The sequence below is a fragment of the Micromys minutus genome, assembly GCF_963924665.1.
Source record: "Micromys minutus genome assembly, chromosome: 12".
Taxonomy (NCBI): domain Eukaryota; kingdom Metazoa; phylum Chordata; class Mammalia; order Rodentia; family Muridae; genus Micromys; species Micromys minutus.
In genome coordinates, this window is record NC_137981.1 from 60,837,386 (window position 1) to 60,981,564 (window position 144,179).

Below are 144,179 nucleotides of genomic sequence, written 5' to 3' on the forward strand. Positions count from 1 at the left end.
TTCCTATATACTACTAAGGGTGAAATTGGGGGGATAAAGAGTCCTGGCAAGTTTTACCCCTGTGAAGGGTCTTCGCTTGTCTTTATCTGAAGATTCTCTCTTCCTGTTCAAGAATGGAAGAAAGCTAGAACCATCTACTTCCATTCTAGAAATATCCTTTCTCTGAATTGAAGCTATGATGCTGAGAAGGGGGATATGTTGGGTCTTTCTCTATATGGCAAACCAAAGACCCAGGAGTTACTGTTGTGAGGTTCTACAGCCAATAAAGAAGCTGGTATCTACATGTGAACATGAAACATTTCACATGAGGCTCATGCAAAATACAAGATATTGGAGAGTGACTGACTCTGGGTTTTGGAGACCCGTATCCAGAAGAGAATGAAAATTGCCCTTTTTAAACATGGAATGCTAGCCAAAAGAACATTGATCAAAATTTCAAAACACATCATTATAGTTACGTTCTCTCCTTACTATCGACTCTTTTCTGTTTTGTTCTTTTTTTTTCAATGTTTTAAAACCTGTGACCACGAGAAAAAGACAGATGACTAAATGCTGCTCACACCATTATCTCTATGGAGTTAAGCAAATCCAGAACATAGGTAGACAAATTTCTGAAAAAAAAATAAAATAAAAACAAGTGGTGGATGCCGATTTGCAAGTCACATTTCTATTGAGGCTCTTACACTCTGCTGTCTGTCATGGGAAAACCAGCCCCACAGCATGCAGAAACAGATGAGCATGGAAAGCCGAATTTGCAAGAGCAGGTGGCAGCAGGCTGTGTATTCAGCCCTGGTCTTCAGTTTGATAATTCCTGCCCTAGACTATACAGAGCATTTTTAGATTAACATGTCAGTTTTCAACAACTGCCTTTTGCTCATCAGCCTGAATGAGCTAATGCTAATTATGCATGGAGGAGTTTTTACCACTTTGTTTTGTTTAGGGAAAAACCTTTCAGGGCAATGATGGACATTCTATGGCCCATCTGACAGGGAGGGCCTGGTTTGCACTGATCTCTATTCTTACCATCCTTATTTCTTGCTACCCACTGGCAGCAATTAACCAACCAAAGTTCTCCATGAAGACATAGCATCCCCTGGCATACCCCCTGAAAGAAAATCTCATGCACATGTTTGGACACTAAAGTTTCTCTTTTGGTCCAATGCCACCAGCCTAACCCATAAGTGTCCATTTTGGAATGATACATACTGCTTCTCTTAACCATTTCCTCCATAGCTCAGATCTTCAATTCAAAGTCACACATATCATATGGTTACACCATTTAGTTGCAATATATGCCCCTCTTATTGGAGACAAATTTATGTTCTTGGGCAAACAGCAAAAGCCCTTTAACAACCCAACTCACCCAAATAGAAAAGCTTTTGATGGCTCCTGGAGTCACATTACTATCAAAGAAAGAAAAACAAGTGCCTAGACTAGCCATTCCATAGAGATCTTCAGGAGAACTACACCCCCTGATACTCTTACCCCAGAAATGTCTCATGCTGGTTTGTTCCCCACATATCTAACTTAATATCAAGCCAACTACCCCAGCTGATTGTCAAAGTTCCTGCCTGTCTGCAAATATGTATTGCTCTTACTTTTCCCAAAGAGAAAATAAAAATTGCCAACATTAAACACATTAGTGACTTCTCTCCTGAAAGAAAGCTCTGTGGCACGTCCTCACAGTTTATAGAACGTGAACATATCAGCGCTTCACCAGCCATGCCTTCATGAGCTTCGAGCAGCCATCTTTACTTTAGGGAAGTTTTTCTGCACTGTCATATCCAAAGCCTCATCTACATTTACGTTGTTGACTTCAAACTAATAATTGCACATTAATTCCACAGAAAATAAAACATTACCCCACCAGGGCTGAGAAACACTGAACTACAGAAGCAAGGGTATTAGCATCTCCTGCTGTAATTTCTCTATTTCAAACAGAGAAGATCAAGTAACTACTTCAGAAAGTAAGCAAAACAAGCCATTACTGATATTAATCATCGCTGGCTTGTTTCTCTCTCTCTCTCTCTCTCTCTCTCTCTCTCTCTCTCTCTCTCTCTGTGTGTGTGTGTGTGTGTGTGTGTGTGTGTGTGTGTGTCGTTAAATGCTGACGTATATAATTTTTAAGTAAATGGAGTATCCTCATATTTTACTGCTCACCACAAACCCTCAAAGCACTCCAATAGTCAGTGTTGTCTTAGAAACAGCAAAATTGATGTGAATCATGGGGTTGATAATGATGGGTGAAAAACCTTTATCAAGATGCACAGCACAGGGATCTGAGCTTCTGGGGGCTTCAGTATATTTGGAAGATGGGCAGTTTTGCCAGTGCCTTCAGCCACATACTTCTGTGCTATTAGTACCAAATTCACTCTTGTTCACTTCCAATGCTTTCTCAAACCTACTTCCTGTAAGTATATGGAAGCAAGTAGGCCTGAGGCTATGTACCAAGTATATCTGGCTCTATCTGTTTGCTTCACAAGCTTGGAATGTCTCTGGAGGCTGGAAGTCAGAGCAGGAACCTTGTGTGGTGCCAGGGAGACACCTGGTAAGTGAGTTCTTGTTGGGAGACAACCTCATCTGTAGAAGCTCACAGTAGTGGCAGTGGCTGTGGGAGATGTGTTAAACAAGCATTTGCAAACACTTGCTACTTACTTGTGGCTGTGGAAGACTGTTTTCAAGACAGGAGCTGCCTGGCTGTGCCACCCTCTATCCCTCACATGTTAAAAGCTCTTAAGAATAATGAGAATAAGGTTGGCCATAGTGGTTCATTCCATTTTTTCCCTTTCCTTTGTTGCCCCTTCCCTATGCAAATATTCAGCCTGGGGTGGGGGGGGGGGTGCCTGAGTATGCAAATCTCTGTTTCCTTGGATGTCACAGCATAATCATAAACTAAACACTCATCTATGATGACAAGCAGATGTGAGCCAGAATCTGACATCTTGTGATATGGGCTGCTGATTTTGTCTAGGGAGTCGGGTGGGAAGAGGAGTTACCTCAAGTAATCCTGTGAGCCAGACTCTGGAGCATGTAGTGCAGAGCTCCAGATGTGCACCAAGAAGAAGATGATGCCTGGAATACCTGGCTGGTGCCAGGATCAAGCAGACCATCAGGAAAAAGAACCTATGAAGTTTGAACTCACCTGCATATTTTATGTTATGGCACAGGTGACTTTCTTAGTAATCCATTATTTGTGCCTTGATCTGACCCCATTTGGTCTCAATTCAAGCTCACATATAGCCCAGGGTGTCCTTAAACCATGTAGAAAAGGTTGTCTTTGAACTCCTGATTCTCCTGCCTCTGCTACACAAGTACTAAGATTATAGACATGCACCACCATGCCTGGCCTTGAGCTGAGTTTTTGAAAGTGATAATATACTTTTTAAAAACTGTAGTTGGATGCATGCCTTTAAGCCCAGATGAGAAACAGTTCTGTCAAAGGGGGGGGGGGGGGACTGCTGTTGAAATGTGGTTGCACTATATGAGAGAATTTTTTTTAATTCTGGTTTTAAAAAAAAGTACAATTTCATCTTGTGGCCAAGGGGAACATGTCAGGGTTTTTTGTTTTTCTTTTTAATTTATGAAACACAAAGGACTACAAAAAAAGGAAAACAAATCCTGACTTTCCAGCCATCCTTAGTCCTCTTCTCCCTCTGAGCCTCCATCTGCCTCCCTGTATGCTGAGTATAAACTACTTGAGGAAGCACACATTTCTGAGGAATGGCTGCACACTGTCCTTTCCATTGATCACATCCCACAAAGCTGTTCTCTAGCCTAAAACCTAACATCATGAAACAGCAGGACCCGTTCTAGGAGGAAGCTGGATTGGGGTTCTTTTTCTACCCATCATATCAGTTTGCCTCTCAGAGACCTCTGCTGTTCATCAGAGAACAGGAGTGACTATCGTCCCTGGGGAACGACGGGGTCTTTGTTCTGTACAGCTGTGTGCAAGCACTTAAGGTACAGAATGGTGCTTGGAAGAAACTAATTGTGATGTTTACAAGTCCTTCCTTCTGACAAAGGTTCCTATTCAACTTTGAACCTCCTTGGTCCTGCCCACAGGGAAATGGAGACAGCTGCCCAGGCCTGCTTTAGGTAAAGGTGACTCAGCTTAGTTGGGGGAGACTTTCTCTTGCCAGCTCTACACAAAATGTCACTTCAAAGAGCTCAACATGCATGAGATGCTGTCTAGATGTCTCAAGTATGCTAAAGAGGACCTTGAATTTCCCAACAACAACAACAAAATAAATAAATAGAGGCCATGACAAGGACTGCAAAACTTTTAAGAACCTTGGTTGTGGAGAAGCATTGGGAGGGGGAGGGTGTCTATGGGTTGCTCAAGTTTAATAATGCTCCGAATCGACACAGCCCAAAGAGAGAAGTCCTGGTAGGATGATGGTAGATCACAATGATCTGTTTTCTTTCCCAGGAGTAATTAGAAGATAGGGGCTCAAAGATACCAAACACAGTAAGAACAAAAAGGTGAGAAGGACACTTACTCTAGCCTGACCAGTCTCTGCACACATGAAAATGTGTGTTTGTTATGGATTAATAAAATATAAGCTTTAAAAAGCAGGGGTGGTAATCACCCTGATTTTTTTACATCATCAAATCACCCTATTTACATATATCAGATTATTACTCTGTGCTACTAACTGTGCATAATTAAAATAGTAGAAAACATTTTAATTTTTTAAGTTATATAAATCAGATGTTGCAAGCCTGCCTAGACTCATTCATAGTGCTTAAAATGATGTACCTAGGGGCTGGAGAGATGGTTAAGGACTTACCACTCTGCCAGAGGATATGAGTTTGGTTCCCAGCAGCCATGACAGGTGCCTTACAACTGCTAGTAACATTAGCTCAAGGGACTATGGCACTTTTTTCTGGGTACCCACGCCCACGTGCATGTCACACACACACACACACACACAGAGAGAGAGAGAGAGAGAGAGAGAGAGAGAGAGACCCTAATGAATAAGCAATACCTCAGATAAAATGTCCTGGTAGCATTTACAGCAAAGGTGGAACATGTTGGGAAGCCTAAAGTCCACATATCTGAAGCACTCTACAAGCTGAAAATGGTTGTAAGCATTCTTTTGACTCCATCTCTACACACAAAAGTCCTTTCCAATCTGGTCAATCAGTGTTTCCAGAACTAAAGCCAGGAATTTTCGTTGTTAAAAATAAGCCCCTGTGTGGAATCTTCCCACAGCCACAGAGTATACTGTAGCCAGTCTTTTGCTATTTTATGGGTTCTCCTTTCTTCCACTCTTCATCCTTTCAACCTCCTATCGCTGATAAGAGAGAAAAAGGATAGAGGGGAAAGAAAAGAGATTCTTGAATAAAGTCAGAGGTCAGAAAGATGGCAACTTTATTGCTTGACTACTTCCTGCTGATTAGGGGTGTAAGTTCCTTGAGACAAGTTTGATATTTACCATCAGGATATCTAGGTTCTTCTTTTTCCTCTTCTTCTTCCTCCTCCTCTTCCTTCTCTTCCTCTTTTTCCTCTTCTTCTTCTTGATTCTTCTTTGCTCATGACTAACAAACCAACAACAATCAACAGAAACCAACAGGGACCAACAGCAACCAACAACAACCAAAAACTAACCAATAACCCACTAACCACTTTGGACCCTAGCATTTATATACCCTCTGAATAATCCCCAGAACTCCAAATATCACAAAGTCACAGAAACTATCTGCAACTGGCAAAATCATGCCCCTGCTCTAGCAAAAGGCAAATCAGAGTTGGCTGCTGTGGACAATCTAAATCAGCCCCATATCTCACACCTGGGATTAAAATGAAAACACATTCCTATAATATTTCTATGTTTTTTGAAGAAACAAAATCCCAAAATTGTCACTACAGTATACCCTAAGAAATCTATTCAAAATTCATGCGGCTACACTGGGAGTGGTAGGTTCTATAAGAGAAGAGTTAAAATAGTCATTGTTCTGGGTCATTTTGAATCCTGACCCAACAGCTGAGTGACTACAATAGGATTTGACAGTTAATGACACTCAAGAAATGACAGTGGACTCCATGGAGCCACTGGGAGAAAGAAACATTTTACCTAGGAAGATTAAATTACTATGAAGCTATACACCAGTTAAGTGAGGCAAAGCCACACACAATGGTTCATCTATCAGGGGGAAACATTAGAGACCAGCAGGTAGTACCTCTAGGCTCTCAAATGAACCACTTCAGGGTGGACCTTGCCAAATGCTCTGCTGCTTTTACAGTGTCCAGTCTCCATGTTTCATGGCCTGTGGAACAGATGTTCTAAGCAAAGGGTGAAGGGTGAGGTCCATGCTGGTGGCTGTGAAACAGGAGAAAGTAAACTCCTCACATAAACTTCAGGCCTTGAACCATGGTGACCAGACACTTCCATACTCAGGCATGAAGATAATGGAGACCATGAGTTTGTAAACAGTCCCCCAAGAGGCTAAGGGAACACACCACAAAATTGATTTTCAGGAAAAGTAATGGTAACAATATTATAAAGTTTTACGTAAGTATATCATAGAGACAAGGTGTTCCATTACACCTCTGTCCTCCTTCTGTTTTTCAAATTATGTTCTGCACACTTGGCTTGAAAGAGAAGCATGATATCTAAGGCTAGATTGTAAGGAAGCTTCAGAGTCCAGGAGGCAAAAATAAAATTGCTAGCTTACAAGAATGCCACTGAGAAATGCCAGCAACATAATTGTATTTATTTTCAATAATATTTTGAAGACATTTTGTTAAACGAATGAGTTTCCAAACTTCTCAGAAACACATTAGGTCTCATTGGGTGTCACCTGCCTTTTCCAATAGGCCTTGGAATGTCCTTATCTTTTCTGAAAGTCATTTATTGAGGGTCTACTATGCATCAGTGACTACTCTTTGATGGTCTTCTTTTCATTAACCACCCCACCCCCATCCCCACTGAGTCCATGCAACCTAGCCAAGTACCTGGATATGCTGATTCCTCTATGGAGAAAACTTATGCACCTTCTTTGAAATGAAGTCACACCCAGGGGAAGGAGCACAAAGAACACCCTGGACAAATCCTGTCAAAGTGTTGTTCATAAGCAGACACATCAGATGGGCATACACAGAACTGATAACTCAGGTAGGTTCCATAAGAATCTATTTCAGCAGTATCTATAAAGATGTTGTCTTACACAGGGCTTCAGATCATTATTTTATTATGGTCACCATCTTCTGGTTTTGTCTCTACTTACAGTGCCATGTCCACGGTCATGTGGATACTATTAGGGGGAAAACGCTTTCCTGAGTCTGCAAATGGCCTTGTTCAATAGTAAGTAATACAATCAATTCATCACTTTGCTCAGCATTTACTTAGACTGAGCAGCTAAATAAACAAACGTGTGCATAGGCCGAGGCTGGACAGAAGTCACTAAGAACATTAATTATGCTACTTAACATTCATTTGCTGTACTTGGGTTTCTAGGAACTCCATAAAGTACAAATTCATGTAGTCATATTAACCTTGCCAGCCAGTGTAGAAAGGAAAGAGGAAAAAGTGTAGTGGTTAGTCCTAACTGTCAGCTGGATTAGAGTTCTAGTTTAGTTTCTACTTCTGAGGTATAATACTGCTATCAAAAGCAACTTAGGGAGTAAAGGGCTTCTTTTAGCTTACTCTTCTAAGTTTATCATGATGGAAATCAAGCAAAAACTTTAGAAGAAACTGCAACAAAAACCAAGGGGAAACACTGCTGGTTCTCAGGCTCTTCTCTCTGATTCATGCTCAGCTGGCTTTCATGTACAGCTCGGGATTGTCTGCCTAAGGATGGTGCCACCCACAGTGAACTGAGCCCTCCCTCATCAATCAAGACAATTCCTCACAGACATGACCGCAGGCCAATCTGATTGATGCAATTCCTCAGCTGAAGCTACCTCTACTCAGATGTCTAGTTTGTATCAAGTTGATACTAAAAGCTATCCAGTACAATTTGTCTGAGAGATATCTCTGCTTCCTGGATTGCCACTTCTGAAACTGAGAGCCAAAGTAAATCTCCTTTTTTTTTGAGTTATCCTCTTGGGTAAGTTTAAATCATAGTGACCCAGAAGCTACAGATATAAAAGAACTAAGTCACCTTTGCCCACATGGAGACAAAAAAGCAGTGTCAAGTGCAGTAAAGGAACAGAGACTCTGCTCCAGTCTAAATGACTATGCCATCTTTAGTAGGATTCATATAGATTGCCAGAGGATTCCTTAGATTCCACTTCTCCAGACTCTAAATTTTCAAGTCACAGTTCAGAGTCATTTAGGCACTCTTCCTCTCGGATTATCATTTTGTCCCATCACCAAGGTTGAAATCCGATAGCCCTGTAATGTCCTAGCATTGTTTAGTTTCAATAAATAATGTGGAGAGAAGAAAAAGGAGTCTAGTGGTCAATCGTTAAAACCCTTAACCACACCTCAAAAAAGAAAGAAAGAAAGAAATGAAGGAAGGAAGGAAAAAAGGAAGGAAGGAAGGAAGGAAGGAAGGAAGGAAGGGAAGAAAGAAAGGAAGGAAGGAAGGAAGGAAGGAAGGAAGGAAGGAAGGAAGGGAGAGAGAGAGAGAGAGAGAGAGAGAGAGAGAGAGAGAGAGAGAGAGAAAGAAAGAGAAAGAAAAAGAAAGAAAGAGAAAGAAAAAGCTTCAAAATAGTATAGGTCTAGTGGGAACAGGTCAGTAGTGAATGATTTACATAGCACTCTTGTGGGCTCGGCTTCTGTACTCAACCAAAAGATCTCTAAAGTTTAATGTGTTAAATAAATTTTAGCCTAAACTAAAGAAACAATTTTTAAAAAAGCAAGAACAAAAAACCCAAAAAACATTATCAGTGTCTTGACAAAACTGTTTGGAGTGAGTATTTTGTGCCTGTAGGCTAGGTCTTTTATAAGGCCTTTTAGTCTAAAATATGAGTGTAAGAAAAAGCATGGTACAGAACTAAGATGAGTGTTTGCAAATGACTTCTTAGTGAAACTTTCAGAAACATAAAATTATAGGTGACTCATGGCCCCAACCCTGTGACTAAGCGGAAGCCTTGGTCAGTAGCAGGCAGCAGACATTGGCAAGATTCCCGTGGTGCTCAGGGGCCTCAGGATCTGCAGACATTCCTCCTCCTTTGAGTTAACAGAAGCTTGAAAGCTGAAGAAGTCTGTGGCTGTCAGAAGCTATACTACAAACCTACAACATAATTAATTTGTGTTCAAGGGGTTTGGGGGAATTTTTAAGAAAATAAAACATAACCACAAAATTTCCTCATATTCCTGTGGCCACAGGCTTTATTAGAAACCAAAGCGGGAGCTCCCTTCCAGAGTTCTACACAAAATGTCTGGTGAATGATGAGCTTTAATTTATCTCTAACTAGTGCTGAGCAGCAAGGAGAACGTGCCCAGTTTCTGTAGTCCTGTGAACCAGCATGGACTTGCACCTCTCTCCTCTCAGGTTCTCCAGCCTGCAAAGAAGGGCATCTTCAAGAACTGGTATGACATTATTCCTCAAGGAGCCAACATCTCCTTCCCCCATAAATCCCAGGAGGAAGCTCAGCTAAGGGCCCTAGGGAGGTGATTGTCAAATGGTATGAAGACCCAGGTTCAGTCTCTAAGACCTACATAAAAAAAAAAGAAAGAAAGAAAAAGAAAAGGCTGAGCTCATGGCATGGAGGTAAGTTAAGGGGTGGGATGGACACACAGGAATATCACTGAAACCCATTAGCTAGCCACTCTGGTCAAATTGGTAAACTCTAAGTTCAGTGACAGCCCTGTCTCAAAAATAAGTGGAGAGTGATCGAGGAAGACTTCTTGTCTCCGCACACATGTGCGTACCTGCACACACAAAGAAAAAGGAAACATAACAAAGCTATTAAACTCAGCATTTTAAGATTCTTTCTTCTGCAGCAGTGACATGCTTCACACTGCAACATTCATATGGCTGTGGCCTGGCTTTGTCAACCGTGTGTGGTCTCAGGTCACACACCAATATCAAATGCTTTCCAACTCACTAGATGCCATGTGAATTGTGCATAAAGCAAAATACATCTGATACCTCCTCTATATTTTGTAAAATTACATTTGTTGCCACCAGAAAACCAGGATAAGCTTTGACTATTATTAAATCTTCGGGGCTATTTGCCCACCCTCCTTACTTTCCCTTTCCTTTATGAATAGATCAGTTTTTTCCCATAGTCTGTATCCATGTGCAACTCAAGCAGAAAGGATTTTTGTTACAGTCAGACTCTTGTTGCTTTGACAGAACCTGATGGAAGCAACTTAAGTAGGGGAAGATTTATGCAGGCTTTGGATTTCAGAGAGGTCCATTTGTTGTGGTAAAGCAAAGTTCATCATCATGGTAGCAGGTAGGGTAATACTTGCCCTAGACTGCTTCCTCCTTCACCTGCTCTTACTCCATCTGGATCCCCAGCCTACAAACAGTACCATCCGCACTCAGGGTGGGTCCTCCTCTTTACTTAATCCTTTCTTAGAAACCCCCTTACAGACACCCCTAGAGTAAACTTAATTGACCAATGATCCATCCCTGGTCTGTGACCCTGCATGCAAAAGAAAACCCAGGAGGCCTTTTCTTCCTTGTAGGAAATATTCTATTCTTCTAGTTTCTTTTCTGTTGCTATAATAAAATGCCCTGACAAAAGAAGCTTAAGGGAGGAAGGGCTTATTTGAGTTCACAGATTCAGGTTTTAGCACACTGCTGTGGGAACATCATAGCAGCAGGACCTTGGACAGTTGGTGATACTATATTTATAGTCAAGAATCAGAGAAGAATGAATTCAGGGATGCATGCCTATGCTAAGCTCTCCTCTTTTACACAGTTCAAAATCCCCTGCCTAGAGGATGGTGCTGCCCACAGTGGTAGGTCCAACCTCAGTTGACATAATCAAGATAATCTTATATAAACATATCCACAGACCAACATGATCTAGATGATCCTTCACTAAACTTCTTTAGCCAGGTGACTCTAGATTATATCAAGTTGTTTGTATAAGATTATCTTGATAATGTCAAAGGAGGTTGGACCAAAACTCAGATACGCAAAAGCCAAGTGTTGTAACATTTGTCTTAACAGTTAGTAGAAACAGAGTACCATGCCACATCCTCAAACAAAAAGGAGGGGAGCAGAAAATTAATATCATATTAGATTAGTTACTTTTCTCATCCCTGTTACCAAACATGTGAAGCAACTTAAGGGAAGATAGATTTATTTGGACTTATGGTTTGAAGGACTCTACTCTCAAAGGTTCCCCAGTCTGGAAAAATAGCACCCCCAACTGCACTCATGAGGCTTGGGAACTGTTTCTGTTTAAACCTTGACACACTGCCTAGAGCTGGATTACTACAAGGAGGAATAGTTGGTGTGCTATGCATTGCTGTAATGTAATAAATTTATTAATGCAAAACACTGAAACCCTAAAGTAACAAGATGTTACAGAACATCCCCATTGTTAGAGTCTGTGAAGCCACAGCACAGAGTTTATTTCTTTTTCATTATGTAGAGTCATGATTCCATGGGGCAGAGATAAACATTTAATAAGGACAGCAGGAAACTGACTACAAGAGAAGGATGACAAACATATTTTTACTCTTAACAAACTCCAAAGTAAAATGGAAGTTTCTTAGGAAATATCCATAATTGAATGTAACAGTTTAAAATAAAAACCTACCAAAGTGAGCTCAGAAGAGGGAAATCAAGTCAATGCTCTGGACATTGTTGAAATATCTAACAACAAAAGATGGGCAAAGTAGGGAATGAGCTAGGAAGAAACAAAAATATTTCCCACACCATAGAGAGAATCCCTACCACATTAGAACTGACAATCCAAAGTTGCTGTTATTCTTGAGAAACTGACCCAAGAATCCTAACCTTTCTAAACCTTGGAAAGGAAAACTATAAATACGTATTCAGAAGAAAAACATTCTATGCATAGTGTTAAATTTTGCTTTTATTCCTTTTTATTTAAGCTGAGAACTAAATTCAGGACCTTGAGCTTCTCTATCCTGAGCTAAATCCCCAACACCACCATGTTGAAATTTTAGATGCCAACCACAAGATCATCTTTCCTGAATAAAATCTAATTACCTTGTAACTTTTGGTGATCCAAAAGTTAAATGGCGCTTAAAACAAAACTGAAAGGAATCAAATATTTCTGAGACACCTCCAAAGCTGATCAAGAGTGAGCCATCTGAGCACCAGCCCATCCAGTTTTTTTGCCCCAGCCTCCATGGCTTCCTGCTGAAAGTCCCCAACATTGTCCCCACCTCCCACCAGAGGGCTTCCTGTCAAGTGTCCTTCTCCTTCTACCACTCCCACCTATGTAGTAGGCTCTCCCCTCTCCTCAGGAAAGTACCCCTACTTTCCTGGCCTAGTTGGATGGTAATGAGTTAGTCATTGTAATCTAACTCAGAGTGGCTGAGAAGGATTCAGCTGTTGCCTTTTTATTCTCTGCTATATTTGGTCATAATCTAAAAATGTAGTAAGAAATAATAAAATGTTATGAGAAATCATGTTCACTCAATGTTTATTGCACTGTGTAGTGAAGTTGTTCTGTTTCCGTTGGTAGTTACTATTGTTAATTTGTGTGTGAGTGAATGGTATAAAGGTGTGTATAAAGGTGTGGGGGGTGTGGGTGTGTGTGTGCATGTGCACACATGTGCACATGTGCACACATATGCTTGTATGTGCACATATATGTGCAAATAGGCTCATCTCACAGACATGTGGGAAGACCAGAGAGACATCCTGATGTTTTTTCTCAATCATCTCTCTACCTTATCTATCTGAGACTGGTCTCTTACTGAACCTGAAGCTTCTACTATTCCAACTGTACTCACTGACCAGTGAGCCCCTGAGACCCTCCTGCCCCCAATGCCAGCTCTGGAGTTAAAGGTACAAACCATCATGGCCAGCTTTCCTCAACCCCCAGTGCTACACAGAAGTACTTTGCTCACTAAGCCATCTTTTCTGACCTCACTCTTATTGTGCCTAATTGGTAAACTTTACCATAGGAATATAAGCATATAAGGAAACAGTGTATGTGGGCTCCGAGCTAATAGAAGTTTCACAAAACACCAGAGGTCTTAACACATACTGCATGTGAATGGAAGGGAGTGTTCATCTCTTGCCTAATATCAGCTCCAAAGTATCTGTTAAATAAGGGAGTAAATTAATTAAAAAAGGAAGTAAATTAATAAACAAAGGAAGTTTGTTGGAGGAAGGATTAGAACTGTGGAATAAAGCAGGATTTAGCACAGGACAATGTCTGGTCCAGATGGGTGGGCAATATGATTCCAGGTGAATCAGAACAGGCTCTGGACACCTGGAAAGTAGCCCAGAGAGGCACCATGCCAACTTTTCAGTTTTGACTGGAGCCCACCCTGGTTGTAATCCTAACCAAAGCTAAAGAAACTGACTCCAACTCATAAATAAATCTAATTACATCCCCCAAAACAGAAGATGTGAAAAAGGATGATACTGAAATTGTTTGGGTGAGATATTATACAAGGAGTGCCTTAAACAGGTCTAATCATAGAAATGGCATCAAAACTCAGAATTCATGCCAAAGACCAAGTCAATGTACTTGATCTGGGGCCTATAACACTTCTAGAAGCAGGTGACTATAATTGCCATACCAGTGACCTCATAAGTAAATGATTCTTTACCCCTCACTGTCCTTTCAAGAGCATGTGGATGGTGTTAATAGTCTTCTTGAGATGATTTCACAATTTAGATACAAAGAGAAGCATGCTTTCATAGGGTGCTCCATTGTACAAGTTTTTAAAAAAAGGAGGACCTAATTCTCCCATTCAAATAATGAAACTATGAATGCTCCTATAACTATCAGCCCAGAAGGACCTCCTTAAAGAGATTAACTTCAGGGAAATTTAGAACACGGGCATGTGGCAGGCTCTAAAGGCAAAAACTTACAGATATGTGGAAGGAAGGCCAAGGCAGAATAAAGCCCTGTGTAAAGCTGCAGGGAGGCTTAAGCAAAGTAGGGAGAAAGAGCAGGCCCTTAGGATTATGAAATTATTTCTGGTGTGCTTCTTGCAAGATAGTAAAGGAACCTGTGTTCCATTCTCCTTTTTACAAATAAAATGGCAAGATCAAGCAGAGAACATTTAACTCAGAGCTGGCTGTCCAAGGCTGTGCCTGCCCATCATTCATTTCTCTCCGAAGTGCTCACCTCCAAAACAACTACCCCAAAGGCTTTCAGATCACAATGTGCCAATATTCCATACATTAAAAAGACATCAAACCAACTATGAAGGCATATTGAGACATGTAAAATTGCTTCTCTTCTCACACAATGCACGTTATTTTAACAGAATTGGGTGGCTGGCTGTTAGTTTGTCCAAACAGCAAAATTCAGCCTCTACAAAACAGAAACACATGTTTAGTAGATGCTCCTAAGAGTAAGTATATAGCAGAGATCAATTTGATGATCACTTAGTGTAGCTTTCAATCAGGCATCAAGTGGCAGTACCTACCTAAACACCTGATGACATAGCTAAACAGTTGAGGTTTTCTGACCCCTCTAAGGGACATGAGTGTGCATACCCTTATATGCACACCCTCCTGGTCATATCCAGCCAAAGTTAACATCAAGATGCACAATCTAGTTCAATCCCAGGCTTGAAAGACTAGCGAGCCTCCTCCCTGGCAAGTTTATGGGTTCCTATATTGTGGTATAGTAACAGTGCAAAAGTCTTAAGATTTCCTAGTAAGTACCACACTAAAAGTTTCTGTGGGTCTGGATGGTATCCTGGCCAGGTTGTTATAATGGTGTATGACATAGAAGTATACAGATCGCCCACAGAGACCTATTGTGCAGGTAATATATCTGAAAATACCTCCCATTTAGGGCCAAGCACTTTTCTTGCCCATTGCAGTTATCTAACACACACACACACACACACACACACACAGAGAGAGAGAGAGAGAGACATCAAAAAGCAGGAAGTTGTTTATTTGTTTGTTTTGTTTAGTTTCTGTTTTACATGAAGTCCATTCCATAAAACCCAAAGCTTCACTTATAGATTTGAAATTCATTTTAATTGTCTTTCTCTTATCTTTCACCTTTTCTAGCCTACTAATCCATCTGGTTGAGCTGTGATGAACGTCATTATCTTGTGTGGCTCCCCCTTTGTTCCTCTTACATATCCTGACTAGACTCTAAAAGTGTCAGCTTACCACTTGCTCCCAGACCAAGAATGGCAGAGCCACATCCCACTCTTCTCCTCTGTATGTCAGACTTGCAAGCTGGCTTGACCCCAGCTCCTGCGTAGGGTCTGTTAAGGCTAGTTCTGTTAACATTGAAAAATGTGTCTACTTATGTAAACGTAAAGCCAAGATAGCTATGTATAAAGCCAAAAAATATATAAATTCAGAAAAGTGACCATAGCAAAGCAGTCCTCAGCAGCCAGGGTCTGACTATGAGTCTATTCAGAAATACCTATCACTTGTCTCACACATCACCCCTGCCCTCAGGGAAAAAATTACCAATACTGGCTTATTTAGGGTTTTCATTGCTGTGAAGAGACACCATGACCAAGACAACTCTTATAAAGGACAACATTTAATTGGGGCTGCCTTACAGGTTCAAAGATCCAGCCCCATTATCATTATGGCAGGAAGCATGGCAACATCTAGACAGGCATGGTGCAGGAGGAGCTCAGAGTTCTTCATCTTGTTCATAAGGGAGCTAGGAAAAGACTGGCTTTCGAATGGCTAGGAGGAGAATTCCAAAGCTTATCCCCACTGTGGTACACTTCCTCAAACAAGGACACATCTTCTCCAATAAGGAGAAGTGCCACTCCCTGAGCCAAGCATGTACAAAACCATCACACATATCTTTTTGGGAATTTCTTTGTCTTTTAAAAAATGATTAGACCTTAAGTTGAGGACATGATTAACAGCTCTAGTTGTTGCCATGACTTCAAGAAAAGCTGTATCCATTATTACCTATTTCTAGTCAGGAGCCTGAGTATCTTAGTTAGGGTTTCTATTGCTGTAATGAAACACCATGATCATAATAAGCAAGTTGAGAAGGAAAAGGCATATTTGGCTTACACTTCCATATCAGAATTTATTACTGAAGGAAACCAGAACAGGAACTTTAGCAGGGCAGAAGCCTAAAGCCAGGAGCTGATACAGAGGTGATGGAGGAGTGCTGCTTCCTGTCTTGCCCCTCATGGCTTGCTCAGTCTGCTTTCTTATAGCACACAGGACCACCTGCCCAGGGGTAGCACCACTCACAATGGGCTGGTCCCTTCCACATCAGTCACTAGTTAAATTAAGAGGCATTTTCTTGATTGAGGTTCTCTCCTCTCAGATGACTTTAGTTTGTGTCACCTCTGGCTGGGCACATAATTGGAGGGAGGAATGAAACAAGCCCGATGACTTCTGCTGGTATCATGCACAACATCTGCATATAGACTGCTGTTTCATGAGTGGGTTGTGAAGACTCCTTAGAAAATGTTTCTGATGCTGCGTTCACAGGCAGATATGGATGTGGTCTTTCATGTATGTCTGAGATGGAACCCTAGAGCCTCTGGGAATGATGGCACATCTCAACCTTTGCACACTTCTTATCTGTGTTGTGAGGGTGGGGGGCCTGATTTAGTTTCTCTCAAAGTTGACAGTAAATTAGAAAACAAATATGAAAGAGATATTAAATACTAAAGACTTGGGTCCCAGTTCCCTCTCTCAGCCCAGGCTACAGATGATGCTCAGAATAACCCCCAAAATATGTTCACGATTCAAACTGGTACTGACTCCCAAATCATCCTGAATCCTTCCTTCTATGTTTTTCTAAGTTTGCTCTAAGAGAAAGAACACAAAATTACAAATTCAAATTTAAGTTTAAGAGCTTCAACAGGCCTAAGCAATCTGTCACTACACATTAAGTGTCATTTGTCCCACCACATATCCAAATGTTGACTTGTTTTGTTTGTTTGTTTTGTTTTGTTTTTTTCCTCAATAGATGGAAAGTCTTCTGGGAATAGCATCCCCTCTTTTTTATTTGTCATAAGCTTGAAGGTGGCCATATGGCCTACAGGCAGTCCAGTGAGGAATGGCTCTTATTTTATCACCTCCATGAATCCTCTCCCTGACACTCCATCTAACAATGCAAGCCCAATTAACCGTTCCCTCCAGCAAAAAATCTGAAGCATCTCTGTTTGGGACACTGTGCCCGGGGTGGAGCATACGAAAAGTACATCAGAAAGGCCCTGGCTCTCATGGAGCATCCCTAGTAAGTAGAAATAAGACATGAAAATGAATGACAGCAACCTAAGAACACACATAGTAGGCTCACAAGGAGGCACGTAGTAGGCTCACAAGGTTGCTATATAGATGGTGGATGCTATTTTGCCTACAGCTGGCACCCTGCAAGCCTTCATAAACAAGGGTGTGGAGAGTATTTCAAACAATGTGGTACAGGGGGTGTGTGCATATGCAAACCTGGAAGATAGCTACTGGTGGGAAGAACCTGAAACATTTGATTGTGGAAAGAGATGGGGGCTAAGTGTGACCAGAGTAATACAGAGGTGGCCTAAAAAAAAACTTTCAATGTTAATGGGAAGATTAGGCTGTCAACAAGCAGAAAAGAAATATCTATACACAGAATCTCATTAGACAAAGTGCACATATTAATTCACCAATTAATAAACCAACCAGTGACTGCTGTGAATGTGAGGTGGTACTGTGTTGAGCTGTTTTCCACTGTTGAGACAAAATATGTGAGGAAAAAGACATCTATAAGGGAGGTCATTGTCTGGGGTTCCGTATTCTACTGAAGGGCACATTCCCAGTGCTCTAACTATTTTCCCACTAGGTCCTACGTAGTAAAGGTTTCACCTCCTTCCAGTAACTGCATTGAGTAAAAAAAAAAAAAATCCGTTAACAGATGAGTTTTGGGGAACATGTAAGAGCCAAACTGCAATACCTGCTTTCCCCTGAACACAGAGGAAATGAATCATGCGAATTCTACGGACCTTGTTGTTTAACTGGGAGAAAACTAGTTCCAGAAATCAGCACAAAAGCATGCACTCTAGCCTGTATAGCAGACTGTAGGTGCAGAGAAGCTAAAAAAAAAAAGAAAGAAAGAAAGAAAGAAAGAAAGAAAGAAAGAAAGAAAGAAAGAAAAAAATGTCAGTTGTCAGTAGGATCAAGTCATGGAGGAGAGGAACTTGAGTTTGACCTTGGTTGAAAACACACCAGTCTGAGTGAGGATTCCCCAGAACCCACACACAAAAAGCCTGCAAGAGGGCCTGCAGTGTAATCACACAGATGACAAGGTCAGAATGAAGACAGGAGCGTTCCTAGTTACCCACTGTCTAGCTAGTGTGTTGGACTTAACGAAGTTCCTAGCCAATGGAAGGCCCTGTCTTATACAAAAGATGGAAGACACCTGAAGAATGACACCTGAAGTTGTCCTCTAACATACATACAGATACTTGTATATATGTACATCACATACATACACTTATACTTGTGCACATACCCATGCATGTATACATGGTACATACATGCATATATACACACATACATATATTCTTACATACATATACTAAGGGAAAATTCTGAAATTGGATGCTTTTATAGCAAAAATGTATCAGTGATGTCCTTATTATATAACATATGAAAAGGACCTGGAGAGAGGACTAGGACTGAGAGAGGAGGATCTATTTACATGATGTTAGACTTGATGGTTTCCAGATAGCGACAGCGGGATGAGCTTTTGCCCAAGCTGCACCAGTGACATACTCAGCTGGGCTGGCTTTGAAGAGATCAGTCCACAGACTGTTACTGTATGACTCCATGGTGGGTGAGAGCTTCAGTGTGCTCCAGAGAAATCCTTAAGGAAGTTGGTGTGAGAAATTTACTTGCAGGCTCCTAAATACTTCAGGGCAGCCAGCCTCAAATTATGTGGGTTTTACTAAGCATCTGAAACTGGACCTCAGTGGAAGAAACCATGCCACATACAGAAACCAGAGGAGAAACCCTGGCCCTTTGCAAGTGCCTTGCATTTTCAGGGGTGATGGGGCTGGTGCTATGAGTGTTCTGGTCTGGACTGAATTTTCCCTTAAAGAATTCAATTTGCTTTCCAGAGCAGGTGAGGAGGAGGAATGTGATGTGGAATGATCAAGTTTCATCCCAAACATCCAGCAGCAATGGAATCTGCCATCACATTAATCCTTGTCGTCAGACAATTCTTTCTTAAAGTCAGCAGGTGGCAAAAGAGTGGGCCAAAGGTGACAACTGATGAAATCTGTTCTTTTATTCTTCAGAGTCTGTGATAAAACCCACTGTCCTTGGACAAGCAATACAAGGGAAAATACCTTTGTGGCAATGAATAGCAGATTCCAGGAGTTGGGGTTTATTTTATTTTATTTATTTAGTGATCTATACTTTTGAATAGCATGCATAAAGCTTTCAGCTCTCAGGCTGGGCAAAAGACTTTGGAAAACCACCACCAAGGCTACAGGCTGGGTCAGGGAAGTGGTTTTGTCACCCACCAAGATGCTCACCGCTGCTGAGCTTCAGCTCCCCTACGTATAGTTTAAGCCCCTAATTACCTGAAAGAAGGGCTCTTTCTACCTTTATGAGCACTGAAAAGAACCGGCTTTGAAGCAAAAGGATGCTTAAGACTATTGATGTACGAAACTACAGCTGTGTCAATCAACACAAGGTGTGCCCAGCCGCACTGTTTAACAATCCAAAGGCTGGAATCAGGTGCCCTGGAGTAGAGCAAGATGCCACCACCCTTTCCCTCTATTTGAATCACTGAGAGACTTGGAGCCCACCACTACCCCATACACACACACACACACACACACACACACACACACACACACACACACACACACACACACACTGGGGCTGGAATTGGAAAGCACAAAGCACATATCTTCAACCAAGAGCTGGCATCCATGAATGAATAAAAAAAACTTCCTTGAAGAGTGACCTCAACTGCAGCTCAGACTTCCAGCCCTACACTTCCAAACCACTAATGGAACATGGATTGAAAAAAGAAAAAAAACAAAAAAAAATCCCCCAAAAAACAAAAAACTCCACAGATTTAAGTGCTCACGGCACCCAGAGTCTTCATGCTGAAGAAACTGACCTTTCTCTCTGACCTTGTAACACATTTGACCAATGACAGTGATCATTCTGGAACATCTGTGACAAATACCATTTATTTTTAAACATTCCATGGGTATTTGAAGAGCTCTTAAAGGAAACCTGGAGAGTTTTTTTTACCATATCAAATTTCTCTTCTTAAAGTTCTGTACTATACAGAGACAAATATGGGCTCCGATAAGATCTGAGCAGGAACATCTGAGACCCTTTCATGTTAACTCAGTTCGCAAACCCTCCCAGCAAAGCTCCCAGCAGCCAGCAATGCAGTGACAGCCTCAGAAGCCAGTGGAAGAAGTCAATGTGGGTACACAGAACACAAATGAGGTCACTGAAGTCAGAATTTAGTTTTAAAATTCATGCAGTAGGGCTGTTTTTAATTAATAATATCTTTTTTTATTTTGATATATGATGCAAATGTTTTAAATTATCTGCCTGGGATCCTCCTGTCTGTTCCCACATTGTGACAGACAGAGACACCAAGAAATATGCTATAGAGAGCTATGGCTGAGTATATTTTATGGCAAGCCATACTGAAAAGTCCAGCTGGGCGGGATCAGGAGCAAGCCACCAGAAAATTAGGGCCTTGAGTCCCTGATTCCTGGGATACCTGACTCCCACTCCCATATTAGAACAGCTCTGAGGGCTCCAAAAGAAAAGATTTGGCTCAGTAGCATGGGAGTGGACAGCAAAGACCCGAGAGTCCAGCAGGAATACTTAGTTATCTGATGTCCTAATGTCTCTCTCTTGACCTTCAATTCAAGATGGGAACCTTCAAGGCAGACGCAACAGATCGGTTGGTAGAATTCTTGTCTTGGAAGACTTAATATCTAAGTTTGAGCCTAAGAAATCCACATAGAACAAGTCAGGCATGATGGTATGAATTGTTAATCCCAGTTGGGAGGTGAAGGCAAATGTATTTCCTGGGTTCACTAGCCAGCCAGTTCAAGTTCCAGGCCAGTGAGAGATCATACCTAAGGAAAGCAAACAAACAAAACAAAAACCAAGATGGTCAGTACCTCCTGAGGAATGATCAAGGTTGTCTTCTGACCTGTACAAACCCATGCACGTATGCGCACAAGCAAATATACACACAACATGTACACATACACACACACCACACACACAAATTTGAATCTCCTAAATTCAGATTCACTGAAGAATATTCTTCTAGGGAGCCATTCAACACGCCAGCTGTTGCAGATCCACGCGTATGGCTAACAGTGAAATCAGAGCATGCGTCATTTTATTCACCTTGGAAATGGTGTGTGAGCGATGAGGTGACTTACCGCACTCAGAGGGGTTGCTGGAGGCCACGCACACTCATTCCACACATGCTTCAGATTCTTACATTTTATAAATACATTCTTTTGCACATGATAGATTTCTCCAATCTGAGACTCACAAGAAGGGAAATTTGGAAGGGCAGACTCACTGGCCCTCCCTCCTCACAGCTCTTTCTCTCTGTGTCCATCTTTTCTTCTTTTTTACTCCCATCTCCCTTTTTTCTTCTCTCTCCTTTCTTTTTCTTCTTCCCCTTCATACTCTCCTCTTCCCTTTATCCATTACTCCCATAGACAATAACTAGGAGTTCACTGTGCACAGACCCTGTTGTACTTCCTGGGCATCCAAGAGGTGTGATGGCCATCTTGGCTGAGTATGGAACCAAGGAAGGGAGGAGACAGGCATGCTGGCAGCCTGGTTTGATGATCTCAAGCATAACAAACCTCTGAGAGAGACTCCAAACTAGACAGTGATAATTAGATCAGGTCCCCTGAAGAAATACACCAACCTCAAGCTCTATGTCTATGTTCCCACATCCTCCAAATTTAATGGTTCTAAATATAGGGCCAGCCCTCATCTCAGGGGTTTCTATAATTCACATATCTATACCCTACCTTGTCACCACAGCTAGCTAGGGACATAGAGAAAATGTCTGAATCTCAACAGCTTTGTCTCACACTCCTCTTTTCCACACTGTTGTGACAATCCTCCCTTCAAACACTGTCCTGGCATATTTCTGCCTTCACCTCCCTGAAATGGAAGAAATAAGACTTGGTAAATATATGAGTTCTGCAAAAGCAAAACAGTTTTTAAACAATTCCCTTCTCCAATAGAACACAAGCGGCCATATTTACATAGTTGATTAAGGAGTTTCTTGCCAAAGCAAGAGGCAAGTACAGATGTTCATCCATGGTAATATGTCCTGAGAAGACATAGGAAAAGAAATACTATTCTGCCACCAACATCAGTGTTTATCAAGAACCCTCCCCTCTCCCCTCATCCCCCTGCCTGGGTGCCTCATGGTAAGAATGAACCTGGGTGTCATTCTGATAAGGCTATCAGTGGTGGAAGATGGTGCCCATGTAGCCATGTAAGAGGCCTTAATGGGGTCCAACTGTTAGAGAATCCGAGGGAATTGACAGGGGGCATCCCAATGAGGTACACTACAGTGGGGGCTGGGATTAGCACAAATTCACATTTAGAAAGCCATGGGTGAGGTCAAGCCCTGTCCTCTAGAGGGGTTAGTCAGCTGCCAGAGTTGCAGGGAGCTGCCACAAGGAAATTTTTAAATAGGTTGGAATTTATATTCGCATGACATAACCATCTCCCAATGTGTTTGCTCCCTTACCCTAGAGCACTCCAAACAATCTTGTTCCCCTGTAAGCATGCAGCACCAGAGTGAGTGTAAGGGGACCCACATCCCAGGAGCCCTGCCAGGAATCTCATCCATTTGGACCTCAGCATTAAGCTGTAAATATTCTCTTTCTCTTCCTCTCCATTCCCCTCCTCTTTCCTCTCTCTCTCCACTCTCTCCCCTCTCTCTCCTTTCTTCCTCCTATCTTTCTCTTTCCTTCTTTCTTTCTCTTTCTCTTCCCTTCCTTCTTTCTCTCTCCCTTCCCTTCCTTCTTTCTCACTCCCTTTCTTTTCTTCTTTCTCTTTCTTTTTTCTTTCTTTCCTCCTTCCTTCCTTCCTTCCTTCCTTCCTTTCTTCCTTCCTTCCTTAAACTGTAACTGAAACAGCATCCAATAGGCTTGAACCCTGAGCCTGCTGAATTCCTCTTTAAAACCCTGTGACTGACTTAGCTAATGCTGTCAAAAAGTGTCAGGTAGGCATGGGAAGTCTTCAAACCTGAGTGAGTCCCCTGAACCACAGAGGATATCCTCATCAGCAAAGCTGTAAAGAAGACAATAGAATGCAAGATCTGAATCACAAAGACACTTGAAGATCAGTACACTATTACCCAGGAGAACAGCTGGTTATTCTTAGCCCTCTGTGAGAAGGTGCTACTGTAGTCACCAAACACTTGGGAAGACAGTTATAGATCCTGTAAATAATTAATGCTGAGTTTTACAAGTGTTACCCTGAAGGTGACAATAGAGAAATAAGTTTAAAAAAAAAAAAAAAAAAAAAAGGACCGATTGTGGAGTTTTCTTTTCTTTTCTTTTCTTTCTTTTTTTTTTTTTTTTTTTTTTTTTTTTTTGCAATAATGACAATAACAACAAATATTCATGAAACACTGAGGACAGGTCAAGCCAAGCATTTTAGATGACCATCTTTTATTATTTCTAGAAATAATGGGCATTACAGGGAACTCCTTTGGTGACTACAAATCAACCCTAATGCCTGTGAGGGCTATGGTCTTATTTCATTCCTCTAAGTCAGGAAAGGCACAGAGTAGGCTCTCAAGAAGTGTTTGTTTTTGTGAAATCTGACCTTGGATTTGATAGAGCTAGTTAAGAATACTAAACTATTTGACTTTAGGCCATATTGTTAAACTTGCTTAGTGTACAATTGCCCTGAACATAGGCATGTATAAGTTACTACTACAGTCTGAGTCCTAAGGTGCTTTCAACTTGTTCCCAGGGTGACAGAGTCTTAAGAAAGTAAAATCTGATGGAAGGTTGCAGGTTACTGAAGGCATGGCCTTTCAAGGACTATGGTCCCTAAGCCCTTTTTCTTCCTTCTTTTGGTTCCCCAGAGAAGAGGTAAATAGTTCTCCTGGCCTCATTCTCACACCTTCATATGCTGACCTCAGAAAGACTCAAAGCTAAAGTCACAGCTTAAAACCCCAACATCATGTTACATAATAAACCTTCATCTCAGAAGCTGAGGATCACAGATATTTGTTATGCTGATAGGAAACAGCTTACTGTTGCTTTCATTTCTGTTGCTATGAGGAAACACCCCAAACAAAAAGTAATTTAGAGGAAAAGAGGGTCATCCCATCTTACAAATTCAGATTATACAACTCATTGCCATGGAGAAGTCAAGGCAGGAACTTCCAACAGTGCCACGTCCTTGTGTGGCCTCAGGGACTGGCTGGGGACAATGGGGAGATGAAGACAGAACAAACACACAGGAAAGCAGAGGTCAGGTGGACTGGGTCTCTGGGGAGAAACCACAGCCACTCAGAAGCTCAACATGTTTATTATATAAAGTTAAACAGTGAGGTAGGGTTATTGCATGCAGCTAAACAAGGAGATGTGGCTATTATGTACAGATAAACAAGCAGGCAGGTTTATGGTACACAGCTGGATCAAGGAAACAGGTTTAGCTAATTTCAGTAGGAGCAGTCTCTGTAAGGGAAAGGTCTTCTGGCTACAAATATCCAGGGGAAGAGAGCCATGTTGGATATTTTATGCACATACTGTCAACATTTACATGCAGATCAAGAATAGAGTCTTTGCCACTTTCCCATGGGTCTGGGTGTTCGATATCCTTGACCTGGCCATGCTCATGTCAACTGCTCATACTCATTCAGGAAGTCACTTACCCAGGGATCCCACCACTCCCTCCCCCCCCCTAGTCATTTACTATCAAGAGCAGGGAAAAAGGGATACATACATGATCATTTGATTTCTTGCTTATAATCAACTGATTTCTTCATGTTTATACAGTTCAGGGAACTCCAACCCACCCCTCTCCCACACCTAGGGCAAGCTGCAAACAAAAGTAGGTTGTGTCCACCCATATCAAGTAACTTCATGAAGACAATCCCCCTGAGACATGCCGAGCACAGACCAAACCACTGCAGACAATCCTTCCTTGAGACTTTCTTCCTAGAAGATTCTGGGTTGACAGTCAAGTTGACAGCAAGAACTAACTGTCACACTAAGATGAGCAAACTAACATCACATTAACTAAAATATAAGCAAGGGATGCAAAGGTTCATGGCAAATTCTAAGGAAAGCATGACTCTCTCTCACTAGTACCTCCATGTTTCATTGTATTTTCATATCAATACGATACAGCATCTCAAACACTAAATAATACAGCTTTCCATTCTCTCTGTTTAATAGAGATTTACAATGTCATAAAAAGAATTTCCTGAGCCTATTACTTATATATGCAAAGTTCTCTAAAATAATGTACTCAATCTGACAATTAAGTACAGCAATTACAATGAATTATAGAAAGATTGGTCCAAATTAGGAAAAAGGTTGAACTACATGGTGTGTCTGTAAAAAGTATATACAATTTGAGTGTTGATGAGAAATCTACAAATACTGGCTGCCCTCAATTTAAACAAGCTGTGGTCCAAAAATGCATCTGTAAATTGTTGTTGGGAATTTAGAACATATTTTCCCACAAACGTAAAGTTATAAGTCATGGTTAGTGCTGGTTGTGTGACAAGTTAAAAAGGTATGTGGCCAAAATCTCAGTCTTTAATTGGTGGCTTCCCTGATGGGCCAAAGTTCTCCCTGTTAGGGGTGGAAGGTGGGGAGGGCAGATGTGTCCTGTTTATGTTTGCACTTGAGGCTGTGGGACTTTTGGTTTAGAATGAATAGATGTGGCCAGGAGGACCTAAGCTAACAAAGCCTGTCTACTCCTATCCGATCTTAGCAGTAAGCCATTTCTACTTATGGGTAGATTGCTATTGCAATAATCTCTTTAACCTGTCATGACAAAGCACCACAGACAGAATATAGCAAAAGGCATCTATTATTTCAGTTCTGGACCCTGGACCGAGGTTAGAATGGCATATGCTGTTTAAGATCAAAGCCACCTAATAAAACCACAGTTAATCTTCATTCTGAAGATCTGGAGAATAGAAATTGAACACTTGGGGATAGGTAATTTGGTAGGTGGATGGAGTTAGAGATCACTGTTTAAACCTTGGCAAAGCTCAATATTCTTTTGTTTAAATTTTTTTAGATTTATTTATTTTCTTTTGTGTGTTTTTCCTGCATCTATATCTATACAACCATGTGTTTGCCTGGTGTTTGTGGAGGTCAGAAGAAGGCATCAAATCCATCGGACCAAATGATTGTGCACCATCATGTGGATGCTGAGAACCAAACTTTGGTCTTTCCTCCTTTGAACTGTGGAGCAAAAGAAAGAAAATATTGCCTTCTGGGTCTCCATCTGCACCCAGAGCTAGGGCCATCCCACTGACATCAGAAACCAAAGCCTGCCTGCAAAGAGCTGATCACCAAAGAGCACTCTCACCCCTAAGCCCACAGTCTCACAGCTCACAGGAGGGACAAGCTCAAGTCAGAGACAGCAATTCCAACACACCAGAAAAACAAGATTCTGATTCAAAATCACAAATCATGATGATAATAGAGAGCTTTAAGAAGGACATGAATAACTTCCTTAAAGATATATAGGAGAATGCAGGCAAACAAGTAGAAGCTCTTAAAGAGGAAACACAAAAATTCCTTAAAGAGCTACAGAAAAACCCCTCCAAACAGGTGAAGGAATTGAACAAAACCATCCAGGATCTAAAGATGGAAATAGAAACAATAAAGGAATCACAAAAAGATACAACCCTGGAGATAGAGTATCTAGGAAAGAGATCAGGAGTCGTAGATGCAAGCATCACCAACAGAATTTAAGAGACAGAAGAGAGAATCTAGAGTTTCATCAGGACTGTAGGCCTACCTGCAGGTTGCTGGGAGCCCGGAAGAGCTGCAGGAGGGCTCTCACACTCCCTTTCCACTGACTATCCTGACAGAGGCTGCCTGGAACTCTCAGGGCTCAGGTAGTGGTACTGCCTGGAAACAGACACTTCCAGCCCAATGTCAGAGCCAGCCCAGTTGCATCAGGACTGGGTACTGCCATTGGAACTCACAGCCTATTCAGAGAGCAGACCACTCAGGAGCAATCTTCCTCCAGAGACCACAGGTTCACAGACCCACAGGAGAGATGAGCTCCAGTAAGAGACAAGATCACCCAGCATCACCGATAACAAGATGGCAAGAGGCAAGCTCAAGAATCTAAGAAACAGAAACCAAGACAACCTGGCAACATCAGAACCCAGTTCTCCCACCACAGCAAATAGTGAATATCTCAAGTCACCAGAAAAACAAGATTTAGATTTAAAATCATACTTCAGATGATAATGGAGATCCTCGAGAAGTGCATAAATAACATAAATAATACAGGAAAGCCAGGAGAACACACACAAACAAGCTGGAGTCCTTAAAAAGGAAACACACACACACACACACACATACACACACACACACACACACACAAACCACAAAAATCACTTAAAGAGCTAAGGGAAAGCACAAACAAAAAGGTGAAGAAATTGAAAACAGAAATAAAAACAATGAAGAAATCACGAAAGGAGACAACCCTGAAGTTAAGGAACCTAGGAAAGACAGTGGGAGTCATAGACGCAAGCATCACCAACAGAATATAAGAGATGGAAGAGAGAATCTCTGGAGCAAAAGATACCATAAAAATGTTGACAAAACAGTCAGAGAAAATGCAAAAATTAAAAAGCTTCTAACCAAAAACATCCAGGAAATCCAGGACACAATGAGAAGACCAAACCTAAGGATAATAGGTGTAGAAGAGAGCAAGAGTCCAAACTAAGAGGCCCAGTAAATATTTTCAGCAAAATATAGAAGAAAACTTCCCTAACCTAAAGAAAGAAATACAAGAAGCCTACAGAACTCCAAATAGATTGAACTTAAAAAGAAATTCCTCCACAATGGAATACTACTCAGCCACCAGAAACAATGACTTAACCAAATTCATAAGAAAATGGCTGCATCTAGAGAATATCATCCTGAGTGAGATAACCCAGTCCCAAAAGAACAGACATAATATGCAGTCACTGATAGTGAGATGCTAACCCCAGAGGCTTGCACTCCCCCAGAAACAACTCACAGACTGTATGAAGTCCAAGAAATAAAGAAAACAAAACAAAAAAAAATCTTTACACAACAAGAAAACTTTGACTATTTCCATGTTACATTTTGTTTTACATGTACTTTATGCTCATAACTATTAAGTTTTCAATGCATACTATCAAACCATTAAAAAAATCAAGTACTGACTAAAAATATATATTCATATAGTTTCATGTAAAAATTATCTTAAAATCTGAAAAAAAGTACTGACAAAAATGTATTGTATAATTTTATGCAAAAATGCTTAAAATCTGTACATTTATCTTTGTTTTGTAAAATAAAGTTGTAAAATAAAAAAAAATAAATTCCTCCCCTCACATAATAGTCAAAACACCAAACGCACAAAACAAAAAAAGAATATTAAAAGCAGTGAGGCAAAAAGTTCAAGTAACATATGAATGCAGACCTATCGAAATGACACCAGACTTCTCAAAAGAGACCATGAAAGCTAGAAGATCCTGGGCAGATATTGTACAGACCCTAAGAGAAAACAAATGCCAGCCCAGGCTACTACTATATCCAGCAAAACTCTTAATTACCATAGATGGAGAAACTAACATATTCCATGACAAAATCAAATTTACAAAATATCTTTCCACAAACCCAGCTCTACAAAGAATAATAGAGGAAAAACTCCAATACAAGGAGGAAAACCACACCCTAGGACAAGCAAGAAAATAATATTCTTGCAACAAACCCAAGAAAAGATAGCCACACAAACATAATTCTACCTCTAACAACAAAAATAACAAGAAACAATAATCACTATTCTTTAATATGTCTTAATGTCAATGGACTCAATTTCTCAATAAAAAGACATAGACTATTAGACTGAATACCTAAACTGGATCCAGGACTTTGCTGCATACAGGAAACTCATCTCAGTGAAAAAAACAGACACTACCTCAGAGTAAAAGGTTGGAAAAAAAATTCCAAGTAAATGGTCCCAAGAAACAAGCTGGAGTAGCCATTCTAAGAACAAATAAAATAAAATTGATTTTTCAACCAAAATTTATCAAAAAAGATAAGGAAGAACACTTCATACTCATCAAAAGAAATAATCTATCAAGATGAACTTTCAGTCCTGACCATCTGTCCTCCAAATGCAAGGGCACCCACATTCATAAAAGAAACTCTACTAAAGTTAAAAGCATATTGGACCACACACAATAATAGTGGAAGACTTCAACACTCTCATCAATGGACAGATTATAGAAGCAGAAACTGAACAGACACACAGTGAAACTAAAAGAAGTTATGAACCAAATGGATTTAACAGACATCTATAGAATATTTCATCCTAAAACAAAAGAATATACCTTTTTCTCACCACCTCGTGGTACCTTCTCCAAAATTGACCATGTAGTCAGTCACAAACAAGGTCTCAACAGATACAAGAAGACTGAAATAATCCCATGCATCCTATCAGATAACCATAGACTAAGGCTGGTCTTCAATAACAATACAAACACCAAAAAGCCCACATATACATGAAAGATGAACAATGCTCTACTTAGTAACTTGGTCAAGAAAGAAATAAAGAAAAAAATTAAAGAATTTTTAGAATTTAATGAAAATGAAGGCACAACATACCCAATCATATGGAATACAATGAAAGCAGTGCTAAGAGGAAAACTCATAGCTCTGAGTACCTCCCAAAAGAAATTGGAGAGAGCATACCTGAAAGCTCTATAACAAAAAGAAGCAAATATAGCTAAAGGAAGCAGACTGCAGGAAATAAACTCATAGCTGAAATCAACGAAGTAGAAACAAAAACCAAAACAATAACAACAAAAATAACTATACAAAGAATCAACAAAGCCAGGAGCTGGTTCTTTGAGAAAATCCACAAGATATATAAACACTTAGCCAGAGTAACTAGAGGGTACAGGGGCAGTAGTCAAATGAAAAAAATCAGAAATGAAAAGAAAGACATACCAACTGAAACTGAGAAAATTTTTTAAATTATCAGATCCTACTACAGAAGCTTGTACTCAACAAAACTGGAAAATCTGGAGGAAATGGACCATTTCCTAGGTAGATGCCAAATGCCAAAGTTAAATCAGGATCAGACAAACCATTTAAACAGTCCCTTAACCCCTATAGAAATAGAAGCAGTCATCAAAAGTCTTCTAACCAAAAAAAAAGAAAGAAAAAAAAAAAGTCCAGAAACAGATGGGTTTAATGTGGAATTCTATTAGACCTTCATAACATTCATAGACCTAATACCAATACTCTCCAAACTATTCTACAAAATAGAAACAGAAGGAACACCACCCAATTCATTCTTTGAATCCACAATTGCACTTATACTTAAACCACACAGAGACTCTACAAAGAAAAAGAACTTCAGACCTATTTTCCTCATGAACATTGATGCAAAACTACTCAACAAAACCCTTGCAAACCAAATCCAAGAGCATATCAAAACAATCATTCACCATAAGTAAGTAGGCTTCATCCCAGGGATGCAGGTATGGTTCAAAATATGGAAATCCATCAACATAATCCACTATATAAAAAAACTCAAAAGGGAAAAAACATATAATCATCTCATTAGATGCTAAGAAAGCATTTCACAAAATTCAACACTGCTTCATGATAAAAGTCTTGGAAAGATCAGGAATTCAAGGCCCTCACCTAAACATAGTAAAAGCAATATACAGTTAACAGGTAGCCAACATCAAACTAAATGGTGAGAAACTTGAAGCAATCCACTAAAATCAGAGACTAGACTAGGCTGCCCACTCACTCCCTACCTATTTAATCTAGCACTGAAAGTACTAGCCAGAGCAATCAGACCGAAAAAAGAGGTCAAAGAAATACAAATTGGATGGAAGAAGTCAAAATATCACTATCTGCAAATGATATGATAGTATACTTAAGTGACCCAAAAATTCCACTAGAGAACTCCTACAGCTGATAAACAACTTCAGCAAAGTGGCTGGATATAAAATTAACTCAAATAAATTAGTAGCCTTCCTCTACTCAAAGGATAAACAGACTAAGAAAGAAATTAGAAAAACAACACCCTTCACAATAGTCAGAAATAATATAAAATACTTTGGTGTTATTCTAACCAAGCAAGTGAAAGATCTGTATGTTAAGACCTTCAAGTATCTGAAGAAAGAAATTGATGATCTCAGAAGATGGAAAGATCTCCCATGCTCATGGATTGGCAATTAATACAATAAAAATGGCCAGCTTACCCAAAGCAATCTACAGATTCAATGCAATCCCCATCAAACTTCCAACTCGATTCTTTATAGAGTTATTTTCATAGAGAAAAGGCAATTTTCAAATTTATTTGGAATTTAAAAATGTAGAGCGAAAACTACTCTGAACAATAAAAGAACTTCTGAGAGAATCACTATCCCTGACCTCAAGCTATATTACAGATCAGCCGTGATAAACACTGGACTGTATTGTTATAGAGACAGGCCAATACATCAGTAGAATAGAACTGAAGACCCAGAAATGAACCCACACACCTATGATCACTTGATCTTTGACAAAGGAACTAAAAATATTCAATGGAAAAAAGACAGCATCTTCAACAAATGGTGCTGGTTCAACTGGAAGTCAGCATGTAGAATGCAAATTCATCCATTCTTATCTCCTTGTACAAAGCTCAAGTCCAAGTGGATCAAAGACCTCCACATAAAACCAGGTATACTGAAAGTAATAGAAGAGAAAGTGAGGAAGAGCCTTGAACACATAGGCACAGGGGGAAATTTTCCTGGACAGACTACCAGTAGCTTATGCTCCAAGAACAAGAATCAACAAATGGGACCTCATAAAATTGTGAAGCTTCTGTAAGGCAAAGAACACTGTCAATAGGACAAACCAGCAACCAACAGATTGGGGAAAGATCTTTGCCAATCCTACATCTAATAGAGGGCTAGTATCCAATATATACAAAGAACTCAAGAAGTTAGACTCTAGAGAATCAAATAATCCTATTTAAAAGTGGGAGATGGAGCTAAACAAAGAATCCTCAATTGAGGAATACTGAATGGCTAAGAAGTAACTAAAGAAAAGTTCAAATCCCTAGTCCATAGGGAAATGCAAATCAAATCAACCCTGAGATTGCACCTCATATCAGTCAGAATGGCTAAGATCAAAAATTCAGGTGACAGTAGATGCTGGTGAGGATGTGGAGAAAGAAGAACCCCTCCAAGTTGGTGGGGTTGCAAGCTGATACAACCACTCTAGAAATCAGTCTGGCCATTCCTCAAAAAATTTGAGGACCCAGATATACCACATCTGGGCATACACCCAAAATATGCTCCAACATATAACAAGGACACATGCTCTACTTTGTTCATAGTAGCCTTAATTATAATAGCGAAAAGCTTAAAGAACCCAGATGTCCTTCATCAGAAAAATAGATACAGAAAATGTGGTACATTTACACAATGGCGTACTACTCGGTTCTTAAAAACAATGTCTTCATGAAATTCTTAGGCAAGTGGATGGAACTAGAAAATATCATTCTGAATGAGGTAACCCAGTCACAAAAGAACACACATGGTATGCACTCACTGATAAGCAGATACTAGCCCCAAAGCTCAGAATACTCAAGAAACAATTCACAGACCATATCAAAAAGAAGAAAGAACAAAATGTGGGTGTTTCAGTCCTTCTTAGAAAGAAAAACAAAATGCTGATGGGAGGAAATACAGGGGAAAAGTGTGGAGCAGAGACTGAAGGAAAGGTCATCCAGATACTTTCCCAACTGGGGATCCAACCCATATGCAGCCACCAAACCCAAGCACTATTCCTGATGTCAAGAAGTGCTTGTTGACAGGAGCCTGATATGGATGCTTCCTTGGAGGCTATACCAGAGACATACTGATACAGATTAGGATGCTTACATCTAACCATCAGACTGAGCATCAGTACCCCAATGGAGGAGCTAGAGAAAGGACTGAAGGACCTGAAAGGGTTTGCAACCCCATAGGAAGAACAACATTATCAACCAACCAAACCCCCCACAGCTCCCAGGAACTAAATCACCAACTAATGAGTACACATGGAGATACCCATGGCTCCAGTTGCATATGTAGCAGAGGATGGCATTGTCTGGCATCAATGGGAGGAGAGGTCTTTGGTTCAGTGAAGGCTTGTTTTCCCATTGTAGGCCAATCCTAAGGTGCTGAGGTGGGAGTGGGTGGTTGACAGTGGGAGCAACTTCATGGAAGCAAGGGGAGGGAAGTGGAAATGGGAGAGGGGGAAAGGAATAACATCTTAAATGTAAATACAGAGAATATCCAATAAAAATGATTTTTACAAAGGAAAGAAAACATAGATCTAAAGAATGCAAGAGGAACTGAACAGTGCTACCCAAATATAGGACTTCCCAGAGCCAAGAGGGAGTTCCCCTACTGGCAGACAGCCCTGGCTGCCCACTCATTCCGGTTGTACCAAGATAAATGTATCTACAAAGCACTAAAATGCAAAAAAGCACAAACCCCATTTCTACCTCCACCCTCACAAAACAGAATGGCAGAGAGCCATAGTGACCCTCTGACCTCGAGTTCCTCCCACCTAGCAACTGAGCCAATAGGCTTTTATTCCCAACACAGGACACTGGGAGCAGGTAACCAACACTGGAACCAAGGTGCTAGTTTAACTAGGTTTGGTGAATCTTTGAGAGTTATTTTTTCCAGGTTTCACAGCAAATCCTTCCATTAAGAAAGAACACTTTAGGCAGGGGGCAGCAGTACATGCCTTTGATCACAGCTCTTGTTAAGCAGAGGCAGGCAGATCTCTGAGTTTTAGGCTAGCCTGGTCTACAGAATGAGTTCCATTACAGCCAGGGCAATACAGAAAAACCCTGTCATTGAAAACCAAAACAAGAAGAAATAAAGAAATAAAGAAAGAGAAAGGAAGGAAGGAAGGAAGGAAGGAAGGAAGGAAGGAAGGAAGGAAGGAAAGAAGGAAGGAAGGAAGGAACACTTTCAGTAGTTCTACCAAACAATGAGCAGATTAGTTCTTATAGTATGACCTCTACCAAGTAGTCCCTCTTTGAGGCAGGCTGCCCCTTTCAGATTTTTGGAGGGAATATTTCATATATGTGCCTCCCATTCCCCAAAGGAAGGCAGTGTGCTAGGCTGTGGACCACAGCAATGAAGATAGTGTAAGAGTTAATTTTCTGACTAAGGATTAGTTTGGTACATAAGATGTTTGCCTTATAAGCATGAGGACCTGACTTTAATCCTGAAACACACATTAAAAATGAGAGAATCAGCTATTATGGAATGTATTTGTAATGTTATCACTGGGTAGAGGCAAGCAGATCCCTAAGACTTCCTGGTCAACCAGCTAGCCTACCAGGCAAGTTCCCCAGGCCAGTAAGAGACCATTCAAGAAAATATTTGTGCACATGTTCTCTCTCTCTCTCTCTCTCTCTCTCTCTCTCTCTCTCTCTCTCTCTCTCTCTCTCACACACACACACACACACACACAAATTAGCTCCTTTGACCACAGTCCGGTCTCCAATCAGAGACTAATAATCAATTACCTTGCAAGATAAAAAGCTGAACACAGAAAGGGTAAATACTTGCTCAAAAGGCATTGTTATGAGTTGAGCCCAGGTCACCTAGTGCCATCCCTCAACTCTACTATGTCTTTGGTTTACTATTTAAGGTAGAAGGGTTACAGCCAGTTATATAGGAAGAAATACAATTTGTCTATATCAGTTTTGTAAGTAATGGTGATGAACTGATCAATAGTCACTGGAAAATAGCTACATAGAATTATGTCCTGTGCTATTTGGGAAGCTAGAGAATTATATTGAACATGCTCCTTTGAAGAGAGGTAATATCTGGGCCATGTGATTTAGGTGTCCTCTGGGTTCTTGACCTAAGCAAGCCTCTGCTGCTCCATGGGACACTGGTGTGCAGTTAGAATTAGGCATTGTTTTGCAGCAATGTGGATTGGGGAGCTTTGAGGAGAACAGAGTGAATTTGGACCAGTTTCCTCTACACTGATGCTATAATGATGCTCACAGCTAAACCACCTCTTTGGGCAGCTCCACTCCCACCCATATGAAGAACAGCTATGCTTTTCTCTACTTCTTCCATAAAAATTCAATTTTTCTATGCCTGGCATTCTCCATTCTTCTCCTAAAACTCCTGTTGCTCATGAATGTTGCTCCAAAGGCTTTTCTGGAGCTTTGTGACTTGGACCCAGAACTCAGCAAGCCAGCCACCAAATCTGTTACATAAGCATAGGTCTAAAAGGCTCCCAAAGTTATACGTTCCCTGTGAACCTCTCAGGGCTCCAGCCTCAGCTATCTCTTCCTCTCCTTTATTTCTTCTCCTTTCTTCACTTCTTCCTTCTCTACTTTCTTCTTCCTTCCTTCTTGACTCCTTTCTTTCCTTCTTCCTCTTCTTTTCCTTCTTCCATTCCCTTCATCCCTCCATACATCTCTCCCTCCTGTCTTCTTCATCTCTTCCTTCCTCTCCTTTTCCCTCTTTATCTCACTTTTTCATTGTTTCCCTTTACCACCCATCTATTCCTTCTTCCTTCCTTCCTTCCTTCCTTCCTTCTTTCTTTCTTTCTTCCTTCCTTCCTTTCTTTCTTTCTCCCTTTGCTCTCCTTACTTCTTTACATAGCAGCCACAAAGCACCACTTCATAGCACTCTATACACTGAAGCCACATAATACCCTCACAGTGTTCCATATACCAAAGGTGTGATATGTCTTAAACAGAAGCAAGTATTCCCCTTGCTTATTTGTTCATCTTGAAGTTTCATGCACCCTGAGTCTACACTCTTTTTTTTCCAACTTGTTCCAAACCTCACTCTCTAACAAAGTCTGGGCTCACCTCTGTATCAAAATGCACAGATAGTCTCAGTACAAATACCACAGCTGACCTCACTGTGACGTGTTCTGATCCTTTCTTTACAAATAGAAATGTAGAGTCTAGCATGTCTCAGAGAGGTTACTAGTATCGGGGCACACTAGTCATCAACCTCCAGCTCCAGAACCTCTACAATACATAGAATGTTAAGCACAGATGAAGAGTAACTGCTAGGTCTATACTGCAGTAGAGATGATGTCATTCACTGCATTGTAGAAGGACAAGCAGATCAAAACTGTAGGGTAACTATTCAACCAATGCTTCCATTTCCAGAAGAGGCAGGAAACATCAGGAAGAAGAAAAGAGCAGCCACAGCCTTGAATCTGGCTTCAGAAACTGAAAGAATAATTCTATCCTTCACATCATTTCCAATTGTCCAAGGACAATTACAGAAAAACAGCTGAAACTGGGCCTCTACTTAGGGCAAGATGGCAAATATCAATTCTGAACCAGAATTTTATCTTATAAAAAGAGTTGAAGCAAAAGTAGAATAAGAAGAGGAGGAAGATGAGGAGGAAGAGGAGGAGGAGGTGGAGAAGGAGAAGGAAGAGGAGGAGGAGAAGGAGGAAGAAAAAGAGGAAGGGGAAGATGAAGGAAAATAAGGAGAAGGAGAAGAGGAAGAAGGAGAAGGAGAAGAAGAAAGGAGGAGGAGTTGTCTACATGTACTAGGTCCTATTCAATTCCTAGATAGGACAGTAGAAAAACAAAACAAAGCAAAACAAAACAAAACAAAAAACCCCAGAAGGGTCACTAATATATATGATCCCCAAACTTCACCAAGGAACCCAGCAGAGACTATAGAAGACAGCACTGAAAGGACCCAATAGCCAGAGTCAGGTAGACCAGAAGGCCCAGAGCCCTATATGAGCATAGAAAGACATGGAAAGCAGTAAATGCTTTGGAATCAGATACAGGGTCCATCTCTTCAGAGCAAGCATGGAAAGAAGATTGGTATTGAAGCCATGAAGGTTGTACTCTGACAACTCTGTGAAATGCAATTTGAGCATCCCAAACCCCACCATTTAAAAATCCAGGACTCTGTTCATTAGAACAGTTCCACAGAGAAAACTCCCACTCCATCACACTTACTTCCATACACAAAAAAGAACTAAAATTGCTACTTAAATATCACCTTTAAGCATGAATAAAATACATATGAGATAGAAATGGGTTTTGTGTTTAGACTTAGGATTGGTGTCAACATGTCATATAGTTACATGTAAATCAAAAAAATTAAAATTCTGTATCTGAAATACTTTTTATCTGAAGCATTCTGGCAGCTATGTGATTGTAATAAAATGCTGTGTGTCTTAAACCTCAGCTTTCTCAGCTGTGAAGTGGGCCTCATTCACAGTTGTCAAGACCAATGAGAGCACCAGAGGACAAACTCTTACCTCAGTGCTGTGTCACCACCAGATGCTGGTATTGCAAGCTCTTTGCCAGCCATTCTTTCTAGTGATTTTCCATGTTGTCATATGAAGAAACAAATGTTTAAAGCTATCTATCACTAGGCTCACAAAGACAGCAGCAGCCCAGAGCCAAATGTCATTAGACAGCTGAAAAAACTCTAGAAATTATCATCTCTACACTACCCTTTGAGAGACAAAATTAGGCTCCAGATGGGTCAGATGTTCCCAGTTGTGTGTACTCTTGTTGGAAGCCTCAGGCTTTCACTCACCATTTCTAAGTCACAAGTCTTAAGTCTCAAGATTCTGACTTTTCCCTTGGTAGTATAATGCTGATTGCTACTTACTATAGACCTTGGGGCAGGGGTCTACAGAATCACTCAGACCCTCATAACAGAACCTACCTGGAAGGGTTACAAAACAAAAGTTCAAGTGCATCCACTGGTCAACAGATGTTTCATACTGTATACCACTGTATACTATTTGCATGTACTTTCAGGTGTTTGCCTTGCAAACGCTCTTTCTGAATACTTGCATATAGAAGCATCATGTGTAATGAGTCATTATATCACTACACATGTGGGCAACTCTTCTTCTTGCTATGACAAAAGCACCCTAAGGAGGTAAATCTAAATTTTATTTCATGGTGTAGGAGGACAATGTTCATCGCAGTGGGGAAGGTATGACAGAATTCACAGTGGCAGGGCCATATGCTGAGACTCTTGACATCTTGACTAACTAGGAGGAAAAGAGCTAAGAAGGATGCTGGCACTCAGCTGGCTTCCTTCTTTTCTCTCTATGTTCAGTTCAATATCCCAGCCCATGGTGGTGCCAAACTTATGTCTTTTCTCCCCAGTTAGATCTCACTAGAAATACCCTCATAAGCACATGTAAATGTGTGTCTCCTAGGTAATTCCAAATCCAGATAAGTTTGCAATGAAGAATAATCATGGCATTATACAAATAAATATCATTTCTTCCAAGTCAAATTATATCAGCATTATACTAACCCAGAACAAAAGCCCTAATCAGAGGGAAAATTTTTAGCATGCTCTCATTCTAAATATGTGTAAAATCTCATTAGACAATGCATCAATAACAAGGTAACCTGAAGACAAGGCTCACCAGCCTCCACGCAGATAGTAGGAGACAGGGTGGGAACTTGGGACACAGTGACTGATGAAGTCAGCTTTTGTTGTCACTTGCAGGCCCTCTGACCTATTTTTGTAACCTCGGGACATCAGTGTTTGATGGACTAGTCGCTAAACTATAAACTTGTGGCCTTTTATCTTTACTTTCTATTATCCCATAATATATGCTGAACTCTTTCAAGTTGTCTTGGGTTACACAATCTTATTTTCCTCCAATTCACAATAGCAGCATACTTTAAAGAACTCAACATACTTTGAAATCATCTTTAAACAAATCCATAAGATTTCTCTAGAATGTTAACAAGCACTTAAGGTAAGAAATGCACTACAGAGAACAATTAATATGTTTGGAGCTAAATAAACAACACAGCACTGGAATCAAGACCAGGGCTCAGGCATTTCCTCCTGAACAGTAAAAGCCCAATTGTCTTTCCCCATGTGAAGCTCCACGAATGGACTTCACTGGCATAGAGATAAAGAACATTACTTTTCCTTCATCCCCTTAAATCCCAGCTGCCCAAGTCTTCGCCTTCAAGATCGGGACAATTTAAATGTCTTATTTAAGTGTCCAGGATCTATTTTGAGAAATATATTGTTGGTTAATTTCACTGTGGAGAACATTTTAGAATGATCTTGTCCAGACCTCCATAGTCCAGGTCTCCACCAAAATGCTTTATAAAAACGAAATGTCTGAGGCTGCTGCTGAAAGAACATGGCACAGTGCTTCATTATGAAGATCTTTGTAATTAACACAATGATAATGAATGTAGATAACTCACTATACATTGCTGACATGGAATGTAACTGCATAAGTGGTAGCTTCATCATTGATCATGTTGGTAGATATTTACCGTAGATAACTTTGCTGCTATGTCATCACATGACTGCAAGTGAAGTGGGTTTGTTTATACCCATGTCATCAGACCAAAGAGTAACGCTTATGCTCTGATGTCACTAAGTCACAGGAATATTTCATCATGATCAGTATCTTATGAAATACTGTCATCTAAATATGTCATTGATCTAATGCCATATGAAGCACATGAGTATATTGGAGTCCATGGTTGAAGAATTGTAAACTCTGGTAGTGATTACCTTGTTAGCAGAACAGTCACTTTTCACTTTCAGTGTGATATTGTCTCCCAGGACTGTCTTTCATTTCTCTTTCCTTCATAGGAAGATATGTGCCAGGGCACCTGGCCATGTCTCACATGTCAAATTTACCCTTGGTAATTTTTATTCTTATAGGTAGAAATTTATTCACAAATGAATAAGCACTTTCTGCATGCTAGCACTGCTCTGAGACTTCACACACATTATTTCAAAAAATACAAAAGTCAGAGTAGATGGAGATTGTAGCCACCATTTATATATTCATAATGCTGTGCAGTATTTATATATTTATGAATAAATAAATCAAAACTTGTGACCTATAGACTCTGGCAACATCACAAAATTCAGTCCAATGTAATTTATGTGGTAGGTTATAGTAGGAGTCCTAGAAGAAAAGGTTCCAACTTTTTCTAATCAACCTTTGACACCTTAACATAGCCAATTCTCAACTTCCACAGGAATATTTCTATTTGACAACTTTTTGATATCACATCATGTCAAAGAGACACTTGAACATGGCATTGACTGATGTTTTCTAACACTGATAGACTAGAACATTTGGGGCTGTGATGAATTTTCTATGAATCTCTACTAGTCACAGAGTCATGAGATGATTCCCAGAATTCTACTTTATTCCTAATGAGAGACAAAACACCTACCAGGCATGTGCTTCTTTTGCTCCTGTCTGTTCCTTGCTTTGCAAGTGTCTGCTTGGAAATGGTTTCTGGAACTTACCCAAGCATGCTAGGGTGGGTCATAGTCATAAAATACAAAGTAAATAATTTTATTTAAAGTCCCTAAGGGAAGAGAGAATCTATCATGGGCTTTCATTGGTGAATTTTCAAGTTCATTATTAGCAGTGATATTCTTTAGAAAACCTGGGGGGATGGAAGGGATGCTGAAAATATACTTCAAAAAAAGCCAAGCATCTTTCTTTGCAATAAAGTATAACTTAGTAAACAAATGCATTCATGCCGAGACTTTTAACTGGAATTTAAAAAGAAACACTTAGGACATGCACTCATGCAGGAACTGGGCTCAACACCTGGGTGTTGCCTCTCATTCTGCTTCCTTTTCATCCTAGAAACTAAGGTGATCTGTCAGATTTTATTTCAGAGTACGTGAAATAAGTCTTCCATATTATGTACTTCTCTTGTGTCTATGGCAAAGAAAAAACATGAGGAAAAAAGAGTTTGTTTTGATTCTCATGGTTTGTAGGGAGATAGTCACTGCATCCTGGCAGGGAAATCATGGCATAAGGACATGAGCCACATGCCACATTATGTCCATAGTCAGGGAGAAGTCTCTCAGCTGGCTTCCTTCATTTGCTCTTTTTTTATTCAGGCCATGGGATGGTATGGCCTACATCCAAGGTATGTCTTCCCTCCCCAGTTAATCCTCTCTGGAAATACCAGCACAGACACACCAGGAAGTGTGTGTCCCATAGGTAATTCTAAATTCTGTAAGGGTGTTTTGCTATCAGACCTTCCAGAAAAGATTGAGAATCTAAATGCCTTCACATAGCTTCATGGTTCTCACCAGCTCAGTCAGAGATGAAAGCATTTAACATCCCATGGCATCCCTCCCGTATCTACCACTCTCTTTTGTGGACTCTTAAGGTTTGCCGTCTACATCCAGGTAAAGACAAGTCAAGTGCCTTTTTAGCCCATTGTTCAATTATTTGTTGTATATTGCCTTATAATATTTGTTACTATGCTAAGCAGAGTTCATATATTATTTAATGTTAAGTCTAAGATTAAATCTCAGTCTTATTATCTGGCTTGGAAACAATGATCAGTCAGTTATTTGTTTTCCTGGGTTCTATGTCTGTAGACTCAACCAACCATAGATCAAAAATGGTAGGAGATGTTGCATCTGTTCTAAACACATTTGGGCTTTGTTTTCTTGTCACTATGTCTCATACAGTCCAAGTAACTGTTCATTAGGTAATACAGCTCATCTAGAGATGATATAAAATTATACACAGGAGGCTGGGCATGTGTTACACACAAATACACCATTAAATACAAGGGGCAGAAGCAACTGTGAATTTCCAACTGTCTGAGGAAACTGAGGATGACTAGATTATAAAAATAAGCAATCATCCCAAATGCTGAAGGAGTGCAAAGGCAAAGAGCATAGGAAGAGTAAGGGAAAAATGTCCACAAGGAGGGAGCAGGCATTAGCCAGACTCATAGACCAAACGTGCTATTACAAAGGGAGGAAAGGGTTACCTACAAGGCAGAAAGATACTGAGAACCTGAGATGAGCAGAAAGCAGCTCAGCCCAGCTGAGCATGAGGCACTGTAGGAAGAAGGAGGTAGAGCTAACAGCAGCTCATAAGGTTTGACTGTGGCAACTGCCTAGGGAGCTAGCTGCTTGGAGCAAGCATACTTGCTGTATTAATTACTCATGATAAAATACTATGACAAACACAATGTAAGGAGAAGTTTGAAGTACACTTCAAGGTGCTTTCCATCATGATGGGAAGAGAATGGTAATAAGAGCATGAGGCAACTGCCCTCAATATGCACACCATCCAGTTAGAAGCCAAGAATGGTGAATACTGTCTGTCTTCAACTCACTTTCACAGCCGATAGAACTGTGCCTCTATCTATTAAGGTGGGTCTACCCACTTCAATTGATTTAATCTAAGTAATTTATCACAGGCAAGCCCAGAGGCTAATCTAATCTAAATAAGCCCTAATACTCATGCTCAGAGACCTGTCTCCTAGGAGACTCTAGATCCTGTTGAGTTGACAAGCAATGTTATCCATCACAGGTAAAATACACAGCCCCAGGATTCAGGTCTCCAGAATACTTACCTCACTTCAGATACCAATTGGCATCCATACCATTCCAGGCCACCATCCCTTGTAGCGAACCAGAGGCAACTCAGAAGTCCCTTCCGCTCTGATTGGATCATTATGTGTATGACTCAGGAAAACACCATTCTTATGATTTTAGTAGTCATCTTACAACTTAAAACAGCATACGACTTAGAATCAGGCAGTTTGAACAACGCACATGGAGAGTTCCCTCAGTATATACCACACTCCTTCTATGGCTCCATGAATCATAGAGCAGAGAGTCACTGGAGCTCTGAGTATCCTGAGTTATTAGTCTGATTGACAAAATGGTTAACCATGTGGGTGAACTCAAGTCTCAGCTCCCCTTCTGCCCTCAGAGGTTGGGGAGTCAGATTGACTTAGCCCCTTGGTTATTGTGTGCCAGAGCCCATTCTGAAACTGCCCTATAATCACCAGGGGCCATCTCATTAATACAAACCTTGGCATTCCTAAACAGCCTGCCAGGAGTAACAGGAGCATTTATTGCTCAGGAATTCCTAGGTCTTAAGAGCACCAGTAAACATCCCACTGGTAGTGGGTGGTAACTGTTGTAATTCTCACCTGGCAAACCAGATGGAAATACCTTCTCATAGATCACTTGGTGAACACCCAACAATCCAAGGACCCTGGATAGCCCCTTCCTTTTAAAGATGCTACTGTTGTCCAGTGGCACCACCCTAGGACCAAATTTTGCATGTGGATCCTTGGGAAATATCCACCCAAAACATTGTAGAAACCATAAAGATGTGTATACAGATACTTCACACCAGAAAGCTTAGTAGTACAACACCTCTACAAGCCTTTAATTGCTAGGCTTATCTTGAGATTTGTTTTTTTTAAAAAAAAAAAATCTGTCAGCTATCTCTACTATTCCTAGCCACTGAGGTATGGCTATGCATGGGGACTTGGCAAAGAGAAGGCCAGACTGTAATCATGGTTAGTTATTAAAATACCATCAACAGACCACTACATGGGTAACCTAGAAGTGAATACAGGTTGTCTTTGGTTTCTGACTTAGCCAAGATGGAAAATGTTAGGAAGACAGGCTGATTGAAGAGAAAGCTTGCAGGTGGGTTTTAATTCACCCCCATGAACATAACAGGAAGCAAGTGAGGAGACAGTGGTGAGAGACAGAGTCTTTGGCTGCCACACATTTGAAATTACTTAAATGGAAACTATTTAGATGTAAGATATTCCCTTTCAACAGGAATAAAGGCTACTATATGATATTTAATGATTTGTATTAATATTTGTGTTTGAAGGTGTGGTGGTTCAGATAGGCTCATATAGTTGAATGCTTAGCCATTAAGGAATAGTTTACTTGACAAGAATTAGTAGGCGTGGTCTTTCTTGTCACTGGTATCTTGCTTTGGATTTTCAAATGCTCAAACATGCCCAGTGTTTTATTCTTCCTGCCAGCTGCCAGTCTAGATGTAGAACTCTCCAGGACCACATCTGCTGGCATATCATCATGCTTTCTGCCATGACAACAATGGACTAAACCTCGGAATGTGAGAAAGACCTAATTAAGCACTTTCTTTTCTAAGCATTGCCATGATTGTGATGTCTCCTCACAGCAATAGAACTCTAACTAAAGCAGGGGGTAAGGCATTTTCCCATATACCTCATTTAATCCTCACAGTGACCCAAAGAAACACATTCAAACCCAAGTCTCACAAGCAAGGAAAGCCAAAGAGTCTCATGCAAAGCTCTTTTAACAGTTGTATGTCAAAGCTAGACTTAAAACCCAGGTTCAAGAAGATCTGTGTCCAAGAGGATCCTTGGTTAGACCTCACCTGCATCGGAAATCAATGTGCAACAATGTCAAATGCTTTAAACTGGAATCTTAGGAGAAAGGGATTTGCCAAAACTTCCTAAACTTCTCTAAGCTGATATACTTCTGCTATTCTCCATTTCAAACAAAAAATAAACTATGTTTTTATTGGTAGTGTCATGAAAGAAGTCTTAAAAGATGACAGAAATGGCCCAAGGGGAGCTCATTAATATTTCTGAGAGCCAAGTTAATTCATTTATAAAGAAATCTGAGGGGACCATTAAGAATCAATTCCCAGCACTCAACTCAGATGCCCCACAACTCCAGCCCCAGGAGATCTGCTGCCCTCTTCTGGATACCACAGGTACACAGGGAACACACACCAACCATATACACCCACACATATAAGTAATTAAAACTAAAAATTTTAAATCTTTTTAAAGTGACTACCATTGTAGTAAAGAGGACATTGCAATTTTTATTGGAGAAAGCTGGGAAATCAGACATGCATGAGAGAATTTTCTGAAAGTCACTGAAGCTTCTCTGACTGCATAAAAATAGAACCCACTCAAACTTTTAGAAAATTTTCTAATGTTGAATTATAAAACCTAAGTGGTCCTTTAAAAAAAAATCCCGATGAGCATTCTCCCCCAATCTTTGTACCCTCAATATATGTGCGATAAAAAGTCACTGCCCCCTCAACCATTTAAAACTGCTCGATACTCCATTTTACACTGTCTCGATCTGTCATGAGACCATCTAGACTGACGAAAATGTAATAGGCAGAAGCTTGAACAGAAAACCCTTGGCTATAGAGTGGCTTTTTTTTTTTACTTCACTAATATTCTGATGGCTAGTTTTATATCAGTTTGACAGAGGAAACTTCAATTGGAAAAACTGATTGTGTGAGACTTGCCTGTGGGTCCAGACCATCATGGATGGCATCCTCCGCCCTGGCCTGGTAATCCTAGGAACACTAAGAAATCAGGCTGAACATGCCATGAGCAAAAATCAGCACTCTCCCATAGCCTCTGCATCAGCTCCTGCTTTCAGGACCCTGCCCTATTTGACTTCCTGCCTGGCTTTCCTCGGTGATGGGGAAGTGTAAGCTGAAATAAACCTTTTCTCCACAAGTTGTTCTCAGACAATGGCTTTTTAATCACAGGAATGGTGACTTTAAGATAGGTAGCTACAAACTCAATGTGCAGCTCCTGAGTCTACAGCTCCATGCCAGGAACATCCCTAGTGCCACAGATGTGGAAGTATGCATAGTCTATGCCCCACACTTTTTTTTTATTAAATCCCTCTCAGGATCGGATCTATCCTCCCCTGTTTCTCCCCAAACCCTGCCACCCACCCCCAACAGATGTCCTACAAATGGCATCCTGACCTAATGAAACTAGGAGTCTACTTTCTGCAGCTGGAAGTAAAGACAGATGTTATTCAGATAATTCCACAAATATACAAAAAAATAGTTATAAAATTTTATAAAGGAAAGTTGCAGCCAGGCAATGGTGCAGGTCTGAGTTATCCCAGAGATTTAGAATGTTACCGCAGGAGTTCAAACCTGCCTGAGAGACCTAGTGAGTAACTTTTCTCAAAAAATGAAGTAAAAGGGGAGCTGGGGCTGTAGCATGCCTGGAATGCATGAAGCCCTAGGATCAAGCACAAAGAGACCAGAAAGGAAGAGAAAAGAGGATGAGGGCAGAGGAGGAGGGGAAGAGGAGGGAAGGAAGAGAAGGGTAGGAAGAGGAGGGTAAGAAGAGGAGGGAAGGAAGAGGAGGGGAGGAGAGGAGGGAAGGAAGAGGAGGGGAGGAGAGGAAGGAAGGAAGGGGCGAGAGAAGGGTAAGACATATTGAGTCTCTTCTAGGGCAACTAATGGAACTGGCTTCTCTGTGGAGTTGTTTGGATTTGCAAGGATGAGAAGGTGAAGGAGAGACAGATCTTCTGCCACAAACCAGATAGAGAAGAATATAGACAGAGGACTTGACAGGATCACTGGGACTAACATAGCCCCATGTAAGGGTCCTCAAGGAGTGGTGGCTGACAAGGGGGATGTGAGGAAGGCAAGAAGTCTGTGCATAGCTTCACAGGCCAGTGAGACAGGTGCTCTTGGATGGCAACCGCGGTGTTTGATTGATTGGGGTGGAAAGGTTCTAAGGGAACTTAGGAGGAACTACTGGATGGAGACTAAGACAGTCCTGTGGGAACTAGTGGTCTCAGCATGGCTGCTGCAGTTCTTACTGTCCTTTTTAGTCAATAAAGCCACAACACCCAGACCCACCAAGAAGAGCACTGAAAAGTCACACCCCAGTCTGACACCAATCCCTTCCAGCAGACATGTCAGTCCTCACACATCGCTTGGCAACATGCTGCCAAGCCAGCTGGAGCAAGTAGAAAGCCCAAGCATGGAGGGCACCGATGTGACAAGGGTCTGCTGGCCACTCCCTGTGCAAAGAAGTGGGAACAGAGACCACACAAACATTCACCATAGTGAGAACTTAAATGAAGCGTGCACATCAAATGTGTCTCTCCTAAGCAACCACACTAATTCTACTATATAACATAAAGTTTTCTGAGAATCAGTGATGTCTGTGGTTGAGGTCTTAGTTCCTGCATATCTTGATAGTGAGACTTGTCAAAGAGCTTCAGTGTGCCTGACCCAGGGTTGACCATGGCTCCTTGACACTACTGTATAGAGCAATGTTTCTCGGGCACACATCATGTCCACAATTCTCCATGGACTAGGCTTCCTTACAGCCAGAGTGACAAGAAGATAGACTTTATGTGAGAACAGCATATGAACAAGAGAAATAGCCTCATACTGGTCCACACACCCACTTTTCTCTCTAAATCTGACTGTTATTTGTTACTGGTTTCCAGGCTCTTGTCTTCACTACCTATCAGATCCCACCAACCACCCAGTGGCCAAAGAGGCCTTACCGAAAAGGTCCAGACACAAGCTGTCATCTGTCATTAAGTGTGTCCATGAAGCTCAAGGCCAACATCTGGGGAATACTCTATCATCATCCCTGGGGACCAGGAAACATGCAGATTCTAAGGCTACCTCCAACCTTACAATCAGGACCACAAAGCAGAAGGCCCAGAAATTTCTGCATTTAACACCCCTTTCTCTGTTAAAGTAGGCACTAAAATATTCTTACAACTGGCTTGGACTGTTTAGCGTCTGCTTTATGCTTACCTCTATGTGCTTTTGTCTGCATGTTTTGAAGTGGAGATTTTAATGGAACTAGCCTGGCACGGATAAAAAGCCCCACTGTGTCTTTCTGTGGAGTCTGCAGCCCAACTCCTTCTCCCTTCTCAATAGTATGTGATATTCTTTCTTTGAGGAAAGCAAAATGAAGTTGGTCACCTGCTTGTGCCATTCTAACTGACTGTGAAGCATGCTTTGTGTAAAGGCTGTATGAATTATCTCAGGCAGAGCTAAAGATTCAACTGTGGCATTTTAACATACAGGCTCAGCCATGCCTGGGAACTCATTGAAGATGTTGTTATGAGAATCCTTTACATGAAAAGTCTATGAGCCCATCAATGGTATAATAAAGGAAAATGAAGACGGGGAGGGAGTGAGAACTAAATCAAAGGGCTGTTCTGCTGAGATCTGTCTTTTCATACTTTCCAACTTAATGATAGAGTTTTGTCCAACTCTGCTCTGTAACTGCCATGGAAATGCTTGCTTTTGTAGCCAAGTACCAAAATCTTGTAACATTTTCACCCAAACTCAAATGCACATGTTCTTCTTGTCCTTTCTTAGAAAAGATAATAAGGGAATAAAGGTTGGAAAAAAATGAATGTCTGAGTCCATTTTCTACTACTATCAGTAGACACTTGGGGCTGGTGCTTCAGAGGGAAAGTCAGTTTATTTAGATTACAGTTTTCACAACCGTGTTGTGATGTGGGATGGGCAGAAATTCCTGAAGAATGAGAGCTTGTGTTCCCATGGAGACAAATGGTTTAGGGGCAGAAGGTTCTCTCGGTGGTAGAGACAAGGCCCTGCTGCCTCAGTTTTACCAGCGTGGTCAGCTGTGAGAGACAAGGTGAAGGAATCACTGGCTACAGACCCCTAGAGGTGGACTCAGGATTTATTGGCTGCCTTTGTGGGGAGCCCTAGCCATATGTTTTCCTGAGCTGTTGTTTTTCTGTGTCTCCCCAGACATTCTCCATACGCCTGTGAGAAGCAGAAGCAGAGCAGAAAGGTCTAGGAATGCAGACATGGGTCCTGGGTTCCCTGGGTGAGGGCATAAGGCAGGGGAATTGTTTTCTTCCAAGGAGCCCTGTCCTGGGCAGAAAGAAGTCATCGCTAAGCTCCTGCTCTGGGTGATGTTTCCCCTGACAGCACTGCTCTCCTCACCCGTCTAAACTAAGTAAAGAGGATCCAATATCCACCACGTGCTGATCTTTTCAGCAGATACTCAAAGGATAAAGCCAGAGTAATTTATTATTCTTCTTTTAATCCCACGGAGTTCACTGAGAACTTTCAAACAGTAAGACATTCTTCTGAGAAAAGAGCCCCTCTTATCAGCTTGGCCCTGTCCAAAATAACGATGACTTCACACTGGCCGGGGCATCAGGATGTATTTGTCCCCTGTCAATAACTAATGCTTGGGATTGCATTTCACTTCTGCAGAGGTTGAATCTGGAAGCATGATAAGCTACCCTTCTTAAACTCCCACAACAACCCACCTCCCTGTTTAATTATGTTCCCTACCTCTCCCTGAAGAGAAGACAGCCCAGCCTCCCTCCACTTCTCTTGGCCCAGCATTCAGGAGAAGCACTTCAGAAAACAAAAAACAAAAAACACAGATGGGCAGTTTATTTCTTTAGAAGTTGTTTCTTTTATAAGGTATAATATCTAGGTAGCTGTCGCAAACCTCATGAGCAAAAACTTTAAGTTACTCTCCAGCTGAATTTAAAGTACAATTTTTAGCTAGAGCGATGATGATGTGTCTGTTCCAGACACAATTAGAGCTGGCTGTTGCCATAAGCATCACAGAACCCTAAGGATCTGCCATGCTACAGACTGGACACCAAGGCAAACCAGCAATTTAGCACATGTCTGTTTTTCTGCCTAAGTACTTTGGGGGTTGTTAAATAGCATGGAGCATTCAGGGAGTCTTTTCTCACTAAGTAAATGACCTAGGGGTTCACAACATCAGCACTGATATGCAGGTGCACACACATAGGGACATGTGTACACTACACTCAAGTACACACATGCACAAGGACACACACAAACACATAAGCACAAGCATACACACAAACACATAAGCACATACACATGCACACATACATACAAGAACATAAACAAGCATATTTGCACCACACACAAACATATACACTACATACAGACATGCATAATTATATTTACTTATCCAAGCTGTGTTTAAATATACCTACATGCAGTATGTGGTAAAGGAACTGAAAACTTGGCTTTCTCATCATTATGCTTCTTGAAAATATTGGGTTCATATTTACTAATGTGTTTACTTCTTAATTTCTGAATTTACTCACTAAGCAGTGTCTACTTAGCCTTCTGTGTTCTAGGAACCCTATGAAGCATCAAATATAGTACTGTTCTGGAGCACCATTTAGGACAGCAAATGTTTTGATCTTATAAATGAACACCTGGGTATTTTCTCATCATCTTTTTTAAAAAAGAGGATACTAAGGTTAGTAGAAAGATTCAGTAATTCCCTACTTCAGGGCTAGAGCAGTAGCTCTGTGGTTAAGAGTACTGGCTGCTCTTCCAAAAGACCTGGGTTTGATTCCAAGCACCCACATACTGGCTCACAACCATCTATAACTCCAATCTCATGGGATCTAATGTCCTCTTCTGACCTCTGAAGGTATTACACTCAGGTGCCACTCAGACAAACATTCTTGCAAACACCCAAACACATAAAATAATAAAATATGCTTTTTAATTTAAAAAAAATAGAATTCCCAACTTCATGTATAACCTAAGTTTTATACTGCTACCACATTAAAAAGCAAATCCTGGTTTCTAAATCCTTCTCCTCTACGATCATGTGACACCTAATGATGTCAAATATCACAAAGGTCCCATTGACTTGGAATGGAGCTCAAAAGTCCCTGTGGCCCAGTGACATCACGTAGTGCCAGTGAATCTACTGTGCCACAAACCACATGAAACTACAACATGTGTTATCCTGCACATCCCAGCTGGAGTGTGACAGCAAATAGCATGTTCTGTGCATTCTCTGGGCTGTAGTCTACTTATGAACATGTCATTTAGTCACGAAATAACCTCAGGTGGATCGGTTGGGTGAGCCTCAAACCCGAAAGGGAGAAGACAGCTTCATGCACTCTGCAGAGGGGCAAATGTGGAAGGGGGAAGTTGACAATGATGGTTCTGACATTCTTCTGGACTTTACAACCCAGTTGTCTCTCTCTCATACTTATACTTTGCTTTGGAAGTGGTTAGCATATGAGGATTTCTTAATAAATATTCACTCAGTGATTGGAGGAAGAGTTTTTGCAATCCATTAGCAACCACTTTGCCAGGTTTGGGCATCTGGAAAGGCTCCTGGAGGAAGCTCTATGGTGAGTACATGTAAGATGGGCCTGACATAAGTGGCCATTGAAGAGAACCATCACCTGCAGACTGAGAGGCAAGGCAGAGAAACAGAGAACTGCAGAATCCAAAACAGAGACTGGGGTGGGGGCAGTGGAAGACAGCTGGAGGTACTGCGGGAAACTCCCCAGCTCAGAGCACAACCACACAGCCTTACCAGCCAGTGGGACTTTTCCATCTTCTCTTCATCCCCAAAGAATACCATGAAACAAAGTCCTTCTGGGCACAGAAGATGGAGGACTTTGCCAACCATCCCAACACCTATGTACAGTCCTTCGGTAAGCTGCCATGAGGGCTACTCACACAGAACAAGCATGGGTCTTTGGCCTGATGACATTTTATTATTCCAGAAAAATTTACTTACCTCTCCTCCTCCCACCTTAGCTCTATGCAACTCATGTTCTAGGGCTGAAAGGCTTTCACAGAGGCCCTGCTCCACAGAGAACTCCCTGCTTGGCACTCATTGCTCTTGATTGCCCAGCCTGGGGTGGAATGTCATCCTCTGGACCTGCCTGGTTTTAGGACTCTTGGAACCCAGGAAACACACTTCAGTACTGAATTAGTCATGTAAGAGTCATAGGCAATGGGGCATAAGCTGGAGACAGATGCACGTTCCTGCCTAAGGCAGCCTAAACCATTCTTCCAGAGACTTCCACTTGAGAAACAGGAATTCTTAACTTTACCACTGAGAAGAATTTCAAAATGTGCCAGTGTTAAGAAAGGATCTTAACAAAAATGGAGGCAGTGTGGTTACTAGAAGTGTTCAAGAAAAAAGGGCAATACACCCACATGGGGGTATGGGCTCTCAGCACACTCATGCTGGAGTTTCTTATCAAACACTGTATATAGACCTTTTGAATGTTGTGAAATTGTGCAAAAGATATCTAAACAAAGACCCTCTGCCTACTTCTTTTGCCTCTTTTGATGTGGTATTGGAGGATAGACTGTGGAAGTACTTGGGTAAGATCGAAGTTTGATCAAATGAAACCATGGGGGCCATGCAGTGGGCTCAGCAGGCAAAAGTGTTTGTCACCAAGTTTTGCAGTGTTTGTTTGGAACCCACGTGGTAGGAGAAAACAGACTCCCACCATTTCTGCTCTGACCTCTACACACACTGTGGGATGCACACACAGGAGCACACATATGCATTAAATAGAGATAAATATTTTTTTACAAACATGGGTCACAAGAGTTGTGCAAGAGAGTAGAAACATGTATTTTATTTTAAATGAGATTTCATATGAAATTCTTAGAAAATTATAGGTTTAGATCCCAGAAAAGAGAAATGCTTAGGCTTTAAGCATGGTCTTTGTCTATTTTAACAATTATTCTTATTTGAAATACTTCTATATCTAAGACTCACCCACTGGGTCTATGTGGGCAACCTTCACAGCAAATGTTAACTGTGTTGTAATCCTTGACCCTCTGCCTTCAAGGGACTTCAAGGAGACTCCAGGATGAAGGGTCTTTTTCCCTTATCATAGTCTCTGCATTTTTCTGTATTACTACCCTGCCTTGGGGTGAATAGAGAAAGCCACCCTTCCTTGGCCCATGTCCAATGGAAGGACATCCAAGAATAGACAGAACCCTTGACTGGTCCAGCTTCTTATGCCCTGCCCAAGAGGAAAGTTAGTCTCATTTTTCCTTCCACCTCCTAATTATTACTAGCTTTTTGCCCATCCCTCTGTAACCCACAGGACTGAGAGATATGCCAGACATTTTTTTAGGAACCTTGAATCCACTTGCTCAGCATACACCATTGCAAGGGTCTGCCTAGAAACTCAGCATCATAAAACCAATAAAGTCTGTGCCACCAAAACCAAATCAAAACATATGGCATCCAGCAATAGAGCCAGAAGAGTGTCAGTATGACCATGTAAACAAGCATTTCACAAAAGTACAAGCAGAGAGGACACTCAAGAAGGAACCAGAAAGAGTGGACTCTATGAACTCCTTGCTGCTGTCATAGCAACTGTCACCCCTGCTACCTCCACCACCATTTCTTCCCCCTCCAAACATGGCACAGAAGCACCACAGCTATGGAGCTCCAGCCCAGCCTATGTGGTCCCAAATGCCAAATGTACAGCCCAGAGATGGCAAAAGACAGTACAGGTTCTATCCAGCTGCCAGCTACAAGACTGTGCCAAGCCGATGATGTCGCCATCTGATATATGCTGATTTCCTCGTGCTGTCATAGTCTTGTTTAAGAAATGCCAGCCTTGTATCTGCAGAATGATAAAGTCTCCAGGATACAGAAGATTCAGTGGTACCCCTCCCCATGGGGGGCAGGGAGTATGGGGACAGACATCACATAGGAAGAAGAAACAGGGAAAGGAATAGAGAGAAGCTCATAGATATCATCAGGATCTCCTGTGGAAAAATGTGAAAATGGGCCTAGAAGCAACTCAGGACTCCCCACCAATGCTCAAGTCCCTTCTTTTCTAGCCAGCCTTGCTGTTCCACCCCAGTCTCCAGCCCCAGGACATTTCCTCTGCCGTGGACCATGCTTCCTCAGAAAGAGTTGGTCCAATTATCCCTCAAGCTCAGGATAAATCCATCTAGAAGAACTGTCATCACATGCAAACAAATGCAGATGGCCTGCCTCCTTCCAGACTCTTACAAAAGAATTCTAAACTATATTATCACCCAAAAGACAGCATCCTTAGGAAATGTGAAAGCTGCTTTGATTGTACAAAGTTCTGTAAGAGCTGGATTCACCAGGCAGGATAACATCACACCAGACAGACAGTAAACAGGGCTTCAGGAAAGCTGCTGAGTGTGCAGTGAGACCAGTCCACACAGAAGCCACTGCACACGAAAGAGGGGAGGAAGCAAACAACATCAAAAGTTATTTGGGAGAAAAACAGAAGGTATCTGTGTCACAGGACTGGGGTATACCCAATGGCGAGACCTTTGAATGTAAAAGCAGCAAGCTAAACTCTAGCCTTTGGGAGTTATTTGTTATGAAGCTAGGATGAGGAACCCTGTTCAAAGAGTATGCTTGCTTTCTTTCCGAGAAGTCTTATATTTAATGTATGAAGTCACTTTAGCTTTCTGTTTCTGCTGAATCCCTGAACTGATCGAGATGGGGAAGAAAAAGGTCCCTGGAAAGGAGGGAAGGAAGGTGACTTTCCTGCTGGTGGTTTCTTCATTGCTGGTTTCCTGTTTGTTTCTCAAAGTCTAAGTTAATGAGTAGGGCATGGCATAGTTGAAAATATAAGCAGGCCCTGAGGGAAAGTCCAGAAGGAATAGAAAAGCCAGAGCTGGGACAACCCAAGAGAAATAACCAAGCTGGCCTGAACCCCAGAATTCAGCATCTCGCTGTCCTAACAAAGCCCTGGTCAAAGGTGTTTTCAAACCAACATGCTAAGCACCCGGGTGGCAGCAGAAGTCACTCACCCAGGCACCATGCTTGTCCTGGCCTTGTCCTTGCTGCGGCTTTCTGCAAGCAAGTCACTCTGTCACTTTCTGAACTTTCTGCACTGTAGATGCCATGTCAGCAGGAGGAGTGGGTGTGGACTCTCTCCTCCACAAAGGCCTGGCAAGTCAGGGACTTGGCTGCTGTGGAAATCAGCAACGTTGCTCTTCATTTTGTAAAATCAGAATGATTCTTGGCAACATGAGTATCTATGTGAATACAAGGAAGAGACTCAGAATCCCTGCAAGGGAACGACCTACAAAGTCACTATTGTTCAACTACAGTAAACACAAGGATAACTGGAACATTTACAGAGCATGTCTCGAATGCATCCAGGTCTACACAACATGGTTTTAAAAACAGTCCCAAGGATTTGAAAGGAGATTGGTCTTTGACTGTTGAACATTCCTTTGAGTATTTCTCTACTTGTGAAATCACATTCTTGTTCGCACTGGAGCATTGATGCGTAGGCATTTTATAGACACATTGCAGAAAACATGCAAAACAGGTGAGAGAAACTGCTGGAGAGGCCTAATGCCATTGTCTTTGAGAGAGGTCAGATTTTCCATGCACTGAGGGCTGATGAGCCAGGCCTGCTGCATTCTATCCCAGTGTGACATGTTTCTAATGTTACACCATGGGAGGTGTCCTGCAACCCAACACCAGACTCTCACATGCACTCCAGACAGGACTTGCAGAGTGAACTTCAGAAGTCCTGAATTGACTTGCCGAGCTTCACAAAGAATGCCAGGGCAACTTCACTTCTTTCCAGAGGGGTAAAGGAGCAGGAGCTGTCTTCCTAAGGGTTTTATGGTCTTAAAAATAAACACAATGATAGAAAAATCATTACAGGTTTTAGTGGTGGTGGTAGTGGTGGTTTGGGGGTTTTGATGCCATTGATTTGGTTGGTTGTTGCATAGTTGGTGTTCTTCTTTCTTGACAGGATCTCATTATGCAGCTCTGGCTGTCCTGGAATGTGCTGTGTAGACCAGGCTAGCCTTGAATACACCAAGATCTCCTGCCCACTGCCCCTGCCCAAGTACTGGGATTAAAGTTATGAGCCACCACACCCAGCTTTCCTTTTTTTTTTAAAGTAAGAATTCTTATGTGTTTACAGAATGGGGATGTATGTACAGGAAATGAAACTGATTTGAGGAAGGCTCCAAAAGTTTGTGCTAGGATACTGTACACAGACTGAATCAGCAAAAAGGCAGGGTCACTGCTGGGAACAGACAGAGCAGTAGCAACAGCTTCTGGAAAAAGTCTCAGCAGAGTCTGGAATTTACCAAAAAGAGTTCTCAGTGCTCCCTGAGGGATCCAAACCCCAGCATCAGGACTGAGTTTGGATCTCAAAACCATAGAGCAATAGCATGTCTCCATTTTCTTACAACTCTCCAACCCATTCTGCCCTTAGACTTAGAAAAGGTCCATAGTCAGCAGCCTGTATCTTGTCAATCAGAAGAGAAAGCCACTGGATAGAGGCACTAGGATGTGGACAAGGGTTAGCAGATACTATCTAACCCACAAATGTACAGTCAAGGCTCAGTAGAATGGAGGAGTGAAGGAATTGGTTGGGAGAAAGGGGCTTATTTGTCAGAAGTGTAGGAAGGCAGGCATGCTGAGCAGGAGGAGAGGAAGCCCTCTATAGGCAAGGACAAATTCTCCTTGCTCTCTTCCCTATAGCAAAGGCTGCCAATGGCAGTCCCAGGAGGTTCCTGGCCAGCAAAAGCCTTTGCCTCTCTACCTTCACTGTAATTAAGGAAAGTGTTTGAGAGTAGATGAGATTTAGCAAAAACGGCTAGGGCTGAGTTCACAGAGGCACTGGCTACAGGAAAATTGATTAAAATGGTGAGTTTGAGCCAGAGGAAGGTGAGCCAAGCATTGACTGCAGCAAAAGCATCCCACATCTCTAGAGGGATTAAGTGCTAAGAACTTTCTGGTTCTTCTTCATGTCTCTGGGGTCACCTGTCTCTGTTCGGGTCTCTCTCTTGCTTTCCAAATCTTGACTTCCTCCATAGACATGACAGCTCAGGTTAGGTCCTTGAAGGGTCTTGAGGCCATCATTCATTCTTCCTGTGACAATTATTGATTACGTACTGTCTGCCAAAGGATACTCACAATGAACACAAATGGACAGATCCTTGGGGTCTTCCATTCAGGATCACAAACATTAACAGGACCATTCAAGGAGAGTATGTCCTGTTTGCTATTCTTGTTGTTGTTTAGATTTTTATTTATACAAATTCCACAAAGCTGAGGTTGCTCTTTGTCCATTTCCAAGGGGAGATACATATTCATTATAGCCATTTCTTTTCAGAATCTGGCTACTTTAATGGTGCTCTGGATCCATGGTGATGGCTACACCTGAAAGCATGTCAGAAAAAAATTCCAGCCCTGTCCAGCTCCTCAGCCTTGCAAGATGAAAGCTGCACTTTAACAAGATCTGCAGGTGGTCACATACCCACAGAACTGAATACTCAGTGGCTTTGCTGGTGGTTCTCAGATACGGCCATGCATCAGTATTGCCCCAAACAATGAACCAGATATGAATTTCACCTCAGGAATTTAGAGGATCTGGGATGGGGACTAGAAGTATGAAAGTCTGAGTTTCTTCCATCTCAAGGACCACACTTTTGCAACTGCTGATATACACACACAAACACACACACACAGGATGTAGCAGAGTCTCACTTAAACCTATAGATGAAGATAAATTATTAATCTACTGTCCCAGCTCTTGTGCTTGAGCTATATCAGGTCATAGACTGTCACTCCTGCCACAGGTCCTGTCTTAACAATAGACTTCACTTTCTCACACCGGAATGAAATCAAGATCATCTAAGGCAAAAGTTACTTAAAAATCACATTGAATTTCTTAAAGTTTCCTAAAAAGTAGAAGCAAAAATTAAAAAAAAATATATTAATAATACATGGGTGTCAAAGTCAATAAGCAAGTAGATTTCTGTGAGTATACTCTGTCTCAGATAGATTAATGGGTGTGTGGATAGATGGACAGACAGACAGAAAAGGAGACTGGCAGGCAGGCAGTTTAACCAAGAAAAATATTTTAGGCAGGACTGCCTGTCTGTTTCCTCTCCCTTGATCATTAGCGTACTCTCTTGCTTTTAGTTAGTTAGTTAGTTAGTTAGTTAGTTAGTTACTTGTTTGTTAGTTAGTTAGTTAGTTAGTTAGTTAGTTAGTTAGTTAGTTAGTTATTGGGGGAAGTTTACAGCTAGGGTATGCATGTAGATGTCAAAAGACCACCCATGAGTGTTAGTTCTCTCTTTTTACCATGTTAGGTACCAAACTCAAACATCAGGTTTGTCAGCAAGCACCTTTACCCACTTAACTATGGCATAGGTCCCTCCTTTCTTTCCTTCCTCTTTGTGATAGGATCTCCCAGTATCCCAGGTTGCCTCATGTTCCTGCCTCCCAAATGCTAGATTGCAGATGAGTGTTTTAGGTCCACTCTTTGCTTCCTCTTAACCTGACCTGGGCAGGGACAAACACAGTAAGCAAGACAGGGGACCTGTCTTCAGAAACACTGTTGTACTCCGTGTCCATGGGCCATACCCATCAGCCTTGCCTTTCATCTTTCCATTCCTGCTTTAAACTCAGGTTCCTGTACAGATGCCTGTGCTCAGTGTTAGGGCTGGACTTGAGTAGTTCTCTCACATCACATCTGGAGTGTACACCAACTGAAAACCACTCAGGAATTCTTTTGGGACACGCTTAGGAGTTGCTCACAACAGACCTGACTATCACAGTCCCAAATGAGGCCCAAGCCCAACGTTTCCACCCTCGGCTTCCTGGAAATCATTTCCTTTATTCAGCATGGACTCAGAAAGGTGTTCACATCATAAACTAGTTGATCTTCATGCTACTTCTGCCATCAGCAAACACGGGTAGAAGAGAAGCTTTGGCCTCTTCCTTCACTTCCTTTCTGTCCCTCCACAGGGCTCCATGCAGACGGTCTTCTGTAATTTACTATTGTTAGCATGGCAAAACCAAACTCTTTTCTTCTTTAAGACTTCTAAAGTGCTACTGACTTCTTTCTTTTTCTCTGATCAGCAAGTGTTAGTGAGTCTTCAGACGCCTCAGCTTCGGAAATAAGGGTAGTGGAGGCTGGTTCCTGCCAGTTTCCCTAGGTGCACTGTGTCTTCCTGCTGGTCTCTAAGGCTGGTTCTGTGGCACCTTCAGTGCAGCTAGATTCCAGCCTGAGCAAATGAGTCCAACTCTAGCCTCCCTGGATTCCACAAATTCTTTAGGGTTCAATTCTCTAAACATTAAGGAATAGCCACGTACAGCATATTCTTCAGTTTCAGGCGGTGTTGATCCAGAGAGCTCTGAACAACTTTACATGGAAGCCTAACACTGGCTTTACATTTTTTAAGGATTCAATTTCTCAGGAGTTCTCTTGTTTTTTTGTTATTTATTTAGTTGGGAGTGGGCCATAGTGTTTTGTTTTGTTTTGTTTTGTTTCTTTTTCTGGCATTTCCCTGAGCATTAGAGTCCCATCCTGATGATCAATACTAGAAATGAATTCCAGCGTTTATCCTTACCTGGTCAAGCTTACATTCTTTGTTCTGTGTCTAAAACAAACAACAAAAACAAAAACAAAAAACAAAGCAACAAACAAACAAAAACAGGTAAGTCTCCCCCAGAAATATAACTCCAAGCTACTTCAAACAGTCAATACCCAGGTGAGAAGGAGATTTAATATTGCAAGGACACCTGTGCTTATCTACCTCCTCCAAGTGTAGCTACTCAGCCCGAATCCATGCAGCCAGCTACCTCCTTGCTTCATGTGCTCTGAGTTGGCCCAAAACCTCAGAAATGAGTCTGAAACAGCCCTATAAAGTAGCATCTGGCTGGGTGTCACAGGTCCAATGAAAGTCAGTGCATCAACAAGCTGTCAGCTCCTTTGTACTTCTCCTGTCTTTGTGGGTGATGCTCGATTTCATGGAAACCAGTGTGCAGAGGCAAATACAGGCAGCTGTTCAGGTCCCCTCAGCCTCTACCCATGTTCCTCTTCAGCTTTATGAAGCCTGTGAGCAAGCCCCTTCCATCTCTGAAACCCTCCAGAAGCATTCCCTGAATTCCAGTATTGCTGGGGTAAAAAGTAGACTGTTTAGGACAAGAAGCTTCCCAGGCTACCACCACTAATGATAAAGAATCCTTTCTACTTGTTCGGATTAATTAGACTTCTTGAGTCAGGGTAGCCCTGAAGAGCTGATGATTAAAACATAAAGTCTCAAAAAAATGAAAAAGGTAGGCAGAACCTGCTAGGATTCTGAAATTAGTTGCAGGGGGTAGGGGGTGTTCAGGCTTTGTGTGTATGTGTGTGGCTAAGCACTTTCCCAGTAGAGCTAGCACCCCTGAGGCACAGAGCACTAAGCCTGGGGTCTTTCAAACCCATGGCTGGTTGACATGATGCCAGTAACTAGTAAGTTTTCCCTTAGATGCAAATTACACTGGGCTGAACCTGGCTTCACCAGAAAGGAGGACAGAAAACAAACTCAAGAGAAGAAATGCAAAGCAGAATTTAGAAGCTGAGCTGAGTTCTACCAGCTTCCCCAACCTCCTCTGTGTCCCCCACCTTCTCCTTCATCCTTTCAGGATACTCCTGGGGAGCAAGCAGCCACAGATAGAGGTGCAGGGCTCCCAAGCCTCTGAGAGTTATTGGAGATGAGATGAAGCCAGGGTTCTACAAATGGGTTGTTGAGGATGGGAGGAATTCAGAGCTCTTTGTGAACCAGGGCAAGGGTAGAAAAATGGTTTCCAGCAAGCAATAAACAATTCGAAAATAACATCATCTCAGTATGGGGAAGGTAGGGATATAGGAAGAAAGATGCCACATTAAACTGGCTGGGAAGCTGAAGACATCAATGAAAGCAAACCATCAGTAGAAGAGAAAGCAGACAGTGGAGGCATCCCTGACAGCTCCAGGAGAGAGATCAGCTCATCCAGCATCCACACCAGTGTTTCTGCTGTAACCTACTGCCATTAGCAGCAACTGGGCATACTTCCACGTCACCATCAACAGTCCCTTGTCCATCACATACCAGGGACTGTCTGCATATCACCTGGGTCTCTCCCTGCTTTGGGCCAGGTAATTCTAAAACTCTGTTGTGAACATGAATTCCAACCTTCCAGAACATTTTTTTTCAGTAATGCAATTAAAAATGATGTCAGTGCAGCAGACTGAGGATTGTATGAGAAATGTATGGACATAAGTATGTATTTAAATGTATGGGTATACATCTAGATGTGGTTTTGCATATATGTCCACACATGTAGCTGTGCTTCTATGTATGAATATGTGTGTAATATGTGCACACTTCTATATGTCATATGCTTTCAGATGCATACATGTCTGTGCCAGTAAGCTACGTGTAGGTACATGTACCTGGTGTACATACAGCAAAATCCTTTTTTCCTCATATACACATACATGTTTCAGTGTGATCTTTATGGAAACCACGGGCACCTGCAAATGACTAGAGCATTTGCCAAGCCACCAGCCCAGCCCCACAGCTCAGAAACAAATACTCATGGTAAAGTCATTTGCTCCAGACTGTGTCTCTAATGGAAAAGCCAAAAGTGCCTTGAGGTGGGCAGCCTGGGTGTATCCCCAGCCAGAAAACCTCATCAGATTGCTTCAAGGTTTCCTCAGCCTACTCTCCAACTACTAACGGCAGCACAGCCATCTGAAAATCAAATCCACAGGGTTCCTGGGTCTGTTTTGAATTTTTATGTAATTGAAAAAAATGAAATAAATTCTTTAAAATTTGATTCTAATTTGCCCTTGCTTTTTATGGATTTTGTAACTAATCAACCATGATAACACTTATTTCATTCTTCCCTTAAATCTGTGTAATATATATGTCCCTTATTTGTGAATAAAGATGATTGATGGCTATTTGGATTTTCAGAGATGGCTGCTATTTAAATTCAGGTTGTTTATTTACTTTTTAATCTAATGTGAATGAGAAGAAATAGAAACTATTTAGCTGGCCATCTAAACACTGAGAAACGCTCCTGAGATTTATGTAGAGGCTTAGAAATAATTACAATGTATTTTTGCTTCCATTTGTCTAGAATATTAGGATTTTTTTCTGGCTTGTTTGTAGAGTTGTAGAACCCAAAGATTAAATAGAAGGAAAGCATTTTCCATGGGCAAACCCACCAAACAGGAAGGCTAATGTCTGTGAACCCGCATGCAGGGGCAAACGTGTGAGACTTAAACTGGATACAGAAGAGAAGCAGCCACCCTTTTCAACCCCACTGACGCAAATGAGAAGAAAATGAAACTTTATTAAAGTCACCATCAGGGCAACTGCGGTGTCCTCCATGACTGATTCCCAAATTTATCACACACGATATATGAGCACAAAGGGTGAGTCAAATACAGGAAATTATGAAGGCTCGTGTTTTTCAGAGCAGAACTAACTCACACTGGTTCTCTCATTTCTAACGTGAGGCTCAATGCTCAGCTGAGAGCCAGTGGCAGTGGCCATCAACCCCACAGTTTAATGGCCTCCTTATCCATTGCCATCCCACACTAGGCAGTCTTGGTGGATTTCCTGTGCTCTGCTCTCTCCACTGGTCCCTAGCTTCCCTCCCCTTCAGCATTGGGAACAGATCTAGAATTTTTAGTGAGAAAAAACCTAAGGTCTTCAGTGTGTAAATCTAAGGCTGAACATGGACACAGCAACAGGTTTCCTTTTGCCTCTTTCAGGTGACTCATTTCCCATTCACAACAAATAATTTATAGCTAGAACTTAATGCCCACTAGACCATGCTCATTGAAAACACGTGTGGATCCTGTTGTGGCTTCAGAAACAATAAGAAGTCATTTTCATTCCCATTTCAAAGACCCAAACAGTAGCTTACATGTTTAATACATAACCAAATTGTTTCGAAACATCTGGAGGGCTATACCTTTCTGTGTTTATAGACAAATTCTTTTTTGAATGGCAAATAGGACAATCTGATTTGGTCTCACTCCTACACATACAGCACCCCACATCACTGAACAAGTAGAATTAATTTTTCAGCCTGAGTTACTCACACCTTCCATATTATTTGGGTCCAGAGATAAACCAGGCATATAACATCATTGCAGATACAAACTGTTCCTCCTGAGGTTGGACATGTCCACATGTCCCCAAATCATAAACACCCTCACTTCATACCTGAGAATCTCAAAACTGACTTAGAGACCATGGGGTCCTGTCTACGTCTCCTTCACTCATATGCCCAGACAATGTGCAATAACTATCTATCTATCTATCTATCTATCTATCTATCTATCTATCTATCTATCTACCTACCTACCTACCTACCTACCTACCTACCTACCTACCTATCTATCTGCTGAATCTCCAGTTAGCTATTGTTGTATCGTTATCATCCAATTACTCTGCCCTCTCACCTGGATCTTAACAACAGCCCCTCACAGGTCTCCAGGATTACCTCCAAGGCCTCCCATAGCTTCTACCCCTTGGAAAGAAAAGCTTGGGTCTGTGTGGCAATCTACCCCCTCCCAATGCTGCTCAGCCCCCCCTTGTTCTAAGTGCTTTTCTCTCAGAAACTCTCATGGCTGACTTTCTTTTACTTCCACCAAATGTCTCCTGCCTGGGGACACCTATCCTGACTGTTCCATGTAAGGGACAGTCGCCCCTTTTCTAATATTTCTTAACCATTTCCTTCTCAATTTCTCTCCAAAATGACTGCTACCCTCTGACTTGGAGCACGGGCTGTTTTTAACCTCTTTCCACACAGTGTTTGATGCCTTTCCAATGCCAGGCAATATGGCCAGCAATCCAAACTGAACAGCACAGATGATTTTCTTATCATTCTCTAAATAGTAGGCACAACAACTATTGCGACTCTTTACAGTAGTCATTGCAGTAACCTAGGAAGAACTAATAGTCTGTAGGATGTTCATGGGCTCCATGCAAATCTATGCAGACTTCGGTATGCTGCAGCTCTTGGATCTTTGTGGATACTAAAGTATAACTAATCTAATGGGTAGATTCACTAATTATGCCCTTGTCACAACAGGCGAAGCTTAAGGAGAACTGTGCTGGTGTCACAAATCTGTAGTTCACCTTTGTGTCATTCACATTTTGTCACAAAATGTGTGTGTGTGTGTGTGTGTGTGTGTGTGTGTGTGTGTGTGTGTGCTAGTGATGGAACACAGAGTCTTGTTTGTGCTGGTGTTAGGTACGCATTCTGCCATTGAACTATACCAACAGGTCCAAGAGACTTTTGGTTTTGGTTTCTGGTTTGAGAAAAGATGTATATAAGCCAGTGCCTTAGTGTTGGTTTTGTTGCTATAGAGAGACACAATGACCAAGGTCACTCTTACAAAAGAAAACACTTAACTGGAGCTCTCTTACAGGCTCAGAAATTCAGACCATTATCACAATGGTGGGAAGCATGGCAGCATCTAGGCAGGTATGGTGCTTGAAGAGCAAAGAGTTTTACATCTTGATCCAAAACCAGGAACAGGAGACTTGAGCCACTTCAACAATGACATACTTCCTCCAACAAATCCACTCCTGTTCTAACAAGGCCACACCTTCTAATAGTGCCAGTTCCTAAAGGCCAGGCATACTCAAACCACCACACCCAGACAGACCTAGAGTTTGCTATAAGACCAAGAATGACCTTGAACTCAACATTCTCCTGCCTCCCATAAATGCTGGAATTTTAGTCAAAAGGCAATTACACCAACATAAGCCTTTCCTGATCATGTTTTCTGTGACTTCTTTTAGCTATGGCTAATACCAGTAACCACACACTGGAATGAGAGAGCAGCCACTGCATTGCAGCATATGCCTTCTTTAGCTCAAAGACTCAAAGACACCAACAGCTAGAGCTATGGAGTTGACTCATGCTTAAGAGCTCTTGCCACTCTTCCAAAGGACCTGAGTTCAGTCTCCAGTACTCACACCCATAGTTACTCTAAGTCTAGGGGGTCCAAATGTCCTCTTCTGGCCTTCAAAGTCATCTGCATTTGAATGTGCATAGGCACACACAGACACATACACAAAATTAAAAATAGAAATAATATTAAAAATGAAATTTCAAAATAAAATTAAAACATCAACAACTTAAAACAATTAGTCAAACCATGTTTCTTTGCAAGTTATATTCAAATTCCTGCAGGCATAAAGCCTGCTTTAATGAGTTTAATCTTAAACCTATCTCCTCTTTGTGCATCATTTTCATTATATTTACATATGGCCAGCCAAAAACCAGTTTGGACAAAGATTCAGAAAGTCCCTAACTCTCAATTTCAGGATAAGACACCAGCTTTAAAACCAAATAACTACCCTGTGAAAATAATCAAAAACATTCCAATACAACTTTACACATATATTGAATTACTATCACTAATGTAAGACCAAAGATAGTTGGACATTGATCATTATATGTCCCTAGTCTGCCTCCCATGTCCTCTGCAGAGGATTGTAAGTTCATGCACAGCTTGAAGGAGACTCAGCCTGGGAAAGTCTGTTAACATCTTCCTGATGAGAAAATAAAAACAAGGAATGAAGATTTAGAATTCCACATGTGGAATCCACCACAGATGTGTCCCTCTGCCTGTACCAACTTTCCAAGCCAGAGCTTGACATAAACTGTATTTGGTAATTATAAACATAATTAGCACAGGCTGACAAAGAATGTGTTTGGGTTTGCCCAGGAAGCTTCTTTCAATAACATTAATAAAGTCTGGGGACTCAGGTTGGGAGGGGGTGGTGTGAAGAAATGTTCTTGGGAGTAGCTAGTTTACCATAAACAAGAACATGCAACATCTGGTCCCTATCCTAATCTTCCAGCTGACCTTACTAAGAACTCAGAACTGAAAACGGTATAGTTCCTGTCAGGGATTCAGTAGACCACATCTCATGGCTCAAAATCTCTAGCACAAATCAGTAGATGACAGAAGAATGATTATGAACAAATTCAAGAACACATCAAAGAAAGATCACTTATCAGGATCAGGTTGGCTTCATTCTGGGAATGCAAGGATGGTTCAATATATACAGATCAACACTTACAATGCATCACTGAAAGGAACTCAAAGACAGAAACCCCAGGATCACCTTAATAGATATAGAAAGGGCTTTTAACAAAACCCATCACCTCTTCAATATTAAGGCCCTGAGGAAGGTAGAAATACAAGGAACATATCTCAATGAACTGTATACAATAAACCCATGGATGGACCTCATTACACAATTCAGTAAAGATACAGTCTACATCATAAGGAAAATATTCACTAACACATATTTGATAAAGAATTAATATATAGACTGTATAAAGAACTCAAGAAATGTAAACACTAGGAAATCAGGCAATACAAGAGAGAGAGGGGGTGGATAGACAGACAGACAGACATATCTCAAAAGGTAAAGTATAAATATCCTTCAAACATGAAAAAATGTTTAACATCATGAACTATGATAGAAATCCAAATTAAAACTACACTGAGAGTCAGTATCAACTCAGTTAGAATGACATTAAGAAAACAAATAACAAATTCTAGGGAGGCTGAGGGAAGCGGGAACACTTATATACCACTGGGACAAATGTAGAGTAGCTCAGACACTATGAAAATCAAATGGAGGCTTCTAAAGGAACTAAAACTACACTCCCCTATGACCAATGTCTTAGTCAGGGTTTCTATTTCTGCACAAATATCATAACCAAGAAGCAAGTTGGGGAGGAAAGTGTTTATTCAGCTTACACTTCCATATTGCTGTTCATCACCAAAGGAAGTCAGGACTTGAACTCAAGCAGGGCAGGAACCTGGAGGCAGGAGCTGATGCAGAGACCATGGAGGGATGTAACCTATTGGCTTGCTTCCCCTAGTTTGCTCAGCTTGCTTTCTATAGAACCCAAGACTACCAGCCCAGGGATGGCTCCACCCACAATGCTCCCCCACCCTTGATCACTAATTGAGAAAATACCTTACAGCTGGATCTCATGGAGGCATGTCCTCAAGGGAGACTCCTTTCTCTGTGATAAGCTGACACACAAAACCAGCCAGTACAACCAAACTACAGCACTCCCAAACATTTGCCTACAGGACCACAGGTCAATAAATATGATATTGCATACCAGTGCTTATGAAAGCACCATTTACAGTGGCTAAATTGTGAGATTAACCTAGGTAGGCAGACGGAGGAATGAATAAAGAAAATGTGGTATATATGAACAACAGAATTTCACTCAGCCTTAAAGGAAAAAATGAAGTTAATTCACTTAAGGAGAAATATGCACAGAAGAATCTCGTGTGCATGAATTAAGTCAGACTCAGACATCGAGTTTTCTCTCATTTGTAAATCCTACATGTTATATAGGTACAAATATTATGCCTATATGACAAAAACAGTAGGATTGAGGAGAAATGAAGGAAGGAAGAGAGGGACTAATGGAAGGCAAGGTGTAAGAAACGGGCAAACGAGCTGTGGAAGGACAAGGCTGAAGCACAGTGTATCAGCATTAAGTATAAGTCATAGGCAATGTTGTCATGGAGCCCAGTGCTCTGTAATAATCCAATGTCAATAAAACAGAGCAGTTTAAGGTGGCTCAGCATAGGTGAGCAAATCCAGCCTGTGTCAGGTGTTGTTCTCCCTTCCTTGGCGGAGCCCACCCTCATCTGGTCTCTGGCCTCCAAGCAATTCCATCTCACTGAGTAGCCTGCATATGCCTTACAACACTGAGCTGCTGGGAGCAATTGATGTGTGCTTTCTGCCTCCCCCTTTGTCTTCTTCCAATCCTGGAAAATTATGTCTATGTCTGCAATCCATGCCATTCAGACACCAAGCCTCACACAGCTAAATCTCTAGCTCCTTTCCTCTCTCTCCAGCTCATTCTCTCTTCCTCCTTCTCTTTCTCCTTCTACTTTCCCCTCTATCCCTCCTCTCTTAACACCTCCTCAAACAGACATAGCATCAGAAATTATTTGCTGTCTGGATTATAGCTCAGTGGGAGAGTATACCAAGAGGTCCCAGGTCCAAGAACACACACACACATAAACAAGAAAGAAACAGAAAGAGAAATAAAGAGGGAAAGAGAGACTGAGAAGGAGAAATGAGAGAGACAGAGAGAGAAAGATTGAAATAGAGACAGAGACAGATAGACAGACAGACAGAAATTACTCAGTACAATCCTATAACCTTTCACAGAATCTGAGTCTGGGTCAATGGAATGCATAAGGACACTATGTTCGGTGCATGAATATCTGTGTGTGATCATATGTGTGTTCATGTGTATGGTTATGTGCATGATCATGTATGTTTTGTGTGTGTGTGTGTGCGCGCGCATATAAAAAGCACAAGACAAGCTTGCCGATGTTGCTCAGGGGCATCTACATTGTTTTTGGTGACATAGTCTCTCATTCACACAGAACTTGCCAATGGGACTAGGCCAGTAGCCAAAAAACTCAAGAGATACACTTGTGTTGGCTTGTCCAACACTAGTATTAATTACATGCTCAAGTTTTTCACCTGGGTGCTGGGGATTTGAACTCAGGTCCTCATGTTTTTGCAGCAATCACTTTACTGACAGAGCTATTACTCAGTCTAGTGCCAAGATGGGTTGTTTTGTTTTCTACCAGCATTAAGTGGGTTATCCAACAGCTATACTTATGGATTTTATCTGCTGTCTGTTTCCCATGATGGTAGAAAGAACAGGGATTTTTAAATTACACAATGCATATGACATCATAGCTCTGGGCAGCATTGGAGTATTTAGCTAATTTTCCTTTATTTCTCTGAAATCTGAAAACTACTACAACCTCACGGGCTATTTCAGAGGATTTCATGGGCTTGACTGATCATTTTCAGCTCACAAATCTCCACTGAGCCTCTTCACTTTTTTCCTTGCCCAGAAACACGTCTGCTCTTTTTATTCTTGATTTACAAGCCAAATTTGGCATGCAGTTCACTTACATATGCTGATTCAGGCTTATTGAAGGCAGGTGCACACTTTAATATATGTGGGTACAGGGACCCCCTTTCAGCCAATAAAAGAATACTGGGCATGCTCTCGTGTGGAATATCTGCCCACTTTTATTCATAGACCTGAAAATCTGGGGCATTTGTATTGCTTTCACATATTACCATGAACAAATTGGGATAGGTAGAAATAATGTCCGAACCCTACAATGGCACCATATTAAGGAAATTTGAGCCAAACTCTCCCTGAAAGGGATCCCAGAGCTGAGGGCTATGCTGTCTTGGTGCTTTTGTATTAACACTATGTAAACACAGTCACACTGCTCCACAGGGACAGGTAAATGCAGTACCACATTTCCATCAAAGTAAGACGTGCTCACAGCCCTCCACTTGTACAAGAAAATGAAGCTGCTCCAACAAATGCATCATTGTTTGTATTAGACAGAGCTATGAGTGAACAGTGGCTATGAGAAGACCTCATTTAGTGACCTCCAAAGTGCCTGCGTCATCGTGGTGACTGATCCTGGACATGGTCCAATACAGCTCTCAGGTGTAAGGCAAAAACAGTGGAAGGTGACAGTATCTGATATTCACAGGTCAGAGCAGCAAGAACCTCATAAGTAGGTCTCTTCTGTCCCTGGAGCAGAAGAAGAGGAATGGAGAAGACAAGGGCAAGGTCAATGCCTCCTGTGTCTTACCCCCATGTGCACAGACCCCTACAATAGTGAATGGGAGGAAAGTTGTTTCATGGTTTGCTAATACCCAAGGTTGATAGTATGAAGCAATGCAAGTTGAATACAGAATATACCTAGGGTATAGACAGCAGCTATCAAACATTGTAGGGATGGGGGGATGTCTCAGTGGTTAAGTTGTTGCTCTTGCAACAGACCTGGGTTTGATACCCATGTGGCATCTGTATGATGGAACTCAACCGTCCATAAACCCAGTTCCAGAGGATCCAAAAGGCATATACATGATACACCTGCACACATACAGGCGAAACATCTGTATATGTAGGGTAAAATAAATCCAAACTATGTTTTTAAAAACATGTTGAGTGACTGTAAAAAAAAAAAAGACTGAGTCAATTACTATTAAATATAGAATCAGAAAGCAGATCTTGAAAGGATTTAAAGACAGTGAAAAAGGTAAGCCCCTCATCCTAGAGCTACCAGGTACACCCAAGGATCCACGGAGTAGCAATACCTAACAGGACCCAGGCTGCTTTGACCCCAGCTTTACGCTCTATGTTCTTCGAATCTCCAGTTTCACAGACCAGATGAGCTCATTAGAAAATGACTGTGGTGCTCCTTCCTCATCTATATCATCTGTGAACAGAGTCAGTCACATAGAGCAGAGGTCAAGACTGGAACTTGAAATTGTGAGAGCAAGCCTGGAGTATGCAGACAGGCAATGATCTTAGGCAATATCTTGCTGTGATGAATGGAAGTCTTCACTGAAACTATAAGCTCCGTTGCTGAGATTTAATTCTTCGTCTTAAACTTCCACTCTGATGCTGGAAGAAAAAAACCAACCAACCGGCTGTCCCAGATTCAACAAATAAAATACTGAATCCATTGCTTCCTCTGAAAATTCCTCCAACACATTTTCTCCTTCATAATGAATCACCATCTACTCTCTAAGAGAACTCCCACATACTTTGTCTTCCTCACACTCTTCTTGCAAAGAAACCTTTAAGTAAAGACAACTACAGGATGCAAATACTATGTGCTTCACCTCAATAGCCCTAGCAAGGACTCTGCAGCGGGTGCATTTCCAGCTGTGTTAGAAACTGAGCCATGTTATAAGCATGACTAAGCCAACCTGTCTCTACACATCATTGTATATAATGTCTGGGAGACATGGGGTGCAGATAATAGAGATAGCTCAGGAGTATAAGAGTATCTCCTGCTCCTCAACAGGACCAAGTTCTGACATACTGAGGGCAGGTTCAGCATGTTTGCACTGCTGTGGGAGCTGTGTGGACCAACCAACTGGAAAGTTCCATGAACTTGTAAGTCTAGTTCAGCTGATTCTGGAAATTTCTTTAATATTCATCCCTGCTTCACAGCAACACAACACTAGATTGATCTCCAGAGAAAATGAGCATTATAAAACAAAGTGTAGGTTGCCTATAGATGCATCAAGCATGAATTTGCAGCACAAGACTCACCTGGGTTTGCAGTCCTGGTGTCTGCTTTCATCTCTGTAACCATGCTGACTTAGTAGCCCTTTCATGTTGCTTCTAAAACAGTGATGATCTCTCCCCTCCCTGCCCCCACAGCCCCTTCCCAGCCAGAGCCTTGTGCTCTGGAGTGGCTCTGGTTCAGCAGGGCTTCGTTCTCCCCATCCCCCGAAGCCACAATTCATCCTTTCATGCATTATCACTAATCTGTGGAATCTAAAATTCAGCTTTGCTCCTCAAAAGGTGGTGAGTGTGGTGTCATCAGTGCCCTTTGTTGGGACCTATCACTTCACATCACTTCATTTCCATGAGAGAAAGATGGGGTATTAAATTCCCTCACTTGGGGCCATGCATCTATCAGAACAAGCGCAACACAGGGCCAATGTTCGCAGGTTGCTTTGTTCCTTCCACATGAGGGGTTTGATAAGGGAAGTCAATGAAGGTCTAGGCAGCAGATCAGTCTGAAACACTTCTGAGAAGCCCTCCACATGAGTCACAGGTGCTCAGTGTTCTGATCATGTAGATGAGGTAGGATAAAGGTTGTTTCGGTTAGAGACACAAACACATACCTTAGTACAGATTTTTCTCCCTGGGACATGCTTCCAAGGCTATGTGTGTATTGTGATCAGATAGTTTCAGAGGAAAGTTTGCCATGATCAAGTGTCTTTTGGGTTGATCAGACTTGGCACCTGTATCCATTGCTTTTCTCATGGCTGTGTGAAATGCCTGACAAAGCAACTTAAGTAAAGAAGGCTTTATTTTGGATTCGAATTCTGAGTGTTCAGTCCTTCATGCCCGGGATGTCTAGTAGCAGAAAGAAGGCAGTGTTGTATGTATCCACAGCCAGGAAGCGAGGGAGGGAGGGAGGGAGGGAGGGAGGGAGGGAGGGGGAGGGAGGGAGGGGGAGGGAGGGGGAGGGAGGGAGAGGTAGGGAGGGAGAGGGAGGGAGGGAGAAAGGGAGGGAGGAAGGGAGGGAGGGGGAGGGAGGGAGGGGGAGGGAGGGAGGGAGGGAGATGCTGGTGCTCAGCTCACTTTCTCCTGTTTATCCAATCTAAGACCCAGTCTGTGGAATTGCATTAGCCACATTCTAAGATGGTTTTTGCCATCTCAAGTAATTGAATGTAGAAAATACTTCTGAGGTGTAAGCAAAGATTTATTTCCATGGCAATTCTGCACCCTATCAAGCTGACAATTGAAAGCCAGCACCACAATCAATTGGTGACTGATATAGCATTAGAGATCAATGGTGAGCCACAAATACAGGTTACCAGAACCAGTAACAAGAATAGGACCCTTGCACAACCTCCACCACAGGACCAATCCAGCCTGATACTACTCCCTATGGTCACCTGGAACTCCAAAGTTCTGGGGAGCAGAAGGTATATCACAGCATGGTCTCCCTGAGTGTAGTGTATCACTGAAGTTGAGGCCCTTCCAAGGAGAGAAGACTACTAAGCAATGCTAGACTCCAGGAGAATGAAAGCTGAGAGCTCACCAGGAACATATAGATTAAGCCAGTAGCAAGATAGAGCCATGCAGGGAACCAGACAGGGAGGGCAGGGTCCTTCCCAGCTACTTCTCTAAGCACCATGTCTTCTCTTCTTATGACACCATTGTGTGTGTGTGTGTGTGTGTGTGTGTGTGTGTGTGTGTGTGTGTGTTTGTGTGTTGTATGCAATTACTTGAATGCAATGTCATTATACTCTCCATACATCTTTCCACGGGTACTTTCCAAATAAGAATCTTATTCAGTGACTTTCTTCAAGGGAGAAAGCACAGAGACTTTGACTTGCTTTTAACAATGTTGGGACCAGAAAACCTCAGCTCTCAATGATACCAAGCATGTCGGGTGCTCAGAGCCAACACAAAGGCAGTTAAGAATCTAGACCAGCAGTTCTCAATTTCTGGGTCTTGACCCCTTTGGGGCTCCAATCACCCTTTCACAGGGGTCACCTGAGACCATTAGAAAACACAGCTTATGATTCATATCAGTAGCATAATTACAATTATGAAATAGCAATAAGATAACTTTATGGTTGTGGCTTACCACAGAGGAACAAAGGGGCGCAGCATTAGGAAGGTTGAGAAGCACTGATCTAGCATGGCAGTTAGGTTGCTCATAACCATTGGTCATGTTTGGCTAACAATTATGTTAGCTACTCAACCAGAGCATATTTGAAGATACAGTGCAAACAGCAGATGCCTCTAAAAGGAAGGTGTGGTATTAAAGGACACAGCACACCACTGGGCACCAACAACCTAGTGCAGGAAAGCAACAGGTCCAGAGGAGAGAAAGAAACTCATGTTCTGGAACTTTCATCCCCTGAGTTCATCCTATTTTATGCACAGGAAGAAATGTAACTTTAATTGTTCTTTGAATCCAGGGTCCCACTTTACCTCTTATAGACCAAGTGCGCTTAGAGTGGTAGTCATGGTACATTTTACATGGAGTCCATGGAGAAAGAGCAGTAACTGTGCAAGATGATAAGGACATGGGATTCCCCCATCCTCCCCTGGGTGTCACAAATAGCTCAAGATGTCCAAGCTCTCCTCACACATCAAAGATAACACAAAATGGCTGATAACCTTGGGAAAGAAAAGAGATGAAGGGTAGGGAAGGGGAGGGGAGGTAGGCAAGCTTAGCTCACATGAATTGCTAGAAAACAAAGGTAGGCAAGAATACAGCATCCAAGGCACTAGGTGAGGAAGAAAATCCAGAAGGTATCATGAGAATTGATGGCAGCTGAAGGAGAGTCAACCTATCCCCTGGGGAAACTGGGAAGCCTCTGACTCCCAGGTTCCCACACACTGAACCTGTCCCATAACTCAACAAAGAAAAGTGTCCAGCCCACCACCATAGTTTCTGCTGGCGTCAGAACAAGGCCAATCCTTTTTCTACAAACCTAGAGGAAGGTTCCAAACAAAGGCTGCCCCACAGGGCTGACCCAAAATCTTAATATTAAGAGGAAATGATAAAGGGTACTGGATCACATCTTATCAAGAAGTCATCTCAAGCACCTTTGGCACCCGGGTTCAAGGGCAAACCCCTTCGGAGCAAAGAAAGTGATCAAACAGTTCGAAAAAGCACCTGAGATGCAGGAGCCCAAAATAGGGGCAGGTGTCAGGAGGAGAAGAGTTAAGACCTCCCCTTACCGTATTAACAGCAGCAAAACTTCATCTGACAAAATAACACGGTGTAAATAGAGAGAAACAATTATGCCTGGACTCTGGAAGTGAATGGTTCATTTTAGATCAAAGCATTTAAAGATAAACACTATAGGGAAAGAGGGCACAGGATGAGGGGGAGGCTGAAAGCTGCCTTCCACCTCTCTCCCAGCCATCCCTCCCTGGAGCACTTGCTTTCTCATTCCACTGTAATCAGTAAAGCCCTTTCCCTGCAGGGAGGATGGGGGAGCCTGGCAGCAGAGAAGTGTTTGGCTCTGTTTTTCTTCTATCCCAGATATCAGTGCTGAAGACCTCTCATGACTTAGTTCCATCACAGGTCCCTGTATGTCCTCACGGTTAACCACACATGCTCCCACTTCACTCGGGAAACCCAGGGTCTGATTACTGGCAAGATTTGCCCACAGCCGCACACCTATCAACCGAGAGAATTGGAGCCAAGGACAATTTTGGCTTTCTAAAACCACACTTCGAACCTACAGTTTTTAAACTATTCACTGCCTGATTGCTTAATAAGCCCAAGCAAAGGGTATTGGTACATCCTAAACAGTAGCATGGCATGCAAGAGCACTGGAGTGAATGTCTGTCAGCATCTGGGAGGTAGAGGAAGGAGGGTTAGAAGTTCAAGGCCTGCCTCAGCTACAAAGTTTGAAGCCAGCCTGAGCCACACAAGACCTACTCTCAAAAATACAAAATAAATGAGCAGTGTTTGAGAGGTTGTTTAGTAGGAAAGAGCTTTGCTATGCAAGAATAAAGACCTGTACTCAGGGCACCAGAACCCACATAAAAAGCTAGATGTGGGCCCCATGTGCCTGTAACACGTGTTAGACGTGTCATCAACAAAAACATGGCATGACAGCCTCCAGTCTAGGCAAAACTCAAGGAGCTCCAGGTTCAGTGAGGCATCCACTCTTGAGAGAATGAGGTAGAGAGCAATAGAGGGATTACCAGATGTCTGCCCCTGGACTCTGAGTGCACCTACACACACTGTTAGAAAGAAGTGGCGAATTCCAAACAAATCACATGCAAAAGGCCTCATGTAGAAGGTTTACTGGGAGGGGAAATAGAGGCAGCCTCTGGGAGAGGGAGGAGAGAATTGGGGAGGGAGGGTGTAGGGTGTTTCGTGGTGCATTTGCAAAGGGCCATGTGATGGCCCTTGTCACATGTGCAAAGGGACAGACATAGGAAGATCAACATTGTCAATTCTTGGGCTACCAGAGATGACGTGTCTCATTGCTGGGTCCCTCAGAGAGCTGGCTTTAAAGGTGCTTGGTTGTTATGAAGTCATTTCTAGCTGTCCATGGATGTGCCTGATTGCCAAAACACACATTCTCTTAATCACACCTACACAAACACACTGTTCTAGGTAGATTTTTGTCGCCTTGACACAAGCTAAAGTCATCTGAAAGGAGGGAACCTCAATTAAGAAAATGCCTTCATTAAGATAGGGCTGCAGGCTTCACTCATGATAGCCAGAAACTGGAGACAATCCAGATATCCCTCAGCTGGAGAACAGATAAAGGAAATGTGGTTCATTTACACAATGAAATACTACTCAGCTATTAAAGACAAGGACAACATGAATTTTGCAGGCAAATGGATAGAATTAGAAAATATTATCCAAATGAGGGAACCCAGACCCAAAAGTGCATGTGTGACAGGATCCTAGCATAACTGTCTTCTGAAAGACTCCACCCAACAGCTGATGGAAATGGATGCAAAGACCCCCAGCTAAACATTAGATGGAGTTCAGGGAGTCTTGAGGAAGAATTGGAAGAAGGATTGAGGGACCCGAAGAGAATAGGGACTCCAGAGGAATACCAACAGAGTCAACTAATATAGACCCCTGGGGACTCCTAGAGACTGAACCACCAACCAAAGAGTGAGCATGGGCTAGACTTACCCCACCAGCCCTGCACATATGTAGCAGATATGCAGCAGCTTAATTTTCATGTGGGTCCTGAACAACTGGAGCAGATGCTGTCCCTGAATCTGTTGCCTGCCTGTGGATCCCCCTTTCCATAACTGGGCAGCCTTGTCTGGCCTCAGTGGGATAGGGTACACCTAGTCCTGCAATGACTTGATGTGCCATAATGGAGTAATACCCCTGGGTATTACTATCTCAGAGGAGAAGGGGAGGGGGTAGTGGGGGAAGGACCTTGTGGGAGGGGGACTGGAAGGAAAGGAAGAGTTGATATCAGGATGTAAAGTGAGAGAGAGAGAGAGAGAAAGAGAGAGAGAGAGAGAAGGAAAGAAAGAAAGGAAGGAAGGAAGGAAGGAAGGAGAGGGAGGGAGGGAGGGAGGGAGGGAGGGAGGGAGAGCTGCAGGCAAATCTGTAGGGAATTTTCTTAACCAGTGATTATTGTGAAAGGGCCTAGCCCACTGTAGGTTGGGCTACCCTGGACTGGTAGTCTTAGGTACCATAAGAAAGCAGGCTGAGCAAGCCATGTAAAATAAGTCAGTAAGCAACAACTTCTGTGTCTTCTGCATCTGTTCCTGCCTCAAGTTTCCTACCCTGTGAGTTCATGTCCTGACTTACTTCCATGACAAACAGTGATTTGGAAGTGTAAACTGAATAAATCCTTTCCTCCCAAATTTGCTTTTCGGTCAGAGTGTTTCACTGCCACAATAGAAACTCCTAACTTAAACAACACTAATTTTTTTAATGTAAAGAAACAAAAATAAATTCAAACAACAAAAACAAATTCAAGCCAGCATTTTCCAAAGTATGACCTGAGGACCCCTCAGGTTCCTAAAATTCTTTCATGGGGAGTCTCTGGGGTTAAAGTTGTCTTTATCTGTTTCTTCCATTCCTATTTTCCCTCCATGCCACTGTGGGCTCTTCACTGCATGAACCACACCAGCATCTACTGACGGTTTCTATGCATTCATATATGTGCTTTAAATTTTTCTCAATCTCATCTTCTTCAACAGTAAACACGGACACACTAAACTCATATAAATGATTTTTAAAAGCACTGTGAATATCTGAGGTGATACTTAAATCAACTGGATAAGAACCTAGTGTTCATATTTGTAGAGAGGCTTTTTATAACCATCTTTTATCGTTAAATGATTACAGGAAAATGAGCAGGGCTATTTAATCCGAAGGAGGTGTGGCACCATCTATAAAACAGACCGGTGCTGCAGCTTTCATAAGGAGTTTATAGTGTATATTTGAAATCTGGAGACTTTTCAGGAATGTATCATGAAACCATCCACCATAAACCATCGCTCAGAACACAGAGTGATAACACAGCAGCCACCCTGCATTTGAAGCAGGTTATTGAGAACACAAGACTTTGAAATTATCATTTATTAATAGTAGTATTAGTATTAATTATTAATGTTGTTATTTCAAAAGCACTGAGGTTTAGTAAGTATTCTTGGCCTTCAAATGCTCCATAACTAATAATTTGCCACCATCTTCACTACATTTTGTGATCCCAACATTGTGCCAAAGGCCCAGGCATGGGGAGCAATTGAATTTGGTTAAAGTGTATCTATTGAGGTTTTAGCTTCTGTCTTAGCTAATTGATTAACCCCATTTGGTTTATAAGCAGGAGATATAGAAACCAAGATGAGCATCAAGCCTCAGAAAAAGTAAGAGTTCTGCTGAGCCTGGGAGTGTTAAAATTAGAAGTCTGTACATACCTGTACAGCGTGGAGGAATGGGCCTGCCCAGCCACTGACTTTTGGAAGACATCATGCTCTGAAGAACATATGTAAATTCCTATTGTCAGCAGCATATGTTGGAGTTGGAAAATCCTGGAAACAGTTGAAAAAGAACAAAATGAACTTAAAAAAAAAAAAAAAAAACCAACTCCCAAAGTGCTGGTTCTCAGAGACCTTCAGTTGAGGTAGCTCTGATTTTGATTAATCTACGCTAGAACACAGTGTGCTTGAACACAAACTGGGCAAGACACTGAATAACCAAGAATGTTTCAAATCCTCTACAACATCCTGGAAAGTTGTAGTCTTTTCTTCTAAGAACCATATAAGGTATAATTCTTGGGGAAGACACCCACCAAACATTTCCCACATACACACAAATACCACCTTCCCCAACACTCTCTCTCTCTCTCTCTCTCTCTCTCTCTCTCTCTCTCTCTCTCTCTCTCCCTCCCTCCCTCCCTCCCTCCCTCCCTCCCTCCCTCTCTCTCTCTCTCTCTCTCTCTCTCTCTCTCTCTCTCTGTCTCTCTCTCAAATTCCTTGATTTTCCATTAACAAAGACTTCCATTAAAATAACATTCCTGGATCTGAGGGGGCAACTCAGTGCAGAAGAGCACTTGTGACAATAGCATGGAGACCGGAAGTCAGATCTTCAGCACCTCATAAAAACTGGGGCGTGGGCAGGAGCACTGAGAAGGAGAGGCAAGAATACCCCTAACTCCAGTGCTGGGGGTGGTGGTCGAAATAGGTTTCCTGAGGCTCTCTGGACAACCAACCTGTTGCACTGACTAATAAAACAAACAGCTTAGCCCTTTATTAGCCCCCCGAGGTCTCACTCCCCAGATGCCGCTCTAGTGTGGAGCTGAGCACAGGGACTATCACACGGTCCACAGGCCACACTCTCCACGAAATTCCCTTCCCAGGCAGTTCACTCTGATTGCTCTGTTACTTCTGTCCCGGGTGGACATTGCCCGGCACAAACATGACTCTAAGTCCCGATAGCTTTTCATGGTTGTTTTATATATTAAATTCTTAATCTACAAACCCTCTACACAATATGATTATATCTAGTTGACAAAGATACAAACTGCCCTTCTATATGAGATTAAAGACCTATAGAATCCCTTAAAATATTTATATCTACTTAATGCCAATTATGTCCACCCGGATTCAGCTCATTCTTCTCGACCTCTATCTTGATTTTTTTCTCAATCTCTCCTCCTCTTCTGTTTTCCTACCTTTTCTCCACCAACCTCTTTACTGTTCAAACATGTATCAACTTAACATAAATCTACACCAACCTAACCCCAAAACAACAAGCTCCAGATTCACAAAGACCCTGTCACAAACAAATAAGAACGACAACAGTGGATACTCAACATCTTTCTCCGGCCTCCGTGAAGGTGTACAGGCATGCACACATGTGCACACACCACATACACACACACCACAACATGCAACAAATACATACACACTATACACCACACAACACACACCACACATACATACCCATATCCCCATATACATACACACCATATGCCATAACACACACACCACACATACATGCCCATACCCCCACATACATACACACATATACACATATGCATACACAGACATACACATATATAGCACACCACACACAACAGATACACGCATCATATACCATATACTACACACCACAACACATACACACACACATACATACATACATACATACATACATACATACATACAGATAGACACACACACACACACACACACACACACACAAATAATTACAAACTGGCTTTGTTTCTCTCCTTACTCTTTTCCATGGAAGAGAAGAAAGAACAGCTAACCCATAAGAGTTATAGAAAGACTTAGAACACTAATCTTGCCCCCTTCTTGTCAGATCACCACTCCTGTCTCTTGGACTGGGCAACCTCATGCATAAGGGTTTTGTTCTGCTCTCTCATAGGTCTGAGGCCTGGGTAGCTGAGTGTGACTCAGGGTGAAACATGACCCAACACCCTTATCAACAGAGCTGACCCCCACAATTGATCCAAGCTCAAGTCAGAAAGAAGAGTGTATTTGTGGACATTCTAGTAGCCAGCATACACACTGGGACCTTTAAGCACTACCTGGGAACTGTCATTTGGAATACATAAAACACTCGTGGAGGCCACAACAGTAAGGGATGGTTTAGAGCTTCAGCTGCAGGGCCTCAGCTGGGGTGGGACTCTGCCCTTTACAGTGCTTTGGAGCTCGTGGTATTTCTTAACAGGCTGGATTCATGGATTATTGGTCACTTGGGGCATTAACTAAGAGGATGGCAAATTAGAACCTTAGAAATATGCCTGGGGGCATTGGCACAGGCCAGGGCAGCTGAAACATGGGTTTTCTTTAGAGAGAAAAGGGCTCTTTCTCTGCAGAGGGATTTAACCACCAGAATAGAAGATACTATGTAACTGTCTGCCCTATTTCTTAGGTAGACGTGTAGGGTAGGAGGCTAGAACTTGAATCCTTTAAAATGTAGAAATTTGTGAGGACAGGGCAGAGGTGGCTCAGCCAGAAAATGCCTTTCACATGAGCATGAGGATGTGAATTCAGATACCTGGTGCCAATGGTAAAAAGCTAGAGGTGGTAACACATCTGTAATCCCAGCACTGTGGAGACACATAAAGCTTGCTGGGGAGCCAGCCTACCCAATTACATGAGCTCCAGATTCAGTAAGACAGCCTGTCTAAATCAACCAACAAATCAATCACTAAATTTTAAAAAGCCATTGAAGAAAACAGTTGACCTCAAGACTCCCCTGTGCCTAATGCATATGTGTGCTGTACCTATACACATGAACTTACACATGAACCAAACAAATAACTAAAACCAAAACAGACTTCAGGGTTTGTGTGACATTTGGTTTTGACTTGTTTAATACAGGTGATCTCCTTGCTAAGCACCTGAATTCAAGTCAAAGGAAAAATGAGGTGGACACTCTTCACACTGTTGCTCTCTGTCCAGTGCCTTTCAAAAGTCACTCCACCCCCTTCTATGTTACCTCAAATTAGCACAATATTTGGAAATTATATGAGAATCTGACTTTACATTCCAGCAACAAGAACTGCAGCACTGTGGTGGGATTATACATTTTTGCTTAAAATGACAGAAAAATGAAGGCAGAGGAAGGATTCCAAGTACATAGAGATGTGCCTTGTTTCCAGTCTGATTTCTCACTCAGTAAACTCCTAAACATGGTACATTTTGAAAAGGAAGATAAATGATGATCATGAACAAAGTTGATGAAACAAAAGAACTCCATAAAATGAACTCAAACTCTAACCTGTTTTAAAAGCCTGGACTATGACGTATCTAGGAGTTCTGTGTGCTTAGATAATCAAAGTGGAACAGAATGGGTTTGAAAAGTTGAGTTTAGTTTCCGTAACAGATCAGACTGGTTTTACAATGAAGTCAAAAGAAAGAAAGAGACAGGAAAGGGGTCTATGAAAGAAATGTTGAAAAATTTAAAAGCTGACCTGTGACTGGGAGGTACAAGAAAAAAAAATTACATCTTAATAGTAGATTTAAAAAGAAGAAAGATGTACAGGACTCGCCATTTGAAACAAGGGTATGATAGAAGAGGACCAGATTTTATTTGTTCCATTTGAAGAGACAAAAGGGACCAAAGACACTCAGTGAGCAAGATGAGACATGTTCTCTGCTAGGGACTGCAGTAATTTTTCCACAGCAGCCAGGGTCCCCCAAACTGGCCAGAGCCATCCTTAAACTTCACATAGTCAAAAATCCTATGGAAGCACCACCTCCTGAAAACAGATTCATATTGTAAAACAGCCTATGGTCTATCACCCCTGAAAACAGTGAAAAGGTGTTCCAGAATCTGGTAACCTAGAGCCTACAAAGTACTTCATGCAAATACCTAGAGATGGTGTCGTAGAGAAGAGCCCCAAACTATTATACAACAGCTGATTTCATTTGCAAAAAAAAAGATAGTTCAAGACATAAAATATAATGATAACCACATAACATACCAGTCACTAAATGTTATATAAATAAATGTTATTCAAATGTGTAGTCTGGCGGGAAGATAGTGCCTAATGACACTGTGACCATCTCAGTTTGTGAGGTGCACACTGCTCCTATTCTACCTAACTGCATTTCTTAGAGCATGTCCCCAACATTAAGAAATGCTGGACTACAGGCAGACATGACAGTGTCTGTTACCTTGACACTTCAAGTTTTCAAACCCATACAGCTATATGCAGTAATGCCTTGGTCCTGTTATAAATGTACAGTTTGAACCAACACTCGAGCAGAGTTGAAAACCCCCGAAGACTTCATCATCTGTGAACACATGGCCACAGATTCTCACAAAAGGGCGGAGAGTCTCCTGTGTTTAGCCCAAGGAGCAAAATTCCAAGATTATAAAATTCCAGACTGCAATGTTTGCTTGGAATTTGAACCAGCCTACCAACATGGTCTGGAACTTCTACATTCAATAAATAACATAAAGATTAGTCCTTTTCCTGGAACTGTGCACAAAAACAGTTATAAAACTACACTGTAGGAATCAGTCCTCGACCTTACTGAGTAAGGAAGATGGAGGAGCTGATGGTCACGATGAGCTCACAGCTACAAACAGATAGAGATGTGCTCCAACAGCACAGTCCAGTCTGCAGAGAAGGATAGCGTCTCAGGTTGCACAGAAAATGAAAAAGTTTTATAGGCACTATAATAAGGACATACTTAAATACATTCTTAAGTAGATACAAATGCCATAATAAAAATAATAATAAACAAATGAATACTTAGAAGAATAAACTAGAAGTCATTAAAATATAAACTCTAAATCATCTGAATACAGATAACATAGGAGTTTATGAAATAGTAGTAAACTGTATAAGCTAAGAAAATTGATAATAAGGCACATATAGAGACATAGAACACTAGAAATATGACAAAAATTATAGTCAACACAGAGACTAAAACAAATGGCTTCCATTTATATTTGAATCATAAAATACTTTGTATTTATTTATTTTAATTTATATATAAAGTACTTGGCTCCAATGACATTTTCAAACAAATTTATTCTAATCAATCCCGCTCCCCACCATTTCCCCTCATCATTGGGTCTCTTTGTACTCTCTCACCCAGGAGCCTCCTTTCTGCTCTCATGCTACAAGTGCCAAGTCTTAAAAAACTTTAATATCAGACATCCCATCCTGTTTTAGTGTGTGTGTGTATAATGTGTACATAGTGTGTGTATAGTGTGTGTGTATAGTATGTGTGTACAGAGTTGCATATGTGTATAGTGTGTATGTGTGTGTACTGTGTATATGTGTATAGTGTGTATGTGTGTGTGTGCACATACATCATGGCATGCAAATGAAGATCACAGGGCCATTCTCCAAATTCATTCCTCTCTTGCTATCTTGTAGGGTCCAAGGAATAAACTTTGGTTGTCAAAAAAGTATATGTGTAGAAATGCCCCTAGAGCTGTGAGGAGATGAACATGGAGGCCAGAAGAGTGTTAGAAACCCTGGACCTAGAGTTAGAAAGGAGTCCTGGCACCCCTCACATGGGTATTGTAAACAGAACTCAGGTCCTCTGCAAGAGTCTCCACCCCAGTCCCTCATCTCCTTTCAGTAAATGTCTAATATAAGCTCCAGAAAGAATTTAAGATAGATTAAAGTACTAAATATGAAGAGTGTACCATGCATAGGAGATGTTCATTATGATCTTGTATCATGGGACAATTTATTTAACACAACATGTCAAAAATCACAATCATTGAAAAAAATATATAAATGATAATACTAAAACTAAAAATTCTGTATCAGAAAAGATATTATACATAACCAAGGCAGGGACTCCATCAACAGTAAAAAGGCAGTAAAAAAAAGAAGTATTTATACCCAAAACCATGTAACCAGTGAGAGTTCTTAATCTGAAACCTAAGTCTGATGATGCGGTGGGAAGACTGGGAGGAAGGACTCCCCTGCCACTTGTCAGAGGAACTTGGTTTGCTTCACTTTAAAGATGTTCACCTTTATTCAAGCTGTCTCTAACACTGAACAGGATGGCTGCACAACAAAGCAGTGGAAATTACCTGGGATGATCCAGGCAGCACCCAGAACACTGGATCTCGGGTTTTCCTATTGTAGAAGTCTTCAAAGTGCATCTTTCCAGAAACGTGTGAGATCACTTGATGAGGAAACATTAGTAACAGCAAGAGTAAAAGCAAGTTTTCACCCAAAGAGAAAATGAGCCCACAATCATTCATAGAATGGACCATTACAGTTGTTGACATAAATTGTATTTGTATATACCACATTATAATCTACTGTGAGGGGAAAATAGTGTCAAAATAATATAGTACCATTTGTGCACATGTTAGAGCATAAAACAGAAGCTAGAGAGTTGATGGTTAAGAACATTCCCTACTTTTCCACAGGACCAGAATTCTGTCCCCAGCACCCATATCAGGAGGCTGACATTCCCCTGCAACTCTAGCTCCAGGGTATCTGATGCACATACCCCCCCAACACACACATACATAAAAAAAATAAAAATAAATCATAGAATAGACTATGCTGATTACTGATATATCACTATGTGAGATGAACCCAAAAGAATAAAGAGAAGTCATTCTACCCTCAGGATAATGACTTCTTCAGCCAGAGGCAGAAAGCAGCAGAAGGAAAGGGGTCACAGTGCAATGTGTCTTTACATTTTATTTTAGCAGAAGTCTTCTTGCACAGGCATGTGACTGCATGGATGGACAGGCCTTGCCTTGCGATTTTTCAACGTGAACTGCACTTGAAAGTCTCCAACAGTGCATGTTACTTTATCCAGTCAGCTGTGCAGTGAGAAGCTCCTCTATAGACTGCTAAGATGATGCTCACCTAGCCTGGTCTGCAGGTCAGGTGTGTGAGATGCATTTTCTATTTGATATTTTTGATATCTTCTTGATATATTTCTAGTTTGAGATTTTTGAATCGGGTTAGCTGGGATGGCCTTGGTGCATACAAAGATCACATCTGTGTTACCCTGGTGACGATTACATATGCACAATTCAAATATTCACAGTTTACCATTCAAACACTTTGCTTGTTCAGGAGTTGTTAACTGAATCTTTACAGACAAGTAGGAAGAAATTTGGGATAACTAGACCTTGAAAGGGTTAAAAACAGAGAGGGGCGTGCATGCCATTCGAATGAAACAAGGGCTGAGTTTACATATGAGCTCTGGTTCTTATATTTCTCTTGATTGCTTATGCCACATCTGATTTTACAGTGAAATTGAAGGGCTTCCCAGCAGATGGCCTTTTCACAGCTGACCTCTTAAGAATCAAAGAACCAGAGCAATAGGAACATTTTGTAACAGAAAATCTAGACTGAGTGACCACACATGGTGCCTGCCTGGATTTGAACTCAGAATTCTCCACGAAGTAGCTTTTCCCTACTCTAACCAACTGGCTCTGACCTCAGCTCTGTCACCTGTAAGGTAAACATGACTCTGGCAGCTCTTGGTAGAACCATTTTAAGAATTAAATAAAGGGCTTATATAAAGTTTTCACTTAGCACCTCAAAAGAGACCTGATAAGTAGTCAATAAGTATTTGCTCATTTAATTATTATTTTTACTATAGAAGTGAAGCATGAAACCTAACTATATTTTCTCCCAGCACAAAAGCAAAAAGAAAAATGTAATTCAAGTAGTTGCTTAGACTCTGTTGCTTAGGACTCATGGACAGACAAATGATATATGGTTAAGTGGACAATATTGGGGGTGGGGAGGAGGGAGTCCTGGAGGAATAAAAGGGGATTTCTTAATAGTTTTGATAGCAACCACATGTTTTTCAAGTTATAAATTCTAAGAATCTATTGGATGGTTCTACAAATAATGGACCTGGATCAACCAAAGATGTACCTGATCTGACACAAACCAAGACACTCCAATGTCCTATCCCATTGTATTGAAAACAACAAAATAAAACTCAACAAACAAAAATGAAATTCTAATAAATGTTCTGAACCTCTGCTTCACTGAAAAGAAACACACACACACACACACACACACACACACACACCTGCACTCAGATCTATGATGATGAATATTTTATTAAATCATCTGAAAATGCTGGAAGAGTTGTCAACAAACACCAGCAAGCAGACAAACAGCATAGATCTTTCCCTTTGTATTCCTTATTACTAAAACGTTTTAACAGCATCACAAAATCACAAGGGGTTCCAACTTAAAAGACCACTGTTTTTTCCAGTGTACTTCCCACAGAGTACCAAATCTTAGGATTTTATTCTTTCTAGATTTTTCCATTGGCTTAATCATTCTAGGATTACATAGACGAAAAATGTTCCTGCAAACAGGTGCCCTATTTATGAAGGTATTTATAGCCACCATAGGATATAGGAAAATTAGTATTCCTCCTCCTCCTCTTCTCACGGCTCCTGCTAATAGGATGGAGTGGAAAGTCGGGTATGAGAGGCACACCTTGTTGTGTTTACCTAGCATGGATCTTCAAATGTGTGAAAAAAAAGTTCACTTTTTTTTTTCATTTTTGTTATGATTCTAAAAGGCTTCTCTGGGGATATTTCTGTCTCTGAGTTTACAGTGAGCCTTGCAAAGAGCCAACAAAAGTTATAAATGGCTGGATTGAAGAAATCTCTGGGCTTAATGTCATAGCCATGCATTCAGAGAGCTGATTTTAAAAGATGGTATATCTAATACTGTCTTTATAGATTATTTTATTCCAAATGTGGGTGCACATGTGTGCGTGCGTGTGTATGTGTGTGTATGTGTGTGTGTGTATGTGTGTGTATGTGTGTGTGTATGTGTGTGTATGTGTGTGTGTGTATGTGTATGTGTGTGTGAGTGTGTGTGTGTATGTGTATGTGTGTGTATGTGTATGTGTGTATGTGTGTGAATGTGTGTGTGTGTATGTGTGTGTATGTGTGTGTGTATGTGTGTGTATGTGTGTGTATGTGTGTGTGAGTGTGTGTGTGTATGTGTGTGTGTGTATGTGTGTGTGTATGTGTATGTGTGTGTATGTGTGTGTGTGTGTGTATGTGTGTGTGTGTGTGTGTGTGTGTGCCCGCACATACACACACAATTACAAACCAGAAAACAATCCTGATTGTCACCTTCGGGAACACTTTTCACCTCCTTTGGTATAAGGACTCTCACTGACCTGGGAGCTGAATTCACATTCTTATGCTTGTAAGGCAAGCATGTTATAGACTGAGCCATCTCCCAGCCCTCATTCAAAATGTAAAATGTTGCTATAAGAAAATCCTAATGAAATTAATTCTCTCACTAGCAATTATTTTCACCAAATTATCTTTATCTTATAAATTAATAAGAACCTGATGGTACTTTATTCTAAAAGATCTATATGTATTACAATAGGCAGTGTTAAAAATCTTAAAGTATTCTAAATGTTATAAAAAATTATAGATTTATAAATCAACTACAAAAAATCTGCCCTGATGAGTCAAGAGCCACACTAAACCATTACTGAAGTAATTGTGGTAGGTTCACCCCCTATTACATCAACCATGGGTCGGTGGCCGAGTTTACAGTCTAGGCCTGTTTGTTTCCTTCTGTGGTGAATCTTAAATACAAGCAAGAAATTGATTGATTACCTGGATAACACTTGTGCCATTATTGTATTCTCTGGGCATATAGTGTCACACTGCTCATTATTACAGTTTACATGGTTCAAAGTTATATAAAACATTAAAAATGTTTCCCTAACAACCTATGTGCACCTTCCCGTATTATAAAAGCTGGCCAGCAGGAAAAAGCTTTCCTGGCTAGTACCAACTTGATTCTTATGTCCTATGACAAATGTTTGTGCTAAACTTACCATCAAGTTTGGGTAGGCAACCAAGAACAGCAATAGCCGACGTCGTATTGGTGATCTCCCAGATACCTCTGACCAATGATTTGGGGGAAGGTACCCTACTTCTGACACTGAATTGGTTTTTTAATTTAACAACTTATGGTGTGAAATTAATCCCCTGTGTAAGGCAGGTTCAATAACACACCACACACACACACACACACACACACACACACACACACACACACAATTATAGGTTTCTATGGGACTTTTCTAAACATCTTTGTTGTTTATCCTTAAACTATCTAAAGTGCAGAAAATAAATTTCAATGAAGCACTCAGCCAGAAATGGGACAACTGTATCACAACCCTCCCCAAGCCTGAGGGACTATCAAGGAAGAAGGGGTGGAAAGACTAAGAATCAGAAGTCAGCATGGACTGGAGTCAAACTGTGTTTCTTCTGTACATGAGAGAACCACTATACTTAGGAACTCATAGCACCATTGATTGTCTGCACAAGATGTGTACAAGATCAAGCCAGTCTACATTCAATCAAGGAAGGGAGAGGTGTCTATGGTCCCCACCCCCAACTGAGGAACTATAGACACTCCATGGCTTCTAGAGGAAGCAGATTGTTTTCTTTAAGGGTATGACTCCTGGTAAGCTGACCACATTGAGTGGATGGTCTTAAACCCAAGAGTATATCAGCAACGCAAATTGGAGTTCATATGGTTTTAGTTTTATCTTTTTTTGTTTTGTTTATTGGGGGGATAAAAGAAATGAAGTTGGGTAGTAGGAAGGTAATGGGGTTGACCTGGGAGGAGTTAGGGAAGAGTAGGGAAATGAATATGATCAAAACATACAAGTTCTTTTTTTAAAAATTATAAAAATATTGAAGAAAAAGTGACAGGAAATAGGATACTTATCTGAATCATCTTGATATGAAAGTGAAATTCTTAAAATTCTCTCTTCTCTTTTGGCACTCTGATCCAAATACCCTGCAGAGCGGGAAACTTGTTGAAACCACGACAAATTTTGGCAAAGTGTGGTATGAACTGCCTCTGCAAATGGATCCCTCCACAACCAGGAACATCTGCACCGCATCTGTCTGTGAAGTCTGGGTGCCCCGCACACTGCGATCTCAGAATTTCTGTGTAGAATAGCAGGCAATTGGTGTTATACTTAGAGGAAGCTCACATGGAGCCAGAGACTGGGACTCAAAGCAGTGTTCACAGAGATCAATTAGTTTTCAAAGAAGTGGTAAGACTGTAGGGTGAGAAGAAGGTTTTCTGAGGTTTCCTGGCTAAAAATTCCATGGTAAATTCTGGCGAGCACCTTTTCCTCTCTGTTCCTTCCCTCTCAACTTCTCTCTGGTCCTCTTCCCAGGAAGTCTAGCATGTCAAAGAAAAACCTGCATCCTGTCTAGAAAGCCCAAAGGCAACCATCCCACACAAATAATAGGAAATAAATATTAAAGAAGAGATGGTGAGAAATGACTCCTTGGCTTTAGCCTAGGGTGAGAAACCAGGAAGAGCGTTTGGAGCAAGCAAACACCAGCTGGGAATCAAGGTTCAGGCGGGGCCTGACCCTGAGTTCAGAGAGGGATGAGCAGGGCAAAGTGTGTGTTCTGTTGTGTAACCTTAGTCTTTACGGCTATCTGCTGGTGGGCTGTTTTCCTTGTTCTGGTCTATTTCAACATTCATTTATGCTGCACGACTAGCTCCTTCATAAACACATTTTTTAACCCCACCTTGCAAGGAGTCCTCAGCCCTGGATCCACCCAGTAATTGTAGGAGGTCTCTCCAATCAGATTTTGGGAGTGAAGGCACACATTGGTGGCCTGTTCACTTGCACTTCCCCGCCGCACCCCCATAACTCTCATCCTTGACGCAGACCAGGGCCCCTAGCAACGCAAGCAACCTTGGCCCAGTCTTAACCACCAAATGCTCTGATCTCAGGGTGAAAGAATCCACCTTCTCTTTCAAAGCTTCAGATGAAATAAACTCATTTTGCTTGAAAATCACAGCAGATAGTTCCCCATCTATGATGGATTCGTAGGGGGTTGAAGAACGTGTGAGAGGAGAATGTTGCACAGAGACAAAAGTCAGACAGAGGCCACCCACAAAGGCATGAGGAGCTGACAGCACTGACTCTGGATGACAGAGCTGGGAGGCAGCCTGCTGGGAGAAGGAAAAAGTCAAATGGCTCAGTTGTCATATCCAGGTGTGTGTGTGTATGTGTGTGTGTGTGTGTGTGTGTGTGTGTGTGTGTGTGTGTGTGTCTGTGTGTGTGTTCCAGAACAGAGCAGCAGGGTTGACCTTCCTTTGCAATGGCATGTAGCACCCACAGAGTCACAAGATACATTCTGCTCTTACTCCAGTGATGGAGTGGCCTCTGTCATTTCACCTATAATCACCCAGTGCTCCCAAACACACCCAGCCTTCCTTGCCATACAATGACCTACAGGAGATGCAAAAATGTATTCTGACATTTTAGACAAAGTTTGGTAAAAGCCAAATTTCTATGAGGTTTGTATTTTTTCCCCATTTATCACATTAATCTGACCACTCCTGAATCATCAGAAATGAAAATTCTTGGTGAATAGTTTTAAAAGTAAAAATGATTTATGCTATTATTTACCAGCAAGGAAAAAATAAGCATGTTATTATTTTAACAGATTAGTTTGTTGGTGGGGGGGATACTCCTTAGTACCAAGTCTTGCTAAATACAAAGTCTGTCAAAGATAGAATAACAGACAAATTTTACTGAGAATTATGTCACAAATTCTCCTAACACCTGATTTTGGAAGAAAGTGCTCTGAACAAGCATTTACTCCAGGGAGTGTGTGTTTAGCAGTGCAGTGGGTGATAAGAGAGACACATCTCTGAAAAGGAGACAGTCACAGCAATACAGAAATAGAGGCAGGAGTCTGAAACAGCCAGGGAGAAAAGGAAGTAACAAGAATATAGGTCAAATGACTGAGGACACACCACTCTCCACTGGCCCAACCTTGGTAGAGAGCTTCTATTTGCAAGGAAGGACTGACCAGAGGGAGCCTTGGGGAAGTCTTTGCATGTGGTAATGCGCTATGCCCCTACTGTCTGGGCTGATGAACTGTAGCTTTACCATGTCTGTACTAGAGAGGGAAGGAGGGAGACCGAGAGAGAAAATACTCTTTGGTTTGGGAAACCCGAAACCACTTTTGATTACTTTTCCGTCACTGTGTCACTGTGATCTAACACCTGATCAAGTCACTTAAGGGAGGGAGGACTTATCTTGCCTCATGGGAAGATTGGCCTGGTGGAGTTCATTGCCGAGAATGGAGAACGTATACTGCGAACTCAAGCCTGGGGCTCTTCACATCCTTAGTAGATCAAACAGCAGAGACAAAGATACTTTAGGAAGCAGGACCCAGCTCTGAACTTCAAGATATACCCATCAGCAACTCATGACCTCTATATCCCCACCTCCCACAAACCTCCTAAAACCATGCCACAGCTAAGAACCAGGTATCCCAATGTAAACACCCAGATCAATCCATTTAACCACAATACTTCCCGTTGTCACCTTAAAAGTCTCCTTAGTTTGAAATTGGAAATATAAAAATCACACCTAAGTAGACCCAACCTCCCCACCAGCCATGACCAAGTCCACCTTAATTTTCCTCCAACTACCATCTTCAGAAAGTTTTCAAATCTTATCAGACACATCCACTTCCACATCTCAATGATAACAAAAATGACTCCCTTGAAGCTTACCTCAGGTATCAGACAGCCTCAAATGGAAGTGGTTCAGATAAGTTATATCTGGGGCTTGAGCCTAAGACACAGTGTCTTCTGAAAGGTAGAAATGCTATCAACAACATGGAAAGCTGAGTGGCCCAGCTCCACCCGTCTCAGCCCGTAGTGTGCCTACCTTGTCTCAGTAAAAGCAGGCACTGAGCCCACAGGGTGAGGTGCTTAATCTTCCCCTTCTCCAGCCACTTGAGAGCCCAGTTCACAAATGCCTTCTCAGCAGCGTGTGGACTTTGTTATTTACACTATTACTGATACAAAAATGTCCTCAATCTTCATCTTACACAGTGACTCACCCCATCCTAACATAAACTCTGAGAAATGTTGTGGGGAGGAAACAGATCCATGAGTGGGGACAGTGGCAAAGGGGGGTATTCGGTGTGTGCTGTGCTGTGTTGTACATGTCCAAAACAACTTTGATTTTGTAACGGTGTCCCCGCCCATTAAAGGAAAGGAAGGCTGGTGGCATCTGAATGAGGCTTCTACTTACTTTAATCTAAGATGCCAGTTTACAGGGGGGAAAAGAACAGTTTACAGAAGAGAAGTTCCTGGATTTGGCAGAGAGGTGGTGCTGAGCATGGGAGAGAAATGGGAGAGAAGTCAGAGGGAGGAGAGATGATGTAAATTATATTTCAATGGATTGTTGAAAAACACTGTACAAAACTATAATTCATATTTAAATAAAACTCAAATTCACAAATTATCACTATTTCAGGGAAGGCTTGGATGCCAAATACTCAGTAAAGATGCCTTCAAGTGACAGCCACTTAAACCATGCATTGCATTCTAGGGATCATGGACAGTCACACACCTGCATCCCTTGAAGCATGTGCTACAACAACCAAGACAAGAAACTCTTAAATGGGTTGAGATGAATGGATAAAAGAAAATGCATCTGACTAGGAGAAAATGTTTTTCTCAATACTTGGTGCTTCCAAATAGCCCACTTCGGACTCAGCATAAAGCACAGAGCACTGCTGTGCAGGGCCACATCTGGGTTTTTCCCCCCACGGTAAGCAGCTCTCGTGCCAGGTGTCCTACAGTCTAACTTAGTGGATACTGTCTACGTGAAGACAGTGCAGGGCATCGAGACTGACCCACCTCAGATGCTAGGAGCAAATACATTCTCATGACCTGGCTGTAAACAAAGTGTCCCTAAACCACAGGATTAAGGGTAGTATCATGCTTACATCTTCTCGTTCATTATGAGGATGCTGGAGACCAGCCAGATGGAATAATGCATAGGAATGTGGGAATGGCTACCATTACAGCTGCTCTGTGTTGGTGTGATTGCTCACAGCATTGGCCTCTGGTTGTCAACTCATCTTTTGGGCCCCTCTCCCTCACAACAGCAAAGCCACAATCTTCTAATGACATGGGTGGCTTTCCTTACAACCAGCTCCCATTCAGAAGCCAGATATGTAGGAATCCCCAGGCCTTGCCATCCCAATAACCTACAATATGACTCCCACAACTTAGGAATACCAAGAATTTCAGAAGATGTGAGTCAGAAAATAGAGATAGAAACCAAATATACTTTCATTTCTGTCACCTATAAGTCCCAGGAAAATGCCCTGCCATCCACAACTACACAGGTGAACCTAAAAGACATTGAGCTAAATAGGACAATCCAGTCACAGAAAGAAAACTGTTGCCAGACTATTAACACCAGAGATGTAAAAATCATCAGACTGATAGAGTTGCTAGAATGGTGGTTTCCAGGACCCAGGTAAGGGTGAAGAGGAACCATTATTTGAGGGAAACAGAGTTTCAGGTGTGTGAGTGAGCTGAGTTCCAGAGGCCCCCTGCATGCCATTGTGCTGTAGTTAGTAACACTACACTACACACTGGAAACTTGTCTAAGGAAGCAGATCTTGCACAAGCTTCATACCAACAAAAGCTCTGGGGGGTAATGGCATGTGTATCACCTCAACTGTACCACGGGTGTACCTGCCCAGACTTTCCAATGTCTACACATTTGCCTAGGTGCATCTCAGAACAGATCATGCTTCATGAGCAAAAGTCCCTACATTTGATCCCTAGCACTAAAACAAAACACGTGGCATACACACACATCCCCTATACTGTCGTATCCACTTTACATCTCAATTATCTATCAAAATTATGAAAAAGCAATGGGCTCTGTGATGAAGGTACTAATAGCTGGAGATCTTTTTGTACCTCCTTAGTTTTCTGAGTATTAAATTCAGATTATAATCCTGAGGACATGCCTACAGTCCTTCGTGTGTGTGTGTGTGTGTGTGTGTGTGTGTGTGTGTGTGTGTGTCTGTTTGTGTATCTGTGTGGGGGGGAGTGTATCTGTGTGTCTGTATGTCTGTGTGGGTGTCTGTATGTGTGTCTGCTTTTGTGTGTCGGTGTGTGTCTCTGTTTGTGTATCTCTCTGTGTGTGCCTGGGTATCTCTCTCTCTCTCTCTCTCTCTCTCTCTCTCTCTCTCTCTCTCTCTCAATCTCTGTGGGGGGGGGGGTACACGTGTTCAAGTGTAATCCAGAAATAAACTACATTGCATTTTGAAGCAGGGTTTTTCACTGCCCTGGAACTCACCAACTGAGCTAGGCTGGCTGGCCATTGAGCCCTGTGGACCTGCTGATGTCCACATCCCCAGGACTGGGATCACTAGTGTTCTTTATATGCCTGGGATTCTTTACAGAGGTTCTGGGGATCAAACCCAGGTCCTCATGCTTATACAGCTGTACCTTAGCTGTTAACCCAATTACCCAAGTCTCCTTTAAAAAAATGTGCATATAAATAATTTTCTTCAGTGGATGCCTCAGTCCTTCTTAGAAGAGAGAACAAAACACTCATGGGAAAAAATACAGGGACAAATAGAGAGCAGGGATTCGAAAAAGATCATCCAAAGACTGCCTCACCTGGGGATCCATCCTATATGCAGCCACCAAACCCAAGCACTATTGCTGATGACAAGAAGTGCTTACTGGCAGAAGCCTGATTAAGATGCTCCCTCAGAGGCTCTGCCAGAGTCATACAGATACAGCTGAGGTTACTTGCAGTTAACTATCGGACTGAACACAGGGACCCCAATGAAGGAACTAGAGAAAAGGACTGACAGAGCTGAAAGGGTCTGCAACCCCATGGTAAAACAAAATTATCAACTAGCTAACCCCACACAACTAACTAAACCCACCACAGCTACCAGGGACTAAAACACCAACCAATGAGCCCACATGGTTCCAGTTGCATACACAGCAGAGGACAGCATTGTCTGGCATCAATAGGAGGAGAGGCCTTTGGTCCAACAAAGGCTTGTTTTCCCAGTATAGGGGAATGCCAAAGCGATGAGGTGGGAGTGGGTGGTTGGGAGAGTGAGCACCTTCATAGAGGCAATGGGAGGTGGAGGGGAGATGGGATTGAGGGGAAAGGGGATAATATCTAAAATGTAAATACAGAGAATATTCAATTAATTTTTAAAAAAATAATAATATTCATATTTATAGAAGAAAACTATTTTAAAACTGTTGTGATGGTTGCATAACTATAATTATGTATAAGTAGTATATTATATACATAAGTATATAGTATATATGTATATAGTAAATATAGTAAATATGTTAAAAAACACATTTTAATGGATCTACCACATAGCATATTATTAGACCTCCATAATGTAGTTATTTATACAAAAATGAACTGAATGCCTGTGTTGTTCCAAAGACTCAGATGAGTAAACAAATTTATAGTGTCTACATGGATCTCCTTGGAGACAAAAACCCAGCAAAAAAGTCTCTTTAGAGCACCAGGATTCAAGGATCCAGCAATATATAGGGCAGGCACCAGTTCTCAGTTGTGTAAGCTGCTACAAGTCACACACCTTAAAGTTTTTATGGAGAACAGAGAATTACTGCAGCAGCACTCAAACTATTATCCAAACACAGATTCAGCAAAGATCCCCACAACACCATTACAAGGTCAGCAAGTTTCAGAAGGCAAACAAGTGAGTTTGCCACAGACCCTGTCTCTGAAGAGTGTGGAATCAGTATGAGGTAGGGTGGTTCACAGGATTTAGACACTGGCAATCTTAAGGATGGAATGGTTTCCTCTCACCATGCAATGCACAGAGCAGTATACCCATGCCACCTAGTCCAATTCCTCACTAATCAGCTTAGGAAATTGACAGTCACATGACTTGACCAAGATGGCAAAAATGACAAGGAGACTAGAGGCAGTTCTCTCTGTCTGTTAAGTGTCCAGGACTCCTGCTGCCCAAGTTACACTCCCTACAGACCAAACTTGGTGGTATTTGAATAAATCCTATGTGTCTCAAGGAGCCAGTTCCAGTCATTTTGCTTTTGTTTCTGCTTTAGATCTTTTAAAATAGCCAAATATTGGACTTATAATCTCTCCACTGAAGACTGAAGGTGACCTTGTGATTGCAGTTATGAGATCAGAATAACTTATTGACCAGGCAATTAAATAGCTAAGCTTGGTCAGCACAAACTAGTAGTAAATTTTTTTCAAACCCAATGATACACCAAACAAAGTAAATTACCATAAAGCACTGCACTAGGGGTGTGGAGGTGTTGGGAAGAAAAGGAATGTCCACTCAGTGGCAGGCGCAGAAACTGAAGTCTTTTCTTCAACAGTTATATGAGCAATCAGAGCCTTTAAGACAGAGACATTTAGAAAATGGCATGATTTGTACAGCGGCATTCAGTAAGAGAATTAATGTGATCAATCATAAGATCATGCATCGATGTTAAACTTCCACTTGGGGCCAGATTTTAAAGGCAATGGATTGGGGAGATAGCTCAGTAATTAAACTGCTTATAGTGCAAGCACAAAACCTGAGTTCAAATCCCCAGAACCCACACAAAGCCAAGCAAAGTGGCATGAGTCTCTTACCCTGCTGCTTTTACAGTGATGTGACGATAAAGATGGAAGTCACTGAGACTCAGAGGCCAGCTAGCCTGGGGCCCTCAACAGTCATAAGACAGGGAAGTTTCAAACAAAGCAGAGGGCAAGGACTAGCAGTCAAGTTTGTCCTCTGACCTCAACAAATATACTATTCATACCTGGGGCTGTACTTACAAACATGTGCACATTTTCACAATATTACTACAAAGGCACTGAGGTACAGCTCAATGATACAGTACAATTAGCTCATGAAATCCCTAAGCTAATTTTTGTCAGTCCCCAGAACCACAAAAGAAATAAGTAAATAAAATAAACACTGGAATAAAGTTATTTTGACAGCTCAGATGAACATTAAGGCAAAAAAGTAAAACCTCACTGGGAAAACATCCTATTTTGTTTTGGTTTTTGCTTTGCTTTTTCTATCTTAAGGCATGAGTGGAGTTGGGTGGTTTTGTATTTTGTTATTTTATCTTTATAACAACAAAATAAAGGAGCAAATAACTGGCATTGCCCCTCATCTCAGAAGTCAGAGCGGGTGCTTCAAATACTAAATTATCACTAACAGTAAAGCTTCAGCTAACTCACTAGCTGTAACACATCTCCCACTGACTCGTGTATGTGTGTGTGTGTGTGTGTGTGTGTGTGTGTGACTACAAGGGGGGCAGAAAGAGGCTCTATTTACACAAAGCTGGGCATGAAAGGTTACCTTTGAGCAATTTCCCGATGGTCTGTGGACAGCCACTTTCCTATTTTAGGCTAATTCCTGTGGTATAAATATTTTTGTAAATACTTCCTTTTAGAGACAAGCAACCATGAAACAACCTTCATCAAGGACCGCAGAAAGAGTGCTTTTGCCAAGTCATCATGTGGTCTTAAGGACAAAACACAGTCATATGTCACTTAAGAGGAACAGGTTATAAGAACTGCATCCTTTGGAGGCCTCGTGATTATGTGAGCATCACACAGTGTGCTCACACAAAGCTATGTTCTAGCTCACCACACACTTAGGTTGTGTGCTTCAGCCCATCTCTCCTAGCCTATAAGCTGCCAGAACTTATAATATTTATAAGCCATGATTGCTTTTCCGTCAGAATGTGTTTTTGTAGCTAATATGAATTCCTAAGTTATAGAGTATTTGGACATTATTAATATAGACCCATGAATGACAGCACTGAAAGATACTTTGAAATTCAAGTGTCATGTCAGGAGAGCCTGTTGATGATTCCAGAAACACATACTCCTGGGAAGGCCTTACTTATTCTCTCTGACTATTCCACTGATAGTCATCCTACTGTTCTACAAAAAAGCATAAAAATCAGCTAGAGGAGGCGGACAAGAAAGGGTCTTTATTCTACAAATTTCGGAGTTTGTTGACATTGCTTCAGAGTTTGCTTTCCTATAAAAAAAAAAGAAGTCTGAAACAAACCTAATAAATACATCTAAACAAATACAAGACAGATAAAAAGAGAAAAACTCATTCATGGTGAAATCCAAAAATGTTCAATTTTCCCCCAATTTATCCAAATTCAAAAGTGTGGTCTAGAACTCGTCTAGATAGCAGGGGATTGTGGTGACAGGGAGCTATATGCTAAAGAAAATGCACATTCCTAAGTAGATTCACTCTCTGGCCTCGTGGCTGTAGAAATCATTTCCAGAAGAGGTTCACATCATTTTCTTTTCTGTGATGAGTGCAATAATTTTGGCAAAAATGAAACTCATAGCACCATCTATTTTTGCTTTGCCAACATACTAAAAATGATCTGAGGGCTTTCTTGTTGAATCCAAATATGTGTTCCATCTTGGTAGAGCTCCATAATTGAGTTAACTTTTTCTCCACACACCTACAAAAGCTACTGAAACCTATTTTGGAGGAAAGTGAAAATAAGAACAATATCCTAGCAGATTTAAATAGTAACTCTGAAATTTCTGACTGCATTGTGTAGTCTGTGACTCTATAAATATATTTACAAATCTCCATTTTTATTTCAGCCAGTTGAACATGTTCTAATATGTTGGGTATTATTTTAGAACATGCTTTACCATTACCTCAGAATGTGCTCAATGTGGAAATCTGAACATGGAGTCCTGCTAACATCACCTGCTTGAGGAGCAAAGCCTTTCTGTAAGGTAGCAATGACTTTGTAACCTTTTTGTTTGTTTGTTTCAGCTATAGAGAATAGAAAAGACTTTTTGAGTCACAGTAGATTCCAGTTTTATAACTTAACCATCCTCAACAAACTTCAAATACTTTTTAAACCTACAGATGGAGTGCAATGGTTTTCTGATTCCTCATCCAATGCTTATCCTCTGGGAGAAGACATTTCCCCCTATCTCAAGCCACCATTTTACTTTTGCTGTTACAATTCTGTATCTTTGTGTTTTTATACAAGACAGGACTGGAACCTACTCTTACATGGAGAATTTTAGTCAGCAGAACTTGGGAGATCTACTTATAACACAAAGAAAGAGGCAGAAGAGACCTTGGGGCTAAGACCCAGTCTCCACAGATATGCTTTCTCTCCTGAAGATGGGGGGGCATAGCACAACCTGTTGTCAGTGACACCCTGTGGGCACTCCATGAGCACTGGCTTTGGTCCTGGACTTACTGACATTCCTGAGAATGCACCAGGCACCGGGCAAGGCTCTGTTTTCAGGCACATCACTTACAAGACCGGAGAAGAGCAGAAGTGATCTGCTAAAGGGTCTGAGTCTACTAAGCCTACCTGTCTGTGCAAATGCCTGGCCCATCATGCTTTGCCCTACACCTCAACATGAGACCACATTATCAGAGTTTCATGTTGCAATAACGATACTTGAATGCTTTGGAAAGCACAGAAAAAAATATGGAGAGAAATCATACGTTCACCTTTCGAAAATTTAGAAGTTTTAGGGGGTTGTTGTTATTGTTGTTGTTGTTTATATGCATTAGTGCAGAGGAGAAAAGCTGACAGTAGCCACACTCTTTTCACTGGTTTTGGTCTCTGAGGTCAGACCCTCTTCTCACACTGATCACCATCATCTCTGATCCTCAGCACCACTTCTTTCTCTTCCTCTTATTTTTCTTTTCTTGATCTACTTTTACCTTTCTTCCTCATCCTCCCTCTGTCTCCCTCCTCCTCCTTCTTTCCCTACTCCTTCTTTTTGTTATTTCCTTTTTATAGAGCTGATGCTAGGTTCCAAGGCCCTTATACACACCAGGCAAGTACCCTAACACTGAACTACACCCTAGCCCTAGGCACCACAATACATGCTAAATACACAAGAGACATTAAAAGATGACAGGAAATTTTCATTTATCTTGGCCAACAACCACATATTTATATGTTAATGAGTCAAAATAGTTAAAATGATGAGAGACATTCATTTTGAAGATGATATTTTATTGACTTCCTGTTGAGCTGTCATTTAAGTGGTAGATGCCCTGAGATTTGGGGACATTACATGTGTTAAAGACACATGCTTCTCTGCTGGGTAGAAAATGCATAGAGACACACAGAGCAAATGACTTCTGAAGCATCATAATAAAAGTACAGATACCATACAAAAATACAACATTTTTGGACCACGGTTATTGGTTTTATGCCTTTGGCTATAATGTGCTTAAGTCAAGGTGAAATTTCATTTGGAAACACCAGTTGAACTGTCAGCATTAAGAAACCTTAACATCCAGGCTTTACAAAGACCTTGGATTTTACAGATGAGGAAGCTGAGTCCCAAGATCGCTGGGGACTTCTAAGAGTTGAACCTAAGCTAGACATGAGGAATTTAGAGAGATTTACACTTTCGTTGCTAAGTACAACTTTAGAAAAAAAATCCTCTGATGATGGAATACAGTATCTGTTTTATGGGGAAAATATTAAGTTTGGAGAGTTGAAGTAACTGTGAACTCCTCAAATTCCACTCTTCCTGATAGAGTTGGAATGGACCTTTTACAGTGCAGTTCGGATTCCAATGTCAGGGAGTGGGAACAAGCTAAACACCTCCGATGGAAGAGAAAAACAGTCTCCTGCTGCGAGAACAGGCTACAGTCAACATGTCATGTAGATAAATGGACATGCACACTCCCCAAATCTTAGCCAGATAGTTTTATTTTGTTGGGGGGAGGGGGGTTAGTAATTTTTGATTTATGGAGATTCTTGAGAATTTGTTGCTTAATTCTACTCTAGTAATAAAATCCTTGGATATTGCTCTTTTGAAATACTTTAGAGAGTCCATCACCAAAAGCCCTGTTTCCTACAAGTTACTCGGCCCCTTGCTAGTTCATGATTTTACTCTTGACCATTCTTCCAGAAGACTTATGAACTGTTAAACAACCTGGCCTTAAGACCTTTCACACTGGGGGAAACACCAGTGTATAACACGCCCTAGCAGATATTTAAGCTCTTGTGTGCTTTCTATGTTCCTAGCTACTGCCTGGAGTGTATATCCAGGATAACTGTACTGTTTAAACACGGCTGCACAAGTCAGGGTCAAGGGGAGTTGGATGGGTTAATATTTGCACAGCACTTTGGACTAGACAAACTCCACACTGGGTCTATTGTACTAAATATAAAAGGTGCTTTATTTGACACCGGAGACCAAACAATGGTAAAATAAAATTTTGAGTGTGGGAGTTGAAGGAGAGGAGGAAAGAGGCTACAGTGCTATAAAACGGAATTTAAAGGGTACTTGCTTCCCGAGTCTCTTCCGCTACTCTCCATGCTGTGGAAGCAGACAGGCTCCAACTCTGTTTTGTGAAATGAAGTGTTTGCAAGGGTGACTCTTGCTGGTGTTAAGAGCCTCTTGAGTGTGGCCAGGCGTGTTGAAGCCATAGTTCCACTCGATGGTGAAGTCTGAAAAACGCAATGTGAATGCAACGTGGGTAACTTAGATGATGTCATTGCTCCTGTCCCCTCTCTCCAAAATCCATGACTTACCAGTTGTGACAGATTTAGGTCATATCTCTGATTCTCTAGAAATCATTCATTCACACATTTAACAAACACCTATGGATGCCCAGTGTAGAAAGAGAGCCCCCAGGGGAGAATTAGAAACTGTAAGAAATTACTCCAGCCAGTGTCTGCTGCAAAGGTGACTAAGTTCTCTGAAAGGCTTTAAGGAATTACTTTAAGGAGGGCAGCAATTTCCAAGGGGTGTTTCAAATCCAGCCAGTGTGCACTAAGGGAACCAGAGAGCCAAAGAGCAAGAGATTTTCCCAGAGTTTGAAAAGGTTTCAGAACTTGGGAGGGAATGGAGAGGTCTCTGTTCAGGATGAAAACCATATAGGAGGACAATGCTTTAAATAAATTCACTAAATCTATCCCATAGTAAGAGAGTGACAGACCATCGCTCTGTAAAAAGTTGTCTGGAGTGCAAACTCCTTCTGGCGGAGAACAAGGAAGGGAAAAGCCATACCCATTAAAAAGAAACAGCTGGACTCTGAGTGCTCCAGAACCTGTAAAACTCACACCCCTTCACTTTCCAATTAATAATCTCTTTGGATCTAAGTCTTTATTGGGAAAAATTCATCTTTAGAGGAAGCAGCAGGGGCTTCCCCCCCACCCAAAGTAAGGAAGTAACCACCATTTCTCAAAGCTTCTCCTAGTAAGGTGCTCCAGCCCTGGATCATGAGCAAGCCCTCTGTTCTCTCAATCCTTGCTTCCTCAGGCCCTGTCTGTTAGCTGGAGACTCAACTATAACCAAGCCCATCAGTTCAGGTACAGCACACCATTTAGCAGACAAAAGACAAAGAAACAGACTTGCAAATGCTGCTGTTCCAGAAATCCCCAGCATTTTGGATTTGCTCTCCCCTGATTTCCAGACTTGTGCAGCTTCTGATATTTAAATGTCATAGTTTTAACAGCACTGCTAGCCAGAAGCTACGTGATACCACCTGTGGAGGGCTAGATAAGTCGGTCCAGACAGCCCCCCTTCAAAGACTCCGAGGTTGGACAAGGGCCCAGCAAGCCATCACACAGACAGTGGGTTTGATTCCTACCAAGGGGGATAGAAGTTTCATGGCAAGCTAGAAGGGGACTCTGCAGCTGGTTCTCTCCCATGCCTCTGGAATTTTCTGTGACCAAAACCAGATCTTTCACCTTGTGTGAGCCTCTGCCTCTGGCCAACACTGTGGACAATTCAGAAAACAATTGATTAAGGAATTGATCATTTGGAGCCTCAAACACACACTCCTTGCTCCAAGCCTTTGCTTAAGATGATGCTGTCTATTTCAGCCAGTTGTAAGCCAAGTACATTGGACAGACACAGAGGATATTTTTCCTAATACTATCCTTCTCTTTCTGAACAAACTAGAAACTGTAAGTAATGCTGGCAGGAAGTAAAATGTTGACCACAAATATACCCTTTAAATCAGACAAGAAAGAACAATAATCAATAAATAAAACTGAAATTACAACGTAAAGCATGAAGTCAAAGGTTAACTGCTTAACTGAGTTGAAGTTGTTTTTTCTCCTTCACAAAGCTACGTGTTCATGAGGGGTAACTAAAGCTTCAGAAACACATTTGAATAGGAAAGGATTCAATAGGAGAGAGGGTAATAAGAGTCTACAGTGACCTCCTCTGATGCCTACTTTCCAATCCAGCCCCTCTGCCTTCAAATCAGATTATAATCATGTCACAAATCTAGGTTCTATAAGGGGAAACACAATTTAAACTCTGATAGGATGCTTAATGAGGGATTCTGGCTTTCAATAGTGTTAATGAAAAACAAACTGATGTAGGCTTTATTTTTTTATACATGTATTTTTATTGGATATTTTCTTTATTTACATTTCAAATGTTATCTCCTTTCCCGGTTTCCCTTCTGGAATCTCTCATCCCATTCCCCTTCCCATGCCTCTATGAGGGTGCTCCCTAACCCACCTACCCATTCCCTACTACCTACCTGCCCTGGCATTCCCCTATACTGGGGCCTCAAGCCTTCACAGGATCAACAGTCTCACCTCCCACTGATACCCAATAAGGCCATCCTCTGCTACATATGTGGCTAAAGTCATGGGTCCCTCCATGTATACTCTTTAGTCCCTGGAAGCCCTGGGGTTTGATCGATTGATATTATTGTTCTTCCTATGGGGTTTCAAACTCCTTCAGCTCCTTCAGTCCTTTCTCTAACTCCTCCATTGGGGACCCCATTTTCAGTCCAATGGTTTGCTGTGAGCATCTGCCTCTGTGTTTCTCAGGCTCCGGAAGGGCATTTCAGAAGACAGCTATATTAGGCTCCTGTCAGCATGCACTTCTTGGCATCCACAGTATTGTCTAGATTTGATAGCTGTATATAAAATGGATCCCCCGATGGGGCAGTGTCTGAAAGGCCTTTTCTTCAGTCTCTGGTCCACACTTTGTCTCCACATTTTCTCCTGTATTTTGTTTCTTCTAATAAGAACTGAAGCATCCACATTTTGGTTTTCCTTCTTTGTAGACTTTACATTTTAAGATAAGTTAGCCACAGGATTTTCCTGTTAACAAGCTCATTTTAAAGCAAATAAAGAACTTTAAAAAAACAGAATAAAATTAAACAATGCATAAAAAGATAAAAGAAATATTCATGAAATTACAAGGGCTCTACAGCTAAAGCAACCTTCATTGGGTTACAAGTCCAGTGGTCAGAGTCTGTATGTAATTCAGATTTTACTCCATTATTTAATGAGCTGCATTAAGAGCCTGCTGTGAGGGAGGCACCACAGCAATGAGAGAAACTGGAACTGCTGTGCTTTAGAGCAGTCCCCCATGTCCTGAATAGTGAAAAGGCGAAACGCAAACGATGCGAGTACATGGCATTTAGCAGTCCTCTCCCTATTCTCAGGCTCCTACGTCCTTTTCATCCCCTTCCCATGGTGATCCCTTGTAGATTTATGTTAAGGCAGCACATGATTGGACAAGGGAGAGTTAGGTGGAGAAAAGTCAAGCAGCAGAAGTGAAGGTAGGAGGCAGAAAGGAAATTGGGAAGAATCAAGATGGAGCTTGAGAAGGATCTAGATCCAGGTGGCTATAACTGGCAAGAGATATGAATATTTTAAGGAATGTTATAGGTCATTTTATTTTATATAGAAGGGCAGTTTGTATCTTTGTGCATTGGATATAATCTTATTGTGTAGAGGGTTTATGGATTGAGAATTTAATATATAAACCTGCTTGAAAAGCTACTGGGATTTGGAGTTATGTTTGTTCTGGGCATTGGAGTAAAGAAACATGAAGGGGGCTGTCATATCCCCCTGGGGACAGAAGCAACAGGGCAGATGGAGTGAACCACCTGGGAAGGGAACCAGGTGAAGAGTGCGGCTTGAGGACCACCATGTGACAGAGTCCATGCAATCAACTCCACACTAGAGCAGCATCTGTGGAGTGAGACTTGGGGGGAAGGCAATAAAAGATTAAGCCTTCTACTTAATATTTGCTGCAACAATCCCTGAGCCTGAGAGAAGGTGAAGCAGATATCCTGTTAGGGCTCAGCACTCAGCACTTACTCTCAGCACCTTGAGTAGCCATGAGTCTCTGCATTCACCAGTGTTCATTGGAGAAAGCAGCTTTGTCAACCAAGGCCAAGAGCAGCACTTTCCCAGGAATACAAAAATATTTTGAAAGCAGTTGAATTCCCGTATCCACTTGGTAAAATAGTTTTCTCCTGTTGCCTATGACTTCCTCAGCCATGGAGTTTAGGGTCAGGTTTACAAAACCATGAATGAAATTCTTTCTAGTGAAATAGGTCTCAAATTCAATCAGAGTAGCTGGTGTCCCTGCAAAGGTCATACTATACCAGTGGGCATGGCTTGCCTGGAAGGTTGGTACTGAGACAGTCATTGATCTCTTCCGCATGGCTTGTAATCATAAAATCCTAGCAGTTTCGTGTGCCTATGTTGGACCTGTACAAGACTGGATCTCTATAAGCTGGCAACTGCAAACTGGAAAGGGACTCATAAGTACTACCCCTCTTGGGGAACTATCAGCTACTGGATGCTGGGGGAGACTCATTGTCTTCAGTTCTGTAGCCACTGGTAAGTCCCATGCTAGAGGGGACTGTCCTATACTCATGTTCATACAGAAAGCCCTGGTTAAGCTCAGTGGGGGTCACAGAGCAAAACAAAAAGATATAAGCAAGAGAGAGAGAGAGAGAGAGAGAGAGAGAGAAGAGTCTCAGGAAGTTGCCTAGAATGAAAGGAAGTTTTGATGAAATGAGAGTAGAGAGAATGTATTATAAAAAGGAATAAAATTTTCAAAGAATAATTTTAATAAAAAATGCTTTGAGTAAAAATAAATGACATTAATTAGCAATATTACCTGGTGATTCAAATAAAGTACAACCTTTAGATACAAATGGATTATACTCAAAGCATAAATGAAATGGTATTACAAAACATTCTATTTAAACTTTGGAAAGAATAGGAGAGGTGCCAAAAGCACAAGAAAAGGGGGTCATGATTTAAAACTACAAATGAAGAAAGAAAGAAAAACATAAGTAATTTAAAAATACAAATCAAAAGGCTTTATGTCAATCACCAGAAGAAAAATGTGGAATGAATTATGAAATCTGAGCTTATAAACACTTTCATAAAAAGCTGTAAACACTTGGGGTCAGGACAGCTTCATTGGCTGAGCTTATACTGGACACACTCACTGCAATTTTCTGACTACCTAGTTAAGACAAAGCAATAGACATCATGCTAAGGATCTTCATTTTCATCAGCTACTGAATAGAGTCAACCTCACTCTCTCTCTCTCCCTCCTCCCCCCTCTCTATCTATCTATCTATCTATCTATCTACCTATCTATCTATCTACCTACCTACCTACTTACCTACCTACCCATCCCTGGAATTGCCTTGTAATGGTCTGTATATGCTTGACCCACAGACTGGCACTTTTAAAAGGTATGGATTTGTTGGAGTAGGTGTACCACTGTGGATGTGGGCTTAAGACCCTCATTCTAGCTGCATGGAAGTCATTATTCTGCTAGCTGCCTTCGGATGAAGATGTAGGAACTCTCAGCTCTTCTTGTACCATGCCTACCTGGATGCTGCCATGTTTCCACCTTGATGATTATGAAATGAACCTCTGAACCTGTAAGCCAGCCCCAATTAAATGTTGTCCTTATAAGAGTTGTTTTGGTCATGGTATCTGTTCACAGCAGTAAAACACTAAGACAGGTCTTAACCCCTGATAATATGGGCTTCCTTCAAGATTTTTCTCATAATACCTTTGCATAGTTTCTACTACAATATAAAATTATACTGATCTGCCACACTATTTTAATAAAAGTGAGGTCAATTCAAGTTCCCAAGGACTTGTGACTTGAATAACATTTTTATTTGAAACAAAAAGGCAGGGAAGACAATGTTCAAGCCAAAGGGTTGACCCAGGTACTACATAGCCTAACAAGATCAAGACTTAGAAGACCTAAATAGGCTGAAAAACAATAATGTTGAATACTTGAAGGTCTTATCACAACAGGCTTCCACTGGACTTTAAAAAACAAAAGACAGAGAAAGGCAGCCCATACAGCATCAATTATTGTTTGTGTGGAAACATCATAGAATGGTTTTCTTTATGTTTCTGTTTCAGGCTTGCTGAAAGAGCAATATGACTGCAGGGTCATGATGGACATAAATGTACATTCATCCTTAGTGCACAGATAGAAGGACCACATTCATATCACACCCTGCCCTGTCTGCTCAGATAGAAGGTCTGTTTCAAGGCAGGACAAGGCAGAGAACAGGGACAGATGTTTGCATGAAAAGACAAGATAGCACATGGTCCTACATATTTAGATGTTTTGTATCCCCTAGAGACCCATGTATAAAAGGTTTGGCTACAAAAGTACCAGAATCAGGAAGTGCTATGGGCCAGTAGAATATCCTCAAAGGAAGTTATAGAATACCAGCTGGTTCTTCCTCTGTTTCCTGGTGGGATATGTGAAAATTAGTTCCAGCTTATCTCCTTGCATCATAAAACCAACATGAAAAGCTAAATTGATGTTTTGGTCATCACTGTGACAAAATACGTAGTAAAAGCATCTTCAGGAAGGAAAGAACTGTAGTTTAAGGGGCAGCTATCCACCATGGTAGGCACAGCACCAGAGTGTGAGGCAGTTGATCACAGGACACTACAGTCAGGGACCACAAGGAGAGGAACACAGCTTCCCAGCCAGCTTCTCCTTCCCCTTTTCATTCTGGGATTGCATAGGGCAGCACCAGCAGCACTCAGGGCAGATCTCTCCTCAGTGAGACAGTCTCACAGGCACAGCCAGAGAAATATCTCCTGGGTAGTTCCAAATCTAGAGGGTCAGTGATGGACCAAGAAACCAATAAAAAAAACCCTCTTACATAGTAGTGTCATAGCGTTGCATTGTAAGGATGAGAATTCGGCAGGTACATAAGGAAGACAGACTTAAGAATGTTCCTGAGGGGGAGTGGGCAAAGAAGGACATAATGGCTATGAACTATGTCACTAGAAGATTTGTATTCACTGGATAAAGCTCCCAAAAGATCAGAGAGTACAAGTTATGAGAAAGTGGGTTGAATGCTTTGCGAATTGATATAATTAAAAACACCCTTTCTAGAGAAGAATTAGAAATATGTAAGTTAAAAACAACACTTCAGGGTTGGAGAGATGGCTCAGTGGTTAAGAGCACTGACTGCTCTTCCAGAGGTCCTGAATTCAAATCTCAGCAACCACATGGTGGCTCACAACCATCTGTAATAGAATCAGATGACCTATTCCGGTGTGTTTGAAGATAGCTACAGTGTACTTATATCTAGTAAATAAATAAATCTTTAAAAAAAAACACTTCAATTTCTCAGTAATTTTCTAACAGTAGCAAAACCCAGTGTCATGTGCAACAATAACAAATACATCAAGTGAATTTTATTTCTAGCCCTTGGATCCTGAGAAAAAGCACAGGACAAGGCTAATTTACAAGAGCAGTTGTTTGTGTGAAAATAAGTTCAAAAAGCAGAAAGGCTGATACCAGATGAGGAAAGCCCATAAGGGTTATGGTTGTATAAAGAGCAATTAACTTGGTAAAAGACAGTGGCCCATCAGCGGCAGCCACTGGGGACATGGCTCATTGCTTCTTCAACGCCACTTTTAAACATTTGTTAAGCTTATGCTATGTGCTGCATACTAGTAACTAGAGATTGCCACAGCCTCTGGCCCCTTGGTGTTTGCTGATTCAAACAGTCAAGGAACCACTCAATAGAAAATTGAGGCCGTAATCCCTATCTATTTCTGACCTTTCTAGGGGTAGGATGAAAGGTCTTTATAGAACACAGTATTTGAACATGGATCTGAAGGATGAGGAGAAAGCCTGTAGTCAGCAGGTGTTCCTGGCAGAACACATAGGAATGAGTTCCACATAAGTGTGAAAATTGAGCCAAGCACCCCTCTTAGGGCACCCAGTTAAGAAAGGGCATAATCTTTATGTCAGTCACCAACATGGACTTGTGCAATCCAATCAGGATGGCACAGTGAAAACTAGATCCAAAGCACAGTGAATTCTTATCTCACTGTCAGTGGGTTGATCATCCTAAAAGTGTGGCCCTTATTTCTGTATGGGTCTCTTCTCCACACAGCCTCTCCTGAACCCTCTGGCCAATACACAAGAAGGCACACTCAAGTTGGCTCTTCTTTTCCCATTTCATTCCTCCTTCTTTGGAGGCAATTCTGCAGGGAAAAGGGCAGCATTAGGTCATATCTGTTCTTTCTTCCCTAGATGGTAAATACACATTGGCAGCTGATTGGCCTCTGAGCTGATAGAATTTAGGTTTATGGAATTCTAATTAAATTATAGAAAGTTCAGAAGGGTACATACATGCCAGATAATGACCACAAAATACATATTTGCTAGGCTTAAAAATAGGTTCTCATTCCAACATTATCTATGTATACTTTCTAAAGAAGTATAGAAATATTGTCCTTGAAATTCAGGGGCTCTATCTTGCAAATGAAAAATGAATCTTCAGGCAAAGGATATAAAAACTGCAGGTAGACATTCCCAAATTGGCGTGGGAGTTGAAGGGCTTGGCTGCGTTCCAAGCTAAGCACTAAGAAGCATTTACCTCAACACTGCTCAAGCTCATCCTTGCTGCTGGGTTAGTAGGAGAGGCCCAGCAGTCACATTGTCTGAGACTTATTACTACAATTAGTTTAAAAGAAAACAATCAAACAGAAAGGTGTTTTCTCTTCTCTCTCACCAAAACATCAGCATCCTGGAGACAGAGCAACTGATGATAAGGAGTCAGACCAGTGTTCCGTTGGGCAGAAAAGCTAGTCTGTTTATCTGTTGGGTTACAGACATCTGCTGTCTATATACACGAACAAGATGAAAGAGATATGGCTCACTCAGCATCATGGTGGTGTTCCCGGCGTCTCTGGAGCACCCATACTGAGGATGCTGCCATAGGAGTTGTGTGGAGATGCCTCTTGGTAAAAGCATCATATGGCATTCATTCTGTTGGCTGCTCAGCCAACTTACATGGAGCAAGAAAAAGCTTATTTACATAGCCAGAGGGAAAGAGAGACTTCAGAAGGAACAAAAAAAAATGTGCATGTTTCCAAATGCAGCCAAGGATAAAATTAGATGTAGCAAAAAGCCATGTTTGCCCAAGCTCTTACCAACATTAGAGTGATTATAACTAATTTCTCTGAAGAGAATTGGCCTGTAAAGGTGTCAGGTTAAAACCTACTCATTCCATTCTTTGAGTTCTAATGACATTTTCTGCTTCGGGTGTCTCCTGAGCCCCACAATCTAGAAACCCATCGTTCATTCCTTACACATCGTTTCAAACAAGTCCCTACTTCCTGTCAACATGTCAAAGGGCCTGGACAAATGTCTATATTTTCCTGGTGCCATGATAGTGGGTGACAATGTCCAGTACATCTCTAAATTCTGACAGCTTTGTAACAACAAATAAAAAACATTCTGGTGATTTACTGTTTTAACTCTCCATTGCTGCGATCTGTTTCTTTAAGAAAGGTGCAAGAGTGTGCGTGAGAGTCGTGAAACACTGCAGTTACCATGGTAATTATCTGTGTTTAGAGAGCATGTGGAGTAAAGGTCCGTGCCATAGCTGAGGAAGACTGAGTGGGAATGATAGGGTTCCATGGGCCTAAATCACATTAAGTCCTCAGTTTCAAAGAAATGTTTAAGGAAAGAAAAATGGCAAGCTTTCATCCAGACAAGCTGTAAGTGCCAAAGTGGGTTTTGTTCCAGGATGCTACTCCCCTCCGAGTAATTAGATCACGTCTACAGACAGAAGTTAGGACCCAGTGAGCAGTCAGCTCAAAGGAAAGTGAGTCTTCCCATCAATTTACATAAGAGAAATTTGCTCTTTTGTTTCTTACAATCTGCTTTTCTAGACCCTTCAAAATCCCTTAGTATTACAGGTAATCTGTCCACAGGAACAGATCAGATCCTGGAAGCTGTGGTCCCAGTTGCTATCAGAACAGGACAAAGGTCCAGCATAGGGTAAAACTACACTCATGAAGGTAGGGGGTGTTGGCTGGCTGAATGATGGAATTATTTTCACTCTATTAAGTATTAAAATGAAAAAAGTCTAACGATGACAGAAAGCCCAACAATTTTAGCTTTAAAAAAATTGGGCAAAAACATTTCTCCCCTATAGAATATGCAAATGGTCAATAAAGACATGTTCAACATCACTGGTCACAGGAAAATGGAAATCAAAACCATGAATACCACTCTACAGTGTGATGACTATATCACTTACAAAATAAAAGTTAGAAGAAAGAGAACAGCCCTGATGAGGATTCATCCTGACTGGGAGCCTGGGACATTGCCAGTACATTGAACACAGAATAACTACCATATGATCCATCAATCCAAAAGTATCCATATACCCATTTTCATAGCAGCCTTCTTCACAGGATCCAGAAAGCAGGAGCAAACCAGCTATGGGTGGACAGATGAATGAATAAGCCAAAGTACATGGGAGTGTCATTTCATCTCATGAAGGAAAGGTGCTCTGGCATACACACCACTGCCCATGGATGAATGCTGAGGGCTTCCTGCTTAGTGAATAAGCTGGATACAGAAGGGCAAGTATCATGTGATTCTCTTACAGGAGGTACCCAAGCTGGTGAAAGTCACATAGACAAATGGTAATAGTATGGATATTGCAGACCAGCGATTACCAGGGGCAGCCAGATGGTAGAAAGGGGAAGTTCACTGTTTAAGGGGTATGGATACAATAGTCCCAGATATGAATGACTGTACAACATGAACTTACCTAAAGACACGGGACTTCACACTTTTTAAAAGAGTTAAAACAGCAACATTTAAGCTATGTATTTTTAACACAATAAAAGAAAAAATCAGAGGGCCTGCCATGCCAAAGGAAGTGTGGGCAAAGTTTGCTTGCCAAGCAGTTACCAGCACAGAGGCAGGAGCATCAGCACAGCTGTGGTAGTTCTGTCTCATAACTAGGTAGTCTAAAAACAAAATAATGACATTTCCCATCTCCTGGCTTTCATTAAATATACCCAAAGCAAAGCAAATAGAAAGATAGGTAAGTAGACAGACAGACACACAAGCAAAAGATTGAGACTGACAGATAGTCAAAGAAAAATTCACCATTTCCAGTCCTTCAGGACCTTGATGTAGGCACCACTCTCCTTCATCCCTATCTCTCAACAGCTGGACCCTGAGAGGATGCAACACCTGTTCTCATGATGCTTGAGTGAAAGTTTAGAACATTATTTTTAAATATCTCTAAGCCTTTAACAATAAAGAAAACAACGCTTTGAATGTACGGTCTCCCTGTGGTCACTTGATCTTTGACAAAGGAGCTAAAAACATTCAGTGGAAAAAGAACAACCTCCTCAACAAATGGTGTTGGCTCAACTGGCAGTCAGCATGCAGAAGAATGTAAATTGATTCTTTCTTATCTCCTTGTAAAAAGCTCAAGTCCAAGTGGATCAAAGATCTCCACATAAAATCAGGTACACTGAAACTATTAGAAGTGAAAGTAGGGAAGAACTTAGAACACATAGGCACAGGGCAAAATTTTCTGAACAGACAATGGCTTATGCTCTAAGATCAAGAATCAACAAATGGGACCTTATGAAATTGCAAAGTTTCTGTAAGGCTAAAGACACTACCAAGAAAACAAAAAGGCAGACAATAGATTGGGAAAGGATCTATACCAATCCTACATCTCATAAAGGGTTAATATCCAGTATATACAAATCCTATTTAAGAATGGGGTACAGAGCTAAACAACAAATTCTCAATTGAGTAATACCAAATGGCCAAAAAGCACCTGAAGAAATGATCCACATCTCTGTCATCAGGGAAATGAAAATCAAAACAACCCTGAGATTCCACCTCACACCAGTCAGAATGGCTAAAATCAAAAACTCAGATGACACCAGATGCTGGCAAGGATGTGGAGAAAAGAAACACTCCTCCACTGTTGGTGGGGTTTTAACCTGGTACAACAACTCTGGAAATAAGTCTGGCGATTCCTCAGAAAATTGGACATAGTCCTACCTGAAGACCCAGTTATTCCACTTCTGGGTATATACCCCAAATGTCCAACATACAACAAAGACACATGCACCACAATGTTCATAGCAGCCTTATTTATAATAGCCAGAAGCTGGAAGAACCCAGATGTCCTTCAACAGAGGAATGGATACAGAAATTGTGGTACATATACACAATGAAGTAGTACTAAGCTATTAGAAACAATGACTTCATGAAATTCGTAGGCAAATGGATAGAACTAGAGAGTATCATCTTGAGTGTGGTAACCCAATCACAAAAAAAAAAAAAAAAAAACACGCACATGGTATGCACTCACTGATAAGCAGATACTAGCTCTGAATCCCCAAGAAACAATTCACAGACCTTACAAAGCTCAAAAAGAAGGAAGACCAAATTGGGGGTGCCTAAGTCCTTTTTAAAAGGAAGAACAAAACACTCATGGAAGGAAATACAAGGTCAAATAGAGGAACAGGGGTTGAAGAAAAGATCATTCAGAGGCTGCCTTACCTGGAGATCCACCCCATATGCAGCCACCAAACCCAAGCACTATTGCTGATGCCAAGAAGTACTTACTGGCAGGAACCAGATAGAGATGCTTCCTCAGGATCTCTGCCAGAGACATACAGATACAGCTGAGCATGCTTGCAGCTAACCATTGTACTGAACACTGGGACCCCAATGAAAGTGCTAAAGAAAAGACTAAAGGAGCTGAAAGGGGTTGTAACCTCATGGGAAGAACAACATTATCAACCAACCAAACCCTCCACAACTCCCATTGACTAAAACACCAACCATTAAGCACACATTGAGAGACCTATTGATCCAGTGGCATATGTAGCTGAAGATAACAGTGTCTGGCAACAATTTGAGAAGAGGCCTTTGGTCCAGGGAGAGCACGTTTTTCCAATGTAGGGGAATGCCAAGGCAATGGGGTGAAAAGAGGGTGATTAGGAGCGAGTGCACCTTTGTGAAGACAAATGGAGGAGGACGAGGAATGGGGGCAGGGTGGGAGAAGGGGATAACATTTCAAATGTAAATGCAGAGTATCTAATTAAAAATTAATTTTAAAAAAGAAAATACAGTCTCTTACTTGGAAAATAAATCCTGACTTGTGGTCTTCAAGATAGGAAGAATTCATAGAACAACAATGCAAAGATGTGTGCTGTCACACTCGAGCTGCTAGAGAGTACACTAGGAAGTGTGTAAACAAGAAGGTTATGAGTGTGGGATGTGTGTGGTATATGTGTGAGTGGATATGGAGAGGTGAGTGTGTAAGTAAGGTGTATGAGTGTGAGGTGCACAAGTATGTCTATGGAGGTATGAGTGTGTGGCTGTGAGCCACATATGGATGTGGGTGTATGAGAAGGTCTGAGTTTGTGTGTGAGTGTGCAGTACATGGGTAATTGTGGTTGTTTAACGTGTATGTGTGAGTGGGTGTGAGTCAGTGAGGTGCATGAATGGATATGGTTGTGTGAGATGCACAGGCCTGTATATTGAGGTTAGTCCCTTGCAGATCTGAAAGGATTGGAACACTGCTATACACAAGTGACATCTGCATTATGCACTGGAAACCTACAAAGACACAAAGCAATCCAGGGGCAGAGGGCATGGCAAGTGAGAACAGAAAGCGTCATGGTCATGTGTGAACCTCACAGTGTCTTTGAATAAAAGTACAAATAATGAAGATGAAATTGTGGCTACTTGCTGCCAAGGCTGGCTTCCTGCAGTGACAAGCTCTGCAGCTGGTACACATTCTCTGCCATAGGTGCTGTACAAACAAGGCAAAAGCTGACCTTTCACACATTCCAAATGGATGAGCTACAGAACCAGGATCTTCGATTCAGAAACTTCTAAAAGGTACCACATGGTCACAATCACCTGCCCTTGTTCACTCACTGAGCAAGACAGAAAACAAGAATAACACGAAGCAAATCTTTAGGTGTTCTTGGAATCCTTTCACAATGAAAAAATGCTAAGTCTTACCTGACACAGATGGCAACACAGGCATCACAGCTGTGATGTGGGCCCCAGGCTTTCCAGGACTGAAGGATTCCACAGATATTTCATCTGCTTTCGAGAATCCAGACAGCTGAGCAGCAATTCTGGCCAAGAGATCTTCCTTCTCTGGATGGCAATAGTGGACATTCTTCTCACCAGAACTAAACCATGGCACTGAGTGCCTGCGTGCCCCTTATTGCAAAAGTGCGTAACTGCCAAATGTGTTTTACTCATTCAAGCTGATTCCAGGCTAATAATTGGAACTCTAGAAGAAATGCATCATCATGTACCATGTGCCCCTGAGGTCCAGATCTGCTTCCTCAAAATGCTGGAGGGCACAGATGGTCAAAAGTCTGATGGTTTTTTTATGGTTTGTAAGTTTTTGTTTTGCTCACACAAGAAAAAGAATATGCTCTCTGTGTGTTTTATGACAGTGAATGCTTAAGCATCATCTCATGTGTTCAACATTTCCTTACCATTGATCTAGCAGCTCCAACTGACCAGTGACTTCTTTTGCAGCTGTTAGGAAAAACGTGTCCACATTATGTTTTAATATTAGCACTGGAATTATTCCCTAAATATTAGTAGCAACAATTAACAAAACATTCCTAAAGGCAGATAAATATGTATATATGTATGTGTGTATATGTCACATGTGTGTGATAAATATTACCAATTCATAAAACACATCAGTCTCAGTCCATAAAGTGTTTGGCCCCAAAAGCATAATGACCTAAATTCAGATCCCTGGAATCTACTTTAAAAAGCCAGGCATTACATGCTTGTAACCATAGCACTAAGGAAGCAGAGATTGGGGGCTGGGGGGAATCCTTGAAGATTGCTGCCTAGCCAGTCTAACCAAACTGGTAAGATCCAGGTACAAGGAGAAACCCTGTCTCAGTAAATAAGGCAGAGCAATTGAAAAAGATACCCAATATCAACTCTGATCTACACATACATAAGTACATACAAGCATGTGCACACACACAAATCAAATTTATCTTGTTTGCAATAAATAAGGTGAGTTCCAGACTTTCAAGAAGATTAAAGGTGGTGCTGATGGTATTCGTGCCTGCTGGCATTTGCAGGAACTGAGGAGCACTGTGACCTAACTTTTAAACAGAAGACCTAGGTCTGAAGCATGAAAGTGAGGGGGTTGTTTAGTAAGACACAGAAAAGCACCCAAGCCTTCAGGAAAACTCTGAGAGGGAGCCAGCCCACCATCTTTTCCCCACACAACAGCTCCAGTTCTAGTCCTAGAAGAGCAGACCAGTCAGCCTAGGAAGCAGAATGACACATTTTTTTTTCTCAAGAGAGACACAGAGCCAAATGGAAATGGCCACTTGAGAAAGCAGGTTTACATTTCTTGCAAGACGTACATAAGTAGCTGATTTGCCTTATTGAATTCTTGTGGGGTTACTAGACAGCCAGTGAGTCTTACAGTAACTAAAAATACACCGGATACTGAAGATGGAGCAAGATGAACAATGTACACAACGAAGAAATACTAGAAAAGTCTAACTGGAATTTTAGTGGCTGAAATTTAGTACCTAGAAATTGGGTTTTTAGTACAGCATTGTTTCTTTTGCTTATCTTTATATTATATACTACAACAACGTTCCACTGAGGGAAAAATAATGTTTGATAAAGTTGTTTTGAAACAGAATATCTAACACTGGCTGGCCTAGAACACACTTCATAGACCAAGCTGGCCTTGAACTCATGGAAGTTTGCCTACCTCAGCCTTCAGAGGCTATGATTAAAAGTGTCCACCACCACATCCAGCCTAAGGCTTTTAATAAATAGCTTTAAATGATTATTGTATACAGTGTGATCTCTGATTTTTCTATCTTGAATCCATGTTATGGAAAATAACAGTATCTGAAGTCTTCAATGTTCCAATGCAGGAAACAGGAAGAAAACTGAAATACCTAAAGGATTTTCTTGCAAAAAATGGTGATCCTGTGCTTAATTATCACTTTCCACTAGAGGATGTAGGGAAGTTGCGGTGGTTTGAATGAGAATGGCTCCATAGGTTTATATATTTGAGTGGTTGGTCCTCTGTCAGTGGAACTGTTTACAAAAGATTAAAAGGTTTGGCCTTGTTGCAGAAGGTGTGTCACTGGAGATGGGCTTTGAGATTTCACAAGCCCACACTACTCCTAGTTAGCTCTCTCTGTTTCATGATTGTGTCTCAAAATAAAAGGTTTCATCTGCTGCTCTATATGCCCTATACTATTATGGTCATGGACTCACCCTCTGAAACTGTAAGCCTCAAATAAACTCTTTCTCCCATGAGTTGCCTTGGTCATGGTGCCTATCCACATCAATTTTTTTAAAAAGTAGCTATGGAAGAAGGTGAAAGTTTAAACTCAGCATCTAAACAAGAAGCCAAGAGATAAGTTGAGAACATGGAGCATGGCATAGGACTCCTGACCCAAGTGCAGCAGCAATGACGTGAAGAAAGCTGCTCAATATTTCCAGAGCCACTGTGACCAAATGCAGTGTGTTTCTATAGTGTTTTGAATGTCTGCATCCTCCCAACATTCCTATGCATCAGTAATGGCATGCAGACACAGGGTCTTTAAGAGATAATCAGAGGGTGTTGTGAAGGCTGAGCCTTATCGTGCCATCAGAAACCAGAGAGAGAATGACCAGAGCTTGCTCTTCCTCGTCTGCCAGTCAATCATACAAGAAGAGCTGACAGCAAGCTCTACACATTCCAGCCTTATATCAGTGAGGATGGAGCAATGAGCAAGTTTCCCAGGACACAGCATTGTGTTACAGAAGTCCTAACTGACCAAAACACAAAGCCTTGGGCATAGTAGCCAAGACTCAAGACAAACATGGAAACATGGGTATGTTAAGGTCCATCTTCAGGTGTACAAACAGCATTGTGGTTATTTTTGAATATTTGTACATTGGAAGCAAGCAGAAATAGAGACAGTGCTGCAGATCTCTGTGAGGCTTTCACAAAAGTTTCACAAATGGGTAGTTTAAGGGGAAAAAATACCAACTTTCAAATTGGAGCATAGGATGCATAAATGGCGAGTTGTGGGTTGGCCTGATGTTGTTTATACTCTACTGTTAATTCTGGTTCCTCAAGAGGGGTCACCCTCAACAAGCAGACCATCATATACATACAGAAGTGATGCCATGTGAACCTTCTTCACATTTTAACTGGCCAATAAAAGGCTAGAGTCATGAGTGGGCAGTGGAGGGGGAAGGTGAAACTGGAGGATCAAAAGTAGGAGGCAGAGAGAAAAGGACAGAATGAAGAAAGAGGAGGAGGAAGCTAAGTTGGACTAGAACTACATGGACAGGAGAAACCACAAGTAGCAAGGGGTCTTGTAGCAGGGAATATGTTAGTGTAGTGCTAGAGCTACGTAATTTAGGCTTGTGGATTGTAACAATAATAACAAATGTGTATATTTTATATGGGCTTATTAGGGTTGGGTTGGAAATTCCATGACAATGGCTATAACACTCTCTGACCCGTCCTAATTTACTTTCTGTTACCATGAGAAACACCATGACTGCACTAGCCTACCCCTGTACCCCCACAAAACGTGTAGGAAAGAGCCTATTTCATTTACACGTTACATTCCATCACTGAGGGAAGTCAGGGCAGGAGAATAAGCAGGAACCTGGAGGTGGAAGCTGATGCAGAGGTCATGGAAATGTGCTGTTTGCTCATCATGGCTTGCTCAGCCTGCTTTCTTATAGAATTCAGGACAACTTGCCAAAGGTAGCACAGCCCACGGTGAGATGTGCCCTCACACACAAATCATCAATCAGGAAAAATGCCCTCACAGAATGGCCTACAGGACAATCTCACAGAGACATTTTCAAAGTTTGGGTTCCCTCTTTCCAGATAAGCCCAACTCGTGTCAGGTTGACAAAAAAGCAATCAGTATATCCCCCATATGTTGACACATTTGTAGTTTCTCATAATGAGACATTTAATCAGTTTCAAAGATCTCTCACTAAAGTGAAATACTACAGAAAAGGAGTAGACAAGGCCATCTGGGACCGTGGGTATCTTATGTGGAAGAGAAACTTCTGAGCAAACTGAACTCAAGAGATTTCACATGAAGCCACTTGAACAGTCAAAACAGTAGCTATAGGGAAGTCTGGGGTTCAGGATTCTCAAGGGGAGACAACCATGAGGCTATGTAGATACCTGGCTCTTGGATGAAGCCATGGAGACTTCATTGAAGTCTGTGCTTGCAATTCAGAAACAAATCACTTAGGTTAGGGAAGGTGCAGGGATAATAACTAGCGTGTGTACAGTGCTTTACAGCTTTACGGGTGCTCTCAGACACATCATTTCATTTAATCTCCTCTTCTTCTATTCTAAGCTGTAAAGATTACTTTCCATCTCTTACAGCGATTTCTGCAAATTCACTTCATGGATATTTACTACCCAAGGGAAGCTGGGGATATGGGAGAAGTGGCCTTCAGCCTCACCCATTAGGAAACTTCCAGTTTAGATTTACAAAGTTTTTATGTTGAAAAAAATAATAAAGTGAAGTATAATACTACAGTTTTGATCTGGAGTGACCTCACAGGGCCATGTGGTAAAGTCTTGGTTCCCACAACAGTGCTGTTAAGGCCTTTAAGATGTAGAGCCTACTGAGAAGTAATTAGGTAAATGGGGTCATTGCCCTTGGAAGAGGTTAAAGTACTTCTCATGGGACCAGGTTAGTGCCAGCAAGGCCAGGTTGTTATAAAGTGAGGCCACCCCACATGTTTGGATTTTTCTGCACAAAATTGGTTCCTATTCCATTTCCTTAGCATGTTGTAACACTATCCAGGATATCAGTACAGCACAGTTTAGTTTCCAGACACCAGAACATAAGCCAGTTAAATAAACTCCTTTACTTTTCTAAGACACTCAACCCTGAGTGTTCTGACACACTAATATAAAATAGACCGTCACCATATCTCCTATGATCATAGAGGAAAGATGCTCCTTCCTCTTCTCCCTTATCCAAGGTCAGCTCCACCCATGCTGCAGACTTGCCCTTCCTGAGGATGGCCCAGTAGCATCACAGTTACTAGAAATAGATTTTATAATGTCCTAAAGAAAACTATGGAACCCTTTATTGGGAAATGGGTGTCATGACAGGACCAGGATTCCAGGAGCTAAATGGAGGATTCCCTTAAGCATCTGTTTCCTCAAAGCTACACTCCTTGTAGGCTCTATTTTGTCACCACGTGTCCAACACTGATGTCTAACTCCCTTTCTAGTTGATTTTCAAATCCTCTGCTTTAAATCTGTCCATCCTCTACCCACCCATAAACCACAGCACTATCAAGGTAAAACTTTCACAATTTGCCACTTGAGTTATCATAATGGGCTAAATTATCTCCCATTGTTCACTGCAACCTACAAAGTTCTTTAGGTGAACAGAGGTAATGGTTTGTTCGTAACAGTTTCCTCAAAAGTAAAACATTCCATCCTACAGGAAAGCTCCTGAAGACAGTAAGTAAACAGCTCAAAAAAGCTTCAAGAAGTCCATGAAACTATCACTAGTCTCTCTCTCTCTCTCTCTCTCTCTCTCTCTCTCTCTCTCTCTCTCTCTCTCTCTCTCTCTCTCTCTCTCTTCTCATCCCCCCTCTCTCACTCACTCTCACTCTTACACTCTCAGACAATCCAGACTTGCAAAGACCATTGCAGGACATTTGATCACACTATGAACCCTGGGATTGTGTTATTTACTGGGAAAACCTGTTTTTAGTTATCCTGTGGCAAAGCCTTAGTACACACCTTTTAATCCAAGAGCTTTCTGCTTGAATATTGTTAACAGTATTAAATAAAGTCAACTATAGGTCAAGAAAAGGAGCAAGCAACCAGTTGACAGTAATTGAACATAGGATTATTAAAAAAATAAAAATCATAGAGACTAAGTGGGAGTCAGGAGGAGAGACAGATGCACAGGAAGTAGAAAGAGAGACATTCAGTGTGAAGGAAGTTTTTTTTTTTAATGGTGTGAGAAAGGGGATTTGTTCTGGGACATCAGACAAGGAAGGTCAGCTAGGAGCTTTCTCTGCCTCTCTGAGATAACGGGCTTTGACCCCAGCATCTGGCTCCTGAGTCTTCATTGGTAAAATTGAAGACTTGAGATTTTGTTAAAACCAACAACAAAAGACTCTCAGACCAGCATAAGAGCCTGAAAGATGCAGAAAGGTTAGAAATAGTTTAGAACCACTGAACCACTTGGAACGGTCACTCTCCAGCCTGTGGAGCTGCCTTCAGGGTCTGCAGTGTGCTCCAGCCTCCCAGTCTTTTTGAAATGTCACTCATGCTAGGGTGGATTTTAGTGATACATCAGTGAATCTTGTTTGTTCCTATAGGTAATACCTTGCTCATACTCCTGTAAATAACCCCAATGAAACTCACTAGTTCACCAAATTGGAGTTGGATAGTACCCATACTTTTTTTTGACTATTATGGACTCCCTACCTGAGGTGAGTGGGCATGTGTTGTGTCTTCTCTGATAAAGTATGGTCACACAACATGGTTCCAAAGTAATATGACTGTAAGTATTGTCTTGAACTATATACTCATCCGTGGTCAGAAGGATAAAGTGTACGTTGTCTGTATTTTAACAGAACATTTTTTTTGAAAAATCACTTGATAGCTCTCTCTTACTTTTAAATGCCTTCTAAACATCAGGGTCTAGCCCCTATCTGTGCCTCCAAGTCCTGTTCATAAGCCACCTGCTGTGACCAGATAGGGTCTGTTTCTTGCCACTCTATCACTGAGTCAAGTTGGCACCTCTAACCTTGATTTTGTGTGGAAGACATCATAGCACAGTGCTTAATGGGGCTTGGGGAAGCCCTGTCTCACTTTAGCTCCCAATGGACCACATGTAGTTACCTGATCTCTTAGTCCAAGGTAAACATGGAAAACCTGTGGTCCTTCATGGAGACTGAGCAAAGACAGCACATGTAAAATACTTTGCATTGTGCCTAGCACACAGTAAACACCTACCACCTGCTGACTATTAGCAAATGCTGTCTTTCAAAGCAAAGTCTATGGCAGTGCCCTGCATATGGCCCTGTTGGTGTCTCCCATATCCTTGCCTGAATGTGCTTTCTTCTGTGTAGTAACTTTTATATGTGTCTTAGTCAGGGTTTCTATTCCTGCACAAATATCATGACCAAGAAGCAAATTGGAGAGGAAAGGGTTTATTCAGCTTACACTTCCACATTGCTGTTCATCACCAAAGATAGTCAGGACTGGAACTCAAGCAGGTCAGGAAGCAGGAGCTGATGCAGAGGCCATGGAGGGATGTTACTTACTGGCTTGCTTCCCCTGGCTTGCTCAGCCTGCTTTTTTATAGAACCCAGGTCTACCAGCCCAGGGATGACACCACCCACAATGGGCTGCCCCCCCCCTTGATCACTAGTTGAGAAAATGCCTTACAGCTGGATCTCATGGAGGCATTTTCTCAACTGAGGCTTCTTTCTCTATGATAACTTCAGCTTGTGTCATGTTGACACAAAACCAGCCAATACAATATACTTTTATTTCTCTCTTTTAAAGAACAAATTATCTGTTTAAATATGTGTTGTAATTTGAACATAAAATGTTCTCCATAAAATTTTACATTTAACCACTTGGTCCCCAGCTTGTAGGAGATATAGAAGTGGGTCACTGAAGGGTAGGTATTGAGTATTTATAAACCCACCCTATCTCCTATCTGCTCTCTACTTTCTGACTGCTGATACAATGTGACCAGCCACCCCTCTCTTAGGTCACCAAGCCTTCCCTGCCAATGAACTGACTGTGTTTATTTAAACTGTGAGCCAGAAGAAACCTTTCTTACTATAAGTTGCTTCTTGTCCTGGATTTGGTCATTAGCAAATATATGACTGCCCTATTAAACTTTGAGCCCAGCACAAAACAGAACTGCAATCTTCCACCCAACATAGGAGCCTGTTTCCTGGTAGGAGGCACACCTCATGAACAGCAGAGGTCTGCTAGAGAGCTGAGCCCAGCTCACATAGGAAACCCCACAGCAAATCTAAGACCAAATTGGATATGGGAGAGGGGTTCTAGAAGATTCCATGTCTGAGTCCTAGATTCCTACATATCCATATTTCCAGATCACTATACCCCTGCCTTATATGAGAAAAGCTCTGTGGCACTGTTACAAGGTTAAATCATTGCAGTAGTGACAGTAAGAAGCTCCAGACAGAACATTATCCTCACTGTAGCCACTGAGGACACAAAGAAAAGTGAAGCCCGGGGAGCCCTGCCCTAGCCAGGCATGCACAGAGCACACACAGACATAGACTCAAATGCACATAAAACCCTTGTCATTCAAGTGACTCTTAATAGTAAACTTCTCTGGAGAGGTATACTCTGCAAAATCCAGGGACAGAGACAATGGCATCTCCTAAGCACATCCTGTAATTACTTAAATGGAGTCAATTTGGTGACAAGGTTGGCCAACTGCACTTGTAAAAGGATCTCCATTTTCATCTTCTAAGGAAGACACCCCCCCCTTACTTAAGCCTCCAGTTTTGACATTACCTTGAACTGTGAGTAGAGCTAAGGTTTCCATCCCCACCAATACCTCCACCCCACTTTTTTCACAGGATATGTTAAACCTCAGGAAGAATGCCTTAGTAAACATGACTTTCTGTTTAAACATGTTAATAATTGCTGAATTTGGTTTGGGGCAAAGTTTTATTATAATGGCTGTTAACAGGAAGGTCTCTGACTGTCAAATCGCTTCACACATTTCATACAGAGAAAACTCTAGGTGTTCCAGGGGTGGTCCAGTACATCTCCAGGGATTAGCAGCTGAACAGACAGGAAGAAAATTGTCCACAAGACACAGAGGGGGAGAGGGAGAAATGGAGTCAGGGAGAGGGTGGGAAAGGGGAATGCACAAAGTTCACGGAAAGAAAGAAAAAGAGAGAGAGGCTCCAGCTAAAGTCTGGTAGGATTTACCTTGCTCTGTTTCCAAACATTCTCTTAGCTGCTTGTCTCCTTCCTCAGGCCTGGATAGGCCCTGACCCTCTGCATTTCTGACAGGTTCCCAGTGATGCGGGGTCACATGTGAAACCATGTGGTCCCACAAAAGCTGAACCTCCCAGATGTGTCAATATGCAATGGAGTGGTCCTCGGCCTTTTAAAAATGGTAACTTCAGTTCTAAAGAACTTGGTAGAAAAAAAAAAAACTTCAGACATCTGTAATATTCTCAGTTATATCTATCCCTGATGGTACTTTCTGCTCTAAGATTCAACTTCTTCAGATCTCTTTTGTGCCAAAGAAAGAGAAGGCAAATTAATTTGGGGGAAGACAGATACAAGGCTTGCTGTTCCAACAAAGCCTAAAAACATTTCCCTTCCATCCATGACCTTCTCTATTATGTTCCACTGGATTGAAAGCATTTTGAAAAGGAGAATTAAAGTGTCCGTCGATTTTAAAATTAAATGACTACCTAACAGTTCAACTTCCAATTGCAAATCACAGCTCATGAGTGAGCATGTGAAAGAGCCCCGTTGTAAATATTTGGGGAAATAATCAAGTACATTACAATGTTAACTTACCTTCATGTAAATCTGGGTTAGATGTTCAGAATTTAATAAAATAAAATAAAATAAAAACTTTCTAGGTTTTGTCCCTTTTTGTTAAATATTCAAATCTTTCAGATTCCACCAACTCTAGACATTTCTTCCCTCCACCCCCAAAAACTTGTCTGATGCTTCCTGAGCCAAGAAATCTTCCATACCTTTCCATACCTTGCCCTTCCTTTCTGTCTTCCTCCCACTGACATATTTAGACACCACCAAAGGCAACAGGAATAGACAGAGCCTTTTCTGTCATACAGTGAAATATCCCCTGTGCCCCAGGCAGTCACATACAGCCAAGCAAGACTGGTGTTGCAGCAGGAAGTGAGCATCATCACCCAGGACAACTCATGAGCAAGTGTGAAACTGTGCCAACACAAACACAGTGTCTTGACACAGGGCCACTTCCTGACCTAATGTCACCATGAGGTCACCCACATGATACAAGTCACAAGCCTGATCTCTGCGCCCTGACTCCAAATTCCTGGTGACTCCTTTTGCTTATGGGATTCCCCTAGCCAGCAAGTGGCCTAGCAGGACCCCAAGGTAGTGAAAAAGAGGTGGGGGCAGAAGGCACAGCAAGAGCCAACCAGCTACTTAGTCTTAGAGCCACTTCTGTTGCATTCACAGCAAGAATATGATTGGCCAAACATCCAGCCCACCCTGAAAAGCATAAGCATTCCAGACACCTGGGCAATCTGCCAACACTGTGGCCTGAAAGCTCCCAGTCCTGAAATCCAAGTCTGGTACCTGCATCCCAGGAGCCCTGCTCCATCACACACTGGCACAACAATGCAAGGGGAGAGAACACCACTGTGTTTAGATGCCAGCAGGGCCATGTAGGCCAGAGAATAGCCTAGGCCACAGCATCTGGAAGGGCAGAAGCAGGCTGTGTGTGTTCCCCTCTGGAGCCCTTTAAAGGAGCACCTAAAGTCTGATTTGCATTTGTTAGATATGGGGCTTCCTCTCTCTCCTTGATAGTTGGTCCAACAATCTGGTCCATGGAAACTCCAGCTAACATTAATAGGCCCTTGAGGGGAAGCAAATTTCTATCAGATCTCTAATGCAGTATTGATACCCATACCTTAACACAAACTTTACTACTAGAGATGTGACGAGAGCCCCTGAGATCTGCTTTCAAAATAAGGGAGGGGAAAGTATAAGCATTAAGAAATGCCTAAAATAAAAACAGATTTCCCTGAAGGCTCCCAGACACATTTGCTTCCAAATTTTTTGGAGAGCAGTTCCCCCCCTCTGATTCTCTCCTGGCTCTCCTTGAAATTGAGTGAACCAAATCTAAGAGGAAAGGTCCCACCACCCTTTAAAGACTCTACATCTCCCTCCACCCAGGGTCCATCATCTTCCAGGCAGATTTAGAAGCCATCCTGTTCTCCCCCTATTCCTCCTCCCAAACCTTCCTCTTCTGATTCTCTCTGTTCTCATCCTGAGTCTTGGCTTCTTCATCCCTGTGTTCTCTTCCTCCACCACCCTATAGCACAACATTCCAACATGACCACATAATCCACTTCTCCATACTACACATCCTACCACCGCATCTTGAAAAAGACCTGACCATGCACCTACTAAGACTTCCAGCCCATACCCTAGGCTTAATGTCTCACATCAAGCTTATTGACCTTCCCCACAAGCAGGCCCCTACTTTCCTTCTTTCCCCTACTGGTATTAACACATTCTCAGGTTGATGGAAACCCAGCAGCTCTAGCTCTTGCAGGTCCCACCCAACTTGCTCCATGTCTTATGTGTTATTCACCCTAAATCCCTTTTGTCTTTATCCCCATATACTGCTGTTCCAAACACAGCCTCCTGTCTCCTACCTAGGCTACTGGGCACACCCCTGACAGATCCCTGCAGCTTTGAGACAGAATTGGGCCCTGAATACACCACATGAGTCTCCTGAAAGCACTAAATAAGTTCTGTGACTTTTGCAGAGCAAGGAAAGAGCAGGACCCCGAAGAATAGCTGTTCCACGAGAGTTCAGATGTGAGACACTCTCTTCAATTTTGATATTCGTGCTTACTCTGTAGCTCAAGCATTGCAACCGGTACTCCCCTGCAAAACTACTAAATAAATAAATACTCTTTGCAGTACTGACTGCTCACTGTTCACAACCATCTTGTCCTGTCTCCATGCTTTCTTCTCTTACATCCTTCCCTTACATCCTTGTCTCTGTCACTCAGCAAAACTCTTGAGAGGTACTGCTCCTCCCTCTGCTCAACCAGGTTACCTACCTCTCCTGTCTCACTACACCTCTGTCTATGCATCCTCTTCAGCACAGATATTTGTCCTACATGAGACTGAAGAGACCCTTCTCTCTTTTTTCAATCCTACATAAAACAATAATAATTAGCTGCATTTCATGGTCCTATATGTCCTGTGTAAATGATGATGATGATGATTAATAACAATATTCTGCACCACATGGTCCTACATGTCCTGCACAAAATAATAATAACTAACTGCCCTGCACGGTCTTACTTCTATTGGGTAGCACCCTGGTACCACATTGGTGCCAAGTCTCTATTTCAGGAAGAACCCAGTGATCCATTGGAAAGACAAGGATTAGGGGATTGTCAAATAGAAACAAGGGCTTCTTCATGGCAAGAATAAAGGAAAAACAAAGCACCCCCAGCACCCCAGCTCCAAGATTACAGGTTCACAGGACAGCGTCCTATGGCCCCACAGCTGATGAAGAACAAGATGCAAAGGTAGACTGGAGAACAAGTTGGGTACATTAAGAGCCAAGAGAACTTTCCAGAATCTCCAGTTCTCAGAACTGAAACAGAAAACAGCTTCTCACCAAGGTGGATACCCAAGGAAACATCCAAAACTTGGAGAGGGACAGGCGCTGCTTGTTAGAACACATGGGAAGAACATCCACAGCTCTGAGCTTCTAGTGACTTGGCAGGAAGTCACTGGGCTGGGCTAACAGAGATTAAATAGCTGATAGTGGCACAGAAGTATCTGTCTAGCAGGAAGGCCTTAGTTGATCTAGAGCTGCAGAACCACTCAACCCTAAGAGGGACCCTGAGAGGAACTCTATCTCTCAACATATAACCTGTGCTGGATAAGGGAGCCATCTTGAGAAGATAGTGCCCAGGTTAGGGGGAAATAAAACTGCCAGTAGAGCTGGGCCTTAGAAGGAACTGGACACTAGATAGGGCTTGTTACCCAGCCCAGCCCTATGGTTATATATACCTCATTTGTCTGAAGTAAACTGTAGTTTTATGTTAAGGCAATACATGGTTGGACAACAGAGAGCTAGGTGGTGAGAGGTCTAGGAAGTTAAAAGGAGGTCTAAGAGGAGAGGAGGGGAGAAGAGGTAGAGATAAGATGGAGGCAGACATGTATAATTCTCTCGGCACATCTCTTCATAAATAAGGTTATTATGAATGTTTTATGAGGGGTGGAATTGTATGAGATCATTTGATTTATCTAAGTGGGCAAATTATATCTTACCAATTGAATCAGAGTTATTTTGGTGTGTTCTTTGATGTGGCAACTTAAGCAGTGTACTGGTGTAACACATAAAGCCCACCACAGAGTTGGTGTGTGTGTGTGTGTGTGTGTGTGTGTGTGTGTGTGTGTGTAAGGCCTGGAAACAACACACCAAGGGGAATTGTGTGAGAACAACATGTCGGGGCAGTCGTGACAGAAGCAACAGGGTGGGCAGAGTGAACTGCCTGGGAAGGGATGGTGTAGAGTGTGTAGCTTGCGGAATGTGTGACAGAACAGAGTCCATGCACTCGGCCCCACACTAGAGCAGGGTCCTTGGAGTGAGACCGTGGGGGCTGATAAAGGGATAAGCCATCTATTTAATATTTACTGCAAATTATAATCCAGGAAGATGACTACATGTTACCTTGTAGTAGTCAATCACATCTATAACTGGTGGACACACACACACACACACACACACACATACACACATATACATATACACATACATATACATATATACAGTTGAACAAACCTCAACATAGAAACACAAGACAAAGCAACATGATTCTTCCAAATGTTCATAATTCTTGAACAACTGACTGCAAAGACGTTGAATGAAAAGACATATATTGGCTGAAGAATTCAAAAGAATGATTTATTGCCCTATCACTGAATTCTAAGAAAACACATAAAGACAAATGAATGGATTAAGGGAGACAATATAAGTTGTGAATTAGAAGTTCAATAAAGAGACAAAGTTTTGAGAAAGAATCAAGCTAATATTAGAAATGAAAAAAGCTCAATAAGTCAAAATTTTTAAATTCAGAAGCAGCCTCTTAGACCTCTGCAGAATCTGAATGCACAGTTGATAAATGAACACTGGTAGGAGGAGGAGGAAGAGGAGGGGGAGGAGGAGAAATAACTGGGTGCAGAACATGGAAACCTCTGGAACAGGAATAAAAGACCCATTTATATATGTTAAGAAGGCTCTGAGGCACAGACTAAGGACACAGAAAACCTCCTCAGTAAAATAACAACAGAGTGTTTCTTGTATTGAGAAAGATATGAATATCCAGGTACAAAAGATTTGTGGAGCCTCAAACTGACCAATAAAGCAGCAACTATGAAAATACACAGAGACTCACAAACCTACTTCTAAGTAAACAATGGGACACTAAAGAAATCATAAAGGGATCTGACACAAAAATAGAAACACAGTATATCAGGATTTATGGCTTTAGGTGCTAAGTTTAAAAACTACAGGGACACAAAGTTGAGTGAATGGGAGAGAATCTGGGTGAATAAGAGTAAATATGACCAAAATATATTGTATAAAATTCTCAAAAGGCAATAAAAACACTTTTAATTTTAATTGGTGTCTTACAGTTCTATTGCTGTGAAGAGACACCACAGCCAAAGCAATTTTTATAAAAGAAATCATCTAATTGGGGGCTTTCCTATAATTTACAAGGTTAGTCCTTGTAAATTATATTATGGTGGGAAGCAGATGGGCAAGGCACTGGAGAAGTAGCTGAGAGCTTTATTGTTCCACAAGCATCATGCGGGGGGGGGGGACAGACAGAGAGAAGCAGAGACAGAGAAACAAACAGAGACAAAGAGACAGAGAGATTAGGCCTGGTCTGGGCTTTTGAAACCTTAACGCCCACCCCCCAGAGATAGAACTCCTCAAACAAAGCCACATTTCCTCCAAAAAGGCCACATTTCCAAACAGTCCCACTAACTGGAGACCAAGTATTCAAGCATTATGATCTTATGGAAGCCATTCTAATTCAAATTATCACATTCTTCTCTCTGGTCCCATAGGCTTGTATTCATAACACAGTGCAAAATGTACTCAGTTTACTTCAAAAGTCACATAGTTTTTCACAGTCTCAACACTATTTCCAGGTCCAAGTTCCAAGTCTCTTCTGACTCTCTTAACTGTAAGTCCCTGTAAAAGCAAAACCAAAAAGCAAATACCATACTTCTAACCTACAATGTCAAAAAATATATATTACCATTCCACAAAAAGAAGAATGGGAATATAGTATGAAATACTGGACCAATATAAGACCAAACCTCCCAATTCTGCAGCTCTATGTTCAATATCCAAGGCCTTAGATGATTCTTCCCTTCCAGCTTTGCTGACTGCAACCCCCACACCTCTCTCTCAGGCTGGTTACACACTTTAATAGCTTTTCTTGGCAGGTATCCCTTAGCTCTGGCATCTCGACCATTTTGGGGACTCTAAGACAATCCAGACTTCACTATCATAGTTTCATACAATGGACTCTTTGAGCCTCCATGTAGGGACTCCCCTACCACACATGTGGCCTCAGTAGCTTTCTTTAAGCTCAGAGGAAGATTCCACAAGCCCTTCCTGTATCCTTGATGCTAAATCCAGAACCATGTGATCTAAGCTGCCAAGTTTTTCTGCTTGCAGGGGCTGGAGCCTGGCCCCCCAGTTGTGTTTGTATATGTACAAGATTTCTGTTGATGATGGCTTCCATCAGTGCTTAAGCTTTTCTTTAACTTTTTTTGTAATTTTTTAAAATTATTATTAGTTTACAAAGAATTAAGCTGCACTGTGGCATTTTTTCAAATAAGCTTTGCTTTTGTTGCTTCTCTGCCTAGGTTTGTCCCTGTCAGTCCTCTCCCCACACCCAACCACACCCAACCTCACCCACCCTCCTGCCCCCCCCAAACTCCTTGGTGCAGAACAGCTTGATATTGGATGCATTGCAGATGACATCAATGATCCTTGATTTTTGAGAACAATACTCAGAGCTCCAGAAAATGTTCCTCATCTCCAATCTCAGGGTATGGAACTTTTTATTGCCTCCTTGAACTCAGATTGTGTGTATGCAATGACCAATGTTGGTAGCATTCCAACCCAGCTCATGACTCTGCTTCTTGTCATAGGGCTTTCTCTTGCCCCTTATCATGCAGTCCTTGTGCCAGTTGTCCCAAGAGATGCCCATCACTCAGTGCTAGCTCAAAGAGGAAGCAAAAGCTTCATGGTCTGGTTTTCTCCATAGTGAGTTTTTCTCAAATCCCAATAGCAAACAGACTGGGAATGAAATCAAACAATCCCATTGATAATAGCCTCAAAAGGGTTAAAATCCCTAGGATAAACCAACCAAGAAGGTAAAAGACCTCTCTACACTGTAAAATATAAAAACAATGGAAAAATGTTCAAAGACAGCATAGACAAAAAGGCCTCCCAATCTCATAGTCAGCAGAATTAAAATTGTAGCAATGGTCTTTTTTTATTATCAAAAGTGATACATGTAGGTTCCATACAACTGCGCCAAAATGTCAATGGCATTCTTCACAGACATAAAATAAACAAACCTAATATTTATACAAAATCACAAAAGAATGCAAATAGCAAAAAAAAGAAAGAAAGAAAAGAAAAGAAGAAGAAGAAGAAGAAGAAAAAAGCCCTGAGCAAAGAGCAATTTCAGAGGCATAAAACAATTGGGTTTCAAATTATATGATAAAGTAGTAGTTCTCAACCTGTGGGCTGCGACCCATTTGAGGGTTTAATAGCCCTTTTATCAGAGGTCAAATATCAGCTATCCTGCATATCAGATATTTATATTATGATTCATAACAGGAGCAAAATTAGTTATGAAGTAGCAATAAAAATAATTGGGGGTCACCACACCATGAGGAACTGTGTTAAAGGGCACAGCATTAAGAAGGTTGAGAACCACTGCTCTAGAGCCATAAGTAACAAAAAATATCTTCACATCAGCATAAAAATAGGCACCTACACTAATAATAGAACAGAGGATTCACAAATAAGCCCACACAACTGGAGCCCTCTGATTCTTAGCCTCAGTGTTAAAAATACAATTGGAGAAGACAGAGACATGGCCTCACAGTTAAGAGCATGTAGTGCTCTTGTAGAAAACCCGGGTTCATCTGTTCTCAGCACCTACACGGGAAATCATAGCTATCTGTAATTCCAGTTCCAGGAGATCTGGTGCCCTCTTCTGATCTCCACAGGCACCGCATGCACATGGTACACAGACAGCGAATCAGACACACAAACAGATACATAAAAATAAATAAAAAATATTTTGAAATATTTGTACATTGAAGAAAATAACCTTTTTAACAAATGAAGTTGTTAAAAAATATACCCTGAGGTATATACATGTGTTTAAAAAAATGAAACTAGATCCCTACCTATTACCTTGTATAAAACCAACAAAAAATAGGTGACAAAGAACTCAGAGGTAAGAAATGAAAGTATTGTAAGGAAACACAGAGGAAATGCTTCCAGGAAGAGAGGCAGGCAATGACATCCTGAATAAGGACTTTGGTCCCTAGGGAAGTATGACAAATACTTAGAAAGAGATGACAAATGGAACTGCATCAAGCTTAAGAGCCTACATTGTAAAGGACAGAATCAGAATGAGGCGTTAATATTAAATATTAAATGAGGGTTAATATCCAGAATATAAAATAAATTTTCAAACATGGGACACAAAAGAATAATCTAGCCAACAAAGGTCACAGTATCTGGGAGGCTGAGGCGGGAAGAAATACAATGAATTTGAGGCAGTGTAGGCTGAGCTTGTTTCAAGGGCGAATGAAATTTTGTCTCCAACAAGTAAAATGGCTATCATCATCAAGAAAACAAAAACTGCTGTCAAGACAGAGATAGTGGCCCAAGTCTTTCATCCCAGCCCTCAGGAAGCAGAGGCAGGCAGAGCTCTGTGAGGTCCAGGGCAGGCTGGTCTACAGAGACAGTTCCAGGACAGCCAGGGCTACACAGAGAAACTCTCAAATAAATTTTTTTAAAATGCTGTCAAGGATGCAGAGGAAGAAGAGCCCTCACACCCTGTTGATTCTAATGCTAATTAGTCCAGCCACTGTGGAAATCAGTATGGAGGTTCCTCGAAGGCTAAAAATAGAACTACCTTATGATCCGGTTCTTCTACTCATGGTGCCAAAGGAATTAATTAATTAATACTCTAGAGGTTAGTTTAGCACACAATCAAGATACCTCCATAGCCATGTTTATCTCGGTCCTAGCCATGATTGCCAAGCATGGAATCAGCCTCTGTGCTACGTGTCGATGTGTCCGTGGATGAAATGATGAAGGAAATGAGGACCATGTGCTTCATGGAGCACAAAGCAAAGGCATGCTATCTGCAGAAACAAAGAATATGGGTAAAATGGAGATCATCACATTAAGCAATATAAACTAGATTCAGAAAGACAATGTTTTCTCAGAAATACAGAATCAGGAAGCATGGAGACATAAAGAGGACCGAGGGAGGCAAAGGAGAATTCAGAGATGCCCTGGGGATAAGAGTGTATAACTGGAGGGCAGTGTATGTGATCAAGATGCACTGTTTATGTTCATGAGAACTTGACAACTAAAGTCATCATTTTATATAATGAGATGTGCTACTTAAAATGTAAAATAGATATAAAGTGCAAGTCATCCTTGAAAAAAAGGCCACCATCCAGCTATGGATCATTGAGCTGTGATGTTTCAGGCACACGGGAAGGGAAAGAAAATCTGGGAAGTCTTACAGACCCAAGCACTCATGAGACTTCAGGTTATCTGGAAAGGCAGTTCAAAAAGTGACCAATGGCTTTTGTTTTGGGGCCACCAGAGAAGAACAAAGGTAGGACAGACACCTTTGTGAAGGGGCTGTTTGTTGGTTTGTTTTAGTTTAAAATGTTTTTTGACAATTTCATATACTGTATTTGTATCACTTCCCACCCATCTGTCTCCCAGTCCACCCCCCTATGCCCCTGATTCTGTCTCAAATTCATGATCTCTTCTTATTACTATAAATAATCATTATTATTGTTTATCTGGATAGGCAATTCAGGCCTCATCCCATCTGAGGAGCTATTGTCAAGCAATGGCTGCCAGAAATAGGAAAATAATTTTTTATTAAGGATGTGTCCACTGCTAGGGCCCCATGCTTCAGTGTATGATCCCCCATCTACCCACAGTCAGAGACATGCAGGAAAGATAGATATGTTTACGAGGATCTGAGAGAGATGGAGAGTAAACAACCATATTTCATTGTTGTCTGAGTCAGGGTTTCTATTCCTGCACAAATATCGTGACCAAAAAGCAAGTTGGGGAGGAAAGGGTTTATTCAGCTTACACTTCCATATCGCTGTTCATCACCAAAGGAAGTCAGGACTGGAACTCAAGCAGGTCAGGAAGCAGGAGCTGATGCAGAGGCCATGGAGGGATGTTGCTTACTGGCTTGCTTCCCCTGGCTCACTCAGCCTGCTTTCTTATAGAACCCAGGTCTACCAGCCCAGGGATGGCACCACCCACAATGGGCTGGGCCAGGGATGGCTCCACCCACAATGGGCTGGGCACTCTCCCCTTAATTACTAGTTGAGAAAATAGCTTACAAGTGTATCTCATAGAGGCATTTCCTCAACTGAGGCTCCTTTCTCTGTGATAACTCTAGCTTGTGTCAAGTTGACACAAAACCGGCCAGTACAATTATATACATAAATGAAATCCTCAAGAATAAGAAAAAATAAAGAACAGAAAATGTGCTTTATTATTATTAAACTTCATTATCTAAAAAAATCTTGCAAATAATAAAAAAAAATTATTGAGGCACATCTCAGTGAACTTCTGCATATCCAGAGCAGATATTTGGAAATAGAACAGTGAAGCTTCGCATTGAATTTTACAGTTTCGCCGTTGAATATATTTTAAAGAATTTATCCACCACTAAAAATGAAAATTCCATGACAGATTGGAACTAGAAAGACAACTAGCTTCATAACAAAAAACAATGGCTTATTTTAGGACTCTTAAACATTTAATTAAGATATGGCTAAAGCAATTGTATTTAATGTTATCTGAATTATATTTGCAAACAATGTACATTGGAATGAATCGGTGTAAAAGGTATCATTTTTCTGTGTTTTAAACATCTATTGAAATACAATTTGCAGTTTTAATATACATATATGTTGTTAAATGATGCCCACAACTAATTAAAATACCCATGGATGTGTGGAGAACATGGGTACACTAGCTTCAAAATAGTGACCAAAGTCCTAAGAGCAAACAGGTGATATGTACTGTAACATGTGTACTGGGCATGGAAATGATTGATCTTTTATCATTTGCTGTATTGACCCTTTGGTCATTGTATATTAACCAGCTTCATCTTCTTTTTAACTTAGTCTATTTTATAGGATGTAAATGTAACTTCTCCTAATGGGTTTTGCTTCTGGTTTATGCTGAATATCTTCCAACCACTTATTTTCAAAATGTATATTTACTGGTGAAATGAGTTTCTTACAGGCAATACACTCCTAGATTTGTTTCTGAGTTTATGCTGCTTTTCTCCCAGTATACATTGTGCTGGCTTAGTTTAATGTCAACTTGACACAGTCATCAGAGAGGAGGGAACCTCGGCTGAGAAAATGTTTCCATGGGATCTGACTGAAGGCAAGTCTGTAAAGCATTTGTGATTGATTGGGGAAGGCCTAGCCAACTGTGGATGGGGCCATCTTGGGCAGGTGGTCCTGGATTCTATGAGAAAGCAGGCAGAATAAGCTCTGATGAGCAAGACAGTAAGCAGCACTCCTCCATGGCCTCTGCATCAGCTCCTGCCTTCAGGTTCCTGCCCTGCTTGACTTCTAGTCCTGGCTTTCTTCAATAATGGACTATAACCCTAACCCTCCCCAACATACTTTTGATCGTGGTGTTTCACCACAACAATAGTAACCCTAGCTAAGGCACACACCTTTCCATGTGACTAGTGATTTGTAGAGATCTGTTCCTGTTTTCCTGTTGATTTCTTTCTAGTGAGTTTATATTCATGCTATCCTTTCTTTCTTATTCTGTTGATCGTTATGATTTGGTGGTTTTCCCTATTGGTAGGGATTGATCTTTCTCTTTTTGAGTGGATCCTGTAGTTATACCCATAATTCTGCTGCTAACTGTCCTTCCTGGTCTGGAGTACATCCTTCATCCACCCTGGTGGTCCTCGGTTTATTTGTCTTGTCTACAGGACAGCTTTGATGGCTTCCGTGCTCTTGGATGACATTTGGGTTTCTTTGCAAAGTTGAATATGGTTTCTGCTGAGAAATATTCTGATAGGCTAATGAAGGGTTCCCTACCTAGGTCTAACTTGGGACTTTTGACACTCTGGCTTCAGTATGGCATAGAGATTCCCTTTTCATAGTCAAATCTACTTGAGGTCCCTATTGAGCCTCCCAGCTCTGGTTGTGCATATCACTCCTAATTCAGTACATTCAGGAATCTGTTGTTTTGTTAAACTTGTTTTCTATGCCTTTTGCCTTTCCTCCTTCTTCAGGAATACCTATAATTTGAAAATGTGTTGACTTCATAATGGGTGCAGATGTCTTGGGACATTGTGCTTTATTTTTTATTTATTTATTTAGAGAAAGAGTTATCTCAAAAGACATACCTTTGGGTTCTGAAATTCTTCTGCTTGGTCAAGTCTATTCCTCGAGATTTCTACCTAATTTCTCATCTTATTTATTGCATTTTTCAGGTAAAAATTCTCGTTGGACTCTTTAAATAGCTTCTAATTCTTTGCCAGATTTCTTATACAGACCATGAATGGTTTCCCTGACTTAACTAAATTGCTCTTCTGCATTCTCTTGTATCTTATGAGGTCTCCTTAGAGTCATTGTTTGGGTCCTTTTAGAGACAGTCTACAAATCTCCTTTGAGGTCTGTTGGTAGAGTCATTGTGTTCTCTTGCAAATATCATGTTACCTTAATTGGTCAGACTTCTTGTGTCCCTCTATTGACACTTGCACATCTCATGGCCTGTTGTCACTACCAATTTTAGGTAGTGTTTTTTTCCCCAGAGTCAAGTCTTGAATGCTGTTTAGTATGTTAGTATGTCACCCAGGCTCTGGGCTCATATAGGTGCAGCAATATTATCTCCACATAGCTTCCTGAGTTATAATCAATGGCTTGGTTTTCTGCAGAGAAATAATAGTCCCTGCACAGCCCCTCTAGAGAGCTCAGGCAATGTAGCACAGTTACACAGTAAATTGAAATAAAATTTAAAATCCCTGCTAGGCTTCATGGGCTGTGCATATATGGGCCCACTCTAGCAAGCCTGGATGTGTGTGGCATAGTGGTGCCAATCAGCCTCTGCAGGACTTGCAGGGATCGAGCCATTCTAGCAGTCTGGGACCCAATAAGTATATAAAGCACACGGCAGCGAGGGATATGGGTGGGTGTGTCTTAAAACAGTGCCCCTTGGTAGCAGCATTTTTCTTATCAAAGAGCATCTTCCTGAGTTTAGACCAGTTCCAACTGACCAATGAGGTAGCAGATGCAAAGCCTTCATTCCTTTATGAAACCATCCCAAGCCTCTGCCCCAGCTTTCCCACTGCTTCATCATGTGTCCCAACATTCTTCCCCAATGTTCTCCATGAGCAGTGGCTGTTACTTGAATCTGGGTCTTTCTTGTAGGGAGAAGGTGCCTCTAGCCTACTGTTTTGCAAGTTCTGAGTTCTTTGTTATGTCTTCTGTCTATCTTGGTTGGTTCTGGGGTGGGGGTGGTCTATTGTAAGTTAAGAATGCAATTTCATCCTCTTTGCAGATGGATATTCACCTTACCAAGCACCATCAGAAACACTGTCTTTTCCATATGTTTTTGGTACACTCATCCAACATTAGTTTAATATGTACATGTAGGCTTATTTATAAACATTATTTTGTTCAATTATTCAGTGTTCTTATGCCACTGCCGGACTGCTTTTATTATTACTACTCTGAAATAAAATTTAAAATCAGAAAGCATGATGCACTCAATTTTGTTTTTCTTTCTCAAGATAGCTTATTTTGTTTAGGGTTCAGTGTGGTATTATATAAATTTTGGAATTTTTTTTTAATTTCTGATTATAAATGGCCCTAGAATTTTACTTATATTAATTATGTAAATATATCTGTGGAGTAAAGATATAACAATAGTAATTCTTCTAATCCATGAATAGGAGCCATTTTCCTTTACTTTTGCCTTTATCAGTTTCTTTCACAGAAATTTTATAATTCTCTGTGCACATGTATTTCACCTCCTTGGTTAAATGCATTTTTCTTTTTATGACACTGTTGCAATTGGGATTTTTAAATTTTCTTTCTAGAATTCATGGAACATGACTGATTTTTGTATGTTGACCTTATATTGTTAACTTTGCTGAATTCATTTGTTTAAGTATAAGTTCAGCTTCTAATTCTAAGTCATGCTATCACTGAGGAGAAGTCATGCAGCAGGAGATTGAAGTAACTAGCATCAGATCTTCAGTCAAGAAAAACTAGGAATAAATGTTGCCTGCTTGCTTGTTGCTTGCTTGCTGCTTGTTTGCTTGCTGCTTGCTTGCTGCTTGTTTGTTTGCTGCTTGCTTGCTGCTTGTTTGCCTGCTGCTTGCTACTTGATTGCACTCAGCTCTATTTCTTTACTTTTATATGCTTCAAAACTTCTGTCTAGGTGATGCTGCTGTCCACAGTAGGCTGAATATTCCTACATCATAATTAAGACAATACCCCACAAACAAACCCTCAGGTCAACCAAACATAGACAGTTACTTTACCAGCCTACACAGGATTGGGTCAAGTTGAAAATTAAAACTATTACATATAGGTAAATTCCTAAAAGCATACATTTCCCCAAGACTAAATAGGAAGTCTGAATAGACTAATAATAACTTTGAATAAGCAACCAAATATTTCCCTACAGTGGAAGCTCAGGAGCATGCAACTCTATGGGTAAATTTTACCAAACATTTCAAAGGATGAATACCAATATTTCTTATACTCTTCCAAATATAAAAGGGGACTGGTGATTTGGTTTTGTCATCTTATTTTGTTTTTTAAAAGCTGTCTTATGAGAGAATGTTTTGCTGAAGCAAACATGTGAGAGGACGCTGTGCTGAGAACAGACCATGGTGTTTTCCTGAAATCTGCCTTGTGAAAGGGTATATGATGTTTTGCTGTAGTAGACACTTGAGAGGGTGAGAGATATTTCGAAAGAATATAAATATAATCCCTCAGAGAGTGAGAGGACATTCTTGCATTGGTTCCCCCTTGAAAATCTTTGCTTGTCTTCACTTCTCTTTATTTTGTAGAGAGAAAAATGCCAAAGAACTTCTCCTGGTATCCCAGAGGCTTCTTGCTGCCTTGGCAGACTCATGCTGATAAGGCAAAAACCTCATGATTTCTTTTGGATCAAGCTGCTAGTACTGCTTTGTGCTTGGTGTTTTGGACTGGACTGCTGATATTCTGTAATGAAGATTGAAATTCCCCCCACACCCCAAAGAACTACTTCTAAATAGGTCCACATTCCCCATTAATTTTTCTTTCATCCTACCTCTAGTAGGTAGCCTAGAAGGAAGGTTGAAGTATTTAAGAACCCTTATTCAAATAGGTTTTTTAAAAATCGAAGCCTATGGGGGACTAGTTTCAAATTCATTTCATGGAGCCATAATCTCTGTGATACCAAAACCAGACAAACACACCACAGAAAACTATTCATTATTATCTCTGATAAACACAGATGCAAAAAACAACATTCCCCCAAAAGATACCAGCAAACCCAATTCAACCTCATACATCAAAGGCCATGCACTTTAAACAAGGGGACTGCATCCATGGTAGGCTCAACATTCACGAATTAATGTGATGTACCACGTTAACAGAATGAAACAGAAAAACCACATGACAACTTGATTCTCTCAATATGTGCAGAACAAGAATTCAACAAAATCTCTCCAAATAAGCTTGTCAAAGGCAATTATGGCTAAAAATATAAAATATTCGTTGTTCAAGCTAGGCATGCTTTTCCTTCAGCCAAGTGCTAGAATAGAGAGCAGAGATGAGCAGAATTAAATGAAGATGGCACAAAGACAGTCTCGCTGGGTACTCTTCATCTCGCTTTGAAAATGTTTTCCAGGCAACTAATGTGTACATTTATTCTCAGTCCACCTCAGGCACACACAGACATTTCAGCCTCTTGCTAGTTTCTTTAAACTGCAATAGAAATCACTTGACATCTGCAAGTAAGGGACAAGATGACATTTGCTTCCAGGCTAAAGGTTAAATGCATTTGTCGTTAAAGTGCTCGGTAAGCCCACAAAACAGTCATTTGGATGGGGCATCAAATATTTAATGTGGTCAGAGGCACAAACAAGAGAGCAGATGTTCACATCTGGTGGTGACAGGACCCAAAGAGTTTTTTCCTGAACTCCATTCCTCCTTTGCATAATCACTTTCCAAACTTTTTTTTTTTAATATCTGGAAGAAGATACAGACTGAGTATCAGAATGTGCATCCAAGGGAAGGGCATAGAGTAAATGCTGAATTGTTCTCCTTTTCTTCTCTTCTATTTACTTCTGGCTCATTCTAATTCCTTAAAAGATCCCAAATAATAATTGCATTGTACTTTTTAATTTTTAAAGATATATTTATTTTACATGTATGAATGATTTGCCTGCAAGTATGTATGTATACCATGTGCTTGCCAGGTGCCCACAAAGGTCAAAAGAAGGTATCAAATCCCCTAGTCCTGGACTTAAAATGGTAGTGAGTCACAATATGGGTGTTACATCTTGTTAAATCACTGGCTAGAAGGGTCCCATAGAAATTTTTTTTTATTACAGGCTATTGCCAAGGATATTGGTTTCTCTCTATTACCTGATGGTAAGGCTCTATTAATGAAGACAACACATATGTCATTGAACATGGAAAAGACCAGCTGGTGTCCAACTGAAACCTTCACTCCTCCTGGCTAGTATTCATAGTGATAGATTTTCTTCACACTACCAGAGGAAAACGGTGACCATATAGCTATAAACTCAACCTGAAATATGTACTGGTACAATAGCAAGACAAAACTGTAGGAGTAACCTACCACATTTTTATTGGGTTTAAGGCCTGTGCCCTGAGATAGTGTTCTGACACTGCTAAAATGGCCAAGAACCCGAAACTAGATAGGTCATGGGCCCAGGGAAAAATCCTTAAACCTGTTCTTCGACTAAAGTTGTTTTTAATGACTCCACCAGCATTCCAGTAAACCCAAAAGTCAGTGTCTCAGTCAACCTTCATCAGAGAAGCAGTAGATGAGAAGTAACATAGACACCCACAACCAGACTATGTAAAGAGTACTAGAAACTTTAAACCACTCAGTTCTTAATTGAATGTCTTCATCTAAATCCCCTGTTGATTTAGTCACATGGTGGAGAGCAGATCGCCTGACCCTGTTCTGACTCAAAGATGGAGAACGCAAGATCCTGTGTCAAATACACACATTCAATCCGGATCTGAGAATGAGCATTCATTTGGGGTCACCCTTGTGTATTCAGAAGATGGCATAGGAAAGGTTATGTGTCTACTTGGTGGTTGGTGTCTAGGACCTCAGTCAGGGTCACCTCCAGCCAACTTCGCAAGTTCTGTCTGAATAAGGGTGGGGTTAGAGATGAAAGGAAGGCATTGATCTATTTCCTTTTGGTTCATCTCTGTGCCATGTGTGACCCTCCATCCTAACCTTTCTATTCATTTTGGACCCTCAGACAAGTCAACAAAAGAAACACATCTCCCTTCCTTTCCTTATTGTGTGCTGATCTAAGGAGCTCACTGACAGCTGAGAGACTGAAGCCCTGTCCTAAGTCAAGATGTATAATTACAGCCCACTGAAAAGGGCAACTTGGTGTTCAAAACCTTTGTTGTTCCTAATCCACTGTAGACTCTCTGACACCAAACAGCTGCTGTTTTGCTCTTCACGGGTCTCTCAGGCCCCACAAATTGAAGGAGCCCTTATTTCTACACTGACATGACAGCACCAGGCAGTGCTATCAGAATATTTAGATATGTGCCCAGTCTCTCTGGCCCCAGGGAAGAGAATCCTCCACAGTCCTCAGCAGATGTCACTTGGCCCCCTGGGAGGCTGGGTTTTCTCTCTTCTAAAAGTAAGCTGAGTCTTAAGCATTTCCATCAGCAGACCTCAGTAAGTGTGTTGTAGGAACAAGACCTTAATCTACATCAGGAACGTGGAAAGTGGCCTATATCAGCCCATCTCCTGTTTTCATGAACTGGCCACATCCTGAGCCAGTACAGGTCCCCAGTGCTCATCCCAGCAATGTAAACAGAGCGGGTACAAGAAAAGTAGCCAACCCCCCAACTGGCTACAGCCTGGCATCTGCCTACTCTGGCTGCTGCATGATGAGGTGGCCACCCATGATTGGCTAAGACAGATCCCTGTGTTGTATTCCTCTGTTAGGTGGCAGCTGTTTTCATTCTAGGCCTCACTTAGAAACCAGGTGAGAAGCAGCCTCTGAACAAATAAAGTCACAGGGATCTTACTGAAACAGAACTGTCCCACTCATTTGTATGTTATTCACAGCTGTCCTTCTGCCCCAGAAGTGAACAGTCACAAAGATGTTTGCTCTCTGGCCTTCTGTTGGGAAAAAAAGGCTGTCCTCTGGCTCTTGCCATTTTTCCAGCCCAGCAATCCCACAACCTGCACGTGCCTTTCTACTCCACAGTCATGATGGTTAGTGTCACCCAGGCAGGAGGCTCCATGAAGAACTGTCTAGATGGGCTTGGCCTGTGGCCAGGTCTGCAAAGGATGCTCATGATTACGTTAATTGGTATTGGAAGACCCAGTCCTAAAAGTAGGTGGCCCCATTCCCAGGGTTTGAGTCCTGGGCTACATAAAACAGGACAGCTGAGCACGGATGCCCTTTCTCTACCCACTGTGGACATGATGTGACTTGCTGCTTCAAGTTCCTACCAACTTCACATTCCCAAAACAATAGACTGGGGCCCAGAACTATGAGCTAGAGCACGTTGCTTTGTCCAGACATTTTATCACAGCCTCATAAAAGAAGCTAATAAACTGATAAACCACAGAAGTTACAGTGGCCGTGACTTCCAGCCTGTGTTCTGATATACTACTTTTGTTGTCCCAAGCCCTTGTCCTTCCTACAAGAATCTCATCACTAGAGGCAAGGCAGGAGGATGTAGCTCAAAACCAGCCTGGGCTTCTCAGAGAGAAGGGAGGGAGAGAGGAGTGAGGAAATTAATTCAAGATCCACAGAGCATAGCCACATAGCACAGGCAGGTGGGAAAAACAGAATCTCAAAAAGAAAAAGAAAAAAAAAAATACTGAGCCCTACTGGGGATGTAAAAAAAACCAACAGAATGAATGGATGCTTTAAATAGACAGGGAGGAACTCATGTCTCACACAGCCAAGTGGGGTTGTGTGAGACATGAAATGAATGTTCTAACACTTAGGGCACAGAGGAAGGAGTCTGCAGAGAAGCTGCTTAAGTGACTTTGAACAAAGTATCTTCTGTCCTGAAGGGTCCAAACTCTGATAATCTACCAAGTCTCAACTTAGAGAACTGACAGGGCCATAACTTGTTGGTTTTCTTCCTTAAAAATTTTATCGGGTCCTCATCTGGTATCTAAACTCATTAAGCTTCAGCTCAGCCACCAGGGCCTTCCAGCAAAGTGAGAAAAGAGTGTGCTCCCACCAGAGTGGCAATTGGCTCTCACTAGAAGGGTCTAAACCCCCAACCGTCTACTGAGTTCTTTGCTCAGACAATTACAAACATGCTGGAGATGTGGAAGGGTGGAGGATGGAACAAAAGAAAACCATAAGGAAAGGAGAAGAGACTTAGATGCTAGACGGCCTCTGAAGAAGGGAACAGTCCTTTCGGGGAGTTGAGAAAAAAGGGAACAATTGCAGAAACGTGGAGATAAAATACTCTTCCACTATTCCCCTCTACTACCCGATGCCATCACACACATAGGACTGTATTCTGGATGTTGAAGCTTCAACACTCATTCTGAGATGCAGTTGCCTTGCACTAGGAGCAAGAGACATATAACTAGGTCCTGAGTGGCTCTTAGAGTGGCCTGGGAGTGAGTGGGTTGTTGTTGGTCCTCTGAAAGAGACAGCTGGCTCCCCACAACTCTCCTGTTTGCATTCTCTTCATATAACATAGTCAGTCAGGGATCAGCAGCAGGAAGATCCTCACCAGATACAGACGCTCTATCCTAGACAGATAATCTTCAGAACTATGAGCCAAACAAATTTCATTTGCTTACAATGTGCCTAGTCTGTGAGTACTCTATTAAAGCCACAAGGTACGGACTGAGACAGAGGTCTCTAACTACAACAAAGTAACTGCCAACTATTTTCCTATGACTAAAACCCCAACCCTCAAAAGAGAAAGAGAAGAAAACATCCTCTGAATGTGTTTAGGTTTGCTTTGTATGTTGCATACAATTAAACCTAACACCACATCAGGGGCATGTGTGTGTATGTGTTTTGCTAGAAACTGACCCAGGATCTTGTACACATTGAGGAAGTACTCTACCACTGTGTTCCACCCCAGCCCTGCCTCTGTATCTCTGTCAACAGTAAATGAATATGCATGAGTCCCTAAGGTTAATGCCCAGTACCACAATAAATAAATGTAATTAATTAATGGATTTCAAAATCTAAACTATGAACTCTTTGGATGAGAACTGCAAATTTCCTTGATAATATGTCATCTCCTTTAATCA